Source organism: Trifolium pratense, linkage group LG6, assembly GCF_020283565.1.
Source record: "Trifolium pratense cultivar HEN17-A07 linkage group LG6, ARS_RC_1.1, whole genome shotgun sequence".
NCBI classification, from domain to species: Eukaryota; Viridiplantae; Streptophyta; class Magnoliopsida; order Fabales; family Fabaceae; genus Trifolium; species Trifolium pratense.
Window position 1 is genome coordinate 9,142,866 of NC_060064.1, and position 144,179 is coordinate 9,287,044.

The 144,179-nt window shown below is 32.8% G+C and overlaps 11 protein-coding genes, 1 non-coding gene and 1 pseudogene across 14 annotated transcripts in view; 6 read left to right on the top strand and 7 right to left on the bottom strand.

Annotated features, from left to right (window-relative positions):
- Nucleotides 1-8,297: 8,297 nt before the first annotated feature.
- LOC123893418 lies at nucleotides 8,298-8,400 on the bottom strand. The gene has a single exon (XR_006803513.1). It is a non-coding gene; the product is annotated as a U6 spliceosomal RNA (small nuclear RNA).
- A 1,021-nt stretch (nucleotides 8,401-9,421) lies between these two features.
- On the bottom strand, nucleotides 9,422-14,737 carry LOC123888126 (probable protein S-acyltransferase 7). The gene is made up of 4 exons (XM_045937086.1): nucleotides 14,248-14,737; nucleotides 13,306-13,488; nucleotides 10,702-11,232; nucleotides 9,422-10,269 (listed from the first exon to the last, which is right to left on the bottom strand). Exons 1-4 carry the CDS (start codon nucleotides 14,332-14,334, stop codon nucleotides 9,769-9,771), a joined length of 1,302 nt encoding a protein of 433 aa, XP_045793042.1. The 5' UTR covers nucleotides 14,335-14,737; the 3' UTR covers nucleotides 9,422-9,768.
- Nucleotides 14,738-26,380: 11,643 nt separating this feature from the next.
- Nucleotides 26,381-31,808, top strand: LOC123891680. The gene is made up of 5 exons (XM_045941589.1): nucleotides 26,381-27,680; nucleotides 27,788-27,809; nucleotides 27,927-28,644; nucleotides 28,696-29,788; nucleotides 29,890-31,808. Exons 1-5 carry the CDS (start codon nucleotides 26,381-26,383, stop codon nucleotides 31,806-31,808), a joined length of 5,052 nt encoding a protein of 1,683 aa, XP_045797545.1.
- Nucleotides 31,809-35,706: 3,898 nt separating this feature from the next.
- Nucleotides 35,707-44,556, top strand: LOC123888127 (anaphase-promoting complex subunit 6). Its single transcript, XM_045937087.1, has 15 exons — nucleotides 35,707-36,331; nucleotides 36,745-36,818; nucleotides 37,139-37,178; nucleotides 37,983-38,028; nucleotides 38,167-38,246; nucleotides 38,335-38,516; nucleotides 38,651-38,776; nucleotides 38,931-39,005; nucleotides 39,126-39,251; nucleotides 40,102-40,171; nucleotides 40,577-40,659; nucleotides 41,851-41,964; nucleotides 42,739-42,835; nucleotides 43,659-43,694; nucleotides 44,302-44,556. The coding sequence occupies exons 1-15, from the start codon at nucleotides 35,948-35,950 to the stop codon at nucleotides 44,404-44,406; spliced, it is 1,638 nt and encodes a 545-aa protein (XP_045793043.1). The 5' UTR covers nucleotides 35,707-35,947; the 3' UTR covers nucleotides 44,407-44,556.
- Nucleotides 44,557-45,666: 1,110 nt separating this feature from the next.
- LOC123888128 (serine/threonine-protein kinase PBS1-like) lies at nucleotides 45,667-50,397 on the bottom strand. 3 transcript variants are annotated; one of them, XM_045937088.1, is made up of 5 exons: nucleotides 49,784-50,397; nucleotides 47,978-48,180; nucleotides 47,694-47,883; nucleotides 47,126-47,514; nucleotides 45,667-46,604 (listed from the first exon to the last, which is right to left on the bottom strand). In XM_045937088.1, exons 1-5 carry the CDS (start codon nucleotides 49,902-49,904, stop codon nucleotides 46,221-46,223), a joined length of 1,287 nt encoding a protein of 428 aa, XP_045793044.1. In that variant the 5' UTR covers nucleotides 49,905-50,397; the 3' UTR covers nucleotides 45,667-46,220. The 3 variants fall into 3 exon arrangements, with proteins under 3 accessions (XP_045793044.1, XP_045793045.1, XP_045793046.1); XM_045937089.1 differs by lacking the exon at nucleotides 49,784-50,397 and adding an exon at nucleotides 49,575-49,646; XM_045937090.1 differs by lacking the exon at nucleotides 49,784-50,397 and adding an exon at nucleotides 49,533-49,551.
- A 3,690-nt stretch (nucleotides 50,398-54,087) lies between these two features.
- Nucleotides 54,088-59,028, bottom strand: LOC123888130 (zinc finger protein CONSTANS-LIKE 15-like). The gene is made up of 4 exons (XM_045937091.1): nucleotides 57,986-59,028; nucleotides 56,326-56,466; nucleotides 54,745-55,004; nucleotides 54,088-54,428 (listed from the first exon to the last, which is right to left on the bottom strand). The coding sequence occupies exons 1-4, from the start codon at nucleotides 58,667-58,669 to the stop codon at nucleotides 54,320-54,322; spliced, it is 1,194 nt and encodes a 397-aa protein (XP_045793047.1). The 5' UTR covers nucleotides 58,670-59,028; the 3' UTR covers nucleotides 54,088-54,319.
- A 7,945-nt stretch (nucleotides 59,029-66,973) lies between these two features.
- Nucleotides 66,974-69,507, top strand: LOC123888131 (translocon-associated protein subunit beta). The gene is made up of 6 exons (XM_045937092.1): nucleotides 66,974-67,270; nucleotides 67,961-68,059; nucleotides 68,177-68,285; nucleotides 68,373-68,444; nucleotides 68,558-68,563; nucleotides 69,147-69,507. The coding sequence occupies exons 1-6, from the start codon at nucleotides 67,089-67,091 to the stop codon at nucleotides 69,261-69,263; spliced, it is 585 nt and encodes a 194-aa protein (XP_045793048.1). The 5' UTR covers nucleotides 66,974-67,088; the 3' UTR covers nucleotides 69,264-69,507.
- Nucleotides 69,508-72,955: 3,448 nt separating this feature from the next.
- LOC123888132 (AUGMIN subunit 4-like) lies at nucleotides 72,956-79,166 on the top strand. The gene is made up of 13 exons (XM_045937093.1): nucleotides 72,956-73,147; nucleotides 73,278-73,325; nucleotides 73,775-73,900; nucleotides 74,648-74,989; nucleotides 75,116-75,215; nucleotides 75,329-75,377; nucleotides 75,788-75,881; nucleotides 76,234-76,305; nucleotides 76,387-76,445; nucleotides 78,164-78,232; nucleotides 78,309-78,360; nucleotides 78,701-78,778; nucleotides 78,954-79,166. Exons 1-13 carry the CDS (start codon nucleotides 73,019-73,021, stop codon nucleotides 79,005-79,007), a joined length of 1,272 nt encoding a protein of 423 aa, XP_045793049.1. The 5' UTR covers nucleotides 72,956-73,018; the 3' UTR covers nucleotides 79,008-79,166.
- Nucleotides 79,167-79,312: 146 nt separating this feature from the next.
- LOC123888133 lies at nucleotides 79,313-80,406 on the top strand (annotated as a pseudogene).
- A 2,723-nt stretch (nucleotides 80,407-83,129) lies between these two features.
- LOC123888134 (GEM-like protein 5) lies at nucleotides 83,130-86,012 on the bottom strand. Its single transcript, XM_045937095.1, has 3 exons — nucleotides 85,434-86,012; nucleotides 84,362-84,636; nucleotides 83,130-83,647 (listed from the first exon to the last, which is right to left on the bottom strand). Exons 1-3 carry the CDS (start codon nucleotides 85,795-85,797, stop codon nucleotides 83,441-83,443), a joined length of 846 nt encoding a protein of 281 aa, XP_045793051.1. The 5' UTR covers nucleotides 85,798-86,012; the 3' UTR covers nucleotides 83,130-83,440.
- A 2,086-nt stretch (nucleotides 86,013-88,098) lies between these two features.
- Nucleotides 88,099-92,700, top strand: LOC123888135 (cysteine-rich and transmembrane domain-containing protein WIH2). The gene is made up of 2 exons (XM_045937096.1): nucleotides 88,099-88,576; nucleotides 92,359-92,700. The coding sequence occupies exons 1-2, from the start codon at nucleotides 88,245-88,247 to the stop codon at nucleotides 92,405-92,407; spliced, it is 381 nt and encodes a 126-aa protein (XP_045793052.1). The 5' UTR covers nucleotides 88,099-88,244; the 3' UTR covers nucleotides 92,408-92,700.
- A 1,673-nt stretch (nucleotides 92,701-94,373) lies between these two features.
- LOC123888136 (protein AUXIN SIGNALING F-BOX 2-like) lies at nucleotides 94,374-97,840 on the bottom strand. Its single transcript, XM_045937097.1, has 3 exons — nucleotides 96,644-97,840; nucleotides 95,523-96,018; nucleotides 94,374-95,321 (listed from the first exon to the last, which is right to left on the bottom strand). The coding sequence occupies exons 1-3, from the start codon at nucleotides 97,093-97,095 to the stop codon at nucleotides 94,554-94,556; spliced, it is 1,716 nt and encodes a 571-aa protein (XP_045793053.1). The 5' UTR covers nucleotides 97,096-97,840; the 3' UTR covers nucleotides 94,374-94,553.
- A 43,395-nt stretch (nucleotides 97,841-141,235) lies between these two features.
- The window catches only part of LOC123888137 (transcription initiation factor TFIID subunit 11), a 3,781-nt gene continuing 837 nt past the window's right edge, over nucleotides 141,236-144,179 (bottom strand). Inside the window, exon 2 of the mRNA XM_045937098.1 lies at nucleotides 141,236-141,480. The gene's annotated coding sequence lies outside the window, so the exon portion shown is untranslated. The remainder of the gene's footprint in view (nucleotides 141,481-144,179) is intronic.

The following is a 144,179-nucleotide window of genomic DNA, read 5'->3' on the forward strand; positions in this document are numbered from 1 at the left end:
CAAGAACATAAACTTAAGTAGACATCCATAAATAAATAAAAATTGTGATTAATTCCGCCGTTCAAATTTATTGAAAACAGGGTTAACATATTAGTATTCCTAAATTCTTTCATAATTGAAGCACATGTTTTAGCGGTTGAAAGGTTTTATTGTAAGTAAAATATGCAGGTTCGATGACAAATCTGTATATTTTTAATATAAAGCTGCACATGCATGTTGCTCTTTTTTCTTTTTCTTAATTTATCAAAGAGGGGTGATTTCAGGTCAAATTTTGACCTAAAATCACCCCTCCAAATTGTTTTTTCTTTCTCGTTGTTAAATAAGTGTGATTTTTCACATATTTGTTTGATTTCGTGTTATTTGTTATCTCGTCCTTGTGCGGTGTATTCTGTTGTGCCGTCTTTGTGCGGTGTATTTTGTTTTCCCGTCTTTGTGCGGTGTTCATTTGTTTCAGGTTGAAGGATTAGATCTGATCAAGTACAAATCTATCCAATGTCGACTTTTGTGTCATCAACGCTGCAGATCTGGGGGCATGGACATTCCAGACACTTCAATATAGTCATATATGTAGGCTTATGTAATTTGCCGTTTTATGCTATTAACATGGATGCTGTGAGTTTATTTGCAGATTCATCCTTTTTGTTTTTAGCAAATTTGAATTTGTATTACATCGATGTACTCTATCAGTTTGAACGAATGAATATCCTTTATTTTTAGTCAAAAAAAAATATAAAGCTGCAATAAAAAGAAAGAGAAAATGAGGGGAAAAAATTTGGTTTATGGTTAGCTTATGTTAGCAAGCTTATAATATAAGAGATTATCGGTTTTTAATTGTTTAAATTGTGTAATGAAAATTGATGGTGCTTAATTGTCGTATGAAATCTTTCCTATGAAAGTTGATGGAGCTTAACACTTTGTGGACATAATTTAAATCACAATTGGTCTGCTAGTGCATATTATATCAATTAATCATCGATTAATATTAAATCTGTAATATTAAAAACAAAATAATGAATGTGATTAGTGATATGACTATGGTTGTGTTTGGTTGTATTGCAAAAAAAATTGATTTAGTAGAATTGAGTTTGATAATAACTTTCCAAATTACACGTGATAATAACTTTCCAAATCTCACATGATAATTATTCTCTAAATTTATGATCCGGTAGAAAAAAATTCATTGATCAGGAAAGACATAAAAATATTTCGTGATGAATAACAATAATTTTGATATGATATACTTTTAAAATTGATGGTGCTTATCAATTATTGCACATAATTTTAATCAAAATTGGTATACTTGCCATAATGGTTGGAAATATTGCCTTGCATTGAAGGGTTGCGGGTTTGAATCCTAGTCAAGACAAAATTTTATTATTTTTTAATAAAAATTGCAAGATAAAATGAAGGGAAAATAGAGAAAACAAATTAGGGTTTAGAGTTTGCTTGTGTATACAAGCTTATAATATAAAAGATTTATTTTAATTCATATGATACAATAAAAAATAAAAAAATAAAATGAATTGAAGATAAGGAGAAGAAATAGGATTAAATAAAAGCTGATTTGGCAAGAATGAGTGGAAGTGGAAGGGATATGTGCTGTGTCATAGGTGACGGTGATAAAAGCAGCGTATATGAAAGGGAAAGGACGAACGTTTTTGTCACAGTCAGTGCCACATATACAGTAAATATTGAGGAATGTCCAAGCATTCTGGAAGCTGTTCCCCCTTGACCTTGACAAAGTGAGTACTCATTCATTTCCCTTCTTGTACACAAAATCTTGGTTAATTATTTTGCACAATTTATTTAAAAATAGTTCTGATTAAAATTAATTAATTATCCTTTTATTTCAATGTTATATTTGGCTAGGCCAAACCACAACAACTTATAACAAATAACTTGCATAAATTTTTTAATATAGAGTCCACAAATTTTAGTTCAACGGGCAGAAATGTTAAAATTGTTAGTGTTGAACGAAAGGACCAGGGTTCGAACCTCAATCCATTGTAATCTGAAAATAAAGTTATTAACATGAGAGGAAAAACATATTTTCTTTAATCGGTGTTTTAATTTACTTCTCTTTATTTTATCTTTTAGGTGTAAACCTGTATTTCCGCGCGTAATTGTATAATGCCAAAATACAATATCAAACTTAAGACCTTGGTTAAGTTAAAGAGATTCACCGCCACTGATATGAAACTTTGTGTGTGTGAGTTTTTAATGGTTTTGTCATTTCGTCTATCAACCAAATATTTTTTTTAATATAAAACATTTTACAAGTTTTTTTTTTTGAACAAGACAAAATGAGATATGCATGTATAAAAAAGTAATCTCCTCAGCACAAAGCGTGCCAAGAGAGACTATAAAGTTACAAGAGAGTTCAAAAAATAAAACCATAAGGAAAACTAAACAAGGCACAAACAAATCATAAGACTAGACAACCAGCTATGGCGGTCCAAAGCTAGAGTGTTACTCGTCGCTTTCAACCACCTATAAGAGAAAGACTTGATCTTGTCCAACATCTGATGTACTGAATTTACAGAGCCTCTGAACAATCTATGGTTTCGTTCGGTCCACACAACTCACACGCAAGCAAGCCATATGAGTAGCATGAATGAACGCCGTGCACGAGAAACCCGGCCTGTTGAACTAGAAAACTGAAAAAAGTGGTTCGAAATAGTCTGAGCAGTCACCAAAGAGGAGTCAATCCATGAACTGACAAGAGGCCAAAGAGAACCAACAGTGCTGCAAAATAGGAACACATGTTGAGCCGACTCAATCACTCCACATCCTGAAACACAGTAATGAGCCTCCTGAGATAAAATGCCTCGAGATACCAAGTTTGCTTTGGTAGGTAACCTATCCCTCAAGAGTCGCCACGCGAGGATGGAAACCTTCAAAGAAACCTGAGGGTACCAAATAAGGCATGCCGCAACATCCAAAATAATTGCGTCTTGAGCCGTCAATAACCAGTAAGCACTATTTTTTACAAGTAATTTATCGTATATTAATATGATAAAAATATTTAAAATTTTAACAACGGCATACACTATTTTTTTTATGAGCAAAAGATTAATAAAAGAAAATACAGATAGTACTCAATCTCTTATAAAACAAAACAAATTATTATGTTTTGTGAACAAACAAGAGGATCGTTACACCAATTAGAAAACGAAAAAATGATTTGCATCTAGAATGACCGCTAAACCATACCAAGATATAGCTATAATATTATCCACTAATAAAGAAGTATTCGGTAAAGCCCCATTGAAAATGATGTGAAGTATCCGGTAAAGCCCCATTGAAAATGATGTTATTCCTAAGTTATCAAATGCACCAAGTAGTTGTCAACCAAATCTAGTGTCTAGCGTGTATGCCTTTTTTATGTTTTGACCACATTACCGAATATTAAAAAATGATTCCCCAAACAATCAAAAATGATTCCTCCAAAGTTTCTTAATAGCAACCAACACATTTAGATTAATCCAACGGTACTGGGTACCCATCGCCAGCTATTCGGATCAAGAGAAAGACCAGCCAGCAGGTCCTTCTCAAAGTATAAATTAATTATCATCTTCATTTTTAATGAAGTAATGATTTGATTGATATTGATTTGATTAAAACAGAGGAAAATAAAGATGTAACTCATATTGAATTGATGTCAATCATATCATTGTTTACCCGAAAGATGGGGAGAGAGACCCGAGTTTTTACTCTTAACGAGTATTGTTGGCAATCGTTTGAATTTGTATAATTTTAAACACAAATTCACGATGGACCACTTACGAAAATGGTCGTCATAGCACTCGTCATAATTTGTAATGTATATAAGCTCATATGATTAAAGTATAATTATTATCGGCAATATATTGCATGTAATATATGCAGGGGCCGGGATTCGAACTTCGATATATCCACTTATTCATCTCATAAGGTGAAATTTTAGTCCGTAAACTACTTGACTCAATATATGTGCTAAGGTGTTTTAAAAATTCTATATATTTTTTTTTGTTATATTAATCATTGATTTTATTGATTTTAAAACTGGTTATCTTTTAATGGGTGACTTGCAATGAGGTGCATGCATTACCAGAATACTGTTATCATGACGTGGTAACACGGTGTGTGCTAATTGGATAAGCTTTTTCTATTTTTTTAAGGAATAATTGGATAAGTTAAGTGTTTAGATTATTTTTAGTTACAAAAAGAATTGTTCTATCAAACATTTAGTTGCATTTTAATATTATATGATTTGCTTCTATCAAATATATTTTAAGGAAATTATTGTTATTTGTGGTATAACTTTCTTAGTGAATCCACATGTGATGCATTGCACATCATTTATTTAGATGCAATTCTATTATACAGTATACTCCATTTGTATAATAATAATAATAATAATAATAATAATACCCCTGTATGATTGGTGTGGAGGTGAGTTGGATCCACAATGCAGTTGCAAATGCTGAGATTTGGATCATGGACGTTTCTGGCACTTGATGTCAGAATTAATTTTCGAATCAGATTATAGACAGTCTGGTGAGCCGGATACCGTGGTAAAAAAAAAATCTTAAATTTATAAAAATTAGTCTAAGAATTGAGCAATCTCGCAAGTGTATGAGCCACTAAATTCTTCAAAGTTTACAAAAAAAATAAAATATATATTTCTAAATAAATACGTTTAAACCAACTAACCGCTTGTTTTTTCCATTTTCCAGCATTATGAGCCACGGTAGTAGCCTCGGAGTTTTGGTTCAAATTATGAACTGAGAACTATTCATTACACATATCCAAAGTCATTCTTTCGATCTGCATGGTATCATTTCATACATTATCATTACGATTGTGCCAAATACACCAAAGTAACATAGCAATCTGCCCACCGTTTCATCATTCTCCCCGTGACAAAAGGAGAACAATATATCCACTACCTATTGTTGTTTGATGCAATCTATTTTGTAAAACATACATCAAACATGCAGCCTCCCAACTCAAGCTGCTCTGCAGCCGAAAAAAGCATGTAAATCATCCTCCCTCTCATAATTGCATGCAGAACAATTCAAAGAACACTTCACGTGTCTCTTTAACAAACGCCACTACATAAGCGTCAAAGTAATTGATGCGCTTTGTGAGGAACTTTAACAGGTGAACTTAACAATAAATTTAGTGTTATTCAAATGATGGAGACTTTATCGGCCTTGGACCCAATGGTATATAACAAAGGTTTGAGAAGTTGAGAAGTTTTTTTTCTTCATTCGGATTGATAAATATAAAAATCGGTGTATTTTTTCCTATAGATAGATAAATTCAAACGGGAATGCTCTTTTCGTCTCATATATAAAAAGTGACAAAAAAAAATTTTGGTCTCAAAATATGAAGTAATGATCAATTAAAAAATCGACGCAACATTTTTCATTAATATACTCTTAGTTATTCTACTATTGAACTCAATAAAACTATTCTTATGAATCGCGCACAACTCAAATGTGACATTTAATATAATTTAGAATACGTATTTTTAAAAAGAGTCATGTTAACCGGTGTCCTAATACAATAATTAAATATACAAAAAGTAAAAAAAATTACATTGAATATGATAATTTTTAAATCACATTGACCATTTAGGGTCCGTTTAGTGCGCAGGATATGATAGCAATAGGATATGATAAGAAACCGGATAAGAATAGGATATGATAGTAATAGGATAACACTATCTTATCATGTGTTTGGTGTGCACCGATAAAAACAAGGATAGTAATAATATTCTATCATGTTAGTTTTTTTTTTTTTTTTTGAGATGCAATATATTAAGCATCGATAAAGCACAAGAGACACTGCAACTGGACAGAAAGACACCATTGTACCTGCAAAAACAGTTTTATTTTTTTTCAAACAACAAATTAAATTCAGCAAAATTGAAGGAATGGATCTGTAGAAATCGAAACCCCAAATTAAATTCAGCAAAATTCAGCAAATTAAACAATTTTTCTTCTATTACTGTGATTAAACAATTGTTCTCTTACGGTGTTTCAATTGAAATTCCAAAGAAATTCAGCAAAACTAATACATGGAGGGATCTGTAGAAAGAAAAATGAAGCAAATTTAGGGACAATAAAAAATAGGAATAGAAACCAAAATAACATGAGAGAACGTGGAGAGAAGGGGGAGAGAGAGCAGCGGCGGTAGAGAGAGGTGGACTGTTGGAGCATAAAGCGTGTGAGATTAGAAGAATATAAGGCGTGAAAATTTTATCCTGGTAACCCACCAAAAATTAAGGATAAGAATAACAAAGGATGAATAGGATAGGATTAGAAATAGGATTAATTTATCCTTTCCTATTGGTTCACCAAACAACAGATTTAAGTAGGATAGGATAGTGCTATCATATCATGTCTCCTTATCATGTGCACCAAACGAACCCTTAAAGAAAAACAAGTGCCCTAATGTCATTCTTTAGCATGTTCCTTGCTCCCAAACAAGAAGTGGGCGCAGCTTTGGACATTGTCTATGGGCCCCCAATAACAATGTTCAAAATTCAAATCTAAGAATAAAGAAGCTTTGGTCAACAAATTGGTACTATATCCCAGTCAGAAAAACAAGTTGGTGCAATCTTAATACCTGTAATACAGACGGGTCACATGTAGATCCTAAGCTAAAATGGAAATAATCACCTATATAGCCTAAGCACAGTTTTACCATGAAAATTGTCTAGGTAGAATTTCACAGGTTAATAAGTGAATGTGTTCGAAATTTGAACTCCAACCTTTACATATATAATGTGATATTTTTACCAATTGAGTTAAGTTACGGAACCAGTTACTCGGTTTCTACTAGTATTTAGCAATATATTCTTGGACAAATGCTAACATGGACCATCTAAATAGGTGTTCCACCATTGTCCATTGTAAAAAAAAAAATATAAGAAATTCTAGTAACCGTCGATGATAATCTTAAAAAATAAAAAGTCATGACCTTCGTATTTTTTTACGGTTTAAACAGTAATTTAGTTGATGACGGTTCAATATCAAATGTATATTTATTTTCTGTTATTTTAATCAATTTTTTTCAATTATAAACACCATTAACCTCTAGATCCAAGAGACTATTTACCTATATTCTTGGATCATTTCTCTAAGCAAATACATGTCTCAATAAGTAGTTGGACTGGATATTGAGATGAATCGGAAAAGTTGAAAATTATATATCATACCAGCTATAACTAATGTCATAATGATGAATAAATGCATAATATTGGCCATGGACTGGACTTTGATTTCAGGGGTTAATTCAACGCTGTAAATTAACTGCTAATCAAAAAAAAAAAAATGCTGTAAATTAACTAACTGCATGAATGCATAGTTTCTTGACAGCAAGAAATGGTAATCTTCAGCTCAGCTTAGTGCTTCTACATTTCAATAAACAAATTCAAGGTCTAATTAGTCCTACTCAATGCTTAGTGCTCCAATCATAATCTATTAGAAAGTTACAATGATATATGAGTAACAGTGACATCCCCAAGGTGGATTACTGGTTCAACAGAAGCTATTATGCCTTTGGAATTGATGCAATTTACCACAACAACTGTTCAAATTCCTTAACATGTGTAGACTCGAATGCTACTTAACATGTTAAGTGTTAATCATTTCATTTGAGTAAACAAAAATCCAAATCCGCAAAACGGGGAACACGGTGATCCAACACAGTATTTACATAATAAATTATGTTAGCAACACACACCTGTTCAATAAATATATTAGATCTTTAGCAAAATAGTACGTACAGTACAGGGTTGATACAATTACCAACTGAAACTACCAGCAAATAGTTACAACAATAAATCAACATTGGAGCAAGTATACCATAATCTTAACCAACACAAAACATTGGCTATATAATGAATGACATTCCTAACTAACAATGAATACCTAAATTAAATACACAGAAAAATTTCCCAACAGAGGCAATACCATAAGAATAATAGCTAAACTCATATTATTTATTAATTAACCAAATCATTGGAGGCTATAAATTAGGGTTCCAAAAATATGTTACCAATTTAACTATCAGAAAATTCAGTTGAAAACTATATAGTAAACCAATTTAATAGACAGAAGAGAAGACTAAACTAAAATGAAACTGTACATAATAATTATAGAATAAAATTTTGTATGTAGCTTTAACCAAATCAGGACAACAATTTAACTATACATTTATTTAGGATAAGGAAAATACAATTCCCCCAATAAAACCCTAATCGAAGCAAATGGAAAACGAAATGCAGAAACGAAAAATGGCAAAAAAATTTGGACCATTTCTCGATTTGTGCGTGTCATCCTTGCGCAGGGGCCATGCTAATCTTCTCTGTATCGTTCCAATTTTATCGGATGTCCCCAAGGGGACAAACACTACCGTTCTCTGCTTCTATATAAACACCGAATTAGGCGTAAATGTGGTCGATGTGGGACTAAAAGCATAAGCGAACGAACACTTCTCAAACATTTGGGTGTATGCAAGATGCATCTACTATCTCATTGAGCTGATGTGATTTTCATTTTAGATTAAACCAAATTTTGTTCATATCCCTCACTCTATAGAATTAAAGAAGATGAGCAGCAACTGGAGTTGCGTAAAGAGCAACTCAATCTCCAAGTAAAAGATACATTACAGAAGTTAGCATCTTTTGAGGAAAAACCTTGGGCTATGTACTACGCCGATGACATTGATGACTTGAAGAAAAAGCTCAGTGGATTTATTAGTGTTTAGGCTTTAAAAGTCAGTCATGTACCATATGATTTTCTATACTGTATTTGTTACAGAAATAGTAATGTGTGTTTGGTTTCATAATTGTTTCGGGTAAACAATTATCTCGTAGCAATGCTTCTCATTGTATGTCTCTAGTTATTCATTAGTATGTCTTTATTGATTGAAGGAACACAAATTATTCAATCTCGGTACTTGTTTGCAATATCATGATTGAATGCTTGGGTGTTATAGATTATATGTTACTGTTGTTTCTCGCCTTTCATTGTTCCTTGGGTGCATGATTTAAACTTAGGACCGTAGATTTTGAGCTTGACTCAAAAGGTGGTGAACTCATTTTCTTCTACAAAACAAGATGTTACAAAGTTTGGGGCTATCATTCAATAATACCGCTTTAATTTTTCTACTTTTTATGTAAACTCTAATATTGAGTTTGTGCGGAGACAAACAAACTTAGCTTACTACAATGTGATTACTAATGTCGCTTTTTTCAAGTAAACGATTATATTTAATTAATTAATCCATTGGCTGGGTGATTACTACAAGTTACACAACTTTTTCTACTTTTATATCAATAATACTAATATGGTAGAGAAACAAAAAGAATAGTGAGATTTTCAAATTCTTTAACAGGTTTATTACCCTACACACACCAACTACATTCAATTCAATCACCACAAATAAGTTGGCAATAATAATTTAATTTGACACATTGTTCATCCAAGACAGATTCACAATACTCCATGCCAATGACATTCAACCAGAGAGAGGCTAATTAATTTGTAAGCATAAATACAACATCAAGCAAAGCAGAACAAAGCTCACACAACACTCCAAACAATTCCATTTTACAATACAAACACACTGCAAATACCGACAGCCCCAATTTTGCACATACAATAAATTTGTTGTATAATTACCACATGAGAAAGGTAAACTTTTTTCTTAATAACCATAAAATCGAATCTCCGAGTCCCTTTTGCCCAGGCAATTTGCTGTGGAGGCTGCTTACGATTGATCTCGTGTGCTACCACTGTTACCTTCACCGGCACGATTTTGCTCCCCAACCCTAGCTGCCAAGGCTAACACTTCCGGGGACATTTCCCAGCTTCCGCTTTTTCTTCCCCAGCTAGATCGCCTAGGATGAATTCCAGCACGGTCGACTGTTTCATCTACTGTCGTCCTAATTTCAGAAGACAGCTCACCATCTTTTATAGATGCACGATCATTGTTTAACTGATTATCTGAATCATCCATTCCAGCGTTCATCTCCCATACTGCTTTCCTTCCCATCTCTATGTCGTCCCCAGGTTTTCCCAAATTTTGGTTCATATATCCTCCACCTACTGATCGCGCAGGTAATGCTGGTTCATTTGGCACCGTTGCCCTGAAATTATTTTTTGAGGGGGAAATGCTGATGCAGAATATCTCTTTGAAATTATTCAACACTCCTTTGTTATATGGATTTGCCCGCCGATCATAACGGTATCTGAAATTCTCATAAGTAGTCTGCCAGAACAATAGAACATACATGAAGTTGTTGAATATACATTTGAAAAGCTGAATTATATTTGAGCCAAGTTATTTTAACACAAAATGGAACACCAATTTTAATGAATATAACAAGGTGTTCCAGGTAATTAACCATTCACCAAATGCAATTAACCACAATTTTGAACACAAAAATGGTGTTAATTGATATCATGAATAGTTAAATACATGAAAATCCTGTATATTTGAACACGCTTGAAAGTCATGGTTGATGACATTCAAAATCATTGGTTAATGATTTGTGTTACCTTGTCATATCCATTAGCGATCCACTGAACATAATTAACCACATATTTGAATTGCATTAACCATTTAAATTGTTGTCACTTGTCGCAATTTGGGTGTCACAATATTTAAAGCATTTGGATAGAAAAGAAAAAAATTCTTTACCTGATTTGTGCTTATTAGATATAAATGGAAGGCAGTAAGACCACCCACAAACCACATTGATATGAAGGTGTAAAATATTAAAACTATGGAGGCTGGGGTTTTAATCATTGCCTTCCAAATTGTAGTATCCTCTGACTCCATAATTCTTCTAATATAGACCCAGCAAAATGCAAACACATATACACAAAGTAGCGTGGTTGAGAAGACGAACATGAAGAAGAAGCGATAATTACGCAGCCCAATACACTGTCCAACCCAGGGACAGTGGTGATCAAACCGTTCTACACAGTTATTACAGATCGAGCAGTGCGAGCATCGAGGAGGCCTATAAAGCATGCAAGTATCGCAATACTTGACCTTTACAACGACGCCATTGACATCAACTTCCTTAATCCGTGGCAACCGCAATTGAGGAGTCTGACCAGCACCGATATCTGCATTACTATCAAAACCTTCTGGTTCTGGAGGATGTGCATTGCGTGGTATTATGCCAGGATCTCGACCCGATGTTAACAAAAGAAGAACCAAGTCCTGAAAAGATGGTAGCATCATCAGCATTCGTTCGGAAAGAATATCTTTTAGTGTGTACAACAATGGAAAATGGTGAATTAATGGCCCAACTTTTGTGTGACAAAATCATCGCCGATGATTAAACAAACAAACAATAAAAAAAGAAAAGCAAACTGGTGCTATAAATAAAGCTCTTCCCGAGGTAGGGTCTAGGGAAAGGTCAGATCCAGCGCAGATCTGTTGTAAGCAGCCTTACCTTGCATTTGCAAGAGGCTGATTCCAAAACTTGGACCTACGACCTCCTAGACAGCGGTCAAGCGGCAACAATTTCAACTTGTGCCCATTGCAAAGGCTTCCCTTTACCGATAATTAAGGAATAAAAATTTAATAGCTGTAAACAGAAGTTCATCATTTTGCCATTTTGGAAACTAGCAAGACAAACACCAAAATTAAACTTTCAAAATAAATTCCTTACGTGTACAATTTTAAACTAAAAACAAACATAAGAATAACATAGCCCAACTGTAGCAAATCATACTACTTTGCATTCGATAAAGTGAATATCATCCAAGCCAATGCCATTATTAATCTTCCATGATTTGCCCAATTTAACCGCCTAGACCCTGTAGTTATAATTGCCAGACTCTTAGTATAACCATGTAGAGTTGCAGAAAGAACTACAAAGTTATTACTAATAACAATCTAGTTATACTAAAAAAGTGGCAGCAGTAATGGTCTACTGCCATAAGACCAGGCTGTTTGACACAGATTGGACATAAAAGTGTTCTGAATCTAGATTAGAAAGATTAAATAATTCCCGCTTCCTTGAATCATCTGTTTCCCTTTCAGGGAAAGTTAGAAAATGTTAGGAGTTTGATATGTAACTTTAGTTGGTTGGTTGGTTGTTTACTTGTGGTTCAATTAGGGAGTTAGTTAGGATAAGAAAAATAAGGCAAGTTGCCTATAAATAAGAGGAGAGATTTAGAGAGTGAGGAATTGTCAAGTGCAATTAAGGCATTGGGAGAGAGGCTCAGAGAGCACCAATTCAAACTCTCTCGTAATCCGGGACTTTCTATCCTAAACTCCATTTCTTTCTGGCACTAGTGGTGGCAGTGACAGCAGTGAAATGTTGATGAGCAGCGAAACACGCGTTTTTACGTCTTTCCCAAAAAATGCCTATTCAAAAGACCATGACCATTACTCCCCTCTATCACCGCCTTTTCAGGTGCTTTATTTAAGAGAAATCTTATGCTAAAACCACTCTAGCTTTTGGTTGATTCTATTCATTTACCCTCTAGCTCCGGCAAGTGTTTTTAAACCATGGATTCATTAGATACAAATTCCTTGTCCTTCTCTAATTAGAAAGATAAGTAGAAAGGACATTTTGGAAATTCAAAACTGCCTCTAAAATTAAAATCCTTCATATAGATTCAAATTTCAATATTCAGACCATTTCATATGGAGTAGGCCTTCTGGTGTGTTTGGTGTATCATTTGGTGTTATAAAATGTTATCATTTGGTGTTTCTAATTAAAAATGAATATTCGGATATTCTAGTGGCAATATCTATCCATAGACTTACTGTGAATAAATTTCTTCACATTGTTGTTCCATGGAACTTTTCAACCAGAGAGCTCCACTCATAATAGTTATGGAGCAGAGGGGTTGCTGAAATCATTCTCTAAATCCTTTATTATTGTTTTGCTACATTGTTTAAGGAGGAAGATGTTCAATATTCCTTCTGTTAAATGATCATCCTTTCATATAGAAATTAACAAGGACGATAATCCATGCTATTCGGCCTATCCATGGAGGATTGTGTTAGCCATAAGTAGAGCATACTAGTTTAAAATAGCCATGGCTAGTTTTATTTTGGTAATTACTCCAAAATGAAAATAATAAAAAGGGCATATTCCCATGTATTTTACTGCTAATATATCATATGTTTTGTGAGGTTGAATAATGTACAACACTGTTTCTCATTATTCTAATCCTAATCCTAGCGGATTATCAATGCAGTTAAAACAACTGCAGGAAAAGAAAAAAAAAATTATACATGTATTAACTATTATGTATATGAAAGTAACAGACTCACATAAAATGTGAAAGCAACTGCAACAGCCATTATGGATGCCCCCCAGTGGTCAGAATAATCATCCCATAGTTTTCTGGCAACAAAGACACAGAAAACTGCGACAGGAGCAACAATAAGGAAAACTGTCAGCGCCAATGATCTCACATCTGGTCCAAATATAAACCTTCCCTGAAGAAAAAATTTCTGCAAGAAAAAGATGAAAGAAACAAATAAGAATCTCCATATTTATGATGCATCAGAATCACCTATAATCCAAAACACAACTGAGATGACAGATAAAGACATAACAGTCAGTAAACATGTCCAAACTCCAAAGCAAGTGAAGCTTTAAAACTATTTAAGTAACAGTTAAAAGTGACAGAATCTAACAGTAAAAGCACCTTCAAATATGTCTCATAATAAGGGCATGTTTGGATTTGCTTATGTGAACTTATCTACTGGGATAAACACTTATGAGACAGTTTGGGAGAACTTACGATAACAACTTATGACATGTTCTTAAGTTGTTTTCAGCTTATATGAAAATAACTTGACTTTATTTTATCTTGTGTAATAGAAATATCTTATTCACAATCGCTCTACGATAAGCACTTATACTATAATAAGTTGCAAATTAAGTTGTTTATCCAAACAGGGCCCAAGTCAAAATCTTGACTAGGAAAATCCATCCATTTTCTTTGGAAACAGTATTTCTCTTACTCAAAGCATAAACTCATTCCAAAATGGTACTAACTACTAACACTCCTAACATAATAAGTTCACAATACTAGTATAAATTAAACACACACACACACACACAAATTCAATAAAAGAAAAGCTACATAAATCAAGAAAAGCTACTTGATTGTGACAAACCATTAACCAATAACAAATTCAATAAGCAATTAATGCATGAACAAATGATTAAAAAACAAGAAAACAAAATCCACAATGAGAACTAACATTGCTGCCTTTCCAAGCTTGATAAACCCGCAAACCATCGGATCCTGAACCCAGATCGGAGCGCTGGGGCGGAGGCACCACATACATACCGCTCAGAGTTCAAAAACCTTAACTGATTTAGAGATTCAGCACCCAAAATTGAAGATAAACAAGGTGAAAACTTGAAGGCACTCTAATGTTCAGAATTGAGTGCCATGAGTGAATTCGGTGACCCTTTTGGACAAAGTTTCCGGCGAACTTAATGGGCTGCGCCGGTTAGGCGACAAGGTATGAGGGGTTGGTCGGGACAGAACAGAAGGTGCTTACTACTGCAGTAAGAATAATAATGTAGTAATATGAGTTTTCTTTTTCCTTTTTTTTTTTTTTTTTTTTTGTGTGGTGTCTGTGTGATTGGTATAGGAGTATGTGTGTGTTTTGAGTTTGTGTGAGAGTGTGGAAAAGGTAACTGCAATTTGCAAGTGATTTAATATTTTTGCTATTTTATTTTGGGCATTTAAGTACATTTTAATTATCTGTCTCTACTTTACTCAAAAAAAATAAAATTATCTGTCTCTACTTTTTCGTTTTGCCCAAGATATATCCCACCTAAGAGTTACTAAAGAGTAAAGATTAATGATTTGAGACTTGGATTTCACAATTTGATCAGCTTCGGTAGAAATTAATGAATGAGTTGAGATGGTAGAGAATTACTGTCTATGTTGGATCTATGTTGGATGTGTACTCCATTTTAGACCGAGTACTGGTACCGGGTACATACTGGGTACCTGATACGGATTTACGTTTTTTATTTGTTTATAGAGCAATGCTAAATAGAGATATTTTTGTGTGATCCCGTGACCAATGGTCACACTCACAAAAGTAAAATAATTATTTAAAAAATAATTAAATAATATTTTCTTTTTAAACTATTAAATGATTTTATATAATTTTGTGAGTGTGACCAAATCCAAATTATTTGGTCACGTGATCAGATAAGAGTATCTCTGCTAAATACACACTCTTTGACACACTCTCACCAACACTCGCTCACCCATTGGACCATTTCATCACACTTTTCAAAATTTTACTTGTAACCGGTTATTAACCTAAGAATACATTTATTTTATTTTTTTTAATTTATTGGTCAGTAAAGTCGTCATCTTCCACCACTTCATCACTTCCAGTTCCAAATGTCCATGAACATTGAACCCCCACAACCACATTTAGCAAAACTCCACAAACAGCTTCATCATGTGAGAAATTACTTAAATAATCCAATAAAACATAATAAATCAACAACAATTTCTGAGAAAGAGAAGAAATTTCAGAAAGCGAAAGAAAGAAAGGGTTTTCAAAATAGAACGCAAGGGTTGAGTCCCTACCGGCGCCGTTTGCAGTCAAAGCATCTGTAACTACCACTCTAACCACTCTACGTTGTCATCGCAAATGTTAAAGGCAGCGACCAGATCTCGTGTATCGTCGCTTCACTCCACACAATGTCAACCATCGCAGAGCTACAACCATGTCGTCGCCGTCAGCTGTCGTCCGGCTGGCGAGCACCGCTGGTCATACCTACTGCTGCCAAATCCAGTTCACTGAAAATCCATCACAAACAGCAACAGCAAAACAAAATCTTCTGAGAAAATTGAGAAGATATGGGTATGCTGCTGGGTTGCGATGGAGAAAGCGGCCAATAATTATAAAAATAAAATAATAGTAATAAAATAGAATAACTTGTTTAACCGGTAAACAAGTTAAGGTTTAAAAAAATTAGATGACTTGGACCAATAGATTGAAGTGTGTTAGAAAGAGTGTGTTTAAAGGTGTGCTCCTAGCATTACTCTTTGTTTATAATATAAAAGTAGCAACTATTGCTAAAAAACAATAACAAAGTAGTCGCCGGAATTATTCACTTATTCATTGAAAAGGAATAGACTCAATTCAAAGAGAGATGAAGATCTAGTTTTTATTCATACCAATCTTCGTCTTCTCTCAAGAAAGATAAATATTAATACTTATAATGAAAGTGCAACAAAATGTGGGATATTCGTAGAGATGAATGAGATTTATTTAATATATAGTTGATATTCTTGAAATTGTTAGTCTTTCTCGCGGTGAACCTAACTCTTTTTAGTGATGATGAAGAGGAAAATAATTGACTCTTTTTGAGCTAATTGATTTTTAATTTCATATTTTGATGTTTAGAACAATTTAAATTACTTCCTCCGTACCACAATATATGTCACTTTGAGAAAAAAAATTGTACCACAATATATGTCTCTTTATATTATCAATGAAGCATTTAATGCTATTTTTCCTATTATACCCTTAACTATTTATTACTCTTTTTTTTTTCAATTCTTCAATTTATTTTTTTTCATACCATAAATGAAGAACAATTTTGTAAATCAATTCATAATCTCTCTTTTCCATACAACATTAATTACCTTTTTTAATATGCGTAAAAGTGTCAAAGCGACATATATTTTGGTACAGAGGGAGTATATTTAAAGTGTGGTGTGATATTTTTTATGTTTAATTATTTGTTTTAACAATACAACTCTATTATTTGATATATATATATATATATATATATATATATATATAGGGGTTTTCTAACTTAGACCCTAGTTTGGTCTAAGTTAGCAAGGTGCACCTTTTCAATTGGACCAAAATACCCATTCTTTTAATTTTTGAAAGAATAGAGCAACAGGGGCATTTCTGTAATTTTACATAAAAAAAACATAACAACACGCGCCCCACCTTCTTAAACAATTAATAGACGTGGATCCAGTGTCGCGCGCGTACGGAAGGACCATGTTTACAGACCGTTGATTTCCATCAGACAGCCAAGATGTGATCTCATTAAGACTGTCTGATCAATCAGACAGCCCAGATCATCCTGATCTATCAGATCATCCTGTCTGCGCCACACTAGATTATAAGCTGGAGAGAGAAAATTTTGCTTTTGAAAAGGCAGCCACGTGTCAGCATATGAATGGGTCTGCGTGATTTTTTCCATTTTATACTTTAAACTCGATTATTTCGTCGTAAATTAATTTTTTATTTTTTATTTTTTATACCAAAATTCATAATTTTTTTTTCTCTACAAATAGAGACTTGGTTCGTTTGATTTGGACACCGAAAAAAAAACGCAATTTTTCACTACTTTAAACTCGATTATATCGTCGTAAATTAATTTTTTATTTTTTATTTTTTATACCAAAATTCATAATTTTTTTTTTCCTACAAATAGAGACTTGATTCGTTTGATTTGGACACAAAAAAAAAACGCAATTTTTCACTACCTTAATCTCATTTTATTGTTTACTAAATACGTTACTTGTGTGTTGTAAACTCAACCAACTCACTGAAACCATTATACCAGGAAAATAGTAGATAATATTCTGGAACTTTTGGTATATTTTATGAAATTTTTGGAGACCTGAAACTATTTTTAGTTAATTAAATGAGATAAAACGGTAATTAAAAACTAATGTTTGCTTCTGAAACCATTTAATTGGTAGAATGGTTGCACATAGTTGTATTCTGAAACCATTTTACTGGTAGAATGGTTTCAATGGGTAATTTATTAATTGTGTTTGCTTCTGAAACCATTTATCTGGTACAATGGTTTCAGAGAGTTGTAATCTGAAACCATTTTGCTGGTAGAATGGTTTCAGTAAGTTGATTATTAGTTATTTGCTTCTGAAACCATTTAGCTTGTAGAATGGTTGCACATAGTTGTATTCTGAAACCATTTTACTGGTAGAATGGTTTCAGTGAATAATTTATTAATTGTGTTTGCTTCTGAAACCATTTATCTGGTACAATGGTTTCAGAGAGTTGTAATCTGAAACCATTTTGCTGGTAGAATGGTTTCAGTAAGTTGATTATTAGTTATTTGCTTCTGAAACCATTTAGCTTGTAGAATGGTTGCACATAGTTGTATTCTGAAACCATTTTACTGGTAGAATGGTTTCAGTGAGTAATTTATTAATTGTGTTTGCTTCTGAAACCATTTATCTGGTACAATGGTTTCAGAGAGTTGTAATCTGAAACCATTTTGCTGGTAGAGTAAGTTGATTATTAGTTATTTGCTTCTGAAACCATTTAGCTTGTAGAATGGTTGCACATAGTTGTATTCTGAAACCATTTTACTGGTAGAATGGTTTCAGTGAGTAATTTATTAATTGTGTTTGCTTCTGAAACCATTTATCTGGTAGAATGGTTTCAGAGAGTTGTAATCTGAAACCATTTTGCTGGTAAAATGGTTTCAGTAAGTTGATTATTAGTTATTTGCTTCTGAAACCATTTAGCTTGTAGAATGGTTTCAGAGATTTGTACTCCGAAACCATTTTTCTGGTAGAATGGTTTCAGTGAGTTGATGTAAGGTAGTGAAAAATGAGATTAAGGTAGTGAAAAATTGGGTTTTTTTTTCTGTGTCCAAATCAAACGAACCAAGTCTCTATTTGTAGAGAAAAAAAAATTATGAATTTTGGTATAAAAAATAAAAAATAAAAAATTAATTTACGACGAAATAATCGAGTTTAAAGTAGTGAAAAATTGCGTTTTTTTTTCGGTGTCCAAATCAAACGAACCAAGTCTCTATTTGTAGAGAAAAAAAATTATGAATTTTGGTATAAAAAATAAAAAATAAAAAATTAATTTACGACGAAATAATCGAGTTTAAAGTATAAAATGGAAAAAAATTAACGCAGCCAATCATATCATGACACGTGGCCTGCTTTTTCAGAATTTTCTCTCTCCGCGTCATCCAGCAAGCAAGACGCGCGTTTGTCGGCACGTGTCCTGGGGGGGGAAAAAGAAGTGGGGGGCGCGTGTACTGTTGCGTAAAATTACAGAAATGCCCCTGTTGCTCTATTCTTCCAAAAAATTAAAAAATGGGTATTTTTGTCCAACTCAAAAGGTGCACCTTGCTAACTTAGACCCAACTGGGTCTAAGTTAGCAGCCCCCATATATATATATAATTATATTTTTTTTAAAAATTATATGGACGTACTCGTACCTTAGTTTTTCTAAAATTGACGTACCCCGTACCGGTACCGTACCCGCACCCGGGCAACATAGATTACAGTATATTTTATGTGTAATTCGAACTCTTGACACTTTATTTATTCATCTTTAAGGTGAAATTCTTGACTATTGGGCTACTTTTAACAAAAAAATGAACGATTGAGATTCAAACGATATGAAATTGTATTTTATTACATTTCAGTGACTTTAATTTTATCATATTATTTGGATGCTGTGAGTAGAGCTGGGTATGCGGCCTAGCCCGCCACGTTTAACCCGCCTCGCATAAGCCTGCATATTAAGCGGGGCGAACAAGCCCGTCAATAAATATAAACGAGTTATAATATTAAGCCCGAGTTTGGTCCGCGTAAGCCCGCGGGTTAAACGGTTAACCCACGAACTATTAAAAAAATTACTTTTTTCAAAAAATAAACAAAATTGGTAAAATATTGATATAATAAAAGCTAAAAAAATATATATTTTTAATAATTTTATGTTATAACTTGTAACTAACAAATAAAAATAAACAAAGTTTGTGATATCATTGAGTTTATGTATCTTCTCTATATAAGGTTTAGATTAAGTTTTTCTATTTTTTTGTTAAGGGGGGTGTATTGAATTGGGATTTCAAAGGACTATTTTAACAAAAAAAGTCTTGAAGATTTTGTGGGATTGTATTGATTTTGTGGGATTTTAAATGACATTTTCAACAATCACGATTTTCAAATCAAGACTTTAAAGAATTGATTACACAGATTTTCTAGATTTTAGAGTACTTTATGAATTTTTATGATTTCAAATGATTCAGTAAATTTGTTTTAAAAAAAGAAACAAAGTTATTGATTTCCTAAAATAACATCCAATATTAATAATAACAATTAATCAATATAACAAAATAAAAATCAATGAATCAAGAAAACAAAACAAATAAAAAATAAAAACATAACAGATGGGAAAAAAAATTACACGTTAAATTGGTACAAAAACAAAAAAAAAAGTTATGTTGAAGAATTTTGAGAGTGGTATATGTGTGATGATTATTGAACAATATAGCAAATCGTTTTTTGTGAGTGATATACGTTGAAGAAATTTTTGATCTAACGCAAGTTATAATTGATTGAAAAGTATATAATCCATTCCACTTGTAAGAGAAGAAACTCGGTAATATTATGTTAGAGGTTTATAATTATTTGTATGGATAATATAGCAAGTTGTAAGAGAAGAACATATTTTGAACTGATGAGTTCCGACGGCAATAGAGAGGTAGGGAGAAAATATTAGCGATTATAAAAAACATGAGATAATCAGGAAACATGAAATAGAAACATGAGGAAAGGTGAAAGAAATTAAAAAAAAAATGAGAATCCATCAAAATCTCATGATATGAGGAAAGACTTTTTGTAGCTCAAAATTCACTAAAAAGTCCATCAAAATCCATTAAAATCCTATTTTTTAAACAATCCATCGAAATTAGAATACTTTTGAATACCACAAGACTTTTTGTAAGTTGTAAAGAGTCTTGATTGAATATCACTAGACTTTTTTAAAGTCTTTTAAAATCCTAATTGAATACCACTAGACTTTTTTAAAGTCTTTTAAAATCCTAATTGAATACCACAGGATTTTGTCATCATAAAAAAGTGTTTTAAAATCCATTGAAATCCTAATTGAATACACCCCCATAAAAATGTTGGACTTTGACATAGACCAAGTTATTTATAAGTGATAAATTTTGTAATTAATTATATATATAAAATAAGACGGGCCACGAGCTAACCCGCAGATTTAACCCGCGGTTTTAGCGATCCAACCCATACTGGCGAAAATATAAACGAACAAAAAAAAAATTGGTCTTAAGCCCGTGCGGGCTGCGGGTTAGACGGGTCGGCCCGCATACCTTGGTTCGTATACCCAGCTCTAGCTGTGAGTTTGTTCTCAGATTCATCCTTTTTAGCTTTAGCGATATTAAATTTATATTTACATTTGATGTACTCTTTTTTTTTTTTTTTTTTTGGTCAGGTAGCCTAGTGGCTTGAAATTCCACCTTTAAAGATGGATAAGTGGAGTGTCCAGGGTTCGAACCCTGGCTCCTGCATATAAAATGCTGATGTCCCAACCAATTGAGCTAAGCTCATGGGGACTACATTTGATGTACTCTATTGGTTATCAGAATGAATGAATATCGTTATTTTTAAAATAAAATAAAAAAATAAATTATGAGATTGATAACTATGAATAATTGCAAGGTTTTATTATAATAAGAAATCCTAGTCAAATGATTTGAGGTTTGGAGATTCATTATGTTAATAAGTAGGAGTTTTTTAATACTATATATTAGAAAGATCAAATACATACTCTCGCTGAGTTTAGGTTAATTGGTAGAAACATCGTATTTTAGAAAGGTCAAACATATGATCGTATATATTTAAGATATTCTTTTTGGTTTCACCACCAGTTTAATCTGGTTCGGGGATCAGTTCTGGCATATATATTTAAGATATTTTGCTATGTATCAACTGTATTGCATCATATTAATAATATTGTCTATAAATATAGATCATATAATTTTGATATATAAACAATTTTAGAAATAATTAGAGCTGTCAAAATGGGTCAGCCCGAATGGTTTGAATTTTATTCGGGATTGGGCCTTAAAATCTTAGCCCAAATTTTATCCTAACTTTTTAGTCCAGTCCGATAAAACCCATTTAAAATAGGAGAAACTTCGGTTGTTTTAAGGAGTTCATTTTCAAAAGATAAATACACTACCTAGAACAGAAAAACATTGGCATGCTAACACACAAAATGCATAAGGATACACTTCTTAACACAGACTCTAAACTCTCGATCGATGTACGAACTCAATTTACATTTCAACAATTTATCATTTTTGTCATTTAATTTCAAGTTCATACGCTACATTGTTGATTCATGAAAAGAAGCTATAAACAAGTTAACAACCAATTCCAGTGAATTTTTTTTTTTTGGTACGTTTGTATGTTTTTTTATTTATAAATTGTTATGAACTATTTCTAAAGAATAGCGAGAATATAGAAGGAGAAGAGAAAGAGAGAAGAGAAAGGAATAGATCATTGTTATTATTCTATTCACAAGTGTGCTTTACATTGTAACAAAGGGGTCTTATTTATAGGACACAATTAGGGGACAAGAAAACCTACACAATAATGGACATTCATTACATATTATTCATAACACTCCCCCTTGAATGTCCATGAACTGCCTCATTAAAAAAGAGTACATCATCATTTCTGTATGAACTGCCTCATTAAAAACCTTACCAGGAAAACCCAGTGGGATAAAACCATGGTTAAGGGAAAAGAGTGCAGTGCATATTTGTGTCTCCCCCTCATAAAGACAATTATATAGAGATGAAAAACCAAATAATCTTCAGTACTAGTTGATCAAAAGCTTTACTTGAAGTTGACTTGTAGAAAGATCTGTCATATCTTCTTTATTATGTTCTTCTCCAAATTAGCAGTGTGTCCGATATTATCTTCATATTGAATTGTTGCATGAACCACCCTTTTGTAATAAAAACAACAAGTTTCTTGTATGTGTTGAATTACAGACCTCGACAAAAATGCCTTCTCAACTTGCTTGATGTAGTACTGAAAACTTCACATGATTGAATGATATTGGTGTTTCTTTAAGGTATAAATATTATGCTTGACTTTGTTCCAATATCTGTGTTAGTTGAATAAAATACCACGACATGTATAACTATATATAGTAAAATATATCAGTGTCCTTAATTGAATTAAGATATGATACTTCAGGACCAATTCAAATTGTTCATCATTTTCTTAATGCATTACACTATCTTTGCTCAGATCAAATGACATCGCAACCATTTTAGTACACAACAGATTTGTCCATGTCAAACTGTTTTAATACTTTTGCTATATAATTTTATTATAAATTTGCGATTCCAAATAAACTTTGCGCATCCAACATATTTCTTTAATCTAAAAATTTCAGAAGCTCTTCAGGAGTTCTGATAATATTTATAGCAAATGATATTTCTCAACAAATATATTAACATTTGATATATGGTACTTCAGGACCAATTAGTAGTTCACTATTGATGAACTTTCAACAATTTCATATAGAATCATGTTTTATATAAGGTTCATGATTCACGAAGCATTCTTCAATTACTTATTTTGTAAGAAAAATAACAATATCTCATAAGCTCTTCAGGAGTCTTAATGATATTTTTATCATCAATATAAGCCTCAGATATAAAAAAAATCATTGTCAAATATAACTAAATCCTTCCGGGATCATTATCAAGTGAGCCAGTCAAATACGTTAAAACACATATTTCACATGAATTGAGTATTTCATATGCTACTCAACTTAATTAATTTTTGAATTCACTTCAAGTGAATATGCTTCTTGAAAATCAATGATAGACATTTATCAATATACTTGAATAAGAACTCAAACTCTAAATATTTTATTTCCATTATTTTTCTCTTGAAAACTTATTCATATCGAATTATTTTCATCTGCAGATGAAATGGACTACGGGTCCAAAAACATTTCGCTTTGCAAAGCTAGTTTAATTTTGTATCAATTGCATCTATCTATTTAGTCAATCATTTTATTGTCTATAATCCTTAATAGACTTTGATTTATGATCCTCATTGTCATTTATCACATATATAGCGCTTTATTATGTGCAAAAATATTGTCAACGTTGACTTCATCTCGGTTTCATCGTATTCCATTCATGACATAATTTATTGAGATCTCTTTATTTTCATAAATTTTAGGTACCTAATAAGTTCTTCTGGAACTGAAAAATCAATTATGTCAAATGCTCTTTTGAGATTTTCATATCCTCACTTAGGTCATCTTTCTTTTTTTAGCTCCTTATCTTATTTGAGAAATTTATCCTTGAAACCGATTTGCTTACCATGCTTCAAGCGTGGTTAAGAATCATTTGCAATATTAGATTGTCCGACAGAGACATTCATTTTTATCAGAGCATTAGCAGCTATTGATTGATTTCATAAACTTTGCAAATGAGTTATCTTTTGAACATTTGGTTCAAGCTATTTTATATGAGGATCAAGATGAGATAATAATAATAATAATAATAATAATTTATTTCAAGTGATTCATTTGAACTTCTGGTTCATATTTTTAGCTGCTTATTCCCTCCCCCTAATATTGAGAAAATTAATTCATCACTTGAAAATTAGCCTTCTGGGCTATAAACAAGTCCCTAATTATTGGCTCAATATAATTTATAAGGGATGAAGAGTTATATCAAATATATTTTCCCAATATTCTTTTACGACCCATTTAAATGCATTATATTGGAGCAATTGAGACGTACCCAACACATCCAAAAATGTTCATATATGGGAAATTAGGTTTATAAACCAAAATTCAAATAAATTAGGGGAGAACTTATGTATATAATAATTTGTTGGCATGATGCTATTCAATATCTCAACATACATGTTTGAGTGTTCCCAACTATAACTTAAAATGGATCTTCAGGTCCATTTTTTTTTTTTTTGTACGAACATATTTCACAAGATGTTCGGTATAAATTTCAATTAACATGTGATATTTATCAAATACTTTCTAGAATAATATATATAAAATGATCTCTTAAAAATAATCTCACAAACTTCTGGTTGTGAGTTTATAACAAACATACATGTGACCATTTGGTTGATGCATCAATTCAAATTTTAGAAATCTAATCGGTCCACATGATCGGTGTATTGATTTACAAATATCACCTTATATATATTCTAAAAAATAAAAGATGCTCATTTACTTAATTTATCAACTTCCTTCGGGAACTAGTAACACATAAAAATTATTAGATTGAAGAAACTTCAGGCCCTTCAATTCATATAAAATTATTTTATATTTCACATCATAATAGATTCGGGATGACCCATCCGATCTTGTCAATTACAAACTTAATATGATTTAAATTGTAAACGTCTGGTTTACTTAAACATGTGCTTAAGTTGCACTAATATGATAAGTACACCACAAACTAGAGACAAAAGTTGATAATATGTCTCGTAATATAGAGATAAAATATCTCCGTCGTTTCTTGTTTCAATATGATATTCATTTATGTGAATATCCTTTGGTAACAAATTTCTTTAAGACTTAAAATATAAAATACATTAGCAAATTGCAACTTTGTTTCTCGATATAACAATGCATTGACTCTTCTGGAGCCTTCAATAATTTTCGTACTACCAAATATAAAATTTAATTTTTCATGAATAGTAGTATTTATGAATATTTTCAAGCTAAACAAATATGTTTCTACAAAAAAATCTTTTCGGTGGAACACAATAAAAAAAATAGTAATAATTTATTTGTATGAGAATTAAAAGAGTAAAAAATAAAGTATAACAGAATAATGTTTACGTGGATTTCGGTAGAATTATAAATTAAAATATAGTAACAATTAAAAGATTTTAAAATTAAAATCAATCAATTGATTTAAATATGTAACCGAATAACTAAAATCAGTTTATGTTGAGTGTAAAGAAAATTTGGAACTTAATAAACAGAGGATGTCTCTGCCGCCGCGTATCTAAGCCTCCGCTGCTTTTCTACCGTCCAGCCACCAAGATCACCGCCGTTCCAGTTGGTGTTCCGAGTCTTTAACTTTGGACGGTTGATTGAACGGTTGCATAGACAGAGATTTTGAAGGTGGCGATGTATTAACAGAGGAAGAGGGTTTGCGATGTCTTTGCCGTAACGGGTTCTTTAGCCATCGCCGCTCTTATTCCGTCCAGCCACCACGATCTCCGCCGCTTGTTCTGGTACTGTCGGTTCTTAATTTTCGTTTGTCGATCTCTGATTCTTAGCTTCAAGTTTTCTGGCTGCGTTCTTCTTCTGTTATTGCGAATCAATTGGGGGTTGTTTTCTGGCTGCGTTCTTCTTCTGTTATTGCGAATCAATTGGGGGTTTTTCTTTGTTCTGTAATTGTGTTAGAGAATCAATCGTGTCAAGGCTCTCTAGGTTTTCCTGGATTGAGCTTTGCAAAGATTGGTCAATTTCTCTTCACGCTTGTAACAGAGTGTGACTCCTGACTGTGTATTAATGGCTGCCAGCATCTATCATCGTTCCAGGGATCTTCCTTGGTCAATTCTTGCTGCCAATGTGTCCTCTGATCGTCCCCATGACACTGCTTTGCCGGCTCCTGTTCTTTCGCCTCAACGGAAATCGTTCGCTCAAGCTCTACAGAATGTTTGTGACGTTCCGGTAGGTAACTTCCCTAAACCGTGCTTAAAAGGAAAGAGATTATCTATTAAAATACCAGAGGATTCTTACAAAGCGGGTTTGGATAGATGCAAGAACAATCTCCATGGCCGTTTGATCATGGCTAAGGGAGATAAGCCTTTGCGTTTACATGAAATTCGCGAGAAGCTCATCAAAGCCTGGGCTCCGGTAAATAAATGGCAAATCACTCCGTTGGGGAAGGGCTTTTATGAGTTCTATTTTCAAAATTGTGAAGATCTCAATCGGGTTTGGAGCATCGGAACATGGAATCTTAAACCTGGTTTGTTACGTCTGTCTGCTTGGTCCAATGACTTCAAACCTGAAAACTTGAAGGTTACTAATGCTCAAATTTGGATTCGTATTTATGGTCTGCCACAAGAGTATTGGATGCCTACGACTCTTTTTTCCATTGCATCTGGAATAGGTACACCTCTTTCTTTGGATGAAGCAACTAAACAGCGCACCATGGGTCACTTTGCGCGCATTTTGGTTGATGTTAATCTTGCTGAGGAGCTGCATTATCGTATTCTTGTAGAAAGGGAAGGCTATGCCTTCTTTGTTGACATATATTATGAAAACTTGCCATATTTTTGTGAACACTGTTGCTGCATTGGCCATTCAATTGGCAAGTGCAGAAAAGTTAACAGCAGGGCAACAGACCAAAAGAAAAGTGTGGAGAAGGTTATTCCTAACAAACCTAATCCAAAATTTGTCCCAAAGCAGAAAAATAAGAACAATGAACCTGTCCAGGACAATGAGAAAATAAATGAAGAAGTCTCTGATTATGAATCTTTACATCCCGAATCTGATCAAGAGAATGCGGAAGTGGTGAAAGACACTTTTGAAGAACCTATTATGAATAAGGAGATGCGTGCAGATAATGGAAATCATGCTGACATGATTGTGGAGGATGCAGAAAATGACAAAAATGTGGGTGTCACTGTGGATCATGCACAACATCATGAAATTCCGAATCCTCGGATAGTAGAGCAAACAAGTGATATTCCAGTTGTTCATGAGAGAGACCGCCACTTAGAAAAGAATCCATCATCATGGGCAGATGAAGTTGACGATTCACATGATGAAGGAGGGGAATTCACTGTTGTGACCTCAAAGAAAGGTAGGGGTAAAAATAAAAAATATACTCCTAAACCTGACTTACACACCCGGTCTAGGACGGGTAGCCAACTTAATTCTTTATGAAGATTCTCTATTGGAATGCCAGAGGCATTGGAAACCTTGACACAAGGTTAGTTTTAAAAAATTTATGCTTAAAGCATAAACCGAATATTATTTTTATATCTGAACCTATGATATCTTTTGCTCAATTTCATGGTGATTTTTTGAGACCTCTCAATCTTAAAAGATTTGCTCTCAACTTCAGAAGACACGGTATTCCTAATCTTTGGGGGTTTTGTGACTTCAATATTGATCCCTTGGTGCTCCAGTTGTCAGAACAACACGTGGCTTTCTCTCTTACTTTTGATCAACAAACATGTTATATTGCTGCAATCTATGCTAGTACCTCCCATGTGAATAGGAGAAAACTATGGTTGGAGCTTAATTCCCTTCAATCTCGTTTTGTTGGCCCTTGGTGCATGATCGGTGATTTTAATGCTGTTTTAGGTGCTCATGAAAAATATGGCAGATGTCTACCTAATAAAACTTCTTGTGATGAATTCTCTAATTGGACCAATTCTAATCATCTTATTCATCTTGATACTCTCGGTAACCAGTTCACTTGGGCCAATGCTAGGAGAGGTCCTGCTTACTCTGCTCTTCGTTTGGATAGAGTTATTTGCAACTCTTTGTGGATTGACACTTGGAATTTTGTCTCTTGTTGTACTCTTCCTAAGGTTCAATCTGATCATCACCCTCTTCTTTTTAATTTTGATTCTGATGTTCAAACTTTTCCATCTTCATTTAAGTTTCAAAGTATGTGGATGTCTCATGATGATTGTAAGCGTGTTATATCTGAGCATTGGAAAAAAGATGTTGTTGGTTGTCCAATGTTTATTTTGCAAGCAAAATTGAAATCTTTGAAACCTATTCTTAAATCTTGGAATAAAGATGTTTTTGGTGATGTGAACACCAAAGTGTCTAATTCTGTTGCTAAGGTTGATTCTATTCAATAGATTATTAATGATTCTGGTTACACGGATGCTTTAGGTGATGAAGAAAAACTTGCTCAGATTAATCTGAATGATGCTTTAAGAGTGCAGGAACATTTTTGGAGAGATAAGTCTAGGTCCAAGTGGTTTGTTGAGGGTGATAGAAACACTGGTTATTTTCATAAGCTCGCTAAAATAAGGCATATATCCAATAGAATGATTAGACTCAAGGCAGGGGATAATTACATTGAGGACATTAATGATATTGAACATCATGTGTTAAATTTTTACAAAGAATTATTTGCTAGTAACAATAATTGTGCTCCTACTAATATTATTGAGCGCACTATACCTCATCTTATTACTGTTGCAGATAATGATATGATGACCAAAATTCCTTCTTTTGAAGAAGTTAAGCAAGCTGTTTTTAATATGGATGGTTCTTCTTCACCCGGCCCTGATGGTTTTGGGGGATGTTTTTTTCAAAATTATTGGGATATTGTTGGCAGTGATGTTGTGGCCTCGGTCACTCAATTCTTCAGTCAAGGTTGGATTTTACCCAATCTGAATTCAAGTCATGTGGCTCTTGTTCCTAAGTTTCCAGGTGCTGATACTATTGAAAATTTTAGACCAATCGCGGTGGCAAATTTTCAATTCAAAATTATTACAAAAATTTTGGCTGACAGACTTGCGGTGATTGCTCCTAAAATTGTTTCAGAACATCAAAGAGGGTTTGTACAAGGAAGACATATTTATGAATGCATTTATATAGCCTCCGAGGCCATTGACATGTTGGACAAAAAATCTTTCGGTGGTAATATGGCTATGAAAATAGACATTAAAAAAGCTTTTGATACTTTAGATTGGAATTTCCTTCTCAAAGTCCTACAGGCTTTTGGCTTTAATCATAAATTCTGTTCTTGGATTTCCACTATTCTTCATTCTGCAAAATTGTCTCTTTTGGTGAATGGTAAAACTGTTGGCTTTTTCGGCTGTTCTAGAGGAGTCAGACAAGGGGACCCCTTATCCCCTCTTCTCTTTTGTATTGCAGAAGAAGTGTTGAACAGACAACTTTCTCTTCTTGTGGATGATAACAAGTTAAGTTGCATTACTTCAGGTAGAACCATTCTTCCTAGCCATTCTTTTTTTGCTGATGACTTGATGATTTTTTGTAAAGCTACTAAAAAAATGCTAGAAACATTCATGATTTGTTGGAAGAATATGGGGCTAACTCGGGCCAGAGGGTTAGTCCTCATAAGAGCAAACTTTATGGAGGCTTTATTAGTCCAACCAGATTAAATACTTTGTCCAATACTCTTGGATTTTCTTTGGGTTCATTACCTTTTGACTATCTTGGAGTTCCTATCTTTAAAGGGAAGCCTAAAAAAATTCATCTTCAGGCTTTAGCAGATAGAGTAAAATCTAAATTTGCTTCTTGGAAGGGTCATTCTTTGTCAATGATGGGAAGAGTTCAACTTGTTAATTCTGTGATTCATGGCATGTTGACTTATAGCTTCAAGGTCTATTCCTGGCCTAAAGGTTTGATTAAGCAGATGAATCGTTGTATTAGAAATTTTATTTGGTCTGGTAGTGTAGATAAGAAGAAATTGGTCACTCTATCTTGGGACAAAGTTTGTACTCCTACTTCAGCTGGTGGTCTTGGGTTGAGAAAACTAAATGACATAAACAAAGCTGGTTGTCTTAAACTTTGTTGGGACATGATTAAATCTGACAAGCAATGGGCTACCACTCTTAAAAGCAGATTTTTTCGTAATTCTAGCCCCATCAATCATGCGATTTCATCTTCTATTTGGTCAAGTTTGAAAAATGTTTTACATTTGGTTAGTGATCATAGTATTTGGCAAATTGGTAATGGCTTATCTACTTCATTTTGGAATGATAATTGGCTTGGTTACAAATTAAAAGACTTAATTTTGGAGCCACTTCCTAATCCTATTTCTCATCTGGTGAATGCCAAAGTTGCGGAAGTCGTTCATAATCAAGTTTGGGCTTTACCTGAAATTTTTAAACAACAATTTCCTGCCATTACTTGCGATATTCATGCTCTTTCTCTCCCATCCACACCGGAACCAGACGAATTAGTTTGGGAAGATTCTATCTCTGGAGAATTGACTTTTAAAGTTGCATATTCTTGTGGTATGCAGCCCCTTCAATGTGTAGGTTGGACCAAGTTCATCTGGAAACTTTTTATTCCTCCTTCTAGATCTTTAGTTGCTTGGAGAATTATGCACCATGTTATTGCCACAGATGATAACTTGATCAAAAGAGGCATCACGATTGTTTCTTGTTGCAGTCTTTGTGGCAGTAGTTACGAAACTGTTACTCATTTGTTCTTGCGCTGCCCCTTTATAATGCAGTATTGGAACTGGTTATCTTCTTTGCTAGGCATGCCTCTTGATCTCTCAAATTTTGATTCCCTTCTTGGCATGTGTAACAAAGGTTGGAGTCCTCAATTACATGATCTCATTATTGCAGCCATTGTCAATATTTTGTGGAAGGTTTGGAAATGCAGGAGCAATGTCAGGTTTAATGATATCTCTCCATATTTTTCTCGTGATCTGATCTATGTGAAAAGTCTTATTCATCAAGCAGCTCATTATTCCAAAGGTCACATGTACTCATCTATAAAAGAATTTTCTATCCTCAAGCATTTTGGTGTTGATTGTCATCCTCCCCCTCCGCCATCTATTAAACAAGTCAATTGGATCATGCCTCCTAGTTTTTGGGTGAAGTGCAATACTGATGGAGCCTCTAGAGGTTCTTCAGGTTTATCTTCTTGTGGTGGCATCTTTAGAGACCATCTTGATACCTTTTTAGGTGCATTTTCAGCTAACATTGGTGTTGCAACCTCTCTTTATGCTGAAATTTGCGCTGCCATTTATGCTATTGAATTTGCTTCTGCTAAAGGATGGACCCGTCTTTGGCTTGAATGTGACTCTATCCTCTTAGTTCAACCTTTCACTAATGTGAATGTGGTTCCTTGGAAGCTGAAGGTTAAATGGAAAAATTGTCTTCATCTCGTTAGAAATTTTCGTTTTAGATTTTCTCATATTTATAGAGAAGGAAATACTTGTGCAGACAGATTAGCTAATGCGGGTTTTTTGTTGATGGGTTAGTCTGGTGGGACCAATTACCAAGTTGCTCTAGAGAAAGTTTCTTTAGAGATAGAGTTGGTTTGTCTAATTATCGTTTTCGCTAATCTTGTTTTGGTGGGTTTGGTTTATGCCCCCCCACCCTTTCTTTTGTTTTTCATTTTAATAATACTTTTGGTGAGATGGTAGAGGAGTGGTAGTGCATTGAGGTGCCAACATAGTTGGGATGTCGATGACTTACTATGATGCCATGCTCTCCATTTTTGCAAAAAAAAAAAAAAAAAAAAATCAGTTTATGTTTACAAAGAATAATTTGAGTTTAATCATTATTATGAGAGGAAAAAAAAAACGTATGAACCATGCATTCAATCATGAGTTTAATATATCAATAACATCCATCCAATGTATGTACAACAATGGATATACAAAATATTTTTGAACTTATTTTTTTCAAAGTTGCTACTTCAAGACATAAATAATTCTTCAATTGTAAATAATTCCTTTAATTTTGGTCCATCTTATACGAAGATCAAATATATCATATAGATGGTAATCATGTTGTAAAATTTTATAAGTTCTTCAACAAATCTCTTTTTAGAATGGCCGGAGAAATTCACAATTTTTTTCATTAACAATAGCTAAGAAAATCCATATTCTTTGAGTAATTCATCTAAGATGCGCCAATATTAAAGCTTTAGTTCTTCAAGAACTATATCACAAGTGACCTTCATATAATGATCACAATGATCTTCATAATTTCTTCAAGAAAATTTCATTCTTTGAGCAATCATTCAAAGATGCTTCAATATTAAGGTTTTCCCTTTTTCTTCTTTAATTAGTTCTTCGGGAACTAGCTAATATCACATATATTTTCATTAGTTTTGCTAATTTGTCCACTTTTCCTTTTTTTTCTCTTTCAATTCTAGCGAGAAGCCGAGCTTTTAAAATTAACACGGCCATGACTATTACCTCAACGATGGCCACAATTTTGTCCATGGTAATCGTGTGTTGCTACATTCACTTCCGGGAATGGAGTAACATCAATGGGTTGGACTTCATTCACTTCTGGGAATGATTTTTCATTCATTTTTCATTGATATATACTATCATCAAATAATAAAATTAAGCAAATACTTAGATAAGCATAATAAACATAGTCAAATAAAAAAAATTAATTCCAATTATTTTTTTTATTAATACTAATGTAATGTAACGTACTGAAAATTTATAATGCAAATTAAATAGTAACTTAATAATAATTATAATGTAACCTATGTTATGAATAAGATTAATTAGTAACTTATTGAAAAAATAAAAAATAAATTGGCATATAACGTATTGATAACAAAATTGGCATATGATATACATTTTTTATGTTTTGTACAATATAGAAATAAATAAATAAATCCATTGAAAATTGTAAATTGCCAAAATTTTATAAAAATTGGTAAAACTATCCTTTAGGGATGCATATGTATATTGAATTCTTCTGAAATTCTTAAGAAATGATTTGATTTTTCTTTTAAGTTCTTCAGGAACTATATAATATCGTTATAATGTAAGAATAATCCTTTATGCAATCCTCATAAGAATAATCCATATTCTTCGTTATATTATAATATATCTAATTGTACAATCCTTCATAGATGTATCCATAATGAATTCTTCAAGAATTCGTGGAATATAATTGGTTTTTAAATTGTTCAAGAACTATATAACAGATCAAATCAGTTATTTATCCAATCCTTCAAGGATTGATGTTCATTTTACTTATATCTATGAATCTTCAGGATTCATATTTTAAAAGATATTTTACGGTACTTTTAGAAGCGTATGCTTATGAATCTTCAGGATTCATATTTTAAAAGATATTTTACGGTACTTTTAGAAGCGTATGCTTATGAATCTTCAGGATTCATATTTTTTAAATTTCAAAATTTCACCACGATACTTCTGGATCGTAGGTTTGTGAATCAATATAAAAAAAAATGAGAAGAACAAAATGATCTGAAAAAATAGAATAAAAAAAAAATTTCATATATAAAATAAAATTGTCACTTCCCATTGTTGTTATACCTTTCTTGAAAGAGGAGAGACTATCGTGCTGATAACGTGTTATGAACTATTTATAAAGAATAGCGAGAATATAGAAGGAGAAGAGAAAGAGAGAAGAGAAAGGAATAGACCATTGTTATTATTCTATTCACAAGTGTGCTTTACATTGTAACAAAGGGGTCTTATTTATAGGACACAATTAGGGGACAAGAAAACCTACACAATAATGGACATTCATTACATATTATTCATAACATAAATAAAGATACTAGTATTTTTTGGTAGATTAAAAGAAGACTTTTTAATTATTTTTTTGGTAAATTCAAAGAAGTATTTTATTTTTAGATAGGAGTATTTTGGTCACTTAATAAATCTATTAGTTAAGTCTCCTTCTTCTTCTTCCTTGAATGGTGAGGGAGTGATTTCAGGTCTTTTTGGCCTAAAATCACCCCTCTGCATTTTATTTTCCTCCCGTTTAATCTAAATAAGTGATTTTCACATAACCAAGTTTTTTAGTTTTTTCTTTTGTTGTGATTTTAGTCGTCTAAATGCGTCTAAATGCGGCAGTGTGTTGGTCGTTGTCCGATTGGTGCGGCGCTTTGGATTATCCTTCGTGTTACGGTGTTTGTGTAGTTCATATTGAAATATCAACTTCAATCAATTGCAGATTCAATCAATGATTTGGACGTCAGCGTTGCAGATCCGGAAGCATGGACATTTCAGTGACTTTAATTTTATCATATTACATGTAGGCATTTTGTTGTTGTATGCTATTAACTTGGATGTTGTGAGTTTGTTCGCAGATTCATCCTTTTCGTTTTTAGCGAAGTTGAATTTGTATTTACAATATGATGTATTCTATCAATTATTGGAATGAATGAACATCTTATTTTTAGTCAATAAATAAATAAATAAATCTATTAGTTTATTTTCTTCCACCTTCATTTATATCAAACACCTCAAAAATCATCTCAATTTTTACCAACTTTTCTATTACGTAATTTCTTTCCTCTCGCTTTTTTTATCCAAACAAAGCCTTACATTTGACAATTCAGCAAAATGAAGATCTTTCGGGTGAAAGCAGAATGTCCTACACTTGAAAATATATCCCATGACATTGTAGCGCGAACTACACGCTTCAATTCAATCATTTTCGGTTATTAGATAAATCCAAGCATCAATATCTTGCCATGTGGCATGCATGTTCCATCTGACTTTATTAGAATGAGAAAAACAGAAAAATGCATCGCATCAGGTTAACCTAAAAAATCAAAACACTGCATTGAATTGTCACCAAGCTTGTCGCCTCCGTCCAACACCGTCTAATCGGGAAGCCAAGAAGCATTCTTGATGATCTTGCCGAGTGTAGGAATGACAATATGATTCATACGAAAATCGGCTTCTGACAAAATTATTCCCGAGTTAAGAACGAGTTGTGACTCGATGATGCTGTGAAGTCTGATATCTTTTGAACATACAGATTCCGAGCATAAATGGAGAGTGAGCTGACAGAACTTGTTGTATTGGTTCAACTACAATGGCGGCGAGCTGACTTAGTGAGTTGGGCGGAAACGATTTCACCCTAATGCGTTTTTATAAAATTCAACTCCTTTAAATCGAGTGATTCACTTTAGAGTGTAAAATAAATAGTAATATTAAGCGTTAATTAATAAACTAAAGATAAAATTATAAGTATATCATAACAAATCACGTGGTTGTTACAACTTACTATCATAACTATGCATTTTTTTCACTTTTGAAAATCCAAATTAGTTTTCTCCAATAAACATAAGGATTTCCACGTGGCATAATAGTGATGCTTAAATTTATCCAATGACCGAAAATGATTGAACTGCAATGTGCAGTTCTCGCTAAAACCTCATTGGATCCTCTTCCTCGGTTCCTCCTACACTCCTACAGTACAGTCCTACCTACAACGGACTTCTTGTTGCAATTCAAAATAGAGATTTTAAGTAACCCTCCCGCCCCTCTTTCAATTTCACGCTATATATCACCCACAACTCAAAATTGAATTCATCCAAACACTCACTAATTCAATCACAACAAACCAAACAACCAATAATCACTTTTCAAATAACCAGATTCAAATGAGGGAAGAAGAGATCGAGAAGCTTCGAGGAGTAGTTAGAGATTGCGTCAGTAAACATCTCTACTCCTCCGCAATCTTCTTCGCCGATAAGGTTTCCGCCTTTACCAATGATCCCGCCGACATTTACATGCAAGCACAGGCTCTATTCCTCGGCCGTCACTACCGCCGCGCTTTTCATCTCCTCAATGCCTCCAAAATCGTCCTCCGTGATCTCCGTTTCCGTTATCTCGCTGCTAAGTGTCTCGAGGAATTGAAGGAGTGGAATCAATGTCTGTCGATGCTCGGTGAGGAAGCTAAAGTTGATGATAATGGAAATGTTTCTCATACTAAGGATTCTAATGTTATTTACTTGGATAAAGATAGTCAAGATCGAGAAATCAATGTGAGCGTTTTTCAATTTTGATTTTGTTAACATATTATATATATACTTATAGTGTATGTTTGGTTCTGCGGTGAGAAAAATTGATTAGGTAAAATTGATTTTGACATTAATTGAGTTGAAGGTAAAGGGATTTATATTTATATATAAATACATTGGTGTTAGAGTTGAACAATAAATTTGAGTGTGAAAATCAATTTTAGAATGATAAGTTACGATTTCTAGCTTCAAGTAGAATCAATTCTGGAGCCAAAATAAAACAAAAAAAATTCGGGAGCCAAAATGAATTTTACTCTAGAGAAACCAAACATGTAAAAATCAATTTTGGCTGCTCTAGAATTGAAACCAAATTTACACTTATATAGGATATCTATGTTTAGTGTCTTGTTTGAATCCATTTTGTAATGCTATAACAGATATCTTCTGCAATATGTTTCTTGAGAGGAAAAGCGTACGAAGCTCTAGAAAACCGTTCTCAAGCTCGATTGTGGTGAGTATATTCCGGATATTATCTCCCTCTTATTGTATACCTTACATATAACACCCTGTTTGGATAAGTAGATTATTTGAAACTTATATCATGATAAGCGCTTATGTATAAGCATACATAATCTATTTATGTAACAAAAGATAAAATAAAGTTAAATTTTTTTTGTGTGTTATAACCGATTTTCATAATTCTTCCAAACAGTTTTACAAAACTTATGCCAGTATAATTGCTTGCTACTTGTATGAAGAGTTAAATAGGTATGATGTGTGCTAATTTGATTTGATAAAGGCTCATAATCATTGTATCTGCTTTTGTTAAAGGTACAAAGCGGCTATAAAAGCGGATCCCTTATGCTATGAGGTACACATTGATATTTTCATTACTATCTTTTATAGGTGCATTAATACTATCAAGTTATCGATCTTGTGAGACTAGCCCACTGTTTGGATATTTGCGTGCAAGTTATTGTGTGTGGTTCAACAGCATTTAAAGTAACAAACACTTTGCTTTCCCCTCCTTGGTTTCCTAACCCGGTAGATCTTTATGGGGGATCCTTTAGGCACTACTCTAGTGCAATACATGTTATAAGATTGATGGATGATGAATGGAATATTATTGTTTATAGTGGAAATTGATGAGGAAAACGGAATACAACCACCAGAGCTAAGGCTCGTCAGTTGAGTTGAGAGAATACAATTCTCTCTTCTACCTACCACAATGGGGGTCAAACAGAATTATCCTAACCTGAATGCACCAATCCTCATGCCCGCTAGCTAGCTAGCCAGCTGTCCCCTAACACGTTACCCTGTTCTCTCTCTTCTTTCTCTCATACACCTTCCATATTCTGGGCCTTCGATCATTTAAGCCCACTAGGACCTCCTCCTCATTAAGATTTGTTGCAGATTGCATCCTATCATCATACCCTCCCTCAAAAACAGTCCTGTCCTCAAGACTATATATATCTAATAATTTTTTCTTATTACAGTTTTTCTTAAGTAGTTAATTGATCCAACGTTTCCAGTAGCCTCTAATGAATTTTAGAATGCTCTTTTGTTTTTTTTTTGGCCATTCTGGAATGTATCTTTTGTAGCATAGATACATGCTTATATTTTTCCCAACTGACCCTAGTTATTTTTCTTCCTTGATGTTTGCTAATTATGTTAGGCTTTGGAATGCCTGATTGAAAATCATATGCTTACATGTGATGAAGGTAAAAGTATTCACTTATCCCTTGGAGACTTTGATTTCAGTTTATATGTTTTTAAAAACAGTCTATGTATATTGTCTACTTCAAAGTTGATCCTATTATATATCTCTCACTCTCTCTTCCCTTTATGTTGAATACCAGAAGCAAATTTGATCTCATCATTGCAATTTGGAAGTGAGGATGGATGGCTTTCATCATTTTATTCTTGTTTGGTTAAGAAGGTAAATATCAGGTGCCTAATGGGAATTGCTTATATTCAAATTCTTTCTACTTAAGAAATGAAATGTTATTTCTTTTTTTTTTTCCCAGTATGACAAAGAAATTGTTGTAGAAGCTAAGTTTAGAGATCTTGAGAATGAAGGCTGTAAAACTGACCAGTTCAATCCTTCTTTATTCCGCACACTGAAAACCAACAACGATCTATTGGCCTGCAAAGCTGAATACTATCATCAGTGTGGTGAATATCAGAAATGTTTTGAGTTAACATCTGTGTAAGTTGAGGATCTGATCTGGAGTCTGAAGTGAGAGTCAGATAAAGATATAGCTTTTAAATCATTCATTGTGTCCATTCATTTCTCTGTTTTTTTTTTTTTTTTAACAACTGAACTTAGCACTGATATTACAGTTTGCTTGAGAAGGAACCTTTCCATTTCAAGAGCACATTAGTACATCTGGCAGCTGCTACGGAGCTTGGGAATTCAAATGAACTCTACCTTATGGCATGCAATTTGGTGAAGGATTATCCTCAAAAGTAAACTCTTATCCACATTGTTGATTGGCTTCTAAAGATTTTGTACATATGATGATCAGTTCTTTTTTAGACTTTTGCTTAGCATGTATAGTTCCCTTCTATGCCTTTGCTAGTTTGCTTCATATAACAATGAAATCTTATTGATGTTGTTTAGGGCTTTATCATGGTTTGCTGTTGGGTGCTACTACTATTGTATCAAGAAATACGACCAATCCCACCGTTATTTCAGGTAAACATAACTCCTGACCATGATGTGATAAGAGCGATATCAAAACATCGAAAGCTTATTATTATTATTGTTGTTATTATTTTCACAACTTATTTTTCCATTTCATTTTGTACCGTACAGCAAAGCAACAAGTTTAGATCGAACATTCCCTCCTGCATGGATAGGCTTTGGGAATGCCTTTGCAGCTCAAGAAGAGGGTGATCAGGCTATGTCAGCTTACCGCACCGCAGCTCGATTATTTCCAGGGTATTGATTTTTCTAAGTAGATCTTTCTTCCACCGCCAAATATAATTAAATTAAGTAACTTTATGTTAGGAGTCCCACATTGAGTAGATAAAAGTACTCTGTGGTACTTTAGCCATGAGACTCTATCACCTAATGGAGCAGCCTTTTGTGTTGGACTCTCCTCATGGGCTCAAGTCCTATCACTTTCTTCTGTACTAATGTAGAATTTAAACAACGGTCCCTGAGATATTTAATTTAAGACAAATGCTAACTAGTGCTCCAGGGGCTGGGCACTAGTTAAGAGTTCAAATTTAGAAAAAGTTTCTTGAAAGTTGTATAGTGTTTCCTTAAAAGTCCAAATTTTGGTTTCTTCAATGCAAATCTTTTCTTTTATTTCTCTTTTTAGTTCCTTAACTGGTGCACCGGGTGCACTAGTTAGCAAGACACTTAATTTAATACATGTTTTTGTGCGAATTGTTTTGGGTTCTTGCAAAAAGAAACATACCACAGAAATGAAAAGAAAAAAAAAACCTATTATCATGGCTTTTGCAGGGGAAATGTATGCTTAGTGAAAGATCAAAAGCATAACTCTGCTGTTCCTTTCTGATTTTTGTCTAATGACCCAAAACAACATGAATTTATTTATTGAAAACCCTAGCAGTGAAGCACTTCAACCAACCGCTTTTTGTTCGTTTTATTTTTCTTATGTCTCCGAGACATTTTCCACTGTTTTTGAATTTCTATCTATTATTTTTTCAGAAGATTTACTACATTTGTGGTTAATAAACAAAATATTAAAACTGTATGAAATCTTCTTATTATCTATAAATTGTTCTTTTACAGGTTAAATCTTGATGTTCTCTTATTCCAGGTGCCATTTACCAGCTCTTTATATTGGAATGGAATGCATGCGGACCCACAGCTATAAGCTTGCTGAACAGGTATATACATTACAAATTGGGTATATTCTTTGATCAATTGGGGAGCTTTTGGGGGTGGTGGGGGTTGTCAAGTTTTAGTGTCTTACTATTACCAATTTACCAATATATTCTTGTATGTTCTATAAGAAGAGTTCAAACAAGGTCTACTATATATCCTATTTCTACTATATATATATATATATATATATATATATATATATATATGCTATAATTAAGTCCATTTAGCAGTTTTGTTAGTGTTCGGTATAGTGGCTTTATATTATTGGGATGTTTTGATCTCTCTTCACCTAATAAAACGTAGCATTGACTTGTTACCAGGTCAATCAGTCCTCTCCTATGAATATGTGAATAGTAATGTGTTATTCAGACCCATACCACTATTAATTTTGTTATATTTTTCCTCAGTTTTTCATGCAGGCAAAGTCAATTTGCTCATCGGATCCACTTGTGTATAATGAACTAGGAGTTGTTGCCTATCATATGAAAGAGTAAGGATATCTTCCTGATATAATTTATTAGGCTTAATTACATTTTTAGTATCTCAAGTTTGAACTATGTAAGATCCCTCAAGTTTTTGTTGAGTCAATCAAGTTCCTCCATTTTAAAATTAAGGAAAATATAGTCCTATTTTCAATTTTCTTCAAATCCTCATTTTCTATTGCAATATTTGGGGCTTTATGATTGCTTTAAGATATAAAATAATTATTTTTAAATTTTTATAAGTTAGAAATTCTGAGATATTTTGACGGGGCTCGAAAATGTGGATTTATTGAATAATGTGTTTATTGGTCGGTAATTGAGCAAAAACTCTTACAATAGCAAAATAAACCATAAATTGTAGAAAGGAAGTGATCCCAATCTACCCTAGAGCTAAGCTCCTCAAAGAAAGAGAATACTCTTTCTTTTCCTAACCATAATGGCTCAAACTATAATCTTCCATGCCCACTACAATTCACTCACCTCACTAATTATACTACTAAGGCATAACAAACATGCCAACTAAGCACCCTACCTCACTCATTATTTACCACATATTCTTACCACCCTCTTTATTACATAAATAACATAATGACCCTTTTTCCGTTATCCCTCATACCGGGTCTCTATCATATTTTGATATAATTTAGAGAATTTTTTAAGATGTGAGATTTAGATTTGATTAGGGTCAAATTTGGGATTTTTTAATGAAATTTAATATTTTGATTGACGAGCTTTGAGTAGCGAAAAGTTTTAAAAAATTAATCGATTCGATTTGTAAATATTTTGAATAGATTTAAAAAATTGGAAGGTAAACTTGTGCAAGATATTATTTGGGAACCAAAATCAGAAACTAGCTATTACAATTTGCAAAGTGACTGAAATTACAATGAACTCAACTATTATTCTATAATAACTTAATCTAATGTTCATGTTGCAGAATTCTCCTTTCTATGCAATTTAAATGACCCTATAAAATAGAAACATATGCTTGTATCCGAAGAAACTGATATATATGCCCTGGCCCAGTTTTATTCAAAATAGGAACATATCTAGTGTTGATTTGCAAGAAATCTAAATATATTGTGCTCTCTTTATCTGCAACAGTTAAAGTCTGTTTTCTTTATTTTGTCAGCCAAGTATGCTTGCTGCTTAAAATATTTGAGTGATTTCAACTTGCACAATTGTGACTTCTGATGCAGGTATAAGAAAGCAGTGTGGTGGTTTGAGAAAACTTTAGCCCTCATCCCTACCACTTTAAGTGAAATGTGGGAGCCAACTGTAGTCAATATTGCTCATGCATGCAGAAAGTTGGAGTAAGTTGATATATGTCTCGGTGCTCATCTGACTTGAAATTTTCTTGTTCTCAGCGATAGAACTTTTAGAATACAGATAGGTATTTTTTTACATGTTGAAACACGATTTTCTAGCTGACTTGATTTATGCACAATTTTTTTGATTGAACATAGACTAAGAAAAGAAACAAAATTACAATCAATCAATTTGGTTTTATGCTTAAGAGGTTGACCATGGAAGCAATTTACTTGCTACGACAAGTGATGGAGCAATATCAGAGGGATAAAAAAACTTGCAACCTGATCTTTTTGATTTGAAAAAGGCATAAGATAAGATGCCAAGAGATGTTTTGTGGAAAGCCGTAGACAAGAAAGGGGTTTGATTTTCTATTTGGGCTATCAAGGATATGTATGATTGGGCGACGTTTAAGAGAGTAAATATGATGGAGGGTAGCCCTATTTCTAGAGAAGAGGAAAACCAAAGAAAATCTTTACAAGAAAATATCAAGAAAGATCTATAGGTCAATGTTTTGAATAAAAATAGGACATATATTATAGAAGATTATGGCATTGTTGTATTTTGTAGGCGCTTTGATTATAAAGTATTTTTGCTAAATTTGCATGTTTCTGCATATCCTCAACTGCTAGTTTTAGAGTTCGAATGTAAATTGAAAACATTTTTTCACGATGCTGATATAATTGATAGTTTTGGCAAAAAGTTTAATCTAAATAATATTAGTGTCAACATGTAATTCATGATTTCTCAATCCTGATTATCTAAATGAACCATCTCAGGATGTACCGAGAAGCAATTTCGTATTATGAGAAAGCAATGGCATTATCAACAAGTGTGAGCACTTATGCTGGTCTTGCATATACTTACCACTTACAGGTATTTAAAATGATCTTCCAGCTTGTCGTATTCTATATGTTATTTTAAAGCAAAATGTAGATTTTCTGTATGTTTTGAAATGTTGTTTCATCATTTTATTCAGTTGAATAGACTGTTGATTTTTATCTAACAAGTTCTGTTGGCACGGGAATGATTACTCTTGACTTTTACTGGTCTTTTGCAATTTCCGAGAGGAATAGTGGATGGGATAACCATTTCCCATATTTGAGTATAAATCTGATTTTTTTTTTCCAAATAAATTTTCCCTTATATGACCAATAGAAATCATTTGTTCATGAATTTCCCAAGCATAACCATGGAAACAGATGTGAATGTATTCATTATTGAACATAGTTATGAAAATAAGTTAACTCAGGTAGAGAATAGCACATGTGAAAAGGAATACAATATGCTACTTAATGTTAAATGATCTATATGGCTAAACCAACCACATTTCCTTCCTTGGCAAGATACTGGCTCTTTGTGACACGTCATCCACATTCTGCACATCTATTCTTGCTTGAAAAGTTTTTGGACAACTTCACATTTGTTTGTATCTTCATTAACATTACAGTAATACCTATAAATTTCAAATTATATTTTAATTTATATCTTCTGACGGTGTAAATTAATTTTACAAAGATGTTTAATCATATTTTACTGTTTTATCAGTGTAATAAGATTTTAGGAATTGATGTTACAATGTGGATTTTTTTTTTTTTATATTATAATTGGATGTATGAATAAAACTATTAAGTCTGCAGTTATAATGATTAATTTTGGACTGAGGCTTATGTTTTGTTGTTGTATGTAATTCATGCAGGATGATTTCAGTACAGCAATTACATATTATCACAAAGTGAGTGACAACTATCTTACATTGCCTGTACCCATGACAATAAATCTATCTATGACATGCTTCAGTTTTCTTTTCTACGATTAAGCTTATTCTCTACCTTGATTTATATTATTTTGGGGTATATAACTTTCTCCAGTTTAACTGTCTATTTTTTGGCCCCAGTATGGTTTGTTGAATATGATAACCATTATGTGCAACAATAGTATCGGAAGTATATTGAGTTATGTCAATCATAGAGTGAGATGATGTCTGAAGCTAGGGTGTATACCCTTAAATTTAAGTTGATAAAGATATGATGCATTTTGAATTAAATCTACTAGAGTGCATCATGATCTTGATCCACTAAAGGGCGCACACACGCACGCATACCGTTCCGTTTCAATTAGAAGAAAACTCTTGAACATTGGTAGTCGTTGAATGGAGTGTCTATGTTGGTAGCTTCTAAAGATAGGTGTTATCTTTAAGATTATATCATGTTGAACTACGCAGGAATTTTCTTAAATAAAATTCGACGCTTTATCAAAGGAATGTCCATGTTACGATTATTTGTATGCTTTTGCTCACATGCCTTTGAGTTTTTACTAATCATATTGTTCATTAAAATCAGGCGTTGTGGCTGAAGCCAGATGATCAGTTCTGCACTGAAATGTTAAGCTGGGCTTTAATAGATGAAAGCAGAAGCAGTGTTGATCCCTACCTTGAGTTCTCTTGAATTTATTGGTGCAAGTGCAACTTCATTTGCCCGTTATATATGGATGTAAACAATACATTAATGCCAAGGTATTATTATTATGATTATTAAATAGGAACTTTTCTCTTGAAAAGAACAATTTTTAAACATTCAAGGTGTTTTTCTAGATGATTTAATTTTTTACTCTCTCAAGTGTCTCACAAAACTTGTTAGCATTTCCCATAATTTAATATTAACAAAACTTGAAATAATAACGAATTTATAAAACCGAGAATGAGATGCAATAAAGAAAAGACAAACATAATCTCATGCGAATCTGTGTCAAAGATTTGAGATGGACATTCACCCGGCAACTCTACTTTACTCTCTTCATTTTAGAATGCAAATTTGTGTCAAAGATTTAAGATGGACATTTAATTTTTTATTGTCAAATTATTTTTACTAGTTAAAAGAAGTTATATTTTTAGCTGTATCTAAAAATATGCTTGAAGTACACAAATAAACATGTGTCTAAAAATAAGCTTGAAGTTGAAGTGCGAATAAAAACATGTCCCCAAAAGAAGCAAAGCCAATTTGTGAAACAATACCATAAACTTGTGGTTAAGCTAAAAGACACCTTTCCTGATACAAATTTGTAGAGCTCTTTCTCTTACCAAACAATGAATGGGAGGAAAAAAATTCCAACAAAGGAAACTCATCATTTTATAATATAGATGGCATGGCTCCACTAAGTGGCATACTTTGTTGAGAACTATCAAATGTGAGTGAAGTCTCACATTAGAAGAGTTGAGATTGAGTACTTTATAAGTGAGATGACCCATAAACCGAATGCCTTAAGGTTTTGGGTGAAGATGTGGTGTTAGAGTCACTTGTAAGATTGCTCAATGTCCAATGTGCCGATCTAATCTAGTGAGACTCTCCTCTCACGGCCCAACATAATTTGTATCCACTTGTCAATGAGAAATTGGAATGATGCAGGAAAAAGATCACCAAAATTTTAAAATTTAATGTGTTTGTTATTAGAAACACACAATAGTCATTGAATATGTGAGATTCATTTTTTTTTTAAAACTAGTGTAGCGGATAAAATCTCACCTTTAAGGTGAGTAACTAAATTGATTGAGATCCAAACTCTCGCTTCTACGTATATAATGTGACGTCTCTGCCAACTAAAATTAACTCATAAGGGACTGTGTGAGGGGAATAATGAATAGAAAAATTGTGTATTTATAGCACTACCAAAAGGAATAATGAATAAAATTTTCATTTGTAAGACTACAATTGAACAGTAATAATTTACAGCTAAAAATATATTTAACCCTCTATTTGAACATTTTTGTACATATCACTAAAATGTTGAAAGCAACAATGGTATCAATTCCTTCAGCCTCCATATTTTTGTAAACACCCACTAGCCACTATGGTCTCTATAATTGAAAAGAACTTCAACTGGAAACTTCAAACTTGAGATTAAATGTCTCATATTAACACAAGAGTAAAATTCAGCAATGCAATGTCATCAATTTGCTATCTATTTTATGTTAAAAATGAAATAAAAAGAAAAAGGAAAAAGTGTTTTCTAAGTATGTTGGAACATAGAAAATATTGATAAAAAAGCATATCTTAATGCACCAACCCATAAATACTAAAAAACCTCATGTTCACAAGTGCCTAAACAACACTTCTAAAAGAATTGCTGGCCACCAACCTAGTTTATTTAGCTACAATTATACCTTTGTTGACACAAGCCACTTTCTAATCTGCATCAAAGAACTTCATTTTTCTTCCTCCTGCATTTCTATGTTGAATCTACAAGAGAATAGAAAGAAAAAAAATTACCCTCTTAATCCCTCAGGACTAGTTTGGCCACTTTGTCTTCTCTTTTCTCTCCATGTCTCACCCCACTGTTTAGCCTCTGCGACAGCTTGCTCTCTTAGCAAGTCTTTAGGCAAAATCATAGATGCTTCTTTTGGGGAGTCGTCGATATCCATTGATCCCGGGCTAACTGCTCCAGATCCTTTTGGAACATATTGCTTGGATGACAAGTAATCTAGGGCTAGTACTATATCGCCTGCATCAGGCCGATAACGTGGCTCTTCTCGAAGACACATGCTTGCCATTTCAACGGCCATCCTTAGACCAGATATAGGGTAGTGACCTTGCAAACGATGATCTACTAATTTTGGATAACTCCTTCTGTCTCTGAACATTGGGCGTGCCTATAGGAAGTAGGAAATCGAGCTTTGTTAACCATAGCATATTATTTATAAGCTGCGATATCTCGTGAATGATATGTTTATTCATAGATTAAGTTGAAAGATGATGTAATATTGTGAAGTATGTTAGTTCACTTTTAATTACAAAACAACCCCTTATTATTGTTACTCTTTTTTTCCCATTTTCAACGATGTGTACAAAAAAACATTGAAAATAAAAATGTTGTTTTCACCGTTTTATGAACAAATATTTGAAAACAGGAAACATGATGAACCCGAGGGAAAGTTTTGTAATTAAAAGTGAAAATAGATAATGAAAACAGCAAATGATTTTTGTAAATAAGGTATTCTTTTAACCGATTAAAGCAAGCAATTCAAGAAACGATGTCTTTTCCAAAAAAATTCAAGAAACGATATTTTCAGCATATTCCTCGATTTTTAAGAATGTGTTTGGTATTGCCGTCAAAAAAGAATGTGTTTGGTATTAAACATGGCGAAAAAATTATAAACATATATGTAATTACCCAATCAACAAGATGCTTGTCATGCTCAAGAGTATCGTCATAAGCTCTACGTCCGGTAATTAGCTCCAATAACACAACTCCAAAACTATATATATCAGATCTCATTGTTAATTTTCCAGTAGTTGCATACTCAGGTGCACAATAACCATGTGTTCCCATTACTCTAGTAGCAACATATGATTGGTCTCCAGTCGGACCGAATTTCGCAAGCCCGAAATCAGAAAGCTTTGGATGGAATCCTTCATCCAATAGTATATTAGATGTTTTCACATCTCTGTATATAACAGTAGGCTTTGCTTCATGGTGCAGATAATTTATTCCTCTTGCTGCCCCAGCCGCTATCAACATTCTCTTATTCCAATCTAGCGGTTCTTTATCCGGTGAAAGATCTGCAAATGACCACAACAAAATCGTAACTACTACAATATAATAAGTGGAAAGATAAATTGAGCCTTTAGATAAATTCCCTTTCATTTTTTTGCGAGGGGATTGAGGCAGCGTAGATAGATGACGTGACTAGTAATCAGTAACTTTGATGTAAAAAAAGCTAAATGGTGCATTATTTTACCATGGAGATGAGATTCTAAAGATCCCATTGGCATGTATTCATATACGAGAAGTCGTTGATCTCCTTCGGCGCAGTAACCAATCATACTAACAAGGTTAGGATGGTGTAGAAGAGAAAGCATGAGAACCTCCACTAGAAATTCTTTCTCTCCTTGGACACCGGTTGTATCAAGTCTTTTAACAGCTACAACCTGATAAAATAGTTACATCATATAGCGGATTTATGAGTATACGTAAATAAGAAACAAGTACAAAGAAAAAAATCATTCATCTTTAGAATGATACCTGACTAATGCCATCTATCTTTCCTTTGTAAACAGTTCCAAATCCACCTTGACCAATACAGGTTTCATCCCTAAAATTTTTTGTTGCTGTCGCGAGCTCTCTGAAGGTAAATGTCCGAGCCTTATCAGAATTGTCGGTATTCACCGTCGGTATGGCTTCTGGTTTCTGTTCTGTGTTTTCTTTAAGCAACTCTGGTTTCTGTTCTGTAACAAACCATATTATGTCACATTTAATCAAGCTTGTGATAATATAATTAACATAACCGTAAGACAGGATTCTAAAAGGTTCAGTTAAAAGATTTCATTAAAAAAGAAAAGGACTAAATAAAGAAGAGGATAAAACATACTCCTTTAAACTACTACATCAAAAGGATAGTGTTGTTGAATCTACTATGAGCATAAAAATTACACACACTTCTAAGTCTAAAGTACTGCAAAAAAGTATAAAAATGCTGCTTCCTCTTCAATGCAAAGATAAATCATAGCATGTGTTATAAGAATGAAAGATGAATTTATAATTCCGGTGGGCCGGATACTGGTGGTGAAAACAAAACAAAAAAGGAGTAAAGCAATGATGAACTCGGTAGAGGAAATTTAGAGTTGAAGCAACTAGTGAGTTTCCAAGAGAAGCAAACAAACAATAATTCAAATGACAAAATTTTCTTCATAATTGATAAAAGGCATAAAAGTAGTGGTGCTGTGAGAGGAGCTTTTGTTAATGAGGAGAAGCAAATATGTGCTCAATCATTGAAAAGTTTAAAAATTCACAAGGAGCCATTTTTTAAAAAACTAAAATAGAAAAATACATGATTTTTAAGTGGTAATGCTTCCTTGAAGTGAGAGTCAAAAGAGCATGGTAGCCCAAGAGGAAGCCTATTTACTTATATCCTCTTGCAAGAGGCATGCTTTGTCGGACAGAAAATAATTGTGTTATTTGAACATCAAAATATTTGACAGTGTACATTGTCTGTATGTGCTTCTCTCTGTCTTTCTTAGTTTTTATCTTATATACAATTTACACACGTCTCAAAAGTACACACAAAAACCAAATAACATTGTATTCGACATCAGAATTCTGATGTCAAATGATAATTTCACTATAAAAAATTACCCTAAGATAAAAACAACCGAGACTAAACCAAGTCATTGGGCTCAAGTGGTTAATGAGCTTCACCAAAAGGTGGATCGTTCGGGAGAACCCGAGTTTGATTCCTGGGAGAACAATTTCTTGGCCTAGTTTTACTTACCATGCGGCCGAACTCTGGATTAACAGGGCTCCTTTCCCCTGGGGAACCAGAGGGTTAATACCATAAAAAAACAACCGAGATTTGTCCTCGTATGTGTAGCCCAGTGGTAAAAGGTTGGTACATTGGAGGAGTTTCAGAAGGAAGTCGAGGGTTTAATCCCTGGCAACTAACATTTCTCCCTCCCCTCTGACAATATACTAACAACTAACACTTGCCTATAAAAAAACCAACCAAGACTTTTTCTACCTTTTAAGAACTATAAACACAAGAATAAGTGTAAAAGTTGTTTGTCCAATAACTCAAACTCACCAGCCAATTTGTTTAAAATCTTAAGAGACAAATCAAACTCACCAGCCAATTTGTTTAAAATCTTAAGAGACAAATATATGATGGAGAAATGAAATTTAAAAAAACAAAAAGAAAAAACCTTAAACCCAACCCCACCAAAATGAAATTAAAAAATAATGTTAGAAAAATAAACCTTATAAATTGAAACAATTAATGGTCTAATCATTGAAAAAACAGAGAAACAATAATTAAACATGATGTGAAAAATGTACCTACAGATCTTCTAGAAGAGGGAGTTTCAACAGATTTAAGGTTGTTTTTTTCTTCTTCTTGATCATTAAGGTTCTTCCCTTTCCCTTTCTTTCTAGACCCAAAACAAGGGCAACGACCCATCACCTCTTATGAGTAGAATTCAGCACAAAAACAAAACTTTTTCTTGTATTGTTATGAAACAATGCCACCAAACTTGAGAAAAGATGGTGGGTGTATAGAGAAAAGAACAAAACAACTATGATCAGAGGTTAAAACATCATTGATGATGGTGTTGAATGCGACATTGTAACAACGCATCATTGTTACCATAATAATCATGTATTGTATTCATATGTGGGTGTTTCTAAAATTGAGAAGAAATTGCAGATAATGGTGTGATTATTTGTAGAAATGGCAAAATTTTCGGATTTGGATTTCAAGGATTTTGAAAAAGATAATTATATTGGGATTAAATTAAATGATGAAGTTTGTATTTTAAGATGATAATGATGATGATGTGAATGATCCAATTGTTTTGTTTTGTTTTGTTTTTGTTGTCGTAATTTGTTTCCAAATCTATCCTCTGTTACCACATTTGTCTCTGTTGCTGTTGATCTTCATTGCTGAATTTAAGGTTGGTGTGACGTATCATACTACTTTAAAAACGTTTTTTTTTCAAGAAAACATGTTTGTTGTTAATAATTTTTAGGCAAAATTACACATTTATCTTATTTTTTTTTGTAATATTTTGATTTTTTTTTAACACTTCGGTCTTTTATTTGTAACACTTTAGTCTTTTATTTTTTTTATTTGTAACATTTTAATCCTTTTTTGTAACAGTTTGGTCTTTTATCTTTTTTTATTTGTAACACTTTGGTCTTTTATTTTTTATAAATAAATAAGATAAAGACCAAAGTGTTACAAAAAAAAAAGACAAAGGACCAAATTGTTACAAAAAAAAAAAAGATAAAGGACCAAAGTGTTACAAAAAACTAAAATAAATGACCTGTAGTGTAATTTTGCCTAATTTTTATTTTTATATTTTTTTTAGGTCTAAATTTTTATTTAATTTCATTGAATAGTTTATATTATAAGTTTTTTAAGATAATTTAGGTAAAAACAACTTATAAAGATATAAATTTGGCTTAAATATCACATTCATCTATGTATGAATGTATGTGTTTTTTGATTTTCGTCCCTGTATTTTTTTTAAAAAAAATTAAAACACCTTAATGTGCAAATCTTGTCATTTTTTAGCTACAAACGCGGTCATTTTTTAACATCAGGGACGAAAATCAACAAGATTTGCACATTCGGAGATGTTTTTTTAAAAAAAACGATACATGGAATAAAATCAAATAAACGAGTACATTCAAAGACGAATGTGATATTTAAGCCTATAATTTTTATCGGTGAAAACTTATGAATTAACACAAAAAGTTTATTTATTTACATAAGCTATTTTCATAAGCTTAAAAATAAGCTAAATCCAAACGGGCCCATTGTATCTTTATAAGTTGTTTTGTCATAAATTACCTTGAAAAATTTATAATAATACATAAAAATTATTTATTTGCATAAGCTGTTTTGCATAAGCTCAAAAATAAGTCAATCCAAACGGACCCGTAATCTAGTTTATAATATATATCACTTATTTAATAAATCTAAAAAAATAAAAATTATAATAGGACCGAATCAAAGAGAAAAGTACGATAAATCATTTATGAAATGCTAACAAGTGCACATACTTAAAGATTTTTAATTATTTTTAAAATATCTTGAAAATAGTACATTTAATATTATAACTTTTAAATTTGACTTTTTTATTTATACTATTTACATAAAAATTATCATTATCTGCTAAGAACCTATTTGATACAAACTTAAAACTTAAAGGATATATCTGATACTTAAAAAACTTAAACAATCTATCTCATACATACATAAAACTTAAAGGACCTATGGATACATTTTGTCAAATAAATATTACAAGAACTAATTTTAACGGATCATATTTTGCAAAGACTAAAATAAAATATCAAGGACCAAAAAACTAAACTTGAACTTAGGACTGATTCACAAGTTATAGCTCACAATCTTCAAGGAAGAAGTGATGGAAGTGTTATGGGTTGGACAATAATGAAGAGTATCCACATGTTACTCCAAAGTAATTGGGAGGTGAAGATCATCAATATATATCGTGAAACAAATAGGTGCGCGGATAAACTTACATCGATGGGAAGTAAAGGGAGTCATTCTTTAGTCTACTATGAGTCCCCACCTTCTGAGGTTGGTCAGATTGTTAATGATGATTCTAGGGGTGTGTCTCTCCCCCGTTTAGTTCCTAACTTGTAATTTTTCTTTTTTGGGCCTAGGTCCCGTTGAATACCAAAAAAAAAATATCAAGGACCAAAAGCAAAATATTATATATTTGCAAGTACTAAAATAAAATAAAAATATTTTGCCAAGGCCTAAAATCAAAACTCTCCATATTTGCTTGGACCGTTTTTGTATTTAAGACCCTCCTCATTTGTACCATTACTAATATTTTGAAAATATAAATACAATAATGAGACATTTGGTGGACACAATTATTTAATATATATTTTAAAACTCGTATATTTTAAAACGCCTCAAAACTATGGTAACGAAGAAATTAAATTAACTTCAAAGGCTAAATAATTTTTATTTTTTTACCAAAACATAGGTTTTTTTTTTCACTACCAGTTTAATCTGGTTCGGGGGTCAGTTCTGGCATCAAGTGGTTCCAGCCCACTCTCGATCGGAGTTGCGGGGGAGTGGTCCTCCCTATCAAGTTCAGCGTCAATCACCACCGAACCAACTAACTATCGGTAAACAATGGTTTATTTTTGGTAGAAAGACAAATTTCATTCATTCAAGAAACTAAAATAGGCAAACGTGCATTATGAGTAGATCACTCACTTTCCACTAACGAGGAAGAGCAAAATCAAATAGATACAACCTTAAGCTCTAGATTTGATTGTAATCTAACAAATCACGGCAAACTCGGCAAGCTAAGAATGAACAAAAACAAAGGCTAAATGCTTGAAAATATTCAAACACACTCTTCAATTGCTCCAAAGTTTTATGTTAGATAGATCGATACTCCATATCATTTTAACTTGTATATAGTTTGACTGCAATCTACGAAGGTTAAAGCTTTTAGTTTTTCTATTTTAAAACTTTCACACATTAGCCTCACTATTGTGTGTTGCTTTCTTCATATGGCTAAGGAGTAAGGACCCAAAGCAATAGGTACGTGGGAGAATATCATAAGAACATAGCGTAGATGAATATATATTATAAAACTTATTCGCATTAGTTACTTAAATTCCTTTCAAACTTATAGTATCACTAATATTAGTTTACATTTCCTATAACATCAGTAAAAAATCACATCTCAGATCCTACAAGTTCAAAACAACGAAATCCATTAAAGCTCAAAATGTTGAATAAGTATTGAAATTATAATAAAGAACAAGGTTTTAGTTAACTTTTGAATTTTTTTGAACACCAAATACTCTCATTTGGGACACATTGCAACATTTAAACAATGATCTTTCCACATCATAAGATTTTCTTATATTAAGTAGATAGATAGATATAGATATATAACCAATAACATCCACGGGGGTTAAAAAACATTGACAACTTAGCGTGTGTTTGGTTATGCGGCGGAGAGAATTGATTTTGACAGAATTGATTCTGTAAAATTGATTCTGGCCAAAATTGATTTTAAGCTGAAGTGGTTTATGTTTGGATATATTCATGAAAAAGTGAGTTGAACAAAAAAATTGAGTGTAAAAATCAATTCTAGAATCAGAAGCTACGATTTCTAGCTTCAAGTAGAATCAATTCTGGAGGCAGAATCAATTCTACTTTTGAGAAACCAAACAAGTCAGAATCAATTCTACACGTCCAGAATCAATTCTGGATGCTCCAGAATTGAAACCAAACATACACTTATAAGAGGTAGCAAACATAGAGTTGAGCTAGGACAACCAAATGGTTGAAGTAGCAAAAAAGTGAGAGTTTCTTTTGCCACCCTACCCACTTTCTCGCGCACACTACGAATTTACCAAAATATCCTTGTCCGCTACTTAAGTAACAGAAGTAGATAGGGCGGCAAAAGAAAATATCAAAAAGGGTAGGCCTCCAAGCCCAATGGTGAGTGGATCAGGTTTAGGTTGTGAGCCCAAATAAACTAGATGTATGAAAATTCAATTCTGAAAGGAAGAAATGGGTTGAGGTGAATGAGAATTAGTGTTGGTTTAGTGAGGCAAGCAAATCACCTTACCTAGAATGAATAATGAAAATCCCGGGAGAAAGTTTATAGTTAGTTAATAATGTTACAAATAAAAATTCATATAAATTACCTACCAAGAAAGAATCAAATAAATAAACCAATACTGACTTAATCCCTCATTAATTAAAACTATAACCTGTTAATATTTTTCTGATAGATATAATATATATATGTGTATACACACGTACAAGGGCAATGCCCCTGGATTAGGTTTATGAGAAGGCACTCATCATTCTTGATTATCACTTGTATTACTTGCCTTAACAAATCGCCCTCTCACTCTCTTTCTCGTATCAGCCCTAGCCTTCCTTGATTCATAGCGAATGTGCTTGTCGAACCTGTGCAGAGTTTGATGCCATAACTTTAAACTCTAGATAAAATGTGATATTTCTCAAATTAAACAAAAAATAGGCATATTCTAATGGGTTATTTTCTTACTAATTGTTAAATTGAAAGTTGCTAAAACAAAGGATAGATTGGGGTTTCCGTAAAATACTATTTATTAAAATAAGGATTTTTAAATATTTTAAACTTGGGGTTCGGTTTATATTACATTTTTTTGTTTTTATAGTTTGGTCCCCCAATCATTCTATTATATGTAAGTGCACTCATTTGCATTTGCTTATAAGGTTTCGTGCATTAAATGAAATGTACCTTCGAGTTTTCTTCTTCTCCTTGTAGCGTAACATGGCATCCCCTCTATTCCTTGCTTGCTCTTCCAAGCCAACCTTGGCATTTATGTTGCTAACATATTCACTCCCACTCAAAAGATGGTCCATAACTGGTACCTTATCGGCGCCACTGTAAGTTATTGATTCAATCAATCTGGACTCAGATGATAACTCATCTCTAGTTTTCTTGTTGCTTTCTACTTTCTTCTTCACCTGGCTCGATGATGACTGATCCGATTGATTCTACAATTTTTTCAAAGACGAACAATTAATAAATTACTGATTCCCTATAGATAAACCAAGCATGACAGAAATACATGACAACGTAGTAAAAAAAAAGGCCAAACCATGTGGAAATAGTGCTTATACAAATATACTATCCTATGTTTGGTATCACGGTGGGAATGCTAGAATCACAGTGACTCACCAAACATACACTATAATATGTTATCTAACACTTAAGGGTGCAGTAGTTGTAACTATAAAGTTGAACTAAGTACAACTAAAGTTGGAAATTTTTCTACGAATCTTGGGCAATAAAATCTTGGCCACCACTATTGTCCCTCCCCATGTGAACTCTGTACATTGAATCAAAGCAATGTAGGCCCATGATTTTGTTTGTATGTATAGATTTCATTTTCAAAGTTATTAAGCCACGTCTATACTGCAACTTTCTTTTTCAAAATTGTTTTTATTTTTCCATAGAAAGATACACGATTCTTTATAATTAAAATATGTCAAAACGTCACATGTCTTTAAATGATAGGAAGACACAGAACCCTATAAAAAAGAGCATTTGTATATTCCATACAAGTCCTCACATTAGAGACCTTGAATCAATGATGCAGAGTCAGTATATAAGTCTTTGCATCATCCAGTTAACCGCTTTCATCACATTCCCACAAATAGTTTGCAATCCAATGACTCTCACTTTTAGCAAGTGACAACTAGTAGGATATATTTTTTTTTTTTTTTTAAGACTTGGCATCCGGCACAAGGACCGAATAATCCGAGGGACACCAATTCTGCCGCTTACTTGCGGAGGTGCCCATTTGAAGCCAGAGCTTTTTTTGCTCTGTATATGGACTGGTCCAACACAGGAAGTGGCACTGGAAGGAGTCGAACCTAAGACCTTGAGAGGAGCAGACTCCAAGGACCCAAGCCTTCACCACCAGGCCAACCCATGTGGGTTAGTAATAGGCTATATTACTTCTTGCACAAGCCTGTGAATTAAATTTAAATTAGAAGACTCCTCTAACTAAGTAAACTAGTATTAATTCCTTCGCAAACTTTTGGTGGCTCGTTGATCATTATATGTTAAGCTCACAGATGCACATAGTAAGAGATGTGTGCTATACAAAAAGTTGAATAACGCCAGAAAATTTGAGAAGAAAAACATGAAATATGTATCTAATTCAATCGTAAAGTGTTTCCAGGTGCCAAAACTAGAGACCGGAGTAATTTTTTGTCTCAAATTTCCGTTGGTAATTCAATTGTGTATGCACGCTGTTAAATTGGCATGAATTGAAAAATTAGCATCTACAAAGAATGGCAAATGGCTTACATTTCTTGATAGAACATCATCACCAAGTGTTGAGCAATTCATATTATGCACATCTTGCAATGATTTTGGAATCGATAACGAAGCATCTTCTACACCATTGAATGTCATATCTCTTGATTTCTGTAATTGAAAATCCCAGACCTGCACAAAGATACAAAGACAAATTATTACATGTATCAGGATCTTAATTGACCCAGTACACCATAACAAATTCAATTAATGCAGAGTGAAAATTCAATGTGCCTAACTTGGGGACAGGTAAAAATATTCAAAAACAGGTACAATGAAAACATTAAAAAATCATTTTCCAAGATCTCAACTGAGTTTTTACATTGAGAATGAAACTCTTTCTGCATATGTTGCTTTTCTTCAATCACGTTGTCACAGAAAACTGCAAGTAAGATGGTTATCAAAACGGTAATGCATAATGACAAATGACAATGCATTTAAGCTGGAAAATGACAAATTTCATTGTCCAGGGTTTCAACTTTCAAGCCTGAGCATCATTATATTTTTCAAAAGATTGAAGCAATCCTATATTACCCTATAACCAATTACAATTAAGTGATTAACAATCCTAAAAAAAAAAATGAAGCTTAAATGCAATTATCAGTTAGAAAAGATCGAAAAACTAGCAAAGAATGGTTCCAGTAACTGAAACTAATGAGGAAAATTCATTCGATCCACAAATCTAAAAGCTTCTTAACAAAATCATACAGCATATATAATCTAAAGGAACCAAATTTTAATGTCCATGCTAACTCATTCACCTAGTAACAAACAATGCAGCCCAGTTACTCAAATTCATTATTTATCCATCACTCATTAAAAATGTAATTAAACTTAAACCACACAAAAAAAGGAACAAACACTTCACAAGTAAGTATGTATCATGGCAAAATTTAGATTAGCTTCCAAAAGCTTCTCAAAATATATTCTCTATGTATGGAAAACAAATTTTATAAACTTGCACATAATTTTTAGAAATATTTTAATTATGAAGACATAAATTTTGAGATAAATTTTCATACACTTACACTAACAAATCACAACAACTTTTCAACTATATATTAAATAAATAACTACCTTTATATTATAAACAAATAAAAAACCTAAATCTTCCTATAAAAAAACGAATAAAAGAAAAAGGAGAAGAAAAAAAAACCGTGTTTTTTTGGATTGGTATACCACGCGCGTACCACGGGTGTACCACGCGCGTACCCATTGCAAAAAACAAACAAAAAAACTAGGTACGGCGTCGGTGCATACAGGGGGAGTACCGTACGCGTACCGGTATCGTACCCGGTAGCGGTACTTTGTCTAAAATGGAGTACCCATGCAACATAATTAGAAGTAATTATGATTAAAGTCAAGCGATTTCAATAATCTAACCGTTGTTATTGAACGATTAACTGTGTAAAAAACCGACACAATGTATACAAGTTAAATCCTTATATTATTTCTTTAAATGATTAAAACACAAATCTAAAAGGTTAGTAAGCCTAATTTAACCGGATAATGCCGATATTGTTAGGCCGGACAGGTTCGAATCTGGGATGTCGGACCTCGAATTTCCGTGGTGATTGTTAATTCGTCTATAGACCAACAAAAAACAATAGTTAATCCAAATTTAGCTTACATAACACAGAAATTTACAAACCTGAGGAGGCTGATACGTTGGATTACGATTCCAGAGAAGAACCTCAGCATCATTTCCATAATCATTATTATGATTTTTCTTAGCACCGACATCAAATTCAGATGAAAAATTGAGCAAAGAAGTAAACGGAGTTTGCTGAAGCAACAAAAAATCATCAACTTCATTACTACAATCATTGAATCTGAACTCATTTTCAACTTCCCCACACACTGACCAATTCAAATCCCTCTTTCTCTTCGCAACTTCCACAACCTGTTCATACACCTCATCCCTATTCTGAACAACAGGAACAACAGGACCTTCAAACTCCGCAACAAAAACTGCATCGTTCGGCTTCAAATCAAGTCCCAAAGCAGACACGATCTCGTGAACGGAAGGACATCCGGTGAGTCCGTCGAGACGGCGGAGGTTGTGGTGGTGGTGAGAAGAAGAAGAGGAAGAGGAATCGCCGCCGCCGTGAGCGTCCCAATCGCAGCGGTGACATTGAACTAAATTTTCAGTAAAACAACGAACCGAAGCGGCGTCGTTTTTGCAGTTTTGACAAATCTGGTAGCGCACGTGCTTAAGTGCGAGCGCGTTCGCCGAGTGCACGTGCTGATCGCAAACTAAGCAGAGTTTCGCCGAATCTGGTTTGCAGTATAGCACCGCGTTTCTTGTGTCGCAGTAGTCGCACGGAAACGACATCGTTTTGGTGTTTGTAACTAACTGAGGAGGAATACTTAGGAATTAAGATATTTTGGTAGTAAAGTAGATATTTATTTATGTATGAAAGAGCATATACAACTAACTTAGGATATTTTGATTAAATGAAATGAAATGAAGAAGTAAGTAGTGAAGATGATTTATGAAGGAGCATAGAACATGATAAGTGTGGACTGTGGAGGATGTATGTGTAGGTAGGAAGGAAGGTAGTACTAGTAGTAGTGTTAGTGTGTAGTGGGGACAAAGGGGGGTAAAAAGATATTTTGGTCACTTTTTTGGATATGATTGATAGAGCAGTGAATCTTGCTTGCATGTGCATTTTCTTGCTACTTGCTTGCCTCTTTGTACAGATTTCTTGTCTGTCTTTTGTTTTGTTTGTTGGATTAAGCAGCAGTGTGACAGTTTTTTGGACTTTGGGCCTTTTTGGTAGGTGTTTTTTGGTATTTGGGCCGGTAGGAGCTGTTTGAACAGGTGGTTGTAGTTGCCTTGGTGGGACATGGATCTTCCCCTTCTTTTTTTTTTCTTCTTTCTATCTCTTTATCTCTGTTAATCTTACTCTATCTCATGATTATATTTTCATATTTTTTCAATAAAGAGAGAGTAAGGTTAAAAAAGTTAAGAGAAAGAGAGGAGATAAAAGAGAACAAAACAATCTAATTTGACATCGGTAACTTATTCACATGTGATGAGGAATGCTAACTAGTGCCCTTTCTTTTAAATATTTTTCTTAACACTTACTTTCTAATTTAATGAAATTATATAGATCTCCCCATTTTATGTGAGATTTATTGTTAAATTGAGAGACGCGTATTGGTTTAACCAATTAAAGAGTGATTTTTAGAGAGTGTTGAAAAGAAAGACTTCCTAACATTCATCTTATGTCATTGTTTTAAGGGTTGTATTTAGGATTGTCGATTTGTGTTCGTAATTGGGATACTCATAGTGAGTGCCCATCATCCAAAGATGAGACAAATGATAAACTCCTCTCGAGATGGTTTTGGGACGAAGGCAATGATCATAAACCCCTACGCCCCTACCCCCACCCCGTCCCAATTATATTATATTTATTTGATTTTCACACAAGAGTGCGAGAAATTTTGAAATCCGGGGACATGAAGTGGAAGAGTACTCTCTACCTCTGTTCCACCAAATTTGCATGGACGGAACCACAAATTAAATTTAGAGAGACCGAGTATAATTTAGTAACTAAAAAAAATGCACAACATATAAAACGAAATTATATACGTATATAATATAAAAACAGGTAACATTTACTTATGAAGTTGTGTTTATCATTATTTCATGGAGTTAAAATCATTAATCATTATATGTACGGCAAAATATTTAGCAATTCCATCTGCAAATTGATATTTCCCATATTGATCCTTTATATTTTTTTTTCGAGTAGATCTTTTAAGTATTCAAAGTTTCAAACATGCATGTTGTAGTTTTTTTAATAATTTATATTTAACTCCATTACAAAAAACCCCATGTAGCCCTTAAATGCTAAAATGTCATTAACGTCCTTGAGGTGATAACTCCAAATCAACAAATAATATTATTTGTTTCTCATATATCCTAAGTTTTTTTTCTCCTCTAGTATTTATCCTTCTCGTATATTTTAAGCAAATTTTGATCTATCAAATATTTTTCATCACGACTTTTGATCCCTACTTTTAAATTAACTCATATGTACTCTTTATTCTTTAAGTATGGCAATAGTCTAACAGCCCGACCACTTTTATACGTATTTATTATGCAATCTCGGCGTTGTATCTCACGATCTTCTCTACCCCCTCTTTGGTGGAGTTTTTGCATTTCGTAAGGGCTTGTTTGGTACACAGGATAAGAGACATGATAGAATAACTGTATCATATCATGTTTCAGTCCAGTGTTTGGTGACGCAGCAGGATATGATAAGTTAATCCTGTAGCTTATCATATCCTTTCTCTCTAGTTAAAATTTTTATCCTGAATTTGAGCTGGGTTACCAGCAGGATAGGATAAAAAAAATTACTGATTTATTCTATAAAATATATTTTAAAATAAAAAAAATGAAAATTAATAAAATATAAATAATAAAATAATTTGATAGTAAATTAATAATAAAATAATTAATTTTTAAATATACATGTGATTTCTCACAAGGGTAATTTTGTAATTTACATAATCTAAAAAATCAAAATTATACTAAAATTACAATATTTTAAAGTAAAATAATTATTAAAAAATCGTAAAATATGAATATTAATTTAAATTTTATAAGAAATTAAATATAATTATTTTGCAATGGTATTTTTATTATTTACGTATGAGATATATCATATATTTATTTAGCTTATCTAACATGTATATATCATTGGATTATTTATTTGATCATGATTCATATAAAAAATTAAACTTTATTATTTTCTCATGTTTTTTATTTAAAACTATATAAAGTTATTTTATTACTTATTTATATTTTTTATTTATAAAATTCAAAGTATTACAAAATAATTTTTAAAAAATAACAATTGATTTACAAGGGTAATTTTGTCATTTAAATATTTTATATATCTTATCATATTATTATAAGCAAGTATGTATTAAAAACATAATATAATAGTTATCATGTTTGTTATTCTGTATGCACCAAACACAATATAGGATAACTGATGATAACTGTTATCCTGCTGATATCTTATCTTATCCTTATCAAGTTTTATATCTTATCATATCACTATTATATCATGCGCACCAAACAGACTATAAGAGTCGAACCATGTACCATAAAGTTAAAATACATGTTCAATTTATTCTTACTATCAACTCATTAAATAAACATACAACAGTTTTATTTTAAATATGTATATTTCTTTACCATTTTAATAAAAAAAATTGCCCTTATTATCAACAAATGCAAAGCTAAAATTAATTAACTCTTGACTAAAAAATAAAATTAATTGCTATTTACATATAATGGTTATTACTCATTTTTGGTAGGAGACCAATGTAATTAAGATTTTTGCTACCAAATTATATCCAAAAAGTATCCCATAAATTTTGATACTATAAACTGCTTCTGAGATTAATATTTGTTTGAATGTTTAAGTTGCAACTTAAAAGCTCTTCTCCCCTTATTAAAAGTTTATTGTATGGAGATGAAACTTTAACTGTATCCCCCACAGGCTGAGAACGAGCATTGAAAATTACATAAACAAACAACATAAGTATGAGATGAGATGTTTTAATTCCGGTCTGCTCTTTGAAGTCATCTCAGTCGTCCTTTTTTTTTTCTTTCTTTAAAATTTTTTCTTTTAATTTAATTTATTTTTTAAGCACTTTTTACCGGTAAATAAATGTAAAGTATGAGAGATAGTTGGACATATATAAGGCAATACAGGATCCAATTCCATGTTTAACCTATTAAGGCACTAGGCACATCATTTTCATTTTTACAATGATAATTGAGCTCAATTGATTTTATTTTTTTACGGAATTGAGCTCAATTGATATGTACAAGTTAATTATTTTTTTTGACAAAATTATTTTAAGGGCTAATCTTAATTTTAATCTCTTTAATATTGAGTGGGTCCAATTTTGATCCCTATAAAATAAAAAAAAAAATTAGATTTCACTCATATAATATCCCAATTTTGAGTCTAATAGAATTTCTACGAAAGATAACTTGGATTGACGTGGAAGTATATATCTTGGTTCTTTGATGTGCTCTAACACTTGCAGGAAAGAGGAGAATGTTAGTTACTAATTTGTTTTTTTATTGTAATTTTTTTGGTTAGCTTTGGGTTGAAGTGTTAAATTGGTTGGATATTTGTTGTGCTCTACCGATTAATTCTAAAGAGCATCCTCTTCAGTTTAGGGGTGCTCATGTGTTTCAAAAAGAGATTAAGCAGTGTTTATTGATTGGATATTTTAGTTGTTCCATAAGTTGTCAAAAATTTCGTTGTTTAAATAACACACTTCATAAGTAAAGAGTCACTGCTCACTAGTACTATTTATGACGTTAAACTTATGCATGGTGCATAAACAAATCTTCACCATCAAATTGAATCTAACAAATCATCAAACGCACCATTTTTCACCCCCAAATCAACAACAGCAACCCCTGAACGTCATCAGATTGATTGTTTCGTAGTTAATTTTAAACTAAAATCATGTCAAAATCATTTTTGTTTTGGAATGATTTCACATTAGATATACTTAATCATGTCAAAACCATTTTTACCGTAGAGTTGTTTCAAAGGGTTGTAATCCAAAACCATTTTGCTGTGGAATGATTTTGTGTGTTATTTATGCATGGTGCATAAGAGCATCCACAATGGAGAAATCCAATTTTGGGTACTTAAGTGGGTCCCGCGTGTACACATCACTCATTTATAATTTTTTAATAATAGTACCTAATAAGCTATGTTGCATGGGTACTCCATTTTCGACCGAGTACCGGTACCGGGTACCGGTACGCGTATGGTACGCACCGACGCCGTACTTTTTTTTTTGTTTTTTGCAATGGGTACACGCGTGGTACACTTGTGGTACGCGCGTGGTACACCAATCCAAAAAAATACGGTTTTTTTTTAAAAGGAATAGACTAAATTCAAAGAGAGATGAAGATCTAGTTTTTATTCATATCAATCTTCGTCTTCTCTCAAGAAAGAGAAATATTAATACTTATAATGAAAGTGCAACAAAAATGTGGGATATTCATAGAGATGAATGAGATTTATTTAATATATAGTTGATATTCTTGAAACTGCTAGTCTTTCTCGCGGTGAACCTAACTAGAGGTCACTCTTTTTAGTGATGATGAAGAGGAAAATAATTGACTTTTTTTGAGCTAATTGGTTTTTAATTTCATATTTTGATGTTTCGAACAATTTAAATTACATTTAAAGTGTGGTGTGATCTTTTTTGTGTTTAATTATTTGTTTTAACAATATAACTATATTATTTGATATATATAATTATATTTTTTAAAAAAATTATAGGGACGTTGTTTACGTAGGAATTTGGTAAACAACCGCTAGTTTAAGTATTTAAACTCGCGTGATCAACTAGTAAATCTCAGGACGATTTTGTGTTTTGTTTACTTAGAAAAATGTTTGAGTGTTCGTCTAAAAGGTATAACAAACACTTAAGAATTAAATCTTTTGCAAACGATGAAAGAAAAAGCTAGTTTGAATCGCCTCGAAACAGCAATTTCATAAACAAACATTAAATAAAACTAAAGAACATTGCTGGAAAGTAAATTGCATTGAATGAAAAGCAATTACAAAGTAAATGGTTCACAAAACATACATCTTCTCCTCGATATTCCTTTCGTTTGATCGCTGAGTACTTAGAATTTTCAGAGAAAGTTTTGTATAAAATTTTGTGACATTTGTTCCGAATGAAAAACTACTATAAATACTATGGCGAAGTGTTAACTGCTTCTTGATCATCTGGACGCTATTCGATTTGCCACGTCGACCCACGTTCTCCACTTTCGACTCTTCTTTCTTCAGTGCGCGCCAATACTCTATTGGGCCGTTGTTGTTTTCTTTTGGGCCTGGACCAACTGGCCCTTTGATTTGTTTCGCCGTTTCGACACGCTCCTTGGCGGGCTAACCTACAAGTATTAACTTCGACGCCTTCGAAACTCTTTCCCGTTTCGACATAGTTGAAGCTTCGACACAATATTTGAAAGTTTTATTTTAACAACCTAACCTTCAAATAAATATTGGACCCACCAATTATATTTAATTGATTAATATCAAATTTATGCCCAACAGACGTACCCGTACCTTAGTTTTTCTAAAAATGACGTACCCCGTACCGGTACCGTACCCGCACCCGGGCAACATAGCTAATAAGCACTCAATCTCTTCAACCCAGCACCTCTTAAAAAATTCTAAACCGGTCCCACAAATAACTACACATTTCATCAATAACTATACATATTTATAAATGGGTCCCACAAATTCTATTAAGTACTATGAGAGAGAGAGTGCTTATTTGAGAAGTGGTACCTATTTGGTACTAAAATGTGTTGTGCTTCAATGGTAGTACCTAATAAGTACCATGAGTACCTAATAGGTACTACACCATTGGAGATGGTCTAAGGAATTCGCTTATGCACCATAACTGTTGTATTGAAATTTTATGAGATAATTTTGGCAAAAAAAAAAGTCTTTGATGATTTTATAAGATTTTGTTGGACTATATTGATTTTGTGAGATTTTAAAGACTTTCTTATAAGACTTTTTTACAGTTACTAATATTTTTAACACATGATTTGAATGAATTTTAAAAGATTTTTTTGAAAAGACTTTTTACGATCAAGATTTCATAATCCTCTGTATATTAAGAAATTTTTGTATTTTAGGAAAGTTTTAAAAGAATCAATAAATTTTAATAAATAAATTATATATTTTTGGGAATCCAAATATTTAACAAAAAATAACAAAGTTGAAGAATCAGAAGAAAAAAAAAGTGTCATAATATAGAAAAAAAAGAATTCCATCATTAAAAAAAAGTAAAATCGACGCCATCTTACTGCAATATGCATACTATATGAAAATGAAATGGAAGGGATATATACAGTGTGATAAGCAGCCGCCGCAATATATTTTCTTCATCCATACCTTTTTTTTTATAACCATAAATCCATCAATTATAAATTGCCAGCAATATGTATGAACACTGTTGATCGAGTATAGCAGTAATCGATGGTAAGAAAATAGAAAGAATTGACTATGAAAAGTTTGTAAAAAGAAAGGATTTGATAGCACCGGCGTCCGAAGACAGAAAAAAAAGTCTTGAAAGATTAAAAAAAGTCTCAAGGGTTTGAGGAGATTGTTGGATGAGTCGCCAGTCTAGCCCAAATTTTTTCTAAAAATAATAATAATAATTTTATAAATAATTTTAAATTATGTTTTATACATATTCATACAAATAGCAATAAGGATAATTTTGGAATTTTTATATAAAATTGAGGATAATTTGGTGAATGTAATAAAAATATAAACATCTTTCCTCCGCTCCTCTCCAAATCTCTACAATTTGGGGAAAGCAAAATTGAACCAAACACAAATACCATAATTTGGTGAATGTAATAAAAATATAAATATCTTCCCTCCATTCCCCTCCTAAAAAGGTAAAAATCGAACCAAACACAAATACTTAAATGTATTTCCTCACCTCCCCTCCCATCCCTTCCAAAATCCCCGAACCAAACAGAACCTTAGATATTGTTGTGAAAACTTTCTACATAGACCATGATAAAATAGTTTTCTTATTATTATTTTTTTTAAATTAACAAACAAAATAACAATAACTATTGAAAATTTATACACGGAGGTGGGAATAGCCGAGCTAGGCTTTACCAAGTCCGAGTCTGGCCTGTCAAAAATTTGAAGGCCTGAGCCTGGCCTGTGGCTATCATAGGCTTATCTTTTAGGCCTGAGTCTGACCCTTTGAAAGTCTAATGTGACCTATTAACATGTTTAAAAGCTTATTTCAGATGAACATATTTAAATAAATAATTATATTTATTTTTAAATATACTTATGAACTAATAAATCAATATCCTTTTGATATTTAACATGACATGTTAGAGACTTTGACTATATATGTCATCATATTTCAATTATAGTTTATAATAATACAAAATCATGTTAATAAACTTAAACTACTGAAAAGGTCAATAAATTTATAATTTAATCAAAATACAAATTTTAATATATAAATAATAATAAATAATAATAGTAGAAAAAAATTCTATTCATATTAATTTAACTAATTAGACTTATAAAAAATCTTTGGCCTACTCTACTTAAAGAAATAGGCGGACCTGGTCTGAGCCTATGTAGGCTAGGCCTGGTAGGTCAACTTAACCTATTCCCACCTCTACATAAATATTTTATAAATAAATGAACGAAATAACAATAACTATTGAAAACTTACATACATAAATGGAAAGTCGATGTTCTAACTCCAATCACAGCGTTCAATCTAGTAATTTTAATATCTTTTATCAATTGAGTTAGAATTTATGACAATAAATTATTATTTTTTCGACGTAAATGGAGTATTCTCTGCGTGCAACTACAGAGACCAATCTCTCGACCTTTGTAAGACAAAAATGAATAATAAATTCTCTCTAAAAATTTTACCACTATTACAAGTCAATATAAAAGAAAATAATTTAGTTTATTTTTTCTTGCATTGAGTATATGGTAATGGTAGTACAAAATTTGTTCGCACTCGATACGAACCCTAGTGGTTGAAATATTATTTGTCCTAAGATCACAACTTTATAATAAACCACAAATAAAAATAAGACTCCCACGATCCATTCTCTCTCTTCCTTCGTCCTCCTCCTCATTGACTCTCTCTCTCTATTTCTCTCTCTGTGAGTGCCAATGGCGGATCCAATCTCCAAACCTCTCATTGCATTTCTCCTCATAGCTTCCATCTTGCTCTGCTCTCAAGCTTCTTCTGACGTCCCCTTCATCGTCGCTCACAAGAAAGCTTCTCTCAACAGACTCAAGTCTGGCGCTGAAAGAGTCTCTGTCACCATCGATATTTACAACCAAGGAACCTCGTATGCTCCGATCTATAACTCACAATTCTCTTTTCCTTTTATTTTTATCTCAATTTCAGATCCCAATTTATCATTTGCATGCATGTTATTATGATCATCGATTTACTTATCTGATTTTTCTGGAATTAGGTTTTTAGGGATTTTATTCAATTTTGTGTTTATGCTGTTTAGATGCTGATTAGATGATAAATCTTAGCTGGATCTTGATTTTTTTGATTAATTTTGAAAGTGATGTTGAAAATTAGGGTAATTGTACGCTTTGATGAGTGGTTAATTAAGAGGCTGAATTGATAAGAATATATAATTTTGATTGTTAGTCATTTTTTAAGCATCTTGAGATTGCTCATTTTGCTTGCTTGCTTGCATGCATTAATAAGTGGAATGAAATGATCTGGTTGTTGGAGTGCTTGATTGTTTCAATTCGATCTGGTTGAGAAGATACGGAGATTTAAGAACTTGATGTGGAAAATTGAACGTTTTGGCGGCTTAATTAGAGTTTAAAGGGTATTGCATTGCACTGCTTGTTTTGTTGTTTTACTTGTAGTAAGATAAGATTTGTATGAAGGGTAGTTCCAAAATGCAAAATCTCTTGTGTTTTATGGAATTGGTTTAAAGGGTATATGTCTGTGTAGTAACCTTTTACGTTGACTATTGATTTTCACTTACCGTTTTTCTTTTTCTCTTTCAAAGGACGGCATATGATGTGAGTCTGGCAGATGAGAGTTGGCCAGCTGACCTTTTCAGCATAATCAGTGGAACCACTTCAAAGACATGGGAAAAGCTTGATGCGTGAGTTTCATATTTATGGTTTTAACATTTTTTTTTGCCACTCTTCAATTACCTCTTGTTTCCACTCTGCTGCTTTTTGGTTTACTTCTTTTTACAAACAAGTCATATTGTTTGCAGCGGTGGTGCCCTCTCTCACACATTTGAGCTGGAGGCAAAATCAAAGGGAGTATTTTCCGGTGAACCAGCTGTCATCAAGTTCCGTGTTCCCACAAATGCAGCTTTACAGGTTTAATTTGTTGGCATTGTTGTCTTTGTCTGTTTTCTTTTCTAGTGAGTGAACTTTTTTACTCATAATAATGGTTTGTTGTATTAGGAAGCATATTCAACTCCCATCTTGCCATTAGATGTTCTTGCTGATAGACCTCCTGAGAAGAAGTTTGAATGGGTATGTTTCTTTTATATTTGATGGTTACATGAATCAATCTAAATAGCTTGGGTTTACTGATATATTGCTTTTTTGTTTCATGTATTAATATTTGGCTGGACTGGATTTCTCAGGCTAAGGTACGGACAATTATTTTATGCTCTCTTTATTTGTGATTTTTGAAATTATTTTGTGAATGATATAAATTTGATTTTAGCATGATGGCAGCCTATTTTTGTTGTTGACTTTGCAAGTTGCCATTCATGAGTGGATCTCATTCACATTGCTGGTGCAACTTTTTCCATTCTTGAGAAATGGATGATCTTGTTTGTTTACTGATGTAAACAATACGGGCTTGTTTGGTTAAACAGTTTTTGTTTTGACTTTTAAATACAAAAATGTCACCTTATTTTTATTTTGCTTCACATTTTCAAAGTTTTGCAAAGGAAACAGTGAAAAAAATTGTTTTAATTGTCTCCTTTACAGACCTTGAAAATAGAAAATATTGAAAATAGAAAACAGTGTCTCACACCAAAGGCTCTAAACTTCATCTGTGTTTGCTTACTTGCTTCACTTTTCTCTCCTAATGTGTTTCACAGGGAAATGATGCTACAGCTTAAAATCTTCCCCACGATGTGTTCTTTTTAACTACTTTCTGGATGTATCATAGATTCATAGTGTTATTATGTATTTACTTTAATCTCAAAATGTTATTGTCTACAGAGGTTGCTGGCTAAGTATGGATCTCTAATCTCGGTGATCAGCATTATCGTTATGTTTGTGTACCTGGTAGCTTCACCATCAAAATCTGGTGCAAAAGGAAGCAAGAAGAAGCGTTAATCTTTGACAAATCAGTACCTTTACAATCAGACATCAGAGACTAGAGTGTGATATTCTGTCAGCGGTCAGTTTTCACCTAGTTAGAACACATGTTTTTGAACTTTTGAATGAATGGTTAAATGAGTTAGTGAGAGAACAATTTTAATTTCTTGACGGCATAGCCTGAACAGTTGTTTTCAGTTCTTATATGGATGGTATGGATCTTAGCTAGCAAAAGTATATCAATCGATTACGTGATCTCATAGCTATTTTGTACTTATTAACCATTTATTATGTTCTGATTATCCTAAAATCTGATGTCCGCGGATGAAAATTAGCCACTTCACCAAGTCAAGCATCTACAAGCTTGTACTCTGTCTGAAGTTTAACAGACTCTGCAGTTTATCAGAGTCAATTTCAAGCTTGTAGATAAAAGGAGACATAACAAACTCCTGAGTTTGAACTTGTACTTTCCTTTTTGCTTGAACTTTGGAGTCTGTCCTCATCATGTCTCGATTGCTTCTTGCTCTCGGTCTCAGCTAAGAGTTAACCGGCTTTCTTGTTTATATTTTGACCACTTAGTTAAATGTCTCTCTTACTTTTGCGTAACTTGCTTTTCAGTCCCCGCCAAGAGTTAAACGGCTTTCTTGCTTTTCATCAGAACCAAAAAATCTTGATTTCAGAAAAAATGAAACATAACCTGTCTTGCCATGCTAGTATTTGATTGTTGTTGATTATAAAAAATGAACTCCAGTTATAATTGTACTACTTTTCTTTTATCACCAAAAAAAATAAAATAAAAAATGAACTCCAGTCTAATCAGTTTATCATCAATCTTTGTTTCCTAACTGTAACCAAATGTTCGATAGAACAGAGATTTAAAATAGAACCAAGCAAGTTTTTTAAAGGTCCCTTTAATTTTACAGTTTCCTCCTTCATACTATTCGTTCTATTGGCTCATTCACATCATCATATTTAGTTACATGAGACGTTTTTGAACGGGAGTTTTATCAATCAGAAGTGAATGGTATTAACTTTTAATTGATGAACAGCTTAAGCTTGTTTGGAGAAAGTGTATGTTTCTCTTTGGCCAGTAATGCCGAAGAGATTTGAGATCTCAAGTCTCAACAGTAAATTTTACGACATTATCTAAGTATTCCTCTAAACATGAGGAAAACAGATAAATAAACAAAATAAATAATTAAAATATGCCAGTTTTCTCCGTCATGCTTGAAGTTTTTTATTCTTATAGTAGGTGCACCAAATTTGATCTGTTGATTGGTGCAAGCTCGTGTGATTGTTCGCTTTTATCAAAATGAAATATGGCCTGGCAAATCTGTAGCTTATATCTATTATTTCTCGTCTTGCTAATTTTATTGTGTTTTTTTGGGTACCATGGTACAATGATACAAACTGATTCCAACTTCAACAGCTTAATAAAAATTTAATTAAGACTTAGTATTACCGTAATTGCCTGTGATTTTCTGATTGTTGACATTGCAATGGGAGAAGAAAGGAGTAATTTGAACGTACAACTTATGAGTGAAATAGGCCTCTCATCGTGGGCAAATTATTTTAACCGTCAGGTAATGTTCCCCAGTTCTACGTAATCCACATGAAACAAAATACTCTCTATGGTGCTTACTATAAGAAGTTCACTTTCTAGATCATAGAAAGTTGGATGTATCTAATCAAAATGGACCAGATACATCCAACATTATATGAATCTAAAAAATATTTTTTTTCTTCTGATAATAAGGATCGGAGGGAGTATTAAATAGACATATATAACTGTTTCCTGCGGATTATTATTGTGTCTATTTTTTTTTTCTTTTCAAATAGTCTAGTGACTAGAAAATCTACCTTAAAGGTGAATGCGACATGTTCAAAATTTGAATGCCGACTTCTGTAGATATAGTGCGATCTCTCTACCAAGTGAACTAAGTTTACGAGACTATGTATCTATTTAATTGTCTAACATTCAATTATATATGTCTATTTGATATTTTGGTTAAAAAATAAAATAAAAAGTGATTTACGAATTTATCTTTTTATCTTAATATGAAATTGACTCATGCAAAACTTGAATAAAACAACCATATATTATAATCAACACACAATAAGAAAGAAGAGACTCAGAGTGTTTTTTTTTTTTTTAAGACAAGAGACTCGGAGAGTTTTTTTTTTTTTGAAGGAAAAGAGACTCGGAGAGTTGTTTTCTCTCAATTTTGCACTCCAACAGGCAATCTAAGACTTAGATTAGGCCATTTGTGGGTTCTTAGTTAACAAGTATATGATTGATTCGAATTGAGGGTTTAATCGGCGTGTTTGAGTAACGACAACTTTAGACGCGAATGAACTTGAAATTAAATAACAAAAATGATAAATTACTGAAATGTAAATTGAGTTCATACATCAATTGAGAGTTTACAGTCTCTCTTAAGAAGCATATCTTTATGCATTTTGTGTGCAAATGTTTTATGTTTTAAGCAATGTATTTCTCTTTCGAAAATGAATTCTCTAAAACAACCTAAATTTCTCCTATTTCTAAGAAAACAAGAAAATTCGAGTATCCACCTTCAGTCCACTCATGTGTGCTACATATAGTGCTAACCGCTCTTCGATATTCGATAATTGTTTGCTCTTATCTTTCTTTCCTATTGAATTTTGAATTTTGGTGGAAAAACTTCTTTTGGCGTTTGTCCTTGGTTTCTTCGAACTACTCTCAGATGTGTCTTCAAACTCGCTTTATTTGCATATGTATATTTCGAAATCTTGTTGACTTTTGAATCCTAAGTTAAATTTTAAATATAACAGTCGTTTATGAAATTGTGATAAACATTTTTTATTAATTTATCCAAACAATAATAATAACGATTTATATTAGTAGATAAAGCTCGCATAAGCTTAAAATAAGTCAATTCAAACGGGCCTTAATTCAATTAAATAATAGGGTTAGGATCAAATGACACCAAGGTGTCAAACTTTTTATATGACACCTCCGATAATTCTTTATCGGATAATCGTATTACAAAATTGACCGTTGGATTGAAAGATACCATAACATGGATTGAAATCGTTTGATACGTCAATAAGATACATCAAAATTAACGTCTTACGAACATTCAAAAAATGAGTTAATTTTTATGTATCATTGATGTATCAAACAATTTCCGATTAATGTTATATTTTATATATATGATCTATGTTATGGTATCTTTCAATCCAACGGTCGATTTTGTAATACGATTATCCGGTAATGAATTATCGGAGGTGTCATATTTTTAAGTTTGACACATTGGTGTCATTTGATCCTAACCCTAAATAATAACATTTCAGTACACATTTTCTCAAAAAAAAAAAAAAAAACATTTCTTTACACATCTTATTTGGAAATTTACCGGTACACTACTGAGGTGTAAAATTCTAGTAGGTCTACGAATAATATTTAATATACACATTAAATAAAATGTGTACCGGATGATTCATCTTGAAAAAATTATAGAGATTAAGAAAGTTAATTATGATATTAAATTTGTTGATAATTGATGTTTGTTTTTACAATTTAATCCTTCAACGAAGAAAATAAATTAATATTTTCTTTCGAGTATTTAAATTTATTACAAATTGTAAAAAACATGCACTATTTTTTATTTTACAAAAAAAAAAGCACTATTATTAAGGGTACGCCGGTAAAAAAATTAAATGGGTCTTCAATTGTCATTTTCTTCAACTTGAAGGCACCAACCAACACCAAAACGACACCGTTTCCATCAATGGTTAAGAGTTTGCACAGCCAGAATCTCCCTTCCGATGTAGCACAGGTCGTTGATCAGCTAGAGCACCACTGCTTGGCTCCTGATGGATCTTTCATCTCCAACCCGCTCTTTAACGATCTCCAACTCGTACTTCTCTCTCTCTCTCTCTCTCTCTCTAAACTATGTTTCCTAGGTGTTTGTTAAATTTCCCCACATAATTGGAAAATGGGTGTTTCATTTAATAGATGGGTATTGAAATTTGCTGTTTGATTTGCAGGCTAGAGAGGAAATGTGCAGGGAAAGACTTGGTTACCTCGAAGCCATGGTATGTATAGCACCAATACCTTGGGATCCAAGGCATGTCGGGTGTCCAATTGACAAACACGTTACTTCCATGTTTTTAAATTATCATTGATGTTTGCACGTCAATGTCAGTGTAAAACTTATTTACACTGTGAAGCACGGACACTCCTTGCATTAGGCATGTCCTAGTGTCGGACACTGACACAACACTGACACTTGTAATTATATTGAATTGTGTTATTTTCTCAAATTATTATCGGTGTCGACGTGTCAATGTCTGTGTCGTGTCCGGTGTCTGTATCCGTGCTTCATAGAACTGACGATGTATATTCATTAAACTCTTAAGGGTTATAATATGAGACTAAATATTTGGTTTTGTTTGGAATTGGTGGTATGAATTTGGTCAAGTGTAGTGTGGATGTGATTGTTATTTTAGTGATTTATATGTTGATGTGGTGGATTTGGTTGCAGGCTATATATTCGGAGGCTATTGGAATGGTAGAAGAGTATCATCAAGCCATTTATGTGTCTAGCATTGGTGGAATTAGAGATACTGGAGGTCTTTATCCGCAGTTCGGTTTGAGGAACTCTCCTCAGGTTTTGAAATATTATTTCTGGAAAGTTTGTTTGATTTACGAGCCAATATGAAATTTGTCTTAAAATGTTGTTGGTTTTGGGAAATTTGAGTTATGAACATGGAGAGAACATTTACACTCTTTACCAAATGCTATTTATGTGAATGGTGTATTATACTGTGGGAAGTCATATTTTAACAGTGTAATAATGAAGATATTGATTTTTTAATAGTAGAATAGGTTACATCATATTACCTGTGTGAGAATGATGTTGATTGTTTTTGCTAAAACATTGAAGTCGTTAACACAGAGAGAACAATTATACTCTTTACCAAATGATCTTTGTGGGAATGGCATATGATATAGATCACTTCTTCACTTCATACCTTACATCATAAGTTACATGGTAGAAAGTGATATTTGAACTGCATATTAATGAAGATAGTGGAGATTTTAATTTAGATATTACGGAGCTGTGAAGCCAAAAGATTAATCTATTGAGCGCTTTGTGAAATTACATTACTCAGTTTTGCAAAAGATGTGTCTTAGGTAGTTGCCTTATAGAGGACTGTGACTGTATTTCTTATAGAATTACATGTATCATTTTCTGTATATTTTGTTAGAATATGTTCTGATATCTCTTTATTTTACCTTTTCAATTCTTGATATTTTATGCTTTCATATCTATTCATTGTGCATTATGTTCTCATATGCGGATTTTGGGCACCGGTCTTCATTGATTTAAATGAACATGTCTATATATTGTCAGGTTTATCAGACATTAGAACATCAAATGGTTGTCGCTGAAGCGGCTCAACGATCGAGACTACCTCTTATTTCCAAAGATGGAGAAGTTCACGATGAAGAAATTGAAAAGCTATGTGTAGTGTCTCGAAGCACCCTTGACAGTACTAGCACCAGTGGCACGATCAACTCAAGCATGAACTCTTATAATTATACCACTCCAAGCAGCTCTGTTAGCGGGGTTAATTATTCTCTTGCTTTTATGGATCCAATGGAAGCTGGAGTTGGTGGTGTTCCGATGCGTTTTCTTGGAATTACACCTGCTTATTTGTGGCAAACACAGCATCAACAATCACCATTATCTGTGGTATAATATGTTAATCAGTATATGAAAGTCAGCATGTATTTTATTTTATATTCTGTGATAGATTGTATTTTGAAGTGATTAGGTTGGTTATGTTTTTAATTATTAACACATAAGCAATATATCTAGGATATGACAGAATATCGCGTGTCTCTGTTGCATGAAGTAGATGCTCGCTTGAAAATGAAATGTTATAAGTTATCAAACGCCTTTGTATTGGATGACAACGGTAAGTGTGAATTGCATATTTCTGATATAATATGGGGGTGTAACGGCGAATTAGTGATTTCCTCCTATTTATAATTTGGTTCTGCTAGTTGATACCTTTGTTTTTTGATTCAGATTCATCATCATTTGAAAGTCAAAGTTCAACCTCACGGCTTCCTGAAAGGTTCGAGCTTATTCAAGTTTTCTAATTCTTGTAATATTTAGGAAGTTATTTTGTTTTGGACAAAATCTTTAGGAAATTCTTATTCACCTGTAATTTGTAACATAAAGAATTCTAATTTAGGATTACGTTTGTTCTAGGAACCCAAGTTAAGAGAGGAGAAAATAATATAATTTGATTGAAAAAGGAACTTTGACAGAAGATAAGCCCATGTAGTCCCAGACTCAAGCTCCTCAGAGAAACTGTTTTCTTTGCCGAATAACAAAATAACAACTGATTTCCCATCCTTCACTCCTCCTTCCCACTATTTATGCTGCCTGGCACTGAAGCATGGACACTTATCACGCATGTACCCACTACCGGTATGCATACACCTACCGTACTGATTTCTTTTATATATGTTATTTTTCCAGGTTGAAGTTATTGATTGAGGAGATTGAAAGAGAAGAAACAGCACTGAGGGATGACCTTTATTCTGCTGATAGAAAATTCGCTGAATATTATCATGTATGTGCATAAGCATTTCTTTCTTGCTGACACAAACGTTTCCCAAAATTCCCACACTGACCCTACATGTGTGTGTCTAACAGAGAGATAAAGAGAGATTGCATGCGTGTTTTGTAGTGCTTATGCATTATATTTCTTTCTTTTGATCTCGTGTCCGTCTTGTGTCTTGGAAAAAACACAATTCCCACATTGAATAAAGATAAGGTCTGAAATGAGTTTATATAGAGTGGTATCCCTCATCTTACAAGCTGATTTTGTAAGGATGAATTAGACCCAATATAAAAACATAATATCGTGTTCATGTTGGTATAATGTAGATAGTTAATGACTTAATGTCATTACTCTTAATTAGGTATTGGAGCAGATGCTTGGGGTGCTCATTAAACTTGTCAAAGATTTGAAGTTGGCACATCAACATAAATATGTGAGTATTTGTTTTTCACTAAATTCCACTACTTTGATAGTTAAGGACACATCTCGACTTGACTTCCCAATGTATTTTTAGGATGAGCTGCAGAAAACATGGCTTTGTAAAAGATGCGAGACCATGGGTGCAAAATTGAGGTTTGTATGTTATATGTTTGTTACCTTAGGGCCTGTTTAATTCCTAACAAAATTGAGGTTTGTTATATGTTACCTTAGGTGACCATGGGTGAAATGATATTTGCTTATGAGTTTTCCTTTATATTGAAAACAATGTTTTGAAATGTTTCAAAAATATTCAATCTATTTCTAAAATGCATTGCTGTTAAAAAAAAATAAAAATTCTAAAATGCATTTTCAAAATGCCTTCTCTAATGTTTATTTTATCAATGGAAACAGGAAACACCGGAAGTAAACAGACCCTTATATATTTTTTCATCCACAGAAAATCCCAAAATAGATTAGACAATTTTGCTTTTTTTTTTTTTTTTTCATATGCTGTGTTTGAAGTTCCAATTTTTTTTTTTTTGAGCAGCATAATTTATATTAAAAAGCACTCTTCATAACATAAGATATGTTATGACAGCTAAAACATAGTACAAGAGATGTATACAAAGTGGAACAGCAAATGCTAAAAAAAAAAAAAAAAACTAATCACACATAACAGAAAACCGCAGAAACACAGAAAACAAAATGCATCAGCCAAAACAAATCAGCCCTTGCAGCAGACACGCGCAACAGGCCCCGTCATCTCTGCATACAATCGACCGGACTCTACTTCCATTCATAAAACATACACGGCCCCTTCGCAATCCTTCCAATGAACCATTACCACGACATCACCTTTATTTTCTCCACCATCTCCTCAACCGTGACTGTACCATTATTAAACACGGAATCGTTCCGTCTCTTCCACACCACCCACATAAAAGCATTCCAGATCAAACACATCCCTGCCTTTTCTTTCTTGTTTGTGACACAGGTAGCCCACATAGCAAAGGAGGTAGCAAGATTCGGGGGAATAATCAAGGTAAAACCCAGCCACCTCGTAATTTCATACCAAACCTTCGACACACAATCACAATGAAGGAAAAGATGAACTGCAGTTTCAGCCTTTCGTTCACACATCACACACGTTTGTTGATCAGTTCGCAGCATATTTCGCTTGTATAAATTATCCTTGGTCTGTACACGGTTTAGTAACAGTTGCCACACAAAAGCACGTACCTTGGAAGGCGAAGCACACTTCCAGAGCCTTTTAAAAACAAAAACCTCGATCGGTTTGAAGTTCCAAAATGGATGTGGTTCTACTTAATAATTATTATATAACATCAAGGAAAAGCGATTTTGGTTCCAAAATTTATATATTGTATGTTAGTTTGGATTTTATACACGCACATTGGTAGTTAATTGATTTTGAGAAGATTTCATGTATAATGGAACATTTGCATGAGACACCAAGGAAATAAATCGTTTGAGTTGTTAAACCAATAATTGAACATGTTCTTTTTTATAATTTTTGCTTATTTGAATTGTAACTTGGTTCAAGCTTTTTGTCACTTTGGTCAAACTGCAATATTAAGTAACCTAACATCGATTGCAGAATTTGTAGTAATATGGTTGTACTTGTAGTATTTCATCCACTGATAACACTAAAACTTTACTGGATTTATGTTTAGTAGAAAGCATGATTTGTGTAACTTTGGCCAAAATGTTTGTCAGATCATTAGTCCAAATATTTTCTGGTTTACTTCGTACACAATTACATAACTTATGTGTTTCTATTATATTATCAGCAATTTGTTAGTTTTGCCGGGTTCTGTTATCTTATAATTTTGATATCTGCAATTGCATGCCAGGGTTCTAGAAAATGCTCTACTCCTCGCAACTTACACCAAGGAGTCTATACCCGCCCTTTTTAAGATAAGGTATGAATGATGAAACCTCAGCAACTCTATACAGTTCCCGATTTAGTTTTAATCAGCCATTTCCTTTTAATTTTAGGAAGTATCTTGTTGCGGTTACTGAAGAGGTTTCTACTACATATAATAAAGCGGTATGTTTCCATTTTCTTTTCTAGATGTCTTTTCAGTATTGGTCATTTTCTTTTCTTGACGTTCCACCTTGATAGAAATGAATAATGGATTGATGCTCATCTGTTCAATCTCCAGTCCTCACATTTCTGTTTTAATCTAATAATATAAAAAACCTTCCTATCCTAAATTTATGGTTGAAATCCTTATGATAATATTTTCCTCCATTATCATGAATGTGTTGGTTATATATATATATATATATATATATATATATATATATATATATATATATATATATATATATATATATATATATATATATATATATATATATATATATATATATATACCTTGTACCAGGTTACTCGTCTGCGTGAATACCAGAGTGTCGATCCTCACTTTGAAGACATTGCAAGACAGTACAACGACATTGTAAAGGTGACAATAGTTTAGCAAATACACACTTCATTCATAACAAATGTTATAGATAATGTCAATCAACTTTCCTTTAAGTTCTCTCAAATATTTGAATTTAGGGGAAAAAACACCATGTTATATTCTCATTTCAATTTCCTATCGTTCACTAAATTGTAACGTTCACTAAATTGTGCAGAAATTGGAGAACATGCAATGGACAATCGAACAAGTTGAAATGGATCTGAAGTGAAACGTATGTCGCGGATAGTGCTACCACGTAGAAGTTTTATGTTGTGTCATTTTAACACAGTTTGGTTCTCTAAATGTTAATGGTGTAACAAAGTCATGACCCTCTCCCTTAACCATGCATTTATTTTGTTACTTATGATAGAAATTTGAAACATCATTCCATGTTGGCGCATCTGGAAGAGTTAGTTGAGAACTATTATTTCACACTCCTTAAGTAGAAGTAAGTAGATACTCAACGATACTTTTTTAGGTTTTCTTGATACCCAGTCTCATATCCGGCCGCTTCGTTAATTGCTGCTTCAAATTCATACTACTATAAAACTCAGTCGTGAAGTTAATTATAAGATGGATAGACTCGTCGATGTGGTTGCCACAAATGATCACAAGGTAAAGGTAATGAAAACATTACATATACCTAATGATATTTTCTTCTCTATTCTATCAAAATTGTCTATTAAATCTTTGAAGCGATTCGAATGTGTATGTAAATCATGGTCCCTCTTATTTGATAACCCTTATTTCATGACTATGTACCGCAACTATTTATTAACAGAAGATCATCCTTGTTATGATGATACGTCAATCCTTCTACATACAGCAATTAGTACTTGGGACGTTGGTTATTGGAAGGACATATTTGTATTGTATTGTATTTTTGGTGAGAAGTTTGAGGTCAAATTAGATTGGCCTAGTGTCAGAATAAATTCCATAAAACGGCTAAAAACAAACTATGATTCTGGTTTTAATATTTCAAGTCCTGGTAGTGTTCATGGAATTCTATGTCTGTCTTGTGTAATGGCAATGCATATTATATTGTGGAATCCATCAACTAAGGAAGTTAAGTTCATTCCAAGACCTGTTAAGTGTGGAAGTGAGAAGGCATTCAATATTAATGGATTTGGTTATGACCCTGTGATTATAGAGTGTTGTACCATGTAGCAAATAATGAACAAGCTAATATATCTTACAAAGGATTTTGGGAGATATATAGTCTGAGAAGTAACTCGTGGAGAAAACTTGATGTTGATATGCCTAATGAGCGGATGAATTATGTACAATTGTACATGGATGGACTCTCTCATTGGATGTGTAAAAGTAAGACACATAATGAAAGTTATTTGTTGTCATTTGACTAGAGCAATGAGGTTTTCATAACAACACCAATACCGTCGGACATGAATGATGATATTTCAGATTACATTTTGGTGTGGAGTCACTTGGTGCTATTAAATGGTTCTATTGCTTTGATCTTAAAGCACAATAAGACAGCTACATTTCACATTTCAATTTTGGGTGAACTCGGGATAAAGGAATCATGGACTAAAATCTTCATTGTAGGGCCTTTACCTTCTCTCGGGTGTTTTGTTGGAATGGGAAAGAAGGGTGATATGTTCTTCACTAAAAAAGACGGAGAAGGTAAATTAATTTGGTTCGATTTAAATACTCAAATAATTAAGGATCTTGGTGTTATAACATATAGATTTTATCGTAACATAGTAATTCATAAACAAAACCTTCTTTCATTTGAAGGATAAAGTATTTAATGTTTTTTTTTCTTCTTTTTGTTTATTTCAGTGTGGTTATCAGAATTTTACATTGTAACTGAAGTTGGCACTTGCTGACTGAGCGGGTGTAGGCTGTTGGTCAGGGGTTCGATCCTTGGCAGCAGCAATTGTAGTATTTTCTTTGTAAATAAGTTGGTGGTACTTATAAACCATCAACTTTTTTAAAAAAAAAAAAAAGAGCAACATATCTCTGTTTTAATTTTATTACTTACTATACAATTGCAATAGCTTTCCTAATCAATTCTTGCTTATGAGGTCACTATTCTATTGCTGCACTATCTTACGAAAATGTTTACTACTTTTGCAGAATAAATGACACTAGGATTTGAATTTAGGAATTACCTTTTTCTACTATGTTATACATCAATCTTAAAAGATTGTGACTTTGAGTTATTTATTTTCTCTTTATTTATTTAGAAATTGCTATTTCATTTTCCTACAAATTTTGTTATCTATAAAATCTTTGTTTATAAAAAACTATTAAAAGACCCGTGCATTCGCACGCATTTATCGACTTTTATTCGATAGTTAAGTTTGTCTGCACTTGAAAAAAATACGACCGAAAGATATCTCCCAATAAAATTTACACTATCGAAAAATATATTTCAACCTCCGGTAAGATTTGCACTATCAAAAAATATCTTCTAATAAGATTTGCAGTACCAAAAGATATCTCTCAAAAGATATACTCTTGTTTCGGGTTGATCCATTATCGAAAAAATTATATCATTTTTGTAAAAATAATGTATCAATTAAAAACATAAAAAAAAATCATTTAATTGAAAAGTAAAAAAATATAGTTATATGTGTTAGCATAACAAAAAGGTCATATTTACCAAAAAAAAATTTAAAAATTTAGTTTATAACTTATTAATTTGATTTAATTTCTTTTATAAGAATCAAACTTGAGTTTAATTGATATTTAGTGCTGATGTAAAAATTATTTACACATACAATTATATCTCAATAAAATTGATAATTATGAGGAACTAATACATCAAAGTCATTTAAAAAAGATCGAATAAATGAAAATAAAATAAAATGGGTCGGATCGGCCTATTAGCCCACTTGGCCCGTACGGGCTGTGCCGGGCTTATAAATATGTGCCCCAATAATAATTGGAATGGGTCGGGCTAGCCCATATATATTGTCTGACCCACTGAGCTGGACCGAGATAGGTCATTTGACAACTATACTTATAATGGAGATGTGGGTAAGGTCCCACATTGGTTCTTTCTTTGCCCTTAAGTAATAAACTAATAATATATGCGGTTGTCAAAAGACTTGATGTAAATGTGTAAAAAAAAAATACATGATGTATTATTTATGTGATGAGTTATACTTACTTATTTCCGATTATCTCTAATAATTCCCTTTAATTAATATTCCTCTATCTATTAAAAAAGTTGGGATGTTACAATTTTCTTGCCCTCGGCTACATAACGTAGCCAAATATATAAAATTGAGAAATGATGTTTGAACATCAAAATATTAATTGTAGAGGATAAGAAATGGGAGAAACAAGAGTAAACACATATATGATTGACGAAGGGTAGACATTGTTGTTTGAGAGATCATGAGAGAAAATATAGGGATACGAATTACCTTCTTGGAGATTTAGTTGAGAAATATAACATAAATTTAGTTGAATCTATTTTTATTTTATTTTTTAAAAAATACTATGAGAATTTGTGGATCAGGCCATGTAGGCTTTTCCTTATCGAGTCGGGCTAAGTGGACCAGGCCGGGCCGAGCCCTTTGTATAACCTGGGCACCTGGCCCCCCGGGCCCGACCTACTTGCTGACAGGCTAAGTGGATCATGTCATGCGTTTTCTTGCTTATTGTTTGTAGGCGTGAGAAAGAAAAGGGATATGTAGCTATTCTGACTAAGGGAATACTTCTCTACTATTGCATGTGATTCTATTGGTTAAAAGTTTCTCTCCCGGCCCCTGTTTCTTTTATACTCTGAATTTTCCATTTTACTCTTGGAAAAACTTCGGTTTGCAAAAACCGATGTTTTTTTTTTCCTGGAAAACAAATTTCGGTTTCTAAAAACCGAAATTTACTCTGAATTTGCACTAAAAAAAATTTAATTTCTGCGAACCGAATTTTTCTGCAAGGACAAAATTAGAATATTGGAGAGTATAAAAGAATCACGGGGGTCGGGAGAGAAAGCATCTTAAAAGAAAGGTGAGTGGAGAGTCTCAACTGAAGAGTCGTGAGAGAGGGAACACGTGATAGAGAAAGAAGTTTGGAATAAAGGAAAATATTGACAAATGGTTTCTATCACTCTTTTGGCTTATATGACAAATCGGAAAAGTTACTCAATTTCCAACTATAGCCTTCACTTATCACCAAGATGAACTGTGTCCTTTGAATTAATCATTTATTTCCAATTAATCCTTAATAATTACCTCCAATTAATATTCTTCTATTAATTAAAGTCGAGATGTTACAAATTATTTGATTTGGTTATAATTTCAAATCCGCTAAAATTTCGAATTACTCATTCAACACACACTCTTTAAGAAAAAGCTCAATTTGCAAAAACAATCCATAAACAACGATGTTACATTTTAGGAGTATAGTGGTAAGGAAATAACTAATGTCAACAACCTTTAAGTTTTTATGAACTAGAGGCAATCCCCACCTTACAAAACAAATATCACATATTAACGGTAGAGTAATGAAATTTGTCATACTGATACACCCTACAAAATTTAGATAATCACCAGCCGGTAAATAATTTAGATAATCAACTACTGATTCAATGCACAAAATACAAAATTATACTACTTTTTAATCAAGAACTTGAAACAATCACAAACACACTCTAAAGAGAAATGGAGAAAATTCCAAGCTCAAGAACTAGTTACTTGATGGTACAGCTACACCTGGTACAACAAAATGTGAGACACCTTCTGATAGGTTCTTTACTGCTTTGTCATAATTAACAAAACCCATGAACCAGAAATCATGCCCATCAACTGTCACAATCTGGATATACTTCTCTGATTGATTCTCCCTCATGATCACAGGATTAACTGTTCCAATCTTCCCCAAAGGCACCATTACCTATTATTATGAAACAAAACAGGTCAGATTTCATGCACCATATGAACATTCATTTCAATTTTCATAGTTTAATGACTATGTAGCTTAACTGCTTAAGTGTTAATACAACTTTATATATAGAAACGTGATGGTAGGATTTTTTCCCGCATCCTTTGCGGTTACTGCAGTTACTAATCTCTCGGGTCTTGTAGAATTCAAAATAGGCAGTAAACTCTCCCTAAGGGATATATAATATATTGAACTCTCTTATCATTATTCTTAGAATTTGGGCTAAGTTTAAGAGTTTAGGTTGAGTCTAACTCAATCCCTACAAAAAATGTCTTGTAAGGTGAGAACTATCAACCACTTGTATCGCATCCAATGTGGCCATGTGAGACTCTTAACACTCGTCACGCTTAAGATTAGACATCTAGTGTGTGACTCGAGAGACCCAATAGTGGTGACCTGATAATAGATGATCCAACGAATTTTATATACACTTTAATATCATCTTAAATATAGACTTTAATATGATCTTAAAATTTGGGTTGAGTCTAATTCAACCTCCACTAAAACAAATTGAAATCAACCCACCACTTTTAGAATATATCTCATTCATCTGTTGTGGCGCTCTAACAATTATCCCGCCATATAAAGAATTTTATATGAATTATCCATCTAGTTTAACTAATTTTGACAAGGAATGTTGATAAATAAATATAATAAATGGAGTACCTTGTAGTAGCTCCAAGTCTCTTGGCCTGAGGGTGCAGTGAAACTCAAGGGGCGATCACTGCAAAATGCTATATGAATATTAGACAAGTAAAGGGTTCCTGCAACAGGCCCTGTTGTTGTTGAAAGGTAACAAGCAAATGTCTTCTTCAGCTTCTCATTTGGATAGGTAGTGAATATTTGTTTGTAAAGTGACTCAAATCCACCCTCTGATATTGCTTTTACAGTAAGATTCATCTTTCCCATTGCAGCTGAAGATACTGAAGGGCCTGTTTTAACTGCAAATCACAGTAGTAACAGAAAGTCATATAAAATTCGAAGATTTAGCTAACCTTTTAAGTGTAAGTTTGGATAAGCTGTGAGTTAGACAGAATCACAATGGCACCATGATTTTGTAAACGCTCCAAAGTGTAGAAATTTAAAATCACGGCGGCTCACTTTGATTCTGGTGATCACACCGTCAATCGAAATATCATCAAAGGACTTTACGCCAAACTACTACTCCTTTAGATAGGATATACAATGTTAAAATTGGGTATAAAATTTACAAAATTCAAAAATAGTTTTGGAAATTGAAAATACTAGAACACATTAATTCTTCATGATAATTTCAAAATTAAATTGTCTCAAAAAAAACTAACTTAATATAGAGAATTTTTAATTATAAATATTAATCTAAAATTATTAATTTCAATTTCAATACCAAATTGTAAGATGCTACTATATTAGAACTAAAGAATTTCACAATTCTCTTAAAACTAGTATGACTATATTTGAAAAAATAAAAATAGCTGGATAAACTAACGAATTCAATTTGCACTGTGTTTGGTAATATTCGGTAAAATTAGCGGTTTAAGTAGTTTATAAATATTTTTTGGTTTTTACCACCGGTTTAATGGTTTGGGGCATCAAGTGGTTCCAGCCATCCCTCCCGATAAGTAGTTTATAAATATGAAATTGAATATAAAAAAAAACAGATATTAATCTATCTAATCTAAATAAAGAAGAATTAATGAAATTGGTTAAAGTTTGAAATCATATATATAAGATGAAGTGGAATAGGAGAGTAAGTTACGATTGTGCCAGACGTTGTTGGCGGTGGCTTCAGCTTTTTTACTCCAAGAATCAAACATATGAAGAATTGATTCCATGGGACTATTGCTAGGTTTTTGAACAGGACTGTGTTGAACATAAGGATGATCTTGTTGATAATATTGAACCTGAGACTGTTGTTGTTGTTCATGAGTAGAAGGAGTTTGTAAAGCTGCTTTTTTGTTGTCTGGATGACTACTTGGTACAGCTGGTGCTCCCATCATGTGTGTTCCCCAATTCTCAGTTGTTGTAGCAGGATTTTGTGATGATGATGATGATGGCGGTGGTGTTGGTGTTGCAAATGGATTTTCATGATCAAGTGATTGGTTGTTATTGTTGTTGTTCATCTTGAATGCGATGCGAGAGGAAGAGATAGTAGTTAGATTAGATTAAGAAAAAGGTTGAAGTTGAATAGAAAATAGAAATGGTTGTTTGATTTTAAGGGGTATCCTACGCGTTTAAGGGAACAGTGTTGGAACAGAGTTCAACCAATTTCACCGACTATGTTTCTTTCTTTGCTTAGCCGCGTCATCATCGGTGTATAAGTCGACAATGTTTCTGCTGACGGATTTTCGATTATTTTCATTTTATCCATTATACTGTAACTGTAGTATAGTTTTGAAAAAATAAATATAAAAATGTGATATTAAATAAAGTTAATTACTTTTTTTTTTTTATGAAAAAGTTAAATTACTTTTATACATTGTAAAATATTTTTAAAAATTAGTAATTGAAGAAATGAAAATAATTAAAAATAGAGATATCTCAACTCCTAATATAGTGTCGAATTTATTTTTTTTAGGCAAAAGAAGCACAGAGGAAGCCCTCTGCACTATCCAAATATATTAAAAAGAAAATAAAAGATAATACAACAAACTGGAGGGACATCAACCTAACTCAGTTAATCTTCTTGTAGCAACTAAAGATAATACAATTAATTTCAACTACGAGTGGTTTTAGATCCAATCCTAGCATGTAAAAACCAAAACAACATAGACACATCAAGCGCTACCCAGTGAACCCGCGTGCGGGAGCGAAACTAAATAACAAAAAAAAAATGAAGTGTCTGCGTTCATTGAGGTATGAAACGGTGAATGAACTTACCGCCAACACGGCCAAAAACACGTATCACAACCCCCTATGACTAATCACAGCAGGCAAATGACCCTTTCGAGTCAATATATTACTTTGAACAAAGTTAAAGATGATCCCAAATCCTCTGTCACGCGGAAGCAAACCCGAAAACACTGAAACCTGCAGATCTCAGCAGACCTAAGAAAGAACCGGGTAACGGGAACAGGTAAACCAAACACCAATCAACAAAATTGAAACCACCAACGACGAAGCGACGCTGCAAGGCTTCACTCGATACATCAACAAACCACAACCAAGAACTCCCGGATAACCAAATTGGTCTCTAAAATAATAGGAATTAAAATTAAATGTATACCAATTTGCACAAGATGAAATTTTTTTTTTTATATATGACCAAAAAAATCAATAATTTTAACTCAAAAATATATTCAATAATTTTATAGGTCGAAAAATATATATTCAACTCAAAAAATGTAATTCTCATTCACCTTTTATGTTCTTTAGCTTACAAAATATATAAATGATATGAGTAACTGAAACGTCGAATAAACTGCAAATTTTCTAAAAATAAATTATTTAGGAGAATCCAAATTTGATTACTGATAAGAATAGTTCTTAACTAAATTTTATTTATCTCATGATCGAACTCTATATGCGTGAGGAAGGAAGGATAAACATACTCATAATATATAATGGGATGACTTGAAGCACACATTTTATCATAACCTCCTTACCTGCCTTAGACAATACTCTCCTCCTCCAAGAGTTCATTTTCTTCCAGATACAATCCTTGATGTAAGAGAATATTGTTTTATTACTCCTTCCTATCATAGACGGCAAACCAAGATATATACCTGTTCCTAAAACATGTCGGACACCAAGTATACAGGATAAGTCTTCTTTATCGGCAGGAGACATATTGCGACTAAAAAATACTTCGGATTTGGCCAAATTAATTTCCTAACCAGAGGCTAGTTCATAAGTATGTAGAATGCTCATAAGATGATTTACCTTTGCTAGACTTGCCCTGCAAAACAAGAAACAATCATCCGCAAACAGAAGGTGAGACACCTCTGGGCGCCACCACAAATTCTTGCTCCATGAACATCACCCCTCCCAACCGCCTGGTGAATAAGATCAAGCCCTCCGGTACCAAAATAAGCAGAAAGATGGTCTCCTTGTCGCAACCCACGACCTGGTATAATCGGTCCAACTCTGTCATAATTCATGAGTACTGAGTAATTGACAGAGCTTCACACATCATTATCCAACGTATCCAAATGTCACCAAATCTCATTCTAGTCAGAACTCCGCGGAGAAAGCCCTAGTCCACTTTATCATAAATTTTGTCAATATCAATCTTTAGTGCTAACTCTCCTCTGTGCCCTATAGTTTTTCTCTTCAAAGCATGGAGCACTTCGATGGCAATAAGAGCATTATTAAGAATCGATTTACCTTCTACAAATATTGATTGCTCTTAAAAAACACACTTATCGAGACAAATCTTTAACCTATTAGTTACGAAAACAAAAACAAAAATGAGTTACGAATTAGGTGATTTGTTCCAAAAACGTCCCTGAATTTCATATATCGTCCAACGCATAGACAACAAGGAGACAAAAAAGGTGGTTTCATGATTTCATCATCCCTTCTCTGAAACCCTCTTCTCTTCCAAAATCCAAACCCTAAATCCCACAAAATGAGCAACTACCAGAAAGTACCTCAAGACCCTTATCCACCTCCAGGTTACGGATCTCCATATCCACCACAAGGCTACCCTGTATCACAACCGCCACCTGGTTATCCATCAGCACCACCGCCACCTTCCTATGAAGGCTACCCTCCTCCACTCCCACCTGGTTATGGAACAACCTACCCTCCTCCTCGTCCTCAATACGAAAGCTATCAAGGCTATTTCAATGATGGATATCCTCCTCCTCCACCTCCTCCTAATTATCATTGTCACCATGTCCAACATCATTGTCATGATCATAATGAAAGCTCCGATTTTGGTTCTTTCTTCCAAGGCTGGTATGTTTTTTTTTATCATTCTATTCTAATTCTCTTTTTGTTACAATTAGATTGATTTAGAGGATTGTTTTTGTGTCTTGATTTTGTTTTATGTTTGATAGCTTTGGCTTAGGGATTTTGTTTAATTGTCATGTTTGATAGATTAATCAACATTTTAGAGAAATAGTAAATGTCATGATGAGACCTTTTCTAGGTTTAAGGAATTTTGGCTTGATTATATGATATAAATATTTGTGATGGATTGGTCATCATACCTACATGATTGTAAAGTTGATTCATACGATAGAATGGTACGATGCTCAAGTAGAATCACATGGACTCGCATTGATTTGCATTGATTGGCTCAAGATGATTGAATGAATTTCATGAAACATAATGGTTATTATCCCTAAAGTGATGTGTTTAATTCACTTGTTGCTTACAAAATATTTAAACTGTGTCGTTTTGGTTTGCTTGATTAATAAGTCTAACGAGTTTATGCATTGAGTCTATGAACTGAGTTTATGGAGATTTCAAGAGATTAAGTAGACTCGTGAATTTGAAATCCTTAGAGATGTATAATATATAAAAAGTTAGGGATGTAGGATGCAATCAAATGAAACAAAGATAAAGAACAAAGCTAACAGCTCAACACAAATATTGGTAATGATAAACTACCTTAGATACAATGTGAAGTCAAAGATCATAATTTGGTCCCAAAGAGAATGTGTCAAAGATCATAATACAATCTAGAAGGTAGCAAACTAGGAATCGATAAAGCTAGAGCTAATAAGAAAAGTTAGGGAATTCTATTTTGTTTGTTGGCCAGGGAAAAGTGAAGAAGAATCAAGCAATGTAATTTCGCAGTAATTGAATGCTTTGGAGCTAACACAATTTGCTAAAATCCTAAGTTATGAGTAAGAAAATTAGGTAAGCTTCAAGATTGGAGAAAGTGCGCTTTTTATGAGGATTAAGAATTTAAAATTGGGTAAAATAGCTCAAAGACCCTTGTTAGCAATAATGGTAATGATAAACTACTCAAGGTACACGTGGAACTCAAAGATTATAACATGGAACCACGCAATAATAGCACGTAACTAGTAGAAGCTAAAAGCGGAGCAGCGCTTCATCACTACAGAACACACAGTAGTTTAGCAGTTTGACGTATCTGCCACTATGGCGGTTGTGGCTGAAATAACAGTTGTTGCAACGGTTTTGTGGATGGTGGAGGTCTAAAAATAAGCCATATAAACAAGTCATTGTGGCCTATGACACCACCGTGGCGGGCATCCCTTCACAATTTGCGTATGGCGGTTTTAAAAAAATCTGCCAGGTCATTCTACCATGACCACCACCAGTTAACCACACCAGAGGCGAGATAGCGTCAGACACACCTCATAATAAGATTGAAAATTCTGGGAAATAAATTAAGATTTAAATGCTAGGGCTTTTTGTGGGGTATTTTAGGTATTTTGCAATTTCATAACACCAAAACAACGTTAGGGCTTCTCCTACCTCGCTTTGATTCCCCTGTGCTGTCAATTTTCACCCTCCCCGTCGGTCACTACTATCCCGCTATACCATTTTTGTTTTGTTTGACTGCTATCTGAGAATGATTACACTTAGCGGCAAGTAAGGCAACTCAAAGCTATTGCATTGCATACATGAAAAGACGAGGAAATTATTTTTGGTTTTTAGCCAAGGGAAAGTGGTGAAGAATGAAGCGAGTATATCAGGAATTGAAAGCTTAAGGGCCAACACAATTTTCTCTAACCCCGAGTTTGCTAAAAGTATGCTTTGTTTGAGGTTTTAGAAGTTAAAATGAGATGAGATAACCCAAAATTAAATCCATAGCCATACCCAGGACCAAGACCAAGAAGACCAGGAGGCCCAAAAACACGAACGAAGGAGATATTATGGAAGATCAACAAATGGTTAATGATCAATACAGATGTGATAGTCAGTGGCTGGTCAACACTCATGCAACAAGGGGTGTTTACTGCACACACAGGAATTGGTAGTAGCATGTGGGGTTGTATCCAACATTTGGTTGCTGCAAAACTTTGCAGCATGGAAAATGAAGGACAGCAAACCTAGTCACAGAATGCCTTCTTGAAAAAAGTGATTGTTGGTGGGGAAGTATAGATGACCAATGCAGTTCAAACCTTTCCAATTAGATCCTCTTGTTTTTTGCAAGGTGCTACTGTTTGAGAAAATTGTGAAGGACATGAAAACCGTGGCCATGAACAATAGTGTAGTCGCTAGATCAAAATTATCCCCGATGATACCAAATCCGGTGCAATGCAAAACAAGAATCCTAGATCACTTCTATGCCCTCTGGGTTGGAGTACTCCTCTGGTTATGGTTTCAGATTCTCTTAATAGAAAATGAAATTTCGATACTATAATAATGTAGAAAAAAATCTAATGTTTACACTGGTGTCGATGATTTAACATTGGTTTATTTGTGGACCTAACATAACCAAACATCATAATAAGTTAATGCTATTTTTTATTTACTGAAATGAGATAGGATAAAATCTCCAAATAGTAAATAATCTTGAATTAAAAACCCTATATTCTGAACTAAAACTCGAAAACTACTTCCCATTTTACATCACTGGCCTTGGATAAATAATAACATACGCTGCCAACTCACCATTACTAACATAAGTACTGGTGCGGGAAGTTCTAAATGCATAACCCTTATTATTTAGGGAGAACAGCAATACACAAAGCATTTGTCAATCATATACTCTTCACTGGGGTCTGCATTAGCGAGACAAAGACAACTTCCTAGACTACTTGAAGTAGTTTCCATTTATGTTAACATCAACCATGGCTCGATCTAATTGTATAGGAAACACGGTGACTTGTGTAGCCTTGTAGATGGCCATAAAATAAAACTTACACCGGCTAGATCAATGTCCGCTATCATGTTCTGTACTAGAGATGTTCTGAATAACTACAAAATTTTAGACTACCATGTGTACCTTTTGGCTATATCTCATGTTGCTCAGAATTTATTTTTCTTGATTTTTTAATGTGCAAGCAAATTTTTAATTCCTGTTAGAAACACAATAAAGACTAGAATGAGTAGAGTCAGATTCTCTTTTTTCATTGAATTCCGCTTCCTGTCTTCATTAATTTCATGTTTCACTTCAAATTTAGGTGACCTTGAACCATTAGATCAAAATAAAATCAAGGGTCAAATATAGCTAAAATGCTAATTTTTCTGATGTGACCGACTCTTCTTTGTTGAATATGATGCAAACTTCGTTCTTTTCTTTGCTTAATTAAGAATTTATATTTGAGTTATCTGTTCAAATTTGGTATTCTTATGCCAAGCTTTTATTCCAGAACTTTGATTAACAATTGGTTTAACAAACTATCTATCAAAGTTTAGGAGGAAATACCAATCGTTAGTTGGTTCAGTGGTGATTGGCACTGAACTTAGTAGGGAGGACAACAGTTCGATCCCCCGCAACTGCGATCGGGAGGGGGCTGGAATCACTTGATGCCAGAACTGACTTCCGAACCAGATTAAACTGGTGGTGAAAGCCAAAAAAAAAATAAAAAATTAGGAGGAAATATTGTGTCACAATACAAGCTTTCCTTAATGTGCATAAATAGTCGGTTTATTTCTCCAATTTACGACTAAACAAGAATAATCTATGGAGTTTTTATTTCTGCTTGAAACATGAATTTATATTACATGAAATCTTTTTAGGTTCAGTTTTACATCATTTGTCCTTTATGAAGTTAATTTGAGAGTATGACTTATCTGTTTGTTCATATATGCAGCTTGACAGCGCTTTGTTGCTGTTGTGTACTAGATGAGTGTTGTTTTTGATGATCACGTTGAAAGCTGTGTCTTCAGTTTGGTGCAGTTGGTTTGGTTGGTTATAGCTCTCTCTGGATAATGTTTGCTCAAATGTAATGTCTTGCTTGATTTATGGGGGATATGGGACAGTGTTGGTCATTCTTGTAACTCTTGGTTTTTACCCTTACCCTTATTTGGGTTGTTCATAGTTTCTGTGTTGTGGTCTTTGTGAATCTCTGTATGGATCCTTATTATTATCTATTGGAAACTGTAAACGGCAGTTTTTTTTTCCTTTTACTCTAATAAACAGCAGTTGTTGTGTGGAATTACAACCTAAAATATTGATATTATCTTGATTGATATCTTCTGTAAACAACACTTTTTTTTTCTTTCTGACTAGATTATTTAGATAACCTCTGGATCCTCCCCCTTCAATTATGTACAAGAGTATAGTACACCAGTTTATGATAACCATCCATGTATTTTTAAATAGTTATTCATTATTTTTTATTCTTAATACTCCTCTATTCCAAAATTCTAAAATGAGTGATCAGTTTGACTACATGTACTATTTTCATATCTTGTATTTGCTATATTTTTTTACTAATAAATAAAAAAAAATATTAGCATATAAAATGTGAGATTTATTTCGACAAATATTTTCAAAATATCAACTTTTTACCATTACACAATTAAAAATATTAATGGTCAAAGTTATGTTTTCAAAAAATTTACTAATTGTGTTTGACAAAGATGGTTAGACCCTCTGCTCTCATCCTTGACTTGAGTTCGAATTTGAAATTTTACAAGGTTATATGAAAATTATTTTTTAAAATCTTCAACAAAAGGTTATATGAAAATTATTTTTAAAATTTTCAACAAGTTAGTGGTTCCTATATGATCTTGCATAGGAGTATCTCTCTTAATTTATTTTTTTAGGAAAAATAACTTATGAATTTTTTCTCTTGGAATATCATGCCTTCATCATACCACCACATTGGGCAGTTGTTGGCCACTGTAATTGATGTGAACCTAGGAACTTTCCAGGATTGATTTCAAATTTTCAAAAGATTCTAGATGAAAACCACTGCTGGTGTGCACAATCAAGAATAAGAATATGGGAAAAATTTGCAAAAGTGGATTAGAATAGAAGATGAATGATCGCCAATGATTCAACCAAGAGCATTTTAGAGAGAATTTCTCTAATTCAAACAAGTATAAAATCTTATAAATTTTTATCCTTATCCAAAGATTAATTAAAAACGTGTCACCTCCAATTTATAACTACTATTCAAACTTAAGGCTATTCACACCCCCTCTATATTACTAATCGACCAACAACTCGAGATGAATATTGGATATGCATCCTCTTTACACAACTGTCATCATTGAAAGAAAAAAAATACAACTAAAAATATAAAAATTCAATTCAACAACAAATTTATTACACATCCATGAAATTTAAAATAAACAAAACACTTGAAATATTTATCATTGAGCTCTCCAATAAATTTTAAACCAAAGTAGTGAGCTTTCCTTTCATCTTCTCTTGGAGCCTCTTAGCTTTGTTTCTTGTAATAAGTAATAACATAAAAAATAAATAAAAAAATTATGTTAACCCAGAGTTCGGGCCGTGAGGTGAATAAAATATGGGCGAAAATTGTTCTCAGTTCTCCCAAACAATTTGTGCTAGAGAGAGCTCATAGTAATAACATATTCTTATTGTCCCTAAGCTTCTTCGAAATCCTTATGAGAGCAGCAGCAAGTTTAACATCCATATTAACTATTGGAGAAAACAAGGTTTACAGCACATGTTAGCATAACCCTTGATATAGGTTCGCCGCAAAAATATTTGAAGTTGTACACTTCGAATACATACAGAAAATCAGAGAGGGTTTTCAAAGTAAAATGCTTGTGATTTATCAGAGATGCATAAGCTCAACATGCAAGATGAAGGAGAATTGTGCATCATAGAATAGAAGTAGATAAACCAAGATTCAACATATTAATGAAGTGGCGTCTAATATTTATGTATAAAAAGCTAGCAAAGTTCAAGAGAAAATAAAATAACAAACCACTACATATCCGGAGGGTATAAAATTGCATTAATCAGTCAGCCTAAACAAAGTACAAACAGCTTAACAACAAGAAAAATTAAACTGAACCTAAAATGCACCTAAAGAGTCCATACATATTCCGGTGCATCCTCCCTTTTCCCAGCCACTGTACGATACAAATACATCTTCTCGACTCTTTGTCCGTCTTCCACATAACAATCTGCTTGTTCACCTTCACCGAAGATCTCCACGTTCAAGCTCGGCATCTTCTTAGCCAATGTCTTGCACGCTCCAACAGTCACCTCGCATGACGACATCCAAAGGGATCGCATTGTTTCATACTTCCCTATGTCGGTTAAAAGTGCTGTGTCGCCAAAAGGACAGTCTCTTATCTCAAGCTTGCGAAGCTTTTTGCATCCGTTCAATACGTAGAGCATTCCCTTGTCGCTCTCACCAGCAAATGCAATTGACAACATTTCAAGCTGCTCGGCATACATTCCAATGTAAAGGAACACCTGGTCGGTCAACTGACCGGAGAGTGACAGCCTCCTCAGTCGCTTGCATGACTGCACAATTGCACCAAAGCCTTCATCCAATGGCTGCATTGTGTCGGGGTCAGGTTTTGTTGCATCGAGAATACATAACCTAAATCGGATAAAATTTGGGCAGTTCTTGGCCACTGTTATGAGAGCAGCATTTGTCATCTGGTGACAGAAGTAGAGTAACGAGTGAAGCTTGCGGCATCCCATTGATATTGCAACCAGTCCTTTTTCTGTAACAGCTCCTTGATTTCCAAATGGTGCCGAAGGAAAAACCCTCAATTCTTGTAAATCTTTGCATGCAGTAGCTACAACACCTAGTCCTTTGTCTCCAATGCAATCCATTATCTGCAACATTGATTATTGTTTTGTCAATATAAATTAAGCTAATAAATTGTTAAGAGTATTTATAATAAAGACAAATAATTTCATCAAAAGTAACAATTTATTAGTTTTCTTGCTATTTGTAAATATTCTTAAAACGACAAATTAAAAAGAAGGGATGTAGTAACAAGTAAAAGGAATAGAATCTAAGCTTGATATAGTTACCCATAAGCGCTGAAGTTTCCCACAGTGGCGAATAAGTTTTATCAGTTCACTGCCCTGAATGCCAGCTGCATAGCTCAAGTTCAACGATGTTAAGTTCTGGCAAATTGGATACATAGCTGCAAGGCTAAAAGGAGCCACTTCCAAAAATCCCGACAAACTGGTTATCGACGTGCACTTAAGAATGGTAGTCCTAAGCTTTGCATAGGCATCTGAATTGAGATCATGGAAAAATGATCCAATTCCAAGATCCATTAGCTGAGGCGCTCGCATTAGTATCCTTTGTAAAGCATCAACAGGCACAGAACGATTTAGCCTCAGACTCTTGAGGTTAGGTGATCTTGCCACAAGTCTCTCAAGTGCTCCGATATTAATCTCTCCTTTCAGGCAAGCAAAATTAAGAGAGACAAGTGATGTACAGTTTTCAGGAAAACAACTTAGCCACTGTCCTTTGTGATCTTCCACTTCATTCTCTTGCAGGTCTAGCTCCCTAAGAGACCTACATTTCAACAACACAAACCATATAGGGATTCAAGAACACGTTTAACATGACAAAGGAAACTCTCAACCAGCCAAAACATATTTCTCAACAAAATTTTCCCTAACCCCAAATAAATATCGCATACAACTAAAACCGCTAGTCATAAATTATTCACAGCTTCATAATACAAGATCCCAACTTAAGATACTTCCTCTAAAAGGATATACAATAAAAAAAAAGTGTATGTAATAATTGGTCAAAAATTAGGATCAAATACAAGTACTTATTTTCCTATATCAGGGAGTACTTTACAAGATACTATTAAAGACTAGTATTTCCAAAAACTATACATGAGGTAAAGTTAAGTTCAAAGTCATTCAACCATTTTCCTGAGCTAACTGTACTAATATTCTCTAATTGTAGTCACATAGAACACAAGCTAAAAATATACAAAACATTGAAATTTTGAAAGTACGAACAAGATAAAGACAACAATAATCATACCTTTAACAGTACAGCTATAAAAAAAACATTAAATAATCAAATCAAAATTGTACCACAAAATCCAAACACCATATGAAAACAAAGACAACAAAAACCAAAAAAAAACAAAATTCATAACACAAGATTCATCCTTTCTCACCTGCAATTAGCAGCAACAGCAGCAAGACCATCAGTAGTGAACCCTTCACAGCTAACAAGAACTAAAGACTTAAAATTCATGAAAGAACGAGAAAGTAGCTCAAGGCTCTCATCTGAAACCACCATCCTCTTCAACCTAAGTTCCTCCAATCCAACTTTACTCTTAGCAAGTGCTTCAATCCATGGATAAACAAAACCACCCCAACCATGAGGAACCAAACTAAAATCAGCAAAATGAGGTTTACCCTTCAAAGTCAAAGATTTCAGATCAGGAAACCTTTCCACTAACCTCTCAGGACTAATTGAGTAACAGTTTCCTATGAAAACTCTTTGCCTTGTAAATCTTTCTATTCTATACCAACTTTTGCATACCAAAGACAAAGAGTTTCTGTCACTATGTGACACAACATAGTCAAACACATGTTCTATTACCTCGTCTGGAAAATAATTCATTTTTTTTCTTTCTTTCAATTACTCAAAAGATCCAATTTTCAACACTTTCGTGGAAAACTTTCATACTCTCTTAACAAGGAAACAAAAAACAAAGATAGAAAACAAGATCTAAAAAACTGAGAATACCCTTTTGAGATCAGAGTGGAAAAAACAGATCTTGACTTAAACTAGAACATGATGAGAGATCTAGAAGGAAAAAAAAAAAAAGGTAAAATAACTTAAAAGACAAAAAGGGTACTAATAAAAATTACTAATGAAAATAGTAAAATTTACATTTTTCAGTTTGGATCTGCATGATAACTACCATAAAGAACACAAATTTTCTAATACGGTTACAGTAGATATGAAGAAGAAGAAAAAAAATGAAAATTTGTATGGAAGAGAAGAAAATTGACAAAAAAGATGATGAAATTGGATAGATCTAAGAAAATCTAAGCTTAATTAATTACATTATTGAGTAGAGAGAGTTATGAAGAGATGAGTTGAGAGAGTGAGAGAAAGAACAAAACCACTTCATTATGAGGGAGAGAGGAAATGAAGGGGAAAATGGTTGAGAGAAGATAGATGGGAAATATTTAACTAACCATGGTTAGTTGTTAGAGGGTGTGTGATAGAGATGAATCGAACGGTGAAGGTGGAGTTTAATGATGGGAAATAGAGAGAATCTTGACCGTTGAGTGGATGAACATGCATGTGTCTTTGTCACTTGTTTCGAAGTGAGCCACCCCTCTGCCAAAAGCAATGCAGTCTGTTACCAAAAGAGAGTTGAGATCAGGAAAATAATACACCAACGACAAATAGAAAACGATTGTTGGATTAAATTTTATTTTTTTATTTTTTTTTATTTACCATTTTAAATGACTTTTTTTTACTTTGATTTATCCCAAAATAAATGTTTTATACAAATACAACTTTCAAAATCATTTTTTTCAATTTTACTCTTTATGTGAACCCCTGTTTATGTGTGGCATACTCAATCAATTTAATTATTACTACTAATAATGGAAAAAGTAATGGCAATTTAGTAATTATACAACTATCTCCTTTATTTATGTATTTTTCTTAAAGTGTGTAAAATGGTCAAATATGTCATTTAAAATGAGACGGAGGGATTAGTGTATGGAATTTATTTTAGTTTCTGCAATACAGTACAAATTTAGATGATGTAAAACACCTTAATATTTATGCTCTATTTAGTGGTAAAAAATATTGGAGAGGTGTTAGCTATTTAATAGTTGATGAAATTATTATCAATAGTTTATAAAGTAGTTTTTAGTTTATAGCAAGTTGATTTAATTCGTAATATTTAGTAAAATTAGCGGTTGAACTAATTTATAAGTATGAAATTATATTAAAAAAATATTTTAATTAATATTTATTTTTTTCAAGTAAGGTAACATTGGTAAAATTGAAAGAAAAAATGATAAGCTATAAGCTAGCAAAATAAGCTATAACCTCTTTTCAAAAAACATTTATCCAACATTTTTTTTTTGTCATACGAGTTTATAAGTTATAAGCTCAAAATGTGATCTTATCAAAAGGAGCCTTAGAGTCTGTTTGTTTTAGCTTTTAAAAATGATTTGGCTTATATGTACTTTTAGTCTCCCTATTTTATCAAACTCGTGAAAATAGTTTTCTATTTTAAAAATTGCAATTTTGGTCTAAACTCTTGTAATTTATTATTTCAAATATTGAATCTTGAGACCAAAAATCACATATTTTGAAGAAAAAAAATTCTTCTGACATTAAAAGTCATCAAATTTGAGACATATCTGATTCAAGAGACAAAAAAAATTATCAAATTTTATTTTTTTGTCCTAACAAAAGAGTAAAATATTTTGGTCCCTACAAAATTATCATGCATGCAATTTTAGTATTTACTAATTGTTATTAAACCAATGCATATTTTTGAATGATTATTTTTCAAAAATGTTTAGAACATTATAAAAGTTCCTCGAAATTTAATTTTTAAGTCGAGATTCTCGTTACTTTTATCTTTAACTTTTGAAATTTAAAAAATTTATATTGAAATAATTTTGAAAATAATTATTCAAAAATTTAAGGATAGTAAAACAATTTTGAAAAATACTAAGATTTAAAAACTGCATGCACAAAAATTTAGCCCGAAGAAAATGAATGCACCATTACAATAATTATGCCAAAAAATATCGAATTTAATTTGTAAACAACAACAATGTAAAACTATTTTACACACATGTTTAATTAAATCATAGGGTCATACCGATAAGTGTCCACGAAAAACTGATTAAGGAAGTTAAAAGAAATCATTTTTTTTACAAAAATAGTCATTTTTTAGAGGAAAAAGATGTCAAGTTATATTAAAATTAGAGTATGTGGAGTTTATGTACCCAGAAAAAAGAGTACGTGGAGTTTGTGGCTGTGTTTATTGACGGGGATTATTATTATGATTACTATTATTATTGGTACATAAAGGGGGCAAAGCCCAGAAGAAAAGAAAACTAAGAAATTACACACACAGTCCTAAGCATGGAAACCCCGGAGATATCAGCAAAGAGGGAACTCTGAAGATCTATAGGAGGAGTCTCCAGAGTTATAAAATCAAAAGAATCTTGCATAAGACTATGATTAGCTAGCCAATCTGCGCTTCTATTGCCTTCTCGCCATGTGTATTGAAACTGAGTTTGCCAATCCATGTTGATAAGCTCTTGAATGCGCCGAATCAGAATGGGGGTGGCCCCATTAAGATTGCATCTCCCTGTAACCATATCAATTAGTAGTTTGGAATCACTTTCCACAATGAGGTGAGTAACCCCTTTTCATCTAGCCAACTCCATTCCCGCATACATGCCCCACATTTCGGCATGTAAAGAGTCACAAGTACCAATCTTTTAAGTGTATCCTTGTATCCACCGACCATCAGAATCTCGCAGTAAGCCACCACAACCAGCAAGATCCATAGATTTCTTATGAGCTCCATCGCAATTAAGCTTGATCCAGCCTTCATTGGGACATTTCCAACGAATGAATATGGTTTCCAATCGGCGTCGACCTCTAATAAAATGATGATGCTCATACCCATCGATATCCTTCGCCATCTTGAGGATCACCTGAATAGGGTCTGCAGGTTGTCGAAAATCTTCATCAAAGATGGCTTTGTTGCGCCAAGTCCACATGTGCCAACACGCCACTAGGCATGGCAATAAAACTAATGTTATAAAAACCGGACCGGCCGGTTCGACCGGTTCGACCGTGAACCGGACACAACATCGGTCCGGAACAAGTGCCAGAACCGCTAGTCCATTAAACCGAGATAAACCTGCTTTGAACCGGTCTGAACCAGAAAAACCGGCGAACCGGGAAACTGGAAAAACCGGCCGGTTCTCTTCTAATAAAAAAAACTGGAATTTCAAAAAAAAAAATTCTTTTTCTATTTTCAAACTAGGGTGGAATTATTCTTTTCACTGGAACATAAGTGCCAAACAAAAACATGAAAATGCCACTGTTATTTGTTATAAGAAAAAGAAGAAAAAAATACACGGATGAATTTGAGAAATTAAGGAATAGATCTGTTGTAGTCACACAATAGTTTTTTATTTCTTGATGGTCATACATAAGAAAGGAATGAAACAGATCTGAGTAAGAAAGAAAAAGAAGAAACAAGAAAATAAGAAGAAAAAGAAAGAAATTACGTGAGAGAAGAAGATAAAAAATGGAGTGGAGGCTGCCCACTAATAGGAATGAGAGCATATTTCAATTCTAGGGTTTAGCTTATAATTGGGCTTTTGTGTTAATACAACTTGATAAAATAATGACCCAATATATTATAAAATAAAACTAACTTTTTTTTTGGAGAACTAACTTTCTTTTTTACTATGTAAAATAAAATCAAATTATTGAGTCTAAAATTATTATTTATTCTTCAGCATTATATTTATTTTTAATTATTTGGTTCAATAACGGTTTAATAGTGGTTCAACCGATTGAACCATGAACCGGAACTCTCACCGGTTCGATCTCCGGTCCAGTTTTTAAAACATTGAATAAAACTCATACCCGCGGGTACCCACCCAAACCATACCCGCTTTGACGGGGAAAACCCGAGTTGACTGGGTTTGGGTTCGGGTTTGGGTTTTTCCCGATTTCAAAAGATGGGTTTGGGGCGGGTAATTGGTACATTGATACCCACCCCGAACCCGCCCCGCTTATACTAAAAATTAGATTTCACCTCTTTTAAATTAGAATCGCTTAAACAATCTATTTTTTTTTCTTTATTTAAAAAATATTGTTGAGAGAAAATAATTTTGGACATTTAACTTCTTTTTTTTTTTTTTATAAAAAATACTAAAATATAATCTAAATTCATGTGGAAAGAGACGTAATGGGGATACCCGAAACCCGATGGGGATACCTGATCCCCGTTGGGTATGGGTTTGGGGTTATCATTTTTATCCCCGCTCGAATTTGGGATGAGTTTGGGGAAACCCGAACTTTATGCGTTTGGGTTTGGGGAGGGCAAAACTCGTCCCCGCCCCGCCCCATTGTCATGCCTACACGCCACCATGAAAATAGTCTTCCACCCTTCTTTTTGCACTCCATAATCCTCGTTGTTGAGATTTTTGAAGCACCAATCCCTGCAGTTGAAAGAAAAAAAGTTAGTAATATGATTGGAAGCAACTAACTTGATCCATATTCGAGTAGCGTATGCGCAATCCCTTAATGTGTGGATGGTAGTTTCTTCCCCGTTTCCACAACTATGGCATATTGGTGATATTCCCACATTCCATTTGCTCCTCCGGTAATTGGTTAGAAGGTGATCATGTGCTGCTAACCACATGAAGGTTTGGATTCTATGAGGGCCCTTCCAATTCCATATCATTTTCCAATCACCTTCCATTTGGGGTATATTTCCTCGTTGCAACTCATAGGCACTCTGAATCGTAAAATGATGAGTATTGGTGCCTCTCCATCCTACTACATCTGGACCATCTGTATCTCTTGGTTCTGGGAGTGCGACTACTTGATTCACAATGTTAAGAGGCAAATTATTTTTCAAAAAAACAAAGATTCCACTTCTCTTCAATCGTTAAGACATCTTTCACATTAAGGGTCGAATCAATAGCCTGATTGGTAGCCGCCTCCATGAAAAAAGAGTCATTTGGAGTCCATCTATCCATCCAAAAGTGTTATTATAGTTGGCTATTGGATTTAATATTTTTATTTTAATTATAGTTGTTAATAACGTAGTAAAAAAACTTTGACAAACAAAGTAGGTGTAATATTTTTCCTTTAAATTTTTCCTTTTGTTCGTATTAATTAATAAATCGAGTCGCAGAATTTTTTTGAAATGGTTCGATTCATTATCAGCCTTAGTAGGCAATTACAGTAATTTCATTTCAAAAATAGTAGTATAGGTTTTCAGTTACACAATTATTGTTGAATTGAGTTAATAACACCTGCTTTCGGGGAAAACTACGATAATGCCCTGCCTGCCTAGGTCTTAGATAACTGACTGTATAGATAAGACTCACAGAACACTCCACGCGAACCTTATTGGTCGTGTTCACCACTCGCTGTATTTGCAACAACCAGCCAGACAATATACTGGTAAGACAGTATATTTGTACTTTTCTTGTTCAGTATAATTTAGTAAATACGTACGATCTTTTGTATAGTATATTACGTTTTTTTTCTTATGTAATGTGGATGTAATGTACTGTAGTAGTAAAAATAATAAATATAAATAATAGAATAAAATCTCCTTGTACCAAAAAATTTCTCCTCCTCGTTAATATCTTGCCATAAATATAAGTTCTCGTATTTTTATTTTCTTTTTTATACAAATTTGTCATGTATAAAAGCTACTGTACTAAATTTGGTTTAGTATAAAAAATTTGGATAATATATTAGAAATCTTAAGTTTGATCCTTAACTATTGTCAACAAAAAAAATTCTAATGAATAAGTTCTCATATTTCACATTTAAAAATAAAATAGCGATGCGGGTTTGTTGGGTTTTGAGCATAAAAATTATCAAAACCACGAGACAAAAATGCATGCAGTTCGGTTTGATTCGGTTGGTTTTTAAAAAGTCGTCCAAACCAATGCGGTTAATGTTGGTTCAGTTTGTGCGGTTTATCGCGATGTAAAAAATATGACAATATTATCAACTTGTTACAAAATAAACATAGAAAAATTTAATTTATTTTATTGTTTACATAATATAATATGCATATACAGAAACTGTTTATATATAAGAACTTATTTTTAACACCAACAATATAATTATAGATCGCGTGAAATTATATGTTTTGGCAACCTACTGTTTTATGGACTCAATTTGGATTGGGCTTGCTAAGTTGAACTAGGTAATTGATTGATTGTTACTAGTTGATATTGTTAAGTTAAGTATTGCGGCTTGATTTTGTTTGGTTCGATTTTCTGAAATGAAAATTGCAAACCAAACAAAACTGTGCGGTTTAGAAGAAAAATAATTTGTGCAGTTCAAACTAAATGCGATTTTTTCAATTTTCGATTTGAATTGGTTCGATTTGATTTAAGATTTTATTTTTGAATTGGTTCGAATATGAACACTCATATGTGAGAGTGAGACCCATAATTCAACTTGATTAAACAATTTATCAATATATGTTTTTTATTAAAAAAAAAATCAATCAAACTTTTTATTGAAAATGACATAAAAAATTGCGATTTACAGGTCCTTAAACATGTTAACAGAGCACAACTAACGTACACATGATTTCGAAATTATTTCTATTATTTTGTCAATTAAGGTGTTATTAGAATGTAACCTAAATTGATATGTGAGTTTAGCTCAGTTGATAAGGACATCGCACTATATGTGCAGAAGCTCGGGTTCGAACACGGACACTCTACTTATTCACTTTTAAGGTGAATATTCTAACAACTAAGCTACTTAACAAAAAAAAAAAGAGAGAATGTAACATAAACTATCAACCAAGAAAAAAAAAAAGATAATCTAAACTTTGAGATCTAAACCACTACCTTAATTAGAGCAGTTATATTTTGATTATTTTTTCCTATGTTACCATGATATTGGTTTTCACCGCCGTTAATGATGACTAATCTCCGTATGGAACTTGTAGGACACACAAAATGAGTTCTCCAATCCCAGCCGAATTTTCTCCATAGATATCCCAACCGAATTTTCTCAATACATATGAATCAGAAATCAAATTTATGACCACATGTTTAAGAGGATCAATACTCTTACTGCTTGGACCAATTTTTTTCCTCTATGTTTTTGCATATTGAGGTGAAAAATGTTTTTTTTTTACCTATTACCTATAGGACCCTTTGATCATTCGGTGTGTTATGGTGCACCGTACCTATTGTAACAGGTTCACGTAATTGGTTACATCATTGGTTGATTACTCAGAACAAGTCCATGATATGATAGAGACTGTATAAGACCAACTGAGATGATGTACGAAGAGAGAGATTTGTAATTGGCCAATCCATCAAAAACGAAATTGTTTTGGAATAATAGTAGGAAAATAAAGAGGGCAATGCCAAAATATGGGAATGCATGGAGAGGAGGGTTAGAGAGTGTTTTTCTATAAAAGCATCAAGGAATATGTTCACTTCATGATTTTTTTTTACCACGGACTATGTTTGGGGTTTGATGGCACTAGCTTTGAAAAAGATATAGGTCACACATTTCACTAATTTAGTTTAGAATATTGATTAAAGATGTACAGTAATAGCTTGATATGACCTTGTTCGAGCCGTCATTTTTTATGTTTTCAAGCGCGCGCAGGTGTATCTGCGAAGAAAGAAGCGTTTGTAAACTTTTTGACTAACTCACTAGAGGGGAGATCTACATTAAGGTCATTCGATGTTTCTGCTGTACGGTTGCGCGCAAGAGAATATATATATTTTTTTTTTATGTTTCTCCACTTGTAGGATTGATGATGAAAATGCAACCAACTCATCTAAAGATTGTTTGCATGAGATAGGAGGTCCTATGACTAGGTCGAAGACTATGAGGATGAATCAAGCTTTACAAAGTCTAATCATCAAGATAAAAAAGAAGAAGATCGATATCCATCGGAGGCTGAACCAACTTGGCTCAATTTCTTACAATTGGATGAAGATGATTTGAGCCAAATTTGAAGCTCAATTCACATGATGAGAAGCATCATTGAGCTGATTTGTGGTCTAATAATATTGAACTATATAAATAAACAATTAAGTCCAATTTTCTTTATTTTTATGTCAATTTTTGTTTTTGGTATTAGGACGATTTTCTTTAAATATGTTTGGATCTAATCCCCAAAAGTTGACTCATAGGGTGAAGTTTCCCTCACATATTTATACACGCCTAGCGTGGTCCTGGGTCAAATGCCCACATCATAGTCCTTAACCCGGCTCTGATACCATGTTAAATATGTTTGGATCTCATCCCCAAAAGCTAGCTCATAGGATGAGGTTGCCCTCACATATTTATACACTTCACATCCTGAAAACCTAAGCAATGTGAGACTTCAAATAGATCTCCAACAACACAACGACACATTCAAGTGTAATTATCTTACGTATATATCTTTAAAGTTGTATTAAAAACTCAATTAAATTTTAGAATTGTAGTTGTTTTAAGTACCCCGGCCCGAGAGAGGATCTCTCAATTAACTTTAGGATAAATTTTGTTTTGAGCCCTTGATTTATGAAGAGAGAGAAAAGAAAAAAATGAAAAAGGTGAATTAAAATGTATAGATTGAAGAAATTGAGAAAAATAAAATTGAGAAAATTCATTCTCCCCCAACCCGTACATGTTTGTTTTTGTATTCACATTGCACGAAACACACAACTTCATTTAGGGGTATTTATAAAGATAACTTGAATTTGAATGAAATGATTATGTAAATAATTTTTTCGGTCACCGGATGATTATGTAAAATTTATTTTGGTTTATAAATTGAATTAATATGTTTGGATGTATTATTTTATAGAATTGTGTTGAAAAATAAATTAAAGCTTAAACATCTGCTGCATAAGCCAAAAGTTACAAATTATACATCAAGAATTAATATGTTATTTAGAGGTTAAGTTATCTATTATTTATATGTTTAGGAGTTTCTCTCTCTTGATCACTTTCATATGTGGCATCCTCTCATTTATCATAATCTATGTGGCAACTTGTGAGAGCATGTTTTCCTATGTGGCAACCTTTGAGAACTTCAATAGAAATTATGTAATGTATGTACTCATATAAGGAATTTTTTTTTGTTGGTGTCCTTCTCAATCAAAATTTAATGCTAATTCAAAAATAATCATTCAAAAGAAAACAATTGAATACATTTCAATTTTTTTAATGACAATGTCAATTTTTACTTTTTTTTTTGTGTCCTTCTCAATCAAAATTTAATGCTAACTCAAAAATAATCATTCAAAAGGAAACAATTGAATACATTTCAATTTTTTTAATGACAATGTCAATTTTTACTTCTAATTTGATTATTTGATATTTTATTCATTATTATTATTATTACATTATTATTATTATATTATATTTAGAAACAAAGTCATTTTGTCCCATAATTTGTCAATTAGATAATTGCTATTAAATGACATTTATAATTTCGATCTTCATTCTATTAATATAAATAGCTGTGATTTGCAACCGATTTCACACACTATTGCAATTCAAAATTATACTTTTTGCAATCTTTTATCTCTATTCTTTTTTTGGGTGATTTCACTCTCATTTCCTTCAACTTTTTTGTTGTTCTATTTTCTTCTTTCAATGTTTTTTTTCAAGTTTAATATTATATAGTATTTTTTGTATTTTGATGCTATCCTTTTTTGTGCCTACAAGAAGATAATCTTCTTTTCTTATTTTACAACAGGTGCCCGTCTTTTTTGTGCTTACAAGGAGATAATCTTTAACTTTTTCGTTGTTCTATTTTCTTATTTTCGAAGATGTTATATGCATTTTTTTTATATATATATAAGCTTTGTATTTAAATGATGTTTATGATTAATCATAATTATACTAATTTTGAGCTATAATTTTTTATTAGCAGGTCCATATGGAAGAACATATTGTTCGTTATTCAAATTAGGATTAGGTATTATCAACTGATGTTAGAGTTTTAAGTATTTATTTATATTTTATTTATATTTTATTGTCATTTTTTTTAATCATGTTTACTTATTAAAAAACACTTTTTGTTCATATTATTTTTTATTGGTGTAAATCATGCTTATAAATGTTTTTTTTTACTATTATTAATAAATGTTGTACTCTTTTTTTTACTCATTATTTTTTTGTTTGTCTAATTTTTCATGTGATATTTAACAAATATACTGATAAAATAATAGAAACTCCTCGAAGGACTATACTATAGAACGAATTGCTTATCAAAAAAAATTATATAGAACGAATTGGCCAAATGTGGAACTGAGAAATTGAAGGCTTAATATGCTTCAAAACAAAATTGAAGGCTTAAGAATCTCTGAACAAAAATACTCACCTTAAAAGGAATATAAAAAAAAATAAAAATAGTAATTTAATTGTTCACAAAAAAAGTTATTCTTAAACTTCATACTTATCGAACAGAGAAAATGGTGTGATTGTCTGAAATATAAAAGGAATGAAGTAATTGACTTCATAGATTATTTTTATTTTATTATTTTATTAATTTTATTAATAAAAAAAAGTTACATAGTGATTTATACCAAACATAATATTACAATAGGGGGTATTGATAAAAAAATAATCTACATGGAGGTATTAAGCAAAAAATAACTTACACGGGGTGGGACATACATTTGTAGATTTATTATATAAAAAATACGATAAATATCAATTGAAAGTAAGGAAAGTAACAATGATTTTATATATAAAAAAAGAAAGAATTAAAAGTAATAATATCATGTATTACTTTGTTTTTATTTTCCAAACATCACCGTAAGATAAACAAATAGATAAATTTTTTAAAATTTGCACCATTAACAAATGAGATATGCATAAAAAAACGATATAAATTTTTTTTGTGTCAAGCAAATGACAAATAATTCTACTGTTCATTACACAAATGTGAAATTTTTTTCACACGGGGACATGGGCTAAAATACTCCAGAAGAAAACAAATGTCTAAAGGAGAGAGATGACGATTAAGAACTAATATATATTAACCGTTAGATTAGTTTTTGCTTAATGACATTTTTTATGAAAATAAAAGAACAAATATACGAACATGTGGGTTGGGAACGGAGAGTGGAGTATCACTCTCCGTTCTACCATTTCTCCTTAAAATCTCCAAAATTTGGATCATTTATCATATTTAAATAAATTATTACATTAAATATAAAATTAATTTTACAAATAATTAAAAAAACCACAAAATATTAAAAATTTAATAATCCATATTTTTCATGTGTCAAAAAAATATCTATATTTTTCATTGAACATTAACCCGTGCATTTGCACGGGTAAGTTATACTAGTTGATGTTTGTTTTTAACCCTTGAATACCGCCTAATCAGACATTAGACAGAGCCAATAATTTGTAATAGAGTTAGAGATTTTTTAAAAATAGATCTATATTAAAATATTTTAAAAATTCAAAGGTTAAATATATTTTTGATCCTTATATAGTTTTCAACAATTTTGTTTTTAGTCCTAAAGATTTTCTTCGCGCTTTTTATGAATCTCTATTGCAAAAATTAATTTTTTTTTAATAAGAGATGAATTAAATATGATTTTTTTACTTTTTTGCACATAAAAATTTATAAATAACTCATTTTATGTTAAAAAATTCTAAATTTTTATCGGAGATGTTCATATAATATTATAAACATGAATACAAAAAAGCATTCAAAGATTAAAAGTAGGGACCAAAAGTTGTGATAGAAAATTTTTCAAGACCAAAAAATGTAAAAAAAAGACTTTAGAGATTAACAATAAAATTCTGGAAAATTATAAGGAATAAAAGCATATTTAATCAAACATTCCATAATTCTTTTAAAATCAATTTTGAGTTCTCAAGATGGAGAAAGGAGTCTCAATTTTTTTTCCTTAATTTCTCTCAATTTATACATCTTAACCATTTATCAACTTTTCTTCATTTTTTTTATAATTAAAATATTAACACATTTTTTTGATTCAATGGTTTATATACAAACATTATTTCCTCAATTTATTTTTCAAATGGAAAGAATTCATTCCAGGTGAATTCTTGAAATGTGCGACACTGGTGAATTAGAATTCTTGAACAATAAGCCTAACAAAAAAACAAACTTTAATTTGTTATTAGTGATCGAAGCATATGATTTATTTGTTGTTTGCGATGTGAGTAGTGAACACAAGTGCAAATGCGCATGTACAATTTTTTGCTGACATATTCTACTGTGTTGTTAACTCAAGGGACTGTGACCGCTCAAATATTTTTAGTTTTCAGAGCAATTAGTATGTCCATGAGTTGTTTGATTTATTGATTTTCTAGTGTTTGTTTGTTGGTTGAACGGATCTATCGGTCATGTTAATGCAATCTCATACTCCCTCTATCCCTTATTATAAGCCCCTATTGGTATTTCTTACGCATGTTAAGAAAAGTTGGTAGTGTAACTAATATGTATTTTTTGCATGTTATAATTATTAAATTGTCCTTGATGAAAAGATGTATTTGTAGTTGACTTTTTGGATTCCAATGTAAAATAGGGTTTTGTTTGGAAATGTAGTAAAAAATGTGTATTGAGATTTGAAAAGAGACATATATTTAAAGACAAATTTTATGTTTGAAAGAGAGCTTATAATTAGGGACAGAGAGAGTATATTTTAAGCTTATTCCGATAAGCTAACGTTAAATCTAATAATTTTCTCTTTCTTTTTATTGCAGTTTTATATTAAAAAAAATAATAATTTGTGTAAAGTGGGAATCAAACTCGCATCATTTGCTTACAATAAAATTTTTCAACCACTGGAGCATTTGCTTCAATTGTGATTAAAATTAAAAATCATAACATGTTAACTTAATATTAAATGCATTTATAATTTTATATTATCTCTTATATTCTAAGCTTATTCCGACAAGCTAACTCTAAACCTAATGTTTTTCCCTCTCTTTTTATTGCAGTTTTATATTTAAAAAAATTAATTTGTCTACATCGGGAATCGAACCCGCATCCATCAATTCAACAACAAATGTATCCCGCATCCTAATATGTTTTATAAGGAAGTATTTCGTAATATATCATAATTTCTGCTGTATGAAAATTTATCCAAATTTATTATTGAACTAATGGTCAATGTTACTCAATTTTTCATATACATTTTATTATTAAAAATTTTCTACCGTATTTTCTAATGTTAAAAAAGTCTAGTTAAAAAGCATATATAGTCCTCTTTTTTATACTACTATAGTATACTATATATTATTTACATTCGAATTATTTATTCATGCACTTTTTATCTTCCTTAAAATAAATAAGTGAAATATTCAGGATTTGAATTCCGACCTCTACATGTATAATACAATATTTTTACTAATAAAATTAAGTACACGGAGACTGTTCTGAACTTTTTATATATGTTGATCGATAGTTCTACTTCATCAAGTGGTCCATGGTGGACCAGTCACGAATAACATTATAACGAATACGAATTTTACAAAATCTACCGTTGGATTGAAAGTTTAGATCATATAGATCATCCATAGAAAAATTGAAAACCATTTGATATATTATTGAGACACATCAAGATTAACAGTTTATTAAATAACGTAAATCTTGATGGGTCTCAATAAAACATCAAATGATTTTCAAAAAAATTTATGGATGATCTATACAATGTAAACTTTCAATCCAAAAATGAATTTTATAAAATTCATATTCGGTAGTTCACTTGTCCACGGTGGACAGTGGTCCACCGTAGCATTAACCACAATAATTTCATATAATGTTTCAATATACGAAGCATTTTGTTGTGGCTTTTTGCACACTTTAAGAAAACCATTAATTGTGTAAAAAAAAAAAAGAAAACCATTAATTTTATGATATTTACTTTTATTAATAAATCACTCATTATGATATTTATCTTTCATATATATGCAATTAAAAAAAGGCAGCTATAGTGTAAATGAAGATTTATGGTATTATTTTGATAATTCAATAGTAATATATACTCAACTTGTTTTTCTATCATGTTCAGTGATGATATTTTTTTTATCAAGTAGTCGAATAACAATTTTATCCTTTAAAGTATTTTCACAAAGACAAATGATGGTGTCTGATTCGAACGGTAATGAAAGGTGTTCACATATTTCTTTAGGAAAAAAAATTATTCCACGGTATAATTTAAAGTGATATTGATATTAGTATAGAAGTTCGATTTACGCCCTTTCCTTGTTCAAATTGTAACACATACAAACAAGTCATAAACTTACTATTGTACTTTAAGAGTCGGTAGAGGGATTGGGAGCTGGAACTTCAGCACTTTGAAAGAGAAATCAAATACGAGAGAAAATATAGAGTTGATGAGTTGGATTTTGTGTTGTTGGACCATCGTAAAATGATAAGTTATTAATCTTCGTCATGACTTCCAACCTAAAAATTCACGGAATTTTTGGCAATTAAACTAGAATTTATAATACGATCCAAATTCATATCAATCTAAATTTAACCTATGGAAAACAAAAAAGAAAAGGAATAACAATTCATTCAAGAGCTTTTATGATCTGACTTGGACCCAAAAGTCATGGGATTTTATGGTTGAAAAATGAACTTTTGCTCAACAACCTTATCTCTCACAAGAGCTTTCAAAAGACTCACCTAAACTAAAGCCATATCATGATTCACGCTGCTACAACTCTTTTAATTTTCATAAATTTTCATAATTTGCTGTTTGTGTCGTAGTAATCATTACCACTTTGACTATAGCTTTTTCTTTTTTTAAATTTTTTTTTTTAAAAAGCTAATTTTTTTATTTTTTTTTACACAAAAAGCTAATTTGTTTTTAAGAGTCAGTGTTAACAAGTGTTTGATAACATTGTGTAAAAATTTTATAAAAACAAAAATAAATTTCTTGAAAAAAGAGGTTAAAAATATATAAAATGTAAGTTAAAGAAATTAATATGATTATTCAATTTTCTAAATGTTTAAAAATTGTTATTGTTAAGTACAAAACTTATTTTAACGTAAAAAAAAATACAAAACTTATATTTTTAGTTTTATTAATTAATTATATTATCGTAAGACACATATTAACATGATAAAAAATCATTTAGGTTTGTCAAAAAAAAAAAAAAAATTTAGTATGTGTTTTGACTGAGAATTGTGCTACCATTACTGCAAATTTATAGTTCTCCAATGTAATTTTCAGAAATTTAAATGTATAATTTTAATTAACCGTAATTTTCTACTTCAATTTTAAGTGTACGTATAATTTGGAGTTTGACCCTTTTCATCGTGCGTTTTCCTAAAAAAAAAATGATTTCTTCCTCTTAGCATTTTGTTCGGATTCCAGCCATTCAACGTGATTATGTGCATAATCGATTCTAATAGAAGCAAAACAATGAAGCTTCTATGGTAAAGTCAAACAACATTTTTTTATTATCAATTTATGGATTTGTTGAACCCACTTGGGTTGGTTTGGTCGTATTGACTTGGGACCTGAGAGTATGTTTCCCTTAAGGTCTTAGGTTCGAATCTCTCTTATGTTAATTTGGATAAATTAATTTAGCTTCTTAAAAAACAAAATTATGGATTTTTTTTTTACTAAAAAAATAAAATAATTATTATGGATTTGTTGACAGCTACTGAGCTACATATATACGGATTTGGATTTATATACCTCCTTTTCTTTCTTTATTTATAGGAAAACCAAAATCATTACTTTTATTATAACTCTACCCACTGTATTTGCAAGAAGATGAATTTGGATTCAACATAAAACAACAACATCAAGGGATTCAAGGGACTCATTAATATTAGTATAGGAGATAGAGGTATAGTTTGCCAAGGAGAAAACATTTTAATATACTATTACTAACATCTAATATAATTTGCCATTTTTTTTAAAAAAAACTTTCAATGTACACACATTCTTATCCAATTTAGCACTTTTCTCACCTTGAGCAAATACCGACTCGAATGTTGAAGTACTAACATTATTGTAGGTATGATATATTTCCCCCTTTGGTACTTGAAGGGTACATCCTCAACCAAGTATAGATCTGACAAAACTACACCAAAAGAATATTCTCATATGAGCACTCAGTTCACTTCATAAGTGCTCGAACATAAGAACACATTTTTGCGAGTTTCGAAAAATCTCTCTTGTCAAGCAATGTGGATCAAGTTGTTGCTAGAAAAACTTATGGTCACTGAAACTATGAAGGTGAAGCTATTTGTCGATAACAAATCAGTTATAGGTCTTGTTAATCCTCCTATGAGAGATTAATGTGTCATTTTCTAAGAGATCAAGTTAATAGAAACAAACTTGAGCTGGAATATTGCAAGTTAGAATTGCCTAGCATACATCCTTACAAAGCTATTGAAGAAAGCAAAGACAGATGAGTTGAAGAAGCTTATGGGAATGGAAAGCTTAGAGAACTTGTTATAGAGAAACGATGAAATTATATTTTTCATTATGTTTGAGATAGTTTACAAGCAGTGTATATACAGATATAATAACCTAATTTGGAGTGAATCAAGGTAACAAATCTTCTCCAATAATTAAGCTATTTGACTTTTGACAGATATACAAATCTAAAATAATAATTGATAATTGAAATGCTAATTATTATTGATATCCTCCCGCAAGTTGGATGATCTGGAAGAGAGGTGCAACTTGGATAGTAAAAACTCAAACCAAGGGCGAAGCAGAGGCTTTGTTAGAATATCAGCAAGCTGGTCATTAGTAGAGACAAATGACACACGAAACTGGCCACGTTGAACATTTTCACGGACAAAGTGATAAGCTAAGGCTATATGTTTCATTTGAGAGTGAAAGACAGGATTAACACTTAGATGTGTGGCACCGAGATTGTCACAATAGATAACCGGACTGGATGTAGGAATGTGACCAAGTTCTGTAAATAGGGAGAGAACCCAGAGTAGTTCACTAGCCGTGTCGGCCAAGGCTTTATCCTCTGCTTCTGTGGATGATCGAGCAACCGAACGTTGTTTACGGGAACTCCAAGAGATGGGAGTGTGGCCAAGATACAACAAGTAACCAATGGTAGAAACATAATCATCTTTATCACCCGCCCAGTCCGCATCCGAGTAGGCATGAAAATTCAGCGGAGCGGTTGCTGAGATAAATATTCCTTTGTCACAAGAGCCAGCTAGATAGCGGAGTAATCGTTTGAGTGCCAACCAGTGCACCGTGCTCGGGTTCTGCATGAACTGCGCAAGTTTATTGGTGCTGAAATCAATGTCTGGGCGTGTGAGACTCAAGTATTGAAGACTTCCAACTAGTGCTCGGTACTCAGTTGGCGAAGGCAAGGGATCACCAGAGTTCTTGAGTAGTTGAGTAGTTGCAGCCAGCGGTGTGGATGCGGGTTTGGCATTTGCCATGCCTGATTTATGTAGTAGATCAGTGATATATTTCTGTTGTGAGAGAAACATACCCGCAGCGAAAGGAATAACTTCAACACCCAAGAAATAGTTGAGATAGCCAAGATCTTTCAATGAGAAACGAGCAGCGAGTGTGGAAATGAGTTTGGATAATTCAACAGAGGAGCTCCCAGTGACAATGATATCATCGACATATACTAATAAGTATAGTGTAGCGCGTGGTGTCTGGTTGATGAACAAAGATGCATCGGCAGTTGAATTGACAAAACCAATAGAGAGTAGAAATGCTCGAAGTTCCGTATACCAAGCGCGGGGTGCCTGCTTTAACCCATAGAGTGCCTTTTTGAGGCGACAAACATGATCAGGAAAGTGTTTGTTAACAAAGCCAGGTGGTTGTACCATGAATACTTCCTCCTTGAGCGTCCCTTGAAGAAATGCATTATTAACATCGAGCTGACGGACGGACCACCCTTGACAAACTGCAAGTGTTAGGATGATCCGAATGGTTACCAGCTTAACAACAGGGCTGAATGTTTCTGTATAGTCACAACCGGAACGTTGATGAAAACCTTTGGCAACTAATCGAGCTTTGTAACGATCAATTGACCCATCCGGATTCCGTTTAATTCGATAAACCCATTTACAACCAACCAAATTTTGAGCAGAGGAACGACTAACAAGATCCCAAGTGTTGTTGCGATGTAATGCATCAAATTCGGCTTGCATGGCGGAACGCCAGTTTGGGTCACGAAGAGCTTGGGTGATGGTGCTGGGTTCAATAGGTGGGGAAGGTCAGACATGTAGATTGAGCTTGTGAAGAGGTTTGATGATGTTGTTTTTGGACCGGGTGATGATCCCACCGCCATTGGGGGGGATAGTTGTTTGTGGTGGTGGGGACGGTGAGAAGTGTATAGAGGGAGAGGGAACGTCGTTGGTTGGTTCATGATTGATGATTTCATTGGAGGAGGATGATTGAGCCATGTTTGGTGAGTGAGTCACGGATGGGGAGGGAGGGACAACAAATGAATTGTTTGGTTAGTTTGGGTTGGTGCTGGCAGCGGGTGGGGCGATGAGTTGCAAGACGGGGAGTTGAAGTGGAGTTGTTTGTGGTTCGGTGTGAGAGTTTGATTGAGTTACCAGAGAGCGGAATGAAAATTCAGATTCGACGAACTTCACATGGCGAGAGGTGTAAATTCGTCCGGTTGAGGGATCAAGACACAGATACGCGTGTTGATCAGCTGAATAACCTACAAAAATACACATAGCAGACTTTGGGGCAAGTTTATGGTTAGTATATGGTTTAATCCAGGGAAAACACAAACATCCAAAACATTTTAATTTATGATAATCCAGACTAATGTTTAGCAATTTAGAATAGGGTGATCTGTGTATAAAATTTTGATTTTGTGTTGGTAAAAATTTTCAACTAGCGACTTAAATTTGGGAAATATATTTTGCACATCAGATTTTAGTTTCATCGGATATAGCCATATATAGCGAGTAAAATGATCAACAAACATACAATAGTAACGAAGACCATCAACAGATAAGACATGAGAAGTCCATACATCCGAAAAAATTATTTCTAATGGAAAAGTTGATGTAAGAGTGGATTCATGAAAAGGAAGTTTATGACTTTTACTAATTTGACATGAATTACAATCTGATTGCGGGAATTTATTTGAACCCAAAGAAAAATGCTGTTGAATAAATTTAAAAATGGAAGATGAAGGATGTCCAAGCTTGTGATGCCATGATGCAGAAGATTCCGTTTGGACGGTGTGGACGGATGGTGAGGTGGTAGGCCAGAGATAAAGTCCATTCACACATGAGCCTTTAAGGGTTGTTTGGCGTGTCTGCAGGTTCATGACATAAAAAGAGTCTGGCAAGAAAACAACATCAGAGTTAGTTTGTTTGGTAAGTTTAGAGACAGAAATAATTTGTTGTTTCATAGAAGGAACACACAGAGCATTAGACAAGGATAAATCATTAATTAAAAGTGTTCCAGAGTGAGAGATGTTTAAACCTGAACCATTACCCATGAATAGTGAGTCAGGGCCGGTGTATGGACGGTGAAGTGCCGGATTTGCAAGGTCATTGGTTACGTGATGTGTTGCTCCACTGTTAACCAGAAAATCAGTCTGAGATGGGCCAGCACTAACAGTGTAGGCTTGAGCCTGGTTACTGTGATTCGGATAGGCACGGGGCGGTGGTTGTACACCAGGATGTTGTTTCTTGAAGAGTGAACAGTCAGATAAAACATGTCCCTTGACATTACACCATTGACAGCGGCCGAGAAAGGGTTTGCGATTGTTAGTGCGTTGGTTTGATGGTGCAGAAAAGTGATCAGGCCGAGGCCTGTTGTTGTTAGACCGAGCCTGAGCATTCAAGGCTGTAATTGGAGCAGGTGGTTGTCTTTGAGCATCACCAATGGAGAGTTCCTGGATTAGAAGCTTTTCAAGGAGATCATCAAAGGTAATTGGAGTATCCCTTGCATTTACTCCATCAATGATCGCTCTGTAACCATCATCAAGGCCACGCAAAACATGATCGGTCATGTCTTCAGTCGAGATAGGGGATCCGAGTGAGGCAAGAAGATCCGCGGTTTGCTTCAGAGAGTGCATATAGGTTGTGATGGATTGAGTACCTTTGGAAGCCATCCGAAGACGTTCCTTGAGTTGTTTGAGATGGTTGCGGGAAGCTTTTGCATAGGTATTCTTGAGGAAAGTCCAGAGATCATGCGAGGTCCTTGTCCGAGACACCAGAGAAGCAACTTCGTCGGAGAGAGTGGTGAGGATGGCGCCATAGATGAGGCGATCTTGTCGTCGCCATGTTAGATAAGCAGGGTTTTCTGTTGTCACTGGAGGCGTTGCAGTGGTGGTGATCGTTGCCGACGGCGCAAGGAACGATCCATCTGGGTATTTGAGGAGATCAAAACCATCAAGAAAAGCTTCAACTTGTAGTTGCCAATTAGGGTAATTGGTAGGGAGAAGCTTGGTGACACTGCCGAGAGTGATGTACGCAAGAGGTTTGGATGGTTCATGGGGATTGGCGATGTAGTGAGAGCTGTCGGAAGCCATGGAAGGCGAGGGTGACGTCACAAGGGAGAAAACGGCGTTTCTGTTTTAGCAGGGTAGAGCTGGAACTTTTTCAACTGATACCATATAGAGAAACGATGAAATTATATTTTTCATTATGTTTGAGATAGTTTACAAGCAGTGTATATATACATATATAATAACCTAATTTGGAGTGAATCAAGGTAACAAATCTTCATCAATAATTAAGCTATTTGACTTTTGACATATATTCAAATCTAAAATAATAATTGATAATTGAAATGCTAATTATTATTGATACTCTTAAGTGTTGAATGTAATTCATGTTTAACTTTGTTTTGTAAATTGTAACCTGTTTCATAAGCAACTATGTTTGTTAGAAGGGTTGGTTTGTTATGTTAGTTAGAGTTTGACAACTCATGGCACGTGATAGGCGCAAGCTGTCAAACCTAGCCTTAGTCGCAAGCCTTGGCTTATAGGCTATATAAACTTGATCCATTAAAGAAATAAAACTCATCTTACTTCCATAAAAATACCACTTTCTCAATTCATATCCTTCAATTTTACGATTTCTTCGACCTCAATAAATAAATAAATTTGTCCTAAATGTGTGAAATGGAATTTGGAAGAGATTGCAGAAGACTCTATTTAATAAGATCAAATTTTGAGCTTATAAATAATAGTAGCTTATAAGCTCATATTAACCAAAAGAGATATGCTTGGTAAATGTTTTTTAAAAAGAGTACATAACTTATTTTTCAAACGCTATTTCAAGTAGCTTATAATTTACCAATTTTTCTTTCAATTTTATTCTTGTCATCTTACTTGATTTTTTTTTTAATATTAATCAAATATATATTTTTATGTCATTATAAGATAGTTCAACCGCTAATTTTATCAAATATTACAAATTTAATCAGTTAGCTTATTCGCTATAAATTCATCTGCTATAAACTAGTTTATTAATTATTCGCTATTTTTTTTTTTACCAAACAGACAGAGCCTAGTTAAATTTGTTGAATATAATGCCAATACTTTTTTCAACTAAGACTGGAACCTCGATTTACCAGATTAATTCGAACATTTGATTCTATTCTATTCTAACACGTTTTGGAAATTATTTTATGGTTGTCACAATCAAAATGCAGGAACACATTGACTATCTCGATGGAATCCAAAAGCATTGAGAAAATCCAAAGCATACTACAAATGCTAGTCTGCATGTACCCCTATGAAAGATAACCATCACACTCTCTATTTTCCTGGCAATATGTTTCTTTGAATTTGGGGCAATTAATTTTATATGATTATTTATATTTACTAGTATTAACTGGCAAGTAAAAGATTCTATTCCATATATCATTTCACCACTTTGGAAGAAGACGAATGTACGTAATGTATGTTGGAATTAATTTAACGATTAATCATATAAATATGTTGAACAATAAAGATTAAATCTATAATCTCACTTTAGTGCGGAAGCGAAATAAATATATGAGCATGTATACAAAATAAAATTTACGACATGTTGATTTATCAAAGATCAGTATTATGAATACTTGGATGACGAATCCATGAGATAAACAATCCTGAAATACAAAGAAAGATAACCGGATGACAAGCACTTGTTGGCTCGTGGTTCTTCCTCAACCAGAACTCTTTATGCCTTTAGGACTCTTCAGATGGGGAGAAGAGTCGATGTGCAGTGCGTCCGGTATATTGGGGACCATAGCCTATATATAGTGTGATGACCAATTAGGGTTCTCATTATTCTGAAATGAGTCATCTGACATCCACTCATATTAAGCTCATATCCAATTAATTAATTATTTAATTAATTCTAAATAGAAATCTAATTAGTCTTTTAACTTTATTTAATCACTTAATCAATTAAAGCTCATAATTGATAAATAGATAATATAATTATATATAGATATTTGCACGCATAATATTATTATTGAAATATCATAAAATATTCCAAGAATGTATACTCCAATGTGCTTCTAAAATGACTACTCCAAAATTGATCATTGTGAACAAACATTGAAGTAAATTTGGTTTGGCCGTTTGGGTATGCAATACTCACGCACAATATACATGAAGGATATATAATCCTTTTTATTCGGGCTGTCAAAAATCAAGATAGATATTATGACATAAACTTTTTTTTTATGGTTAGTTTTATACCTCCATCGTTAGCGATGATAAGGTGGATTCTTCCCTCCAACTAAATTTTGTATGGACAAACCAAAATATGCTTGAATATTAACTCCAAAAGCTAATTTAAAGGTTGATGTTGTCCTCACATACTTATACACTAATCAACAGCCCGAAAACCTAAGCAATGTAAAACACAACTACATATTCAACACCTCTAACCATATTTAAAGAGACTAAAATCCTTATAACTTGAACTAATTCAATATTAATTATGACATAAACTTTTTTAATCATCAAAATGACCGTTAGAGATTAGCAACAAATATTTATTTTACAAACTTTTTTTTTTTTGAAGTATTTTATTTTTCAACACACATAAAATGAAATGAACAATAAATTTAAATATAAAAATCGAAGTAAAAAAAACTATAAATCATACCTTTTTTTTGTATAACTATAATTTCCTCCAATTTTCTCATTCCTCTAATTGTCAAGAAAAATGTGGTCACACGGTCCGCAACTCTTATACTCCATCTGTTTTAAAATATAAATAAAAACTAATCGGTAAAAGTTAATGTGTTTAATATATAATTTAGACTAAATACATTATTTTTTATTCACTCATTTTGAATATATTTTAAGATAGATGGAGTAATAAAGTTCTACAAAATTAATGCAATTCCATCTAATTATGTAATGTAAAATATTTCAACTCTAAAAAAACAAAAAAAAAACACCGTTTACGGCATGTATAGTCACGACCCTTTTCTTTCCTCTTTTTGCTTTCTCTTTTATATTCATGTTTGGACTATTGGGCACTTAATTACCTTCATTTCTCCAATCACACACAAGAATCATATTTTTGCATCCCATTATTCATTCATTCATTCATTGTTAATTGAGGTATATCTTATTGGCTTTTAAGTTTTTCGATATTAAGGTACTAGTATCTATTGACTTCATACTCAATGTTATAAAGCCATTTAAGTAAAAAAAATGTCTAAAATGTGACTCAGAAAGTTCCTTTACAATTAATTTGATAATGAGAGTTCAAAGTGTAACAAGTCATCAACACTACGTTTGTATTTTTCTATTGGGAAAAAGGTGTAAAAAAGTGTTTTTAGAAGCTGGCAAATTTTGTCTTTAACTTGCCTAATTCAACAACGGATACGTATGTGACTTTTGTACACCTCATATCACACTAATTAAAAAAATAAATAACACTAGTTATTCATTTAGAGGATTTCAATCTGCATCTGTTGGAACATGATGAAGAATTATGGAGGGAACTTGGTATTGAAATAAACACAATTGTAAGAACCATTATAGTGTGAATTGAAAAAAAGACTCTTTCAGTCCCACATTGGAAAAATCACACTACTTGGTAGTGTTTATATATATCACAAGTTGGCAACCAAGGGTGTGCCCTTGGGGTACCCACTTTTGTAAGAAAGGGAGACCACACACAATGTCGAGTATCACACGCGCGCCGCCGCCGTCCGTCCGGCTCGGTTCGGGACGGGCTTGGGTGATATATTAATTTTTTAATACTAAGAAATTTTGAATTTAAATTTCTTTTAATTCGTCTCCTTAATTCGCACATGTTAAATGTGCTTAGACCAAGTCCTGAAAATCCTCTGATTCCAGCTCCCTACTTGCCTATAAATACACTTCACTTCTTCAGTTTGAAACTCACTTCATTTTCTCTGCATTCTGAGAAAACTGCTTCTTTCTTACTCTCTATTTCTTTCTTCGAAAATTATTTTTTGTTGTTTCTATTATTGAACGGCATGTTGCCGTAGAATTGATATTCATATATCAATTAGAGTGGTTCGAAATTTCGACCATACTTGGTGTTATTCTGGCCGATACTACAGTGCAATAGTTTATCGGTATTTCTTTGAAAAACGGCTGTTTTATCCTGGGGACTTCGCGGTTGATATACTACAGTGCACTTCTTCGAGTAGTTCCGCGAAACGTCTTAAAGAAAGCGACATAGTACGCGACTCAGCCAATAATTTGTTTCGTTGCCAATTTTGAAAAATTCGTTTTTCTGTTTTTTTTAAAGTCAATAAACCGTTTTTATAACAGCATCCAATTAGAATAAAAAATATAAGTTTTTTTTAACTAAAAAATCAGAAAATTGATATTGGCATCGTATAAAAATAAGACTTAATTAGTAAAATGGTCCCTTAAAGACATTTTTTATTTCAGATTGGTCCTTTAAAGAAAAAAAAGATCCAAATAGGTTCCTTAAAGAAAAAAAGGTCTGAATAGGTCCCTTAAAGACATCTTCGTTAATCAGTTTGGTCCCTAAAAAATGGTCTGAATAGGATCAAACTGATTAACGGATATGTCTTTAAGGGATCTATTCAGACCTTTTTTTCTTTAAGGGACCTATTCAGTCCTTTTTTCCTTTAAGAGACCAATGTGAAACCAAAAATGTCTTTAAAGGACCATTTTACTAATTAAGTCTAAAAATAAAGTAAAACATACAAAAACTTTACTTTTCATAAATATTTTCCTTCTCATTAGATTGCTTTTACTCTTATCTCAAATTGCACACATACTCATATTTAATGGATTTTAATATTTTTCTTAAAAGAAGTATCACATCAGTTACAAGATGATCTGAATATGTGTTTGTACAGTAGAAACAATTTCCACCTTATAAACTAGTTTTGTAACGATGAATTAGACCTAATACTAAATTTTAAGAATTTTATTCAATTGTCAATTTTTGTGTGTATGAATAACACATCTAAATTAGAATTGTTAGGCCAATTTTTTTTGTAATCGAAGTATATATAGTTGTAGTTCCACTTACATTGTTTGTAGAAAAAGAATAAATTTTAATTAAAAAAAAAGGAATCCAAAGAAGGGGGGGCATAAACAAGAAAAAGAGAAAACAAAGGCCACGATGGTTTCCATTTTCACATTGCACCGTAAATGGTTGACTAGAATTGTATGTGTGGTACATACATATATGAGGAGTAAATGACAAGATTATCCAACCAATATGTCTATCTAAAATAATTTTATTAAAATATCCCCTTATGTAAAATTAAATATTGCCCCATCAGACTTTTAATTTGTCTCATAGAGTTGTTTGTTAAATTTTTATTGGCCAACCACTTTAGTTTTGAGATCGAAAGTTACTGTTCAGGGATAATTTTTTGTTTAGGGTCGATGTCTTCTCTGGTGGCCTGAAAGTTAATGTGTGTCTTTCTAATTTGTATGTGGAGTCTGGTGGGACGATCACTTTTTATTCGAGATCATTAGAAGTCGATCTTTGACCTCAAGTCTTATTTTGGGTATGGAACCTGAATGAAGTTGGTTTAAGACTTTTTGGATGTCAATTTTGGTTTAGTATTGGTAGAGACGTTTTGTGGGTTTAATCTTTATGGGATTTGGAGTAGACTAGGCGGTGTTTATTTTGGTGTTTATCTTTGATGTTTCCCGTATATACGATACCTTTGATATGTAGTTTTTTTTTTTCTACCGGTCTTTGTTCGTTTTATGCAGAGACTTGATTAATAATATATTTGCGGTTAAAAGAAAAACTGTTCTTTATTTTAGATTGAAATATTTCTTGTACTCCTTTAATTTAATTTTTTATTATACGTGCTAATTAACATAAGAAGACTTACCAAAAAAAATTACTCTCTCTAGTCCTAATCATAAAAAAAAAATTCACTCTTTAGATATATTCAAAGTTTGATATATCTAAACTATTATATAGACTACGTTCATTAAACTTTCAATGTATCTAAAAAGTGAATATTCTCTTATAATTAGGACAGAAGGGAGCAGCATAAGAAGAATGATTGTGTAAAAGAATGGATCTGTTAAAAAATTCTATAATTTATGAAAATATTAAAATTAATTTGATTTGATTGAATATGGTGGAAATATAAATAAGAGAGTACGTATCTTACCAGAAACTAAAAATAAAAAGAGAGTACGTACGTAGCTTACGTATATAGTGATCTTATTATTCTCAATAATTGAACTGATAAGTCCCTCGTATGTTGTTGGTACTTGATGTAGCTGCAAACCTGTTTGATTCTTGATTGAAGACACGAAGATGATGAGCATAAAAATCACATCAAATATCTTAAATTGCTAAATAAGCAAAAGTTTTCTTGACTACAAAGATGACGAAGTAATATGCACCTCAAAACAAAACAATCACACCAAAAACCATTTACATTATGACATTATGGTTATGTTTTACGAGTACTCCCTCCTGTCCTTATTATAAAAGAAGTTTAACTTTGTAGGTTCGTTGTAAAATTAATGTATTTGAACAATATTATCGTCTAGATACATTCATTTTATAATGAACCTAAAAAGTAAAATATCTCTTATAATAAGGACTGGAGGGAGTACAAAAAGTTAGCTTATAGCTTATATTATTTATAAGTTAAAAGATTTATTTGGTAAAAGTTTTTTGCTCACGAGTTAATAGCTTACAGTATTTTATTGATTTATAATTTATTTTTCAGACGCTATTTTAAGTAGCTTATGAACTTATAATTTATAACTTATCATTTTTTCTCACTTTTCCCTTTTTTTTAACTAAAACTCACATTTACACTTTATAATTTATTTTAATTTAAAATTAAATAATTATGTGCATAAAATACAAACCATCTCTTTCTATCTTTTTTTATAAAAAAACATATGTTTCGTATACGTATCAATGTGTATATATACTAGAGCTCTTAAAAAGGGCGCCAGACCTATTTTGGGCCGGCTTGAGCGGACTTCGGACTACATCGGGACGGGCTAAAACACCCGGATGAAAAATGGCCGGAAAAAGTATGGTCCGAGTCCGTCCCTATATGGGTTTCGGGCTAGTCCGCAATTTTTTTTTGGTGTCTAGCAAAATTTTTGGCCAAAAAGTGTACCAAAAAAAACATTTATATTTTAGTATATTTTTCTCACGCCCTATTTTTACTGCTCCGCTACCTACGACTACGAGTTTCTCGCGCACACTATTTTTACTCATCTGTAATCAACCTACGAGTTTCTTGCGCGTCCTATTTGTACTCATCCGCTACTTATGAGTTTCTCGCGCGCCCTATTTTTACCTATTCATTACTTAAGTAGTAAAAATGAGAAATTTAAGGAAAAACATTGTCTGCTACTTAAGTAGCAGATGATATTTGAGAAACTCGTAGGACGGCAAAAGAAACTCTTATAATAAAAACTATGTTCAAATCATCTAAAACAAGTTACTTATATTTACTTTTTAATTTTTTTATTATAATTTATTCTAGCTTGCGGGCCGCAGTGGTCAGGAGACCTCAAGAGAAACAACAAATCTATTGCTCCAAGTCTACTTCTCTCCCCAAAATACAATATAAATACAATATTTTTTTCATTCATAGTCGATATCAAATTTAATTACTCACACTTGAAACTCAACAATTTCGACCCAAACGTGAATTCCCACATCTTATAATGTTAGGATTTTTGGGTCACAATAGTAATAATACATGTGTTAGTGCCATTATGTAATTAGTCAAAGCATCAGTGGTCTAATTAGTAATTAATAATAAGTCTATGGCTAAAAGCATAAATATCATGAAATGTAATTTATTGTGTAGATACCATAAGTCAATATCTAATTTGATGAGGGGCCAAATTAGAATATTGAAAACTAAGAAATAACCCTAAGGTTATTTTAATAAGGGTTATGGTCCCCAATTGTAGATATAACGTGAAAAGAGTGGCTCGTCAGATTTACTCTTCGTCCCCATCAAAGGAGATTCAAGGAGCCCATAAGGAATTCTACAGTTGGAAGATCACATACCCGGTGAACTTCGATCCATTAGCTATGACAAACTCAAGTACGTTTCCGCTTATGATTATGTTTTATTTCTTAATGATTAACATGATCGACTCTAGGGTTTATGAATCAATTGAAATCTAACAAGTAGTATCAGAGTCATTCATGTTTGATCATTGAGAAAAATAAATTTTACGCCGTATTTAATTTCCTCGGCTTTAGTAATTTTTGACAATTTGTTTCGGTTTCGGTTCTTAATTTCTTAGTGCAATATGAATTTATTGCCCTCCAGTATCAATATTAAGGTCTCGTTTTTTTTTTTTAATTTGTATGCACTTTATTGAATTCAGTTTTGATGATTTGCATATAATATAAGGTTGTTTCGGTTTTATTCTGTCGTATGAATTATCATGCGAATTTGATCATTATGTATGGCTTATCATGCGATTTTGAGGTTTAACAAGATGTATGATATTGCTTCAATGCTGCGGTTTGACAGAATTTTTTTTTTTTTTTTTTTTGGGTTCATAATGTGATGTGATTATGGTTTCCGGTGGTTCTTTTGAAGCATATATAAATAATTTTATGTGGTGAATATTTGTGACCATGTCTTGGGGACCCTATCTCAGGTTTACATTGAATTTGAAAGGATGCAGTTTAGTAGTTTACATCCATGCTTTCGGTTTAAAATTGCTATAGAATTTTTGGTTTGCGTGTTTTATTCAAAGTTTGGTCTATGAGCAATTTCAGTTTGGTCTCAAATTTAAGAGGAGATCATTTGAACTTTGTTAAGATTTTCGGTTCCAATTCTCATTCGGTTCAGTTACTTTAACCTTATATGGCATACTCAAATTCAGATTTGGCATCTTTTGATGATTTCTTGTGAAACATATGAATTCAGAATCAGTATTTTATTATGGCTCCCATTTTTCTTCTGTTAAAAATATATGTCGTTCTGTGTCTATCAGATATGATTAATAATTCAGGCTTTGTTCATCATTATATTATTTACGGTAAGAAATCTTGTTTCAACACAGTTTTCAGTTTAATATTTCTTCAGAAACAGATTGACTGGAACAAGAATAAACATTTGATATATGAATTAAGTATATATTTTAAATCAGTGCAGCAGTGCTTCATGTAAATTCAGATTTGAAAGCACATTGTAAGTTATTTTATGCTTGCAACTTTGGTTATAATTTTTGGTTAAGTAATTTATAAATTCAAATATTTGACAGTTTATTTTGAAATAAGTTGATTGAAACATAACGTTGCCAAATTAGTAACCTCTTTTGTATAGATTAACTTATTTTGAAATATAAAAGGTTGTGTGCTTGTAACTTATGTGAATATTTAACCGGCTCAAAGGAAGGTAACTATTTTACAGAATTATAAGTGCACCTGTGGTGATAAACGCGTGATAATTATTTGGTTTTGCGTGTGAATAATAAATTGGCCCAAAGGAAAATTTGTTATTTGACATGTTCTTATTATCAGTGTTTGATTACTACGCCAAGGTATCACTGAAAAGTTAATATTTTGTCCAAAGATAGAATGTTAATGGATTCCCGATATCTTGTAATGGGGCTTACCTTTATTTGAATTTAAAATTACTTTTATTTTGAGGTTTACTTGAGCATGTTTTGCTTGTTTTTTGTTCTCTCTTCGGTTATGAATGACATGTTGAAGTTACTTTCAACGTCAATTTAGTTAAATGGCTCAGACTTCAAATTCTAGAAAGTAAATTTTTTGATAGTTCTTGAAGTATGGATCTCTGCGTTACATTAAGGATTGATTTTCCCTCACCTCGTACGGATGAGAGTACCACAAAACAAAAGAGGGAAATTGGAAGGTGGGAGAGGTCAAATTGCATATGTTCGATGATCATAAGAAATGCCACTATGGGAACATTCTAGGGCAGACTATCTGAAAAGATAAATACGATAACAATTTTCATTAAGGAAATTTGAAAAGAGGTTTTTCAATAACGAAAAGTTTGATATACCTATGCTTTTTGGGAAACCTTAATTCAATAAAGTATAAGGATAAACTGCAGATAAAGTGTCTCAAAAGGAACAACACATAAATAATTTAAATCAGGTAACGATGGTTGTTTCTTTTGTGGAACTAAAGGGAAAAGAAATATTACTTTAACTGTTAAACATGACATGTTAAGAGAAGATATATTTCTTAATCTGGTTTGTTTTAAGGTTGATTTAACTTTGGTATGTAGACACACATGTTGGATAGATTCCGGTGTCACAACTAACAACAGTGTGCCTATGTAAGGTTTTATGAATTGTCGCCAACTAAGTGATGATGAAAGATACATCTATATGTGGTTGACGACAAAACAGTTCAAGTTGAGGCAATTGGAAAATTTAGATTATTGATAAAGACTAAATTTTATTTGGATTTTGATGAAACTATTTTTGCACTGTCTTTCAAACAAAAATTAAGTTCTATTTTTATTTTGAACTTATTTGGTTTTTCTTGTTTATTTGGGAATGAAAACTTAAATTATTTCAAAATTTAAAATTAGTTGGTTTTGGTTCTTTGTCAGGTTACAATAATCTCTATTCAATTTAACACAATTGCTTCATTTAATTAACCAATGAGAATTCAGGTGCATTTGACACAAGATATTGGGTGACATCTCCAAATGGAGAATAAAGAGACTTATGTCAAATGAAATCTCAGACTCAGGTTTTACAGAAAAGAGAAAATAAACCAATAAAGGAGATATGAGGCCAATGAGACTTTGGATGTCTTTGAACTTATAAATATTGATATTTGTGTGTCATTCTTTCCGGCTGTTTGGAATGGTAAACAATATTCATAATGTTCAAAGACGATTTTCTATATGGCTTCATTTATCTCATTCATGAAACAAGAAAGTCATTGGACGTGTTCAATTTTTATCCAGACTGATGTTGAGAATCAACTCGACTAAAGAATCAAAAGAGTTAAGTTTAACCGTGGTAGTGAATACTATGGTAAATTTAACAATTCAGGTGAACAACGTCCAATAATTTTTATTTTTATTTTTCAATTAAAACTGCAGCATATGCCCTTAATGTCCGGTTAAAGCAAGACCTTATAATACAAATGAGAAGAAGGTACATGTTTTATGATCCCACAATTAAATTTCATTTTTCTATCAGGAGTTCTTTGAGGATGTCGAGTTTGCAGGGGGAGATATGGTTATGGAGGAATATATTGATATTTCCACAGGTGTTTAACTCTCCATACAAGAAATTGTTCCATATGAACAAACTCTTACACCTCAAGAACATATGTCATTTAGGAGATCCACGAGAGAAAATAGAAATACAATAGATGATTATATTGTATTTATCCAGGGACATAAGGTTAACATTGGAATGATGGATGATGATCTGATGAGATTTCATCAAGCAATGAAAAGTTCTAACTCTCAAAGGTGGATCGATGCCATGAATAAAGTGATAACGCCCATAAATGACAATGACATTTGGGATCTTTTCTCATTGCCATAAGGTGCGAAACTCATTGGTCTTAAATAAAAATTTAAGACCAAGAGGGATTCGAAAGGCGATGTGGAGAGGTAAAAGGTTCGTATTGTCACAAAAGGATTTATACATAAAGGCATTGATTATAAAGAGACTTTCTTTTCGGTTTTTTTTTACAGACTCTTTTAGGGTCATAATGGCATTGGTGATGTATTTAGAACTTGAGTTACATATGATGGATGTAAAGACAATGTTTCTAAATGGTATACTGGTGAAACAATGTATATGGTGCATCCGGAAAACTTTGTTTCAAAAGATTCAAAGTATATGGTTTGCACATTTAAGAAATTCATCTATGAACTTAAACAAACATCTGAACTATGGTATTTCATAATTCATCAAGTGATCATCTCGTTTGGTTTTGAAGTGAATTTGGTTGATGATTGTATATACCATGAGTTTTGTGGGAGCAAGTATGTTTTCTTGGTTTTATATGTTGATGACAAGGCAGTAAACCATGTGATATCCATGTGGCTAAGGGAGACAAGTTTAGTCTCAATCAGTGTCCTATGAATAACTTTCAAGAAAAGTAAATGCAGAAGATTCCTTATGCATAAGTAGTAGGGAGTCTAATGTATATTCTGTTTTGTATGCGTTCGTCTATTGCATACAAATTTTGGGATGTTGGGCAGGCATCTAAGAAATTTAAGATAGACCATTGGAAAGCATCCAAGCATCCAAATGTGTCATACAATACTTATAGAGAACTAAAGAATACAGCTTGAGATCATTTGGTATAATGACTCCGATTTTGTTGGATGCAAAGTTAATGTATCATGAGGCATCCGATCATAGAACTATGTCAGAGAGCTGCTCATAGTGGATAAGGCATTAAAATACCACTAAAGTTATTTGTGACAATAAATCAGTAGTTCTATTTTCAATAACAACATGAACTCGACGAAGTCAAGCATATAGAGTGCTTGTTGTCAAAGATTAAGTTCAAAGTGAACAGTTGTCTATAGAGCATATCAGTACAAACTCCATATTGCGGATCCGTTTACTAAAGTTTTCCACCAAAAGGACTTGATGAGCATATTGCTCGTATGGGTGTCAAGTCATTAAGTGATATTTAGTTCTAGTGGGAGTTTGTTATTTTTAATGCTTTTATGATATAGACATACTTCAGTTCAATTAAGAGTTAAGAATATTTTTTGCAGTAATAAAGTTTTGGTATTTTTACACTCTGACTTTGGTTAAGGTTTGATCTCACTAAGGACTAAGGAGGACCAGTTGAAAATCGACATATACAGACCAACTTCATGTGATTTTCATGCAACACATTTCATGATAGATCTATGTCATTTAGTTGTGTCACTATTGGTGATCATTGATGAGTTTAGTTATGATTGATATAACGAAAATCACATTGGTTCTATATATTGGCATGACTAATGGACGAGATAATTTGGATATGCTTAAGGAATATAATGGCAAATTTTGATCTCATAAAGTCTAACACGTGTGTAAAATTACATATGTGACCAGAGGGAGATTGTTAGGATTTTTGGGTCACAATAGTAATATTACATGTGTTAGGGCCATTATGTAATTAGCCAAAGCATCGGTCATCTAATTAATAATTAATAATAAGTCTATGGCTAAAAGCATAAATATCATGAAAGGTAATTTATTGTGTAGATACCATAAGTCAATATCTAATTTGATGAGGGGCCAAATTAGAATATTGAAAACTAAGAAATAACCCTAAGGTTATTTATAAGGGTTATGGTCCCCAACTGTAGATATAACGTGAAAACGGTGGCTCGTCAGATTTACTCTTCATCCAGGGACGGATCCAGAAATCAATCACACGGGGGGGCGAATTTCTTTTTTTAATAATAAATAATAGAGTTAAACATATTTTTTGTCCTTATAAAATAACGAGTTTTTATGTTTAGTCCTATTAAATTTTAACTAAAAATATCCTCTAAAATCTTGTAGTTTGGTAAGAATAGTCTCTATTTTTAAATATTTTTACAAAAAATTGATACTTTTAGTCATCAAAATAATTGCGATAAAATACAAATATGGACTAAAAGTAAATTTTTTCAAGGACAAAACTTAAAAACTCTTAATTTTATAAAGACAAAAAATATATTTAACTCAAAATTATAAGATAAAATCACAATAATTTATTTAGAAGCACCTAAAACAAGAGTCGGTAAATTAAAAGGTGTCATTAGCAACTAATATACATTAATAGTTATACATATTAAACATATATGCATGGGGGGGGGGGGGGGGGTTGGAGCCCCTGCTTGCCCCCCCTTGGGTCCGTCCCTGTCTTCATCCCCATCAGAGGAGATTCAAGGAGCCCATAAGGAATTCTACAGTTGGAAGATCACATACCCGATGAACTTCAATCCATTAGCTATGACAAACTCAGGTACGCTTCCGCTTATGATTATGTTTTATTTCTTAATGATTAACATGACCGACTCTAGGGTTTATGAATCAATTGAAATCTAACATATAATTGATCAAATATCAAGATTCACTCTCACTTCCCCACCACAGCTATAATACCACTCCGGGAGCCTGAGAGAGCTCAATACTCAATAGAAATATCGAGTCAATGCTCTAGGACAACAAGAGATGAAGACACAACATCTTCGCTAGAAAATCTTAAAACAATATGTTAATAAGTCATCTTTTTTATAAATCCAACATTCTTTTTATTTCTAATTAGTGTGAGACTTTAGTACTTATACTTCAAATGCAACTGAAGAGTTAAATTTGTAAAAGCTCCGTTGAAAACACAAACCCATATTTCATTTAATATCTACCCCAAAAAAACCCCACAAAAATTGGGTGTAGCCTACGATACCATAAGGTCCATAACGCATGACGAATGCATAATGTAATGGTCCTGCTTTTATGAGGCCACTAAGATGATTGAACCGTTGAGTTGGATAAATATCACACACTCTTTTTTTTTTTTGGTGAGTAGATATATCACACTTTTCCAAAACAAAATGAAACACAATAAATCCCCCACTTATGTTGCCACTAAACTAGTATATGCCTCCCCAACATTCAATTTTGGTAGTAAAGGTAAAACCCTAAAGCCAAATCCAACAAATACAAATGGATGGTAGTTTCAATTTCAAAAAACGTTGAAAAGTAAAAAAGGTGAAGGAAATGAATGGATAGTATAAATGAGAATATAGGACCACAAAAATGGTCTAGTGATGTCACCCACTTAGTTCTTGTATTGTATAATCATAAACAAAAAATAAAGTGTGTCAAAAGCCAAACCCACCATTGCATATCTTTGTTGCTCATTTCAGCCGGCCTATATTTAGAAATGAAGAATATTTTTACATGCAAGAATATTTCTCATTGGTTTTTGTTTTTTATAAAATGAGAGTGCATATTTTTCACATAAATATTATCTTAGAACTTTTATTAAGGATATGCCAAATTAATATGTACGTGTAAGGGTTCGACTTAGAATAGAAACTTAATAGTTGTTTAAAGTAATCTTAAATTGCATAACTTTAAACAATAGTTAAATCCTAGATTAATATGTGGAAAAGCTCTACGCCTCTACCTACGTAAGCCTTCCATTACAAACCTAACCACATCACATGTAGCCCATTTCTTTTTAGTGCTTTTTAACTTAGTGCAGCATAAAGATTTCCCATTTTTTAATTATTACTCTATGGTCAAACTATGAACATGAAAAACACATTGAGTTTGAGTATAGATTAAAAAATATCACTAATTTTGCATTTTCTGAAAATTCACTTTAAAAGTGTTATCCAAAAGTGTTGAGTATGACTCATATGTATCAGGAGGAGGTTCGAGGCGGTCAGAGCAAAATATTATTATTATAAATATCGTTTGTAATGCTGAAACCTTAATTCATTCATTCATCTAATACAAACGAGCTGTAGCAAATTCTACAGTCGGAGACGTACTTGCGGAAAACTCCATTATCAAACTTCTTTTGTGTTTATCATCGTTTGTTTTCATTATTATTTTCTTTTGTTACTAGTTGTACACAACAAAAAATCTACTACTTCAAAAAATATGAAAGATTTTTTAACAGTCAAGGCGGAACCTAGGAACTATTTTAGAAACTAACCTATAATAATTTAATTTAATTAACCGTCAGTTTTTTTTTTAATTAGATGTATTAATAAGAAGACACAAAGGCCTAAACATTTATATCCAAAACAAGTTCTTGTTATAATGTGTCTGTCATAGTGGATCAGATTATTTTTATTACGTGGTTTTGGTTTATAGGTCGTATAGGGAACAATTCTTGTTATAAGTTCTCTGATTGGTGTATTGATCCATTAGCCTGCCTCCATAGTATATAATGGAGGTTCACCGAATTGTAAGGGTTGAGTACACCTTATACTCCTTATAATTCAATTATTTGCTTATCAAAAAAAAAAAAAAATATCCAAAACAAGTTTTTTTTTTGACAATATATCCAAAACAAGTTAAATGGGCTTGAAGTGGAATTTTACCAAATTTCCCTTTTAAGTAGGCCCACTTCAAGATCAAGAGGCACATGTTGAAACAAGCATGCAGTAAAAAGTTGATACCAAACGTACCAACAAAAAAACAAAAAAGCTGCTTGCATGAATAAGAAGGACCACGAAATGAAATTATTTTAAGACGAATACTACTAGTCTTGAACTGCTAGTTTATTTTCTTTCTTTTTTTGTCAATTTGAATGTAACTAATATTATGTAATGTAAACGGTAAACCAAATTTGATAAAATACAATAACAATGTAAAACTTATTCACGTTAATTAAGTCATTGAATTAAAGTGGTTATGAGTTTCTATTGGTCGAATTGTTAAGGAGAATTCAAGTTCGATTTTTTATGGAAATAATTCTATGTCAAATTTTACTTACTTTACGGTCGGACTCTAAATTATCGGGATTTTTTTTTCCTTAGAAACCAGATGATTTAAAGAAAAACTTATATACGTGTACATCAAATTAAATCCTACCACATAAATATTTGTAGAAATATCTTAATAAATAAATTATAGAAATGATAATACATGTGCAAAAAAAATATTACAGTCACAGTGCATAAAAATATTGCGTGATCAAAATCAGTTTCCAGAAAAAGAAAAAAAAGGGTAATTTTTTTTTACCTTTTACGGAAAAGTGTAAAATTATTTAATTTAATGTGAAACATGTTAGCAGTATTATGTCAATCGATTTATGCATGTGGTGACACTGTATATAGGTGTTGAAAATGACCCATCCATCTCACATGTTGAAAAGGGGGGATTATCTCCCACGATATTTCTCTCATGTGAGATCTCAACCATTCATATTCTTTTATTACATTTAATTTTTATTACTAAAAAATTATGAGAGGTTTGGATCTAACACTTGAGACCCTCTAGTTAAATTTTACAGGAGAGGATCCTCACCCTTCTTATTGTTGGCGCAGCAGAAGCAAGGATTTGCTTGGTTCAGAGGATGTAAAGTTCAGAGATTGTGTTGTCTCTGACTCTGAAGTGCTTCAGAGGATGGATTGTAGGCACAGGCACGCAGGCAAGCTCATAGGCGCGCAGGCTTGAACTTGAGCACACACACAGTTTTGCAAAACTGTGTTATACAAGATGAAAACCTTTCTTGATGATTTTGATTAAGAACTGATTATGAAACTTAGGGAAAATAGAGAATTTTATTCTTCCTTATTGGGCCACACAAAATTGATTACAAATGAATGCACTAATTGCATTTATAGGGAAGCTTGTGTAACAAGCAAGCTTAACCCAAGGCCTAACCAATTCCCTAACTAACCTAGTTAGTTACTAACAAACTTTTAACTAACAAGTTAGTTGTAACTAACTCTAACAACATCTAACAAACGGCACAAGTTAATATGCATAAGGTCAATCTTATGTATGGTGCATAAGTTAATCACAACCATCCGATCATAGACATTTTGATGAAACATGTTATCATCTCAAAATCCCAAACTAAGTAAGTAAGTTTCGAATTAAAAGTCAAACTAAGTAAGTTTCGAATTGATTCATGTTTCAAATCATGTCCTCAAGCTTTTCCAACCGTTTATTTTGCTTATTTCGCTCAAATAAGTGTTTTCAATTTTTTTAGGTTTTAAAGATCGAATCGTTTTTTAAAATCTATACCTCCACTGTGAAATCTAAGCATGGATTCATGATCAGCGTTAAATTTCGAGTAAAATGGTATACCCACTCGTAATTTTCGGTTGAGATTTAGTGTTGTTGTTGTTGTTATGATCATGAAGGTATTTTGAAGCTTTCATGGCTTCCCTTTATGTTCTTCATGAGGAAGAAGAAGGTGGAGGTTGAAGACGATGACGTGGCGACGCGTCATTGGCTCCCTCCAATTTTAAGTCATGACCGTTAGATTATTATAAAACGATCTAAAGGCTCAGATCTATTTTGATTTGTTAAATCCTAGCCATCGGATGGATCAGAAGGCCTACATCTGAGATCTGTATCACGCGCCATGGACTGGCGGCGCACTGAATCGTTTCTTCCTTTCTACTTTTTTTTTTTTGAAAATGGACTGGGCTTGGGCCTGGACTTCTGTATTTGTTTTCTGCACCCGCCTGACTTACGTTCTGCACCCCCTCTACTTGCTTAATTTTTATGTTTTTATTTTTAGCTTAATCAAATAAGTGCTTACTTGAACAAGTGCTTTTATAAGCACTTGAGTCCAGGGAAACATGGCAAGAAGCATCTCTTGTTGCTGAAATTTAAGGATTCAAAAAATCTATTTTACCTTCATAGTCAATATTAATGAATTAACATATTGAAACCATTTAACAAGACTAATGGTTTCGCGTGTGGGTCGGTAAACCGGGTCGCGTGACCCGCGAATTGCAGAAATGGGTGAGGTGGAGATGAACAGTGCGCGTCATCTACGCCCAGTCGCAGCTGAGGCGCATGTGGGTCCTATGAAATCCGTTTTTTTAATTTTGTTTTATATAAAAATAATACATAATTTTTTTGAAATTTGGGTATCTCTTTGGGAATTTTTGGACACCTGTAACTATTTTTAATTATTTAAATGAGGAAGAAATGTTATTAAAAATATTAATATTTCTTGAAAAATTCGCAGAATTTTATACAAAATTATTTGAATATTTTGAGACCCTTTGAGGCCAGTCACTCTCTCTGGTTGTATGTTTTCCTCGAGAATATAAATTTTCGTTACAACAGTGAAACCATAAGTATGAATTTTCGTTACAATTATTCTGGAAACCATTATGCTGGTTAAATGGTTTTAGAGAGTTAAAAAGTGAAACCATTTGTATTATAAAATGGTTTTATGTGTTTATTGAAATCAATATTGTGTTTTTATGGTTTTAAAAATCCTGGAAACCATTATGCTGGTTAAATGGTTTCAGAGAGTTAAAAAGTGAAACCATTTGTATTATAAAATGGTTTTATGTGTTTATTGAAATCAATATTGTGTTTTTATGGTTTTAAAAATCCTGGAAACCATTATGCTGGTTAAATTGTTTCATATAGTATACACTGAAACCATTTGTATTGTAAAATGGTTTTACACTAAATGGTTTAATGATTTTAAATATTGATTATTACTGAAACCATAAGTATGGTTTAATTGTTTAAATATTGATTATTACTGAAACCATTAGTCTTGTTAATTGGTTTCAAGATGTTATACACTGAAACCATTTGTCTAGTTAAATGGTTTCATACTGTTATACACTGAAACCATTAGTCTAGTTAAATGGTTTCATAGCGTTATACACTGAAATCATTATTTTAGTTAAATGGTTTCATATGGGCATTAGTGCCAAGATGTTATACACTAAAACCATTGTTATTAAGTAAAACATCACATAACCATTTTACAAAACCATGCTAAATAAAGCAAAAAATCATATAAAGCAATTAGGGTTTGTTTAGTTGAAAAAAATTTGGATAGTATGCATGAGATATTGGATTCGATCATTTTTTTATTGTAAAGAAAAATCGATATATATATATATATATATATAATTAATGTATGAGATTTTATTTATATTGTGATTATGATTGATAAAACTTAAAATTAAATTGTATGTTTGACAAGTATGCTTTATATATACATGAACCATTCGTTATTATGTTGGGCTTCGAGGGGGTGTATGACGAAAATTAATTAAAATGGATTTTTATAATATATACTTCAAAGGAACAAAAGTTATTATTTAATTGGAAACGGGGGGCGCGCTAGAAATTTGGGGGGGTGCGCTAGAAGTTTGGAGGAGGGAAAAAAATTGGGGACGCGCTAAAAATCTAGGGGAGGAAAAAAATTGGGGGGCTCACAAGAAATTTAGGGAAAAAAAGGAAAAAAAAACTGGGGGTGCGCTAAGCAAAATGGGGGGCGCGCAAGTAATGAGTAGTATATGGGGGGCGCGCGAGTAATGGATTGCCTAATTTTGGGCTTGGGCTGACTTTTGGTTGACCTTTGGTGTAGGAAGCAAATATGGTGGGTGTAGGAAGCAAGTTTATGCATGGTGCATAAGTTTGGGCTTATGCACCATAACCACACCCCTAACAAACTAATATTCAAGATGAATTAGCACTTCTTAACACTCCTCCTTAATTCATGCTTGAATTACACACAACCAGACCTAAGCTCCTCCTTAAAAACTCAAACCTGTCAAGTTTCACAGCCTTTGTAAAACCATCTGCAAGTTGTACCTCAGTTGGACAGTACTGCACTTCAATCATTCCATTTGTCACTTGTTCCTTAATGAAATGAAATCTGGTAGCAATGTGCTTGCTCATGCCATGTGAGATTGGATTTTTAGCAAGGCTTATAGCAGACTTGTTATCAATCCTTAGGATTATAGGCTTCACTGGTTCACACTTGATTTCTATCATCACTGAATTCAACCAAATTGCTTGACATGCTGCTATATACTCAGCTTCACAAGATGAGAGAGCAGTCACAACTTGTTTCTTTGTACACCAAGAGATTGCAGCATTATTGAACTTGAAAACATACCCTGATGTGCTCCTCCTATCAGTTATGTCTCCACACCAATCACTATCAGAATACCCTATCAAAGTACTCCCTGCACTGTTTGTACCAATAGGGAATATCAAGCCAACTTCCAAAGTACCTTTAAGGTATCTGAGGATTCTCTTAGCAGCTATCATGTGTGACTTCCTTGGATCATGCATAAACCTGCTGATAACACTCACAGCATAACATATATCAGGTCTACTGTTGCACACATACCTCAATGAGCCAACTATTTGTCTAAACACAGTTGGATCAACTTTCTCTTCATCTGAGCACTCATCAATTTTTGTGTTTGTCTCTGATGGATTTGACAATGGATTTCAGCTTTCCATTTCAAATTTTTCAAGTAATTCACCAATGTACTTCTGCTGGTGCATCACTATACCATCTTCTCTTCTCATAAATTCCATTCCTAGAAAGAATGAAAGTTCACCAAGATCAGACATCTCAAATTCACTTTTGAGTTTATCTTTCACTTTTGCAATTTCTGCTATTCTACTTCCAGTTATGAGCAAATCATCAACATACAAGCAGATTATGACAATATCTTCATCTTTAGGGCAATGTACATATACACCAAACTCAGCAGCACATTTTTTAAACCCTATCTGAATCAGAAAGTCATCAATCCTTTTGTTCCATGCTCTAGGAGCCTGTTTCAAGCCATATAGTGCCTTATACAGCTTATACACCATTGATTCTTTCCCTTTTATTTCAAAACCTGGAGGTTGTGACACATACACCTCCTCATCAAGTGGACCATTCAGAAATGCAGATTTCACATCCAGATGGTACAGGCTCCATTTGTTCTTACAGGCCAATGCTACAACCAACCTCACAGTTTCAATTCTAGCAACTGGTGCAAACACTTCATTGTAGTCAATTCCATGTTTCTGTAAGAATCCGCTAGCAACTAACCTTGCTTTATGCTTTGAAATTGTGCCATCAGGGTTCAATTTCACTTTGAACACCCATTTCACATCAATTTTCTTTTTCTTGTCTGGCAAGTCAACTAGCTTCCAAGTCTGATTTTTCTCAATTGACTTCAGCTCTTCTTCCACACATTACTTTTCAAAGCATCTCTGTAGTTCAATGGTTCAGAATCAGCTAGTAATGCAAAGTGAATGAGATCACCCTCATCATTCACTGCATTGTCTTGAGTAACTTCACAGTCATTCAATCTAGCTGGTACACGTTTGGTTCTCTGAGTTCTTGCAATTATATGAATTCTATCATCATCATCACTTGATAAATTCATATTACCATCACTTTATGTACCTTGATTCTGAATACTTTCAGCAGCTGGCTCACCTTCATCACCTCCATCAGATTCATCACTTGAACTTGGATAGATGAAGGTTGACTGCAATTCACTGTTGTACACTGGTTCTTTCTCCCATTTCCACTTCTCTTCTTCATTCACAATTCACTCTTGTTCCTGTGATTGAACCAGGCTCTTGATGCCAATTGTTGGCGCAGCAGAAGCAAGGATTTGCTTGGTTCAGAGGATGCAAAGTTCAGAGGTTGTGTTGCCTCTGACTCTGAAGTGCTTTAGAGGATGGATTGCAGGCACATGCACGCAGGCAAGCTCATAGGCGCGCAGGCTTGAACTTGAGCACACACACAGTTTTGCAAAACTGTGTTATACAAGATGAAAACCTTTCTTGATGATTTTGATTAAGAACTGATTATGAAACTTAGGGAAAATAGAGAATTTTATTCTTCCTTATTGAGCCACAAAAAATTGATTACAAATGAATGCACTAATTGCATTTATAGGGAAGCTTGTGTAACAAGCAAGCTTAACCCAAGGCCTAACCAATTCCCTAATTAACCTAGTTAGTTACTAACAAACTTTTAACTAACAAGTTGGTTGTAACTAACTCTAACAACATCTAACAAACTAATATTCAAGATGAATTAGCACTTCTTAACACTTATATGGTGATTTTAAAACTACTTGTATAACATGAAAGAATGATGATTTCTTATTGGACATCAGTGTAAAATTATTTTACACTAACGATATATGTCCATTAAACTCTTAAAAAATAATATGGTTATTTGGGATTGATGATTGTTTCTCAATTCCATCTCTATTACAAACCTAAAAATTCATATAACTAACTGAATAAAACTTCGTAATAAATTTGTCAAAAAAAAAAATCATAATAAATTTGGCTCAACCAACCAGGGTAATGAAGGGCAATTAATGTTAGGTGTGTTTAGTTTGAGGAAATAAACGAGGAAGGAAGAAAAATACGGAAATTAAATAATGAATTTAGACTAAACCCTAATCCAAATTCATTCATTAGTTTTCATATTTTCCTTCCTTCTCTCCTTCTCTCCTTCTCTAAAACCAAACATGCTAGTAAATTTGAGGGTCGAAAATTGCAACCCGCCCCACAAGAAACATTCAACAGGTCCGGTCCATTTTGCTATCCGTCCTTCAACAGGTCAGGTCCTACTATGTATTCAGATGGGAGTTTGCGTGATTGTAAACCACTTAACCACAGACGGCAATTGTTCTCTTCTGCAGTGGTGCTGTGTAAAAATGTAATTCACAGCAAAACTTGGAGCTTTTGGTAAAACAATCAAAACTGGGGGGCGCACGAGAAAGACAGGGGACGCAAAAAGAAACATTCAGTTTTACATCGTGAGACAAAAATTAGCCAAAATCAATTGTCACTTTGTCAATATTCATGCATTGAAATTTTGCAAACAATTTGGAAGATGCCACCATGAAATATTATCATTCGTGATGAAAAAAATAATAACACGTGAAAGGTGTCATTTGTCCCTGTACACAAAACAATACAGTATTATTTAATTACTTTGTCTAAATAGGTAGATTAAACGGCAACAGGAGCAATTTCAAAATGAGTAGTGTTTGTCTTGCATAAAAAATGTTATATACTGAGAACACCAAATCTTTTATGATTAGAGGGTTTTAGTCCCAGCACTGCCTCAAAACATTGGTGCAAAATAGGCTAAGCCAATATGAGTCATGTATCCATAAAGTTCCATAAATCGTCTAGGACATACATTTGGAGCATGAAAGGCTTCTAGTCTTTTACATCAAAGGGGGGTTTATCCCCAAAAACAAAATGAATTGGTACACAATAGAAAACAAAAATCACTGTAAGTCACACAGAAGTTGGGTAGCTTCAGCCAAAACAACATTAAACCCTAGTCGTTAACATCTCCATCCTCCTTTCATAAACTCAAACCTTCTGCACGGTCTAGAGCCAGGACTCCTATAATAAACAGAAACATGAAAAAGTTTAATAAACTATTGCTCCATAAGTTGCAATAGGCATAGAAAGCCAAGTCATCATCATTCGAGAGCATGCTCACACTCTCATGAAAAGTCTTAATATTGATCATACAATCATAATATATTGACAGAATCACAGAATTAGACTTGAACTAAAACAGTCTTGAGCATACAATCATAATATATGATTGCATAATACATATTAACTCCTCTCACACTCTCCTAATATGCCTCCTTTACATATGTCACTACACCTTAACCGCTGAGTTAACCACACTCTTCCTTCGAAAGATGTTTTAAAAAATTACACGCTCTCCACCCGTGAAAGATTAACATGTACTGCACTTTGTCCATTTTAATATGATGTGTCTTTAAGGGCATTTTACTTCTCTGACTCTTGGGCTTTTTTTTGTGAATTTGGAGGGGAGGGGATGTTTTTGAAAAAGAAAAAAAAAATAAAAAAAAAGAAGTAAGAAACAAGTGGAAGGAATAGCGGAGTTTGGGAGGGGAGGAGTTTGGAGGGTTCAATTTTCTTCATAACACAAAAGCCTCCTAAGTTGGCAGAACTAAAAAATTGTATTAGAGGGAGGTTTTGGAGGGTTTATATGAATTCTTCTAATTTAATTTATGTTGTTATACTATTCTTAAAATTAAAAATATATTAATCATACGCATTTATTTATCTTTCTCTATAAAAATACCCTCTCAAAAAATGTGAAAGACATCCGTATTTTTCTCTCTACTTCCTTCCATCCAAAGCTCTCCCCTCCCCCTCCAAAGTCGCAAACAAAGCCTTAATGTTAATGCAGCTATTGCTATTAGAGAAAACCCTCAAGTTGGTTCCCTGAAGTTATATATCTCACCACATTAGTCCTCCAAGAAATCTATTTACGATATTAGTCCCTCAAAATCTAAAAGGTTACCACATCAATTAGTCCTTAAAAACAATTACCGAATTAGTTCGCCAGAGATTAAATTTGTCAACAAATTCATATTTTCTTGGCAAGAATTTAATCCCTGATAAGGACAAATATGATGATATTTTTATAAGTTCAAGAAACTAATTTGGTGATGAACTTCTAAAAGACTAATTTGATAACCTTTTCCATTCATTTTTTGAGGTTGATGACCAAATTTAACAAAAGATTAATTTAGTGATGGGTTTAATTTCACGGGCTTAACTTGAAGATTTACTCTTTAACATTATCAGAAACTAATTTTGAACAATTGTTGTTGACTCGGGAACCTAAGAATATGAAATTAAGACTTGGGAAAAGTTTCAAAGTCATGCGGTGTTTGAAACATGATTTTATTTCTCAAGTACAAAAACCGAAACACAAACCGAAAGAGGGTCTTCAAAACTAGTAGTTGGTGACAAGACCCGAATAACAGTTGCAAAGAGACATAAAATGCCCAAAGGTTACTCATGTCACTTCCCACCACCGATGAGAGAATGCAACACATTTTGAACTAGCAAGAGGGAAATGTATTTTTTCGATATAGAGTGTAATTTGAGTATCTATAAGAGAAGGACATACAATTTATTCTCAACAACTGATGTAAGTTTCTTGTCACCAGAAACAACTAGAACAACCAAAATGCAAACAATTGATGTATGTATGTAACCTCAGGACCATATGAACTTGTTTTTGCTAGGAAATAAGTATACTGTTCTGTTCCCATCTTAGAGATAACACAATGTAATGTAATCCAACCAATGGTAGCAAGTGTAGCCCTCCACAAAATGATGAATTAAATAGGAAAAAGAAATACTCAAACGTAGTATAAGTGTACAACTACAAATTACTAAATACTTTGACAAAGTGATGCCACATTATACACCGGTCTTCCTTAAAAAAAAGCTTTATAAAGAAACAAGTCCATTAAAAAGTTGTGTTTCTCTGTTTGTACTTCTGGAGGGTGAAGCCTAGCACGAAAGGAAGGTTAATACATTGTGACTTTGATGTCATTGGTTCTAGGGAAATAGCCTTTTAACTTATGTGAGAAGATTACAAAATCTAACACTTCATATTGAGTTCTTATGGAGAAGACTCTACCAAGCAATTCTGTTTCTGCTCTCACATTAAAGAACTTACATTTTCGCTCCCATAAGGAGAAAAAAGGGTTTTATATTTTAAAATTTTTCTGGTTAAGTCCCAATATACCTAATTAGGCTCCACACATTCTATCCTTCAAACACGTGATCAATTTAAACCAAACTGATACGCACGTTATATAAAAATTTGAGCTAATTTTTCTTCAATCATATGAACAGAAGAATCACAACTGTTATACCAGCAAAAACATCTATTTTAACAAACTTTGAAGGGGGTATAATTCATGATTGCTTATTACGAATTTAAAGCCCCTAATCGTGAATGCAGATTACCCACAAAACAGGTTCTCCAAGTATATCGTTTATTGAGCAGTGTATTACTGCCTGGATCCCAAAAGAAGTAGATTCCACGTGCCCTTTAAAAGCAAACACCGAAGATAGAAAGCCATCTTCATCACAGTTATTATTATTTTTAATCTGTAGATGACTCACACACACAAATGGGAGATCCCGAGTTCGACCGGGCTAACAATTTCAGCGGTTTCCATTCATCACAGTTATTCTGTCATGAACTATGCAATGTTACGAAATTCATAAACAGTCCAATATACTACCTAATTCTC

Coding starts and splice junctions, on each gene's coding strand:
- LOC123888126 (XM_045937086.1), bottom strand. CDS start 14,334: ATGTATGTGGTGCCTCCGCCCCAGCGCTCCGATCTGGGTTCAGGATCC. Junction 13,489..14,247: donor AAGCTTGGAAAGGCAGCAAT/GTTAGTTCTCAT, acceptor TTTTTCTTGCAG/AAATTTTTTCTTCAGGGAAG. Junction 11,233..13,305: donor CAGTTGCTTTCACATTTTAT/GTGAGTCTGTTA, acceptor CCATCTTTTCAG/GACTTGGTTCTTCTTTTGTT.
- LOC123891680 (XM_045941589.1), top strand. CDS start 26,381: ATGGCTGCCAGCATCTATCATCGTTCCAGGGATCTTCCTTGGTCAATT. Junction 27,681..27,787: donor TGTTGTGACCTCAAAGAAAG/GTAGGGGTAAAA, acceptor GGAATGCCAGAG/GCATTGGAAACCTTGACACA. Junction 27,810..27,926: donor ATTGGAAACCTTGACACAAG/GTTAGTTTTAAA, acceptor CAATCTTAAAAG/ATTTGCTCTCAACTTCAGAA.
- LOC123888127 (XM_045937087.1), top strand. CDS start 35,948: ATGAGGGAAGAAGAGATCGAGAAGCTTCGAGGAGTAGTTAGAGATTGC. Junction 40,172..40,576: donor GCTATAAGCTTGCTGAACAG/GTATATACATTA, acceptor ATTTTTCCTCAG/TTTTTCATGCAGGCAAAGTC. Junction 40,660..41,850: donor GTTGCCTATCATATGAAAGA/GTAAGGATATCT, acceptor CTTCTGATGCAG/GTATAAGAAAGCAGTGTGGT.
- LOC123888128 (XM_045937088.1), bottom strand. CDS start 49,904: ATGGGTCGTTGCCCTTGTTTTGGGTCTAGAAAGAAAGGGAAAGGGAAG. Junction 48,181..49,783: donor CTCTTCTAGAAGATCTGTAG/GTACATTTTTCA, acceptor GGTTTGTTACAG/AACAGAAACCAGAGTTGCTT. Junction 46,605..47,125: donor ACAAGCATCTTGTTGATTGG/GTAATTACATAT, acceptor TACTTCCTATAG/GCACGCCCAATGTTCAGAGA.
- LOC123888130 (XM_045937091.1), bottom strand. CDS start 58,669: ATGTCGTTTCCGTGCGACTACTGCGACACAAGAAACGCGGTGCTATAC. Junction 55,005..56,325: donor ATGATGTTCTATCAAGAAAT/GTAAGCCATTTG, acceptor AAAAAATTGTAG/AATCAATCGGATCAGTCATC. Junction 54,429..54,744: donor GAGAAGAAGAAAACTCGAAG/GTACATTTCATT, acceptor AACTCTGCACAG/GTTCGACAAGCACATTCGCT.
- LOC123888131 (XM_045937092.1), top strand. CDS start 67,089: ATGGCGGATCCAATCTCCAAACCTCTCATTGCATTTCTCCTCATAGCT. Junction 67,271..67,960: donor ATTTACAACCAAGGAACCTC/GTATGCTCCGAT, acceptor TCTCTTTCAAAG/GACGGCATATGATGTGAGTC. Junction 68,060..68,176: donor ACATGGGAAAAGCTTGATGC/GTGAGTTTCATA, acceptor TATTGTTTGCAG/CGGTGGTGCCCTCTCTCACA.
- LOC123888132 (XM_045937093.1), top strand. CDS start 73,019: ATGGTTAAGAGTTTGCACAGCCAGAATCTCCCTTCCGATGTAGCACAG. Junction 73,326..73,774: donor TTGGTTACCTCGAAGCCATG/GTATGTATAGCA, acceptor ATTTGGTTGCAG/GCTATATATTCGGAGGCTAT. Junction 76,446..78,163: donor ACCATGGGTGCAAAATTGAG/GTTTGTATGTTA, acceptor ATTGCATGCCAG/GGTTCTAGAAAATGCTCTAC.
- LOC123888134 (XM_045937095.1), bottom strand. CDS start 85,797: ATGAACAACAACAATAACAACCAATCACTTGATCATGAAAATCCATTT. Junction 84,637..85,433: donor CAACAACGTCTGGCACAATC/GTAACTTACTCT, acceptor TGTGATTTGCAG/TTAAAACAGGCCCTTCAGTA. Junction 83,648..84,361: donor AGACTTGGAGCTACTACAAG/GTACTCCATTTA, acceptor TCATAATAATAG/GTAATGGTGCCTTTGGGGAA.
- LOC123888135 (XM_045937096.1), top strand. CDS start 88,245: ATGAGCAACTACCAGAAAGTACCTCAAGACCCTTATCCACCTCCAGGT. Junction 88,577..92,358: donor GGTTCTTTCTTCCAAGGCTG/GTATGTTTTTTT, acceptor TCATATATGCAG/CTTGACAGCGCTTTGTTGCT.
- LOC123888136 (XM_045937097.1), bottom strand. CDS start 97,095: ATGAATTATTTTCCAGACGAGGTAATAGAACATGTGTTTGACTATGTT. Junction 96,019..96,643: donor GCTGTTGCTGCTAATTGCAG/GTGAGAAAGGAT, acceptor GTTGAAATGTAG/GTCTCTTAGGGAGCTAGACC. Junction 95,322..95,522: donor GGAAACTTCAGCGCTTATGG/GTAACTATATCA, acceptor TCAATGTTGCAG/ATAATGGATTGCATTGGAGA.